This window comes from Coenobita brevimanus, chromosome 78, assembly GCF_032717465.1.
Source record: "Coenobita brevimanus isolate Jiangsu-jjx chromosome 78, ASM3271746v2, whole genome shotgun sequence".
Classification (NCBI taxonomy): domain Eukaryota; kingdom Metazoa; phylum Arthropoda; class Malacostraca; order Decapoda; family Coenobitidae; genus Coenobita; species Coenobita brevimanus.
Window position 1 is genome coordinate 2,894,273 of NC_137031.1, and position 144,179 is coordinate 3,038,451.

A 144,179-nucleotide genomic window follows, 5' to 3' on the forward strand; every position below is an offset into this window, starting at 1 on the left:
TCCCAGACTTGGCAGTATCTTTTCTGCTGTTCCAGGTGTTTTGCTTACGAGTTTGATACCCGTATGCAGTGAAATATGGGTCAGCCTTTTCTACCATTTGGATGGCATCTTTCACCTGCCAGATCTTAAGCTGTGCTATGAGCTCAGCAAGCCACGACCTCTCTAGCTGTGTACACAGCATAAGGTCAATTATCCCCTCATGCGTGGAAGGAGTTTCATCTTTCTCAATCCACTCATTTAAGTAAGTAGTGAGACGGCCGAGGAACTGAACAGCTGTCTCCTTGCCTTGGAGATGAGCTCGCATGAACTGAACTTTGGCGTCGTCTACTGTGAGACCATACGCCTTAATGAGTGCAGCTTTCATCATCTCATACGTGAGATTGTCTCCACGAAATCTGTGGAGAATATCGAGGGCAGGTCCCTCAAATAAATTGAAGCTGCTTAGCTGCCTCATCCAGTTGATACAGGTCTGCCATGTCCTCAAAACGAGCTATGTACGGCTCAATTCGCTCGCCTTCCTTGTATGAAGGAAGCTTGATGCGTGGGGTCGCCAGGACACGTGCAGGGAGAACGCTCGTGGAGTTTGGACCAACTGCACCAGATGTGTCTGAAGCCAAGGAGTCTCGCTTGAGCTTCAGCATTTCATATTCATGTTTTTCGCGTGCTTCTCGCTCGGCACGTTCGTGCTCTCGTTCTCTGTCTCGTTGTTCACGCTCGTATTCGCGTTGTTCTCGCTCTTGTACTAGCTCGAGTTCACATTGTTTTTGTTCGTGTTCGCGCTGTTCTCGCTCGTGTTTGCGTTGGATTCTACGCTCTTCACGAGCATCTTTCTCACGTTCTTACTCGTAACTAAACCGTGAGAGAACGTAGCTCTGAATTTTTTCTGGGTCTGTGAGGCCCATATCTTTGGCTTCCTGTACATAAACACTGGCTGCCATGATGCTAGCTCAATCTAAATAACTAGCGACTCAGTACTGACTGCGATTTTTTTTTTTCTAAGATGCGAATAATTTAAAAATAAAGAATATAGGCACAGGTTAGTGGTGACCAATTTTATCTAATTAAACTGGTAAAGAAAGAAAATTAAACAAACAACTGACTGTCTATTATGTAAATTAATAAAAATGAATCAATAATCACCAGTAAGGTACTGCCTATAGACTTTAATGAAAAATACCTAAATATGAACGAGTGAGTATTAACTCGTGAATAGCTTTAGAGCTAGGAGTTAATATCCTGGAATGAGGTCGCCAATTGTCACGGGGTTTTTAAAATAAATGCAAATATTAAATGATAATTCTCAGTGATACTGAAGAGCAGGGACAATGAATTGTCTTGCTAAATCAAGCAATGATTACTTTATGCCGGTCCGCTTCGCCGACTCTCTCAGAACGAGAATTTATAAACTTTCTCGACAGTACACAGCAGACTAATTACTCAATTGCTGTTTATTAGTACTGTTAGCCTCTGGAGAAAGTTACTTCACCCCTAACAATAAATAACTAATACTATTAATAATATCAGGTTCTTGCTGATGCGTAACTCCTAGAAGGCACAACGGATTTTAAGCTTAATACAACAAGACTGGCCTAAGTACCAGTTATGAATAGCAAAACGTTTATGTAAGCTAGGAGCTATAAGGGAAATAAGCTTAATTGTGGAGAAATGAAACACGAGTTTACATTACATTAAGCTCAAGAAAAAGAACTGTTAAATTTATTGATTACAAAGAAATAAATTTAACGTTACATTTCAAATGAATTCAAAATAAAGAGATCGCACTCACTCACTCACTCACTCAAAAGCTAAATTCTTAAACCTAGGAAAAGCACCGTAACTAAACTCTTAAGTCTAGGAAAACGAAAAGAAAATACTGGTCAATGTAGCGTATTACCAAAGAAGGGTGGGAGCCTGGAGAACTGGAGTCTAGTGGAGTCTGGGTGCTAGCTGACCTCTCTCATTCTCACTTCTGGAGCACAGAACCTCACTCCGTCGCGACAGACAAAAGACTGCCCATTCAAATACGATGCGGGTGGTAGGACGCACAGGCCAGCCGAGAAGGCGTGGCCAACGGTTTAGGCAAGCAGGGGCGAACTACTGTATAAAGAAACAATAATATCGCTCAGTAGAGCACTTAATGACGTGCATTAGATCGGTCACTTTTGAAACGGTGACGAATGTTTTGAAAAGTATACCACCGAAATGGCGAGAGAAACGGTTAACTGAACGATACACAGTGAGTTTTCCACTAATAGTTCGTGGTTTCTCACAAAAGGAAAATGTCGCGAATTTGATTCGTGACAGGGAAAAAGGAACGAAAGAAGAGAATTGCTGGTAAACTGCAGAAATGTATAACATGAGAATAATGAACACATTCTTTCACAAAAGACCAGGGAGAAAGTGGACCTGGAGATGCCCAAATGGAGAAACAAAGAATGAAATCGACTTCATTATAACAAATAAGAACAACACGATCACAAATGTCACAGTTGTCAACAAAGTAAATAGTGGAAGTGACCATACAGTGGTGGGTTGCACAGCAAGATTCAATTTCAAAGGTGAAAGAAAGAAGATGATTAAATATAAAATGATATGCCCAATAAAAGTCGATGAAAACAAAGCAGCCTTTCAGTTGGAAATAGGGAACAGATTTCAGGCTCTCAGTAATGCTGAATGTGACATTGATGAGCTGAATGACTGACTAACAAAAGTGCTAAAAGAATCAGCGGAGGTAGTAGGAAAACCTAATACAACCAAAGCAAAGAAGTATTCACAAAAGACACGAGCTTATGAAAAAAAAAAAAAAAAAAAGGAAATGAAAGTACAGACAAAGAAAGATGAAACAGAACGAGTGGAATTAAATAAGTTTATCAACAAAAGACAAAGAGAAGAAAAAAGACAGAGAAACATGGATCAAATCAAAGAAACCATCAAAAATGGAAAAAGTCTGAAACAGGTCCGAAGTAAAATGGCACTAGGAAAGCAACAAATGACATCACTAAAAGACAAAAACGGTGAAACCATTAAGTGCAGAGATAAGAAGTTGAAGAGAGTTGAAGAATTTTACAAAGAACTTTATGCATCATAGACAGAATTACCAAGAGCTAACTTTCAGTTGACACAAGTGAAATACCTGAGGTAACACCAGATGAAGTAACTAATTCTCCCAAAAATATGAAAAGAGGGAAAGCTCCGGGAGAAGATGGAATAGTAGCAGATTTACTGTTGGATGCAGTAGTAAAAGTACAAACTAGGCTTGCTTACTTATTTACTCAATGTATAGAAAGGAAGAAAATTCCCAAAACATGGTGTAATGCAATAGTTATTTTACTTTACATAAAAGGTGACTCAAAAGCCCTTAGTAACTATCGACTTATTAGCTTGGAATCAGTCATTTACAAACTCTTCACTAAAGTCCTTACAAACAGAATAACTACAAATTTGGAGGAAAACCAACCCCGTGAACAGGCAGGATTCCGAAGCGGATACTCGACTACTGATCATTTACACACAATGAATCAGCTAATTGAGAAAACTACAGAATACAATAAACCACTTTGCTTAGGTTTTGTTGATTATGAAAAGGCTTTCGACTCAGTGGAGCACATAGCAATTATAAATTCATTGCGAGAACAAGGAGTGCATGAGAACATTGTAAAACTGCTCGAAAACATTTATAAAGAGGGAACTGCTGCAGTGAAATTACATAAGGACTCAGAGAAAATTAAGATTGAGAAGGGCGTGCGTCAGGGGGATACAATTTCACCAAAGTTATTTACAGCATGCCTAGAAAGTATTTTCAGAAAGCTAGAGTGGGAAAACAAAGGAGTGAACATAGATGGAGAAAAGCTAAACCATTTAAGATTTGCAGATGACATTGTCCTAATCTCAGAAACAGCAGAGACATTGCAAGAAATGTTAAATGACCTGAACAGGGAAAGTCTCAAATAAGGGCTAAAGATGAACCGGAGTAAAACTAAAGTAATGTTTAATCCTCAGACACCAAAAAGCGTCATCAGAATAAGTGGAGAAATTCTTGAAGAAGTCGAGGAATACAATTACCTGGGACAAATACTAAAATTAACGAAAGATAATGATAGCGAAATAAAAAGACGCATTACAATTGGATGGAAAGCTTTCGGTAAACATAGGGACATTGTGAAAAGTAGCTTGCCAGTTTGTATGAAACGAAAAGTATATAACGAATGTGTAATTCCAACTATGACGTATGGTTGTGAGACTTGGAAACTGACAAAATCGATGGAAAATAAATTAATTCGTTCTCAGAGAGCAATGGAAAGGTCAATGTTGGGAATATCTTTAAGGGACAGAAAAAGATCAACTTGGGTGAGAGAGCAGACTAAAGTCAAAGATATTATAGAAGTTAAAAAAGAACAGAAATGGAGGTGGGCAGGCCATGTAGAAAAAATAATGGATAATCGATGGAGCAAGAGGTTAGCTGACTGGACCCCATGAGATGGTAAGCATAGCAGAAAAAGGCCAGACAGGAGGTGGAGGGATGAGATAGAGAAATTTGCAGGGAAAACGTGGCAAAGATTGCCTCAGTCAAGGAATTCGTGGAGAAGGCTAGGGTAGGCCTTTGTTCAGCAGTAGACTTGTAATGGCTCGTGATGATGATGATGATGAGATATATATATATATATATATATATATATATATATATATATATATTTTTATATATATATTATATAAATATATATATATATATATATATATATATATATATATATATAAATAGAGAGAGAGAGAGAGAGAGAGAGAGAGAGAGAGAGAGAGAGAGAGAGAGAGAGAGAGAGACTGACTGATTGATATTCACGATTCTTCGTTAATTTTACCAGGTATGTGAGATAAGTATAGTTTGCCTCTGTACAACCACCTATAAGATATAATTTAGTTTCTTGACGTGTCTCAAACATAAACCATTATAACACCTAGTTCCCAGTGAGGTATTTGGTAAATACCATTAAAATCTTATTCACTAAAAGCAGCTGTTGAAAAAAAAACTAACAAAAAAATTAGATAAAACTAGGTTTCCAGAACTGAAGTCCAGCAGTTTCAGGTTTTTCCCTAGTCTCCTTTGGTGCTTTTAATTCTAAATAATACTAGCTGAGAAGTGTGGCATATGTGACTTCTGGTTCTCTTGTTTTAAAGTAGTTCTAATTTGGGTTTCAATTAGCAGCATGATACCGACAACAATTAATGCAACCGTCAATAATGAGTACTTTCTCATAGCTGCGACTTGTCTTTGATGGGCCAGACTAGCTGGTAGGACATGAGCCCTCCTTCCCCCTTTATGATGCCGCCCGATCAGAAAATAGCACCAGCACTAACATTTGTACTCAATTTTTGCTGTGATAAAACAAAACAACACTAAGAAGAACCTAGTGCTGAGACTGGTAAGCATTGCCGAATCGCCAAGACAGTATCACGGACTGAATCCATTGTACAGGGGTTAAACATAAGGTACAGATTCATTTTGGTTTTCTTTATGTCCATCTTTCAATAAAAGCTTCTTAACATGCATTTGTCGTATTTGCTCCCAGAATCACTGAAAACAATTTCTACTTCAGGAAGTGGATGATTAATCAAACATACACCTTAAACTCAACAAGCATTTGGTATACTTGTTCCTCAGATCCACTGAACACGATTTTTCAGATGGAACGTCGAAGGTTATTCGGTCACACGATTGACACAATTTATGGTATTTTGTTTTCTCAATCTGGGTATGTCCCCTCTGCATGCAATGAATATATTCTTTTAGTAAACCTGTATCTCCACTAATACTACTTCTGTTTATTTGCATTTTCCGGTTATCCCTACAGAGTTTTATGACAGCAGTACTATATCCCTGTAAAACAACCAGCTCCTGGACAAACGGCCACCCCTTACGGGATCATGGCGTCTGGCTATAGATAGACTATCTCTGTTAATACCCTTTTGTGCTTTTACGTCAGTTAATTTAACATCTGAAATCTGATCCCAGACAGTACATCTGCTTTGTATAATTGCCTCAAAATTTTATAAAATAGTATATTTCGCCAGTCATTGAGATAAACAGTCTTTGTTGCCAGGACAAGGCAATATTCCAGTAGCCAGTTACTCCTAATGATGAAACAGTATTAAACTATTTTTTCACTTGGTCGGGATATCCCATCGATGAGTAAACCTGTTTGGGATCATCCACAATATACTTTGGATAATTAAATACCATGACAGCTGAGTGGCTAGTATTGTTAGCTAGGAAGCAACAGGCCCAATTGCCCCATGGTTTTAATCCTGGTGCGGGCAGCTGACACCAATCGGCTCAAGTGTCCTTCTACCCTTGGTGGGTTGGTAGTTAAAATGAGTATCTAACCTTAATAGTAAGGAAAGGTACTAAAACTGGATTATGCAGTGTCCTAGTATTCCAGGAAAGTGTTTTAAAAACCTGCCACAAGCTCAAGACCCTAATTTACGAAGATGAGAACGGTTATGCACCTCATGGTCTACGCCCCCACCCTCTTTATCTTCTTTTTTTTTACTTAGTTAAATTTGTGTGTAGACGACTCTTTCTGGTTTTCTGAGAGGTGACATATTTCTCCCTAGGTACATCATAATCTGCCTTGTGCTCTGCATCATCGGCCTTGCTGTGTACCACAAGCACAGTTATAAAATCCTCAACAAGTACTTGCAACAGATCACCACCAGCCAAGACGACACACGGAGTACAAGCACATCCAGCAGCAGCTCTTGGGTAAACAGCAAAAATGGCAATAACAGGACGGAAAAATGGTCTAGCAGTTCTACCAAGCCTCCCCCAACAGGGTGCCCATGTAAGCCAGTGGTGCCGCATGGAAGCAAACGGACTGTGGAGAATCTGGACACACTCCTGCCCTGGCTCAACGACACCACCAAGGAAGACATCACTAAACATCACCCTAACTTTCCCGTCGAGTTCCTCTTCAATGCCAGCAAAGGGAAAGCTTGCAGCCTCATCCCAACCATCTTTAGGCAGGTTTAGTACTGCAACACTGATATACATTTCTATAACCCCATTATAGTCAGAACAGCTCTTACCATTCTGTCTACGTTACGGCAGACGATTCTGCTCAGCTTAGAGGGACTTATAAGAACTAGCGAGAGAGAGGGACTACCATCACCATATACCCTCAGTTGGGTGGCAAAAGCTCTATGTATGCTACCCCAGCTGACGCCTTGTGATTCTTATTCATTTGAGTGAGTCATAGGAGCCTGAGAGTTCACATGATAATTTATCTCCAAATTTCTCAACAAATATTGTCTTGCTACACAAGATAAGCAGCTATTGTTAATTAATTTAGAAAAGTCCACGTATGCCTCTGGGCTAAAGCCATTCCTTTCACTATCAGGAAAATAACAGCCAAATATTTCTCATTTACTTCGTCGTACATGCATTCATTTTTATCTTTTGACAGTCCCTATGCTTTCTCAACTTTCATAACTTGCTCTCTCACACACATTTAATTTATTCGTGCACGTTTGGCTGTCAGGCACATATTTGGATGGAGGGGCGTAGGGGTCATGTGCACCCCCATATTTGGCAGATAAATGATTACTTGTAACAAAGGAGCAGTGTTATGTAGCAAGACATATGTTGAAATACAATATCTTATATAAATTTTATATCACAAAATCGTATTAATGAAAAGAGGATATAATAATAAATTTTGAGACATTTGGTCATGAATCAACATGATTTCAAACTTGTAATTCTGCTCGGAGTCACCTCCCCCCCCTCCATAGTCTAAAGTACTGGATCAGGTCATGATAGCCGACCATTTTTCCCCCCTCTACAAACTCACCCAGCGTTTAAATGGTTTCCTGGTGATGAAGTGGACAGTTCTGCCTGAAATCATATAAGAAGGGAGGAGGAGAGGATCGACTGACCGCTTGATGGGTGGAAGGATGAGGATGGATGGGTAAACAGTTTAGGTGTCAAGGAGCAGAGTGGTGGATAGGAAGCCATCATACGGGAGAGGAAGGAGCACTGATTATTATGCAAGTAAGAAGGACGAGATATACACTGGTCCAAAATTACATGTATATGATGAGGGCTCAGTGGAGGGAGGTAGAAGGCAGGCTGACTGCAGAGGAAGCTAGGCCCCTGACTCACCTGGATGATCACATTATGGAAGTCATATGTTTTCTTGCTGAAACTCATCAGTTGAAGGGATTCTCAAGTACCTTTTCCTTACCAGTTCATTTTTTTGTTTAGTACTGGGTACCTTAATAATTACGTCAGTCCTGCTTAATGCAGTCTTCGGGCAAGAGAAAACAAGCTTAAATAATATGAAAGGGAATAATAAGTTGAAATGTACAAAAATTGTTCAGGAAGAGATGCTACAAAATCACTAAAGTCAACTAGTCCGCGGCTGGTAGTGGTATGATGACCATCAGTGGTGAGGGCAGGAGAACATAACCAAACATACTCCCTAGTGACGTCCTCGCCCCCCTGTTGTGGAAGTGGTTAAGTTGGGAGGTCCACTGGCCATTAGGGCCTATTGTGGCTTAGGTGGTCAGCTGTCTCCGTACCAGACACACCATTATTCAGATTATTGTAATACATGTGAAACTTTTCAATTCTCGCACGATTTCGGTTTTTAATAAATATTTAGCTTTGCCCTAATACGAGATAATATGTAATTGTCAGGCCCTAATGAATGAGGGTGAGATTTGGAAGCTTCCGGTGTTGCTATTTGCTGATGATACAGTATTGTTGAGTGAAGATGAATGGGAGTTGCAAGGTTTGGTGAATGAATTTGGGACAGTGTGTAGGAGGAGGAAGCTGAAAGTTAATGTAAACAAAAGTAAAGTTATGGTGTTTGAGAGGAGTGAAGTCACAGAGTGTGCAGTGAGGTTGGATGGTGAGGATATGGAGAATGTGAGTGCATTCAAGTACTTGGGTAGTGTGATGAGTAAGGATGGAACTTTGGGGGATGAAGTACGTGAAAGGGTACAGCAGGGAAGAAAAGTTGTTGGTACACTGAAAGCAGTGATGAGAAATAGGGAGGTGAGTATGGAAGTTAAGAAGTCACTGCATGATGGTATTGTGATCCCTACCCTGACGTATGGAAGCGAGGCGTGGACCTTGCAAGAGGGGAACAAGTCAAGAGTGAGAGCAGTGGAAATGAGTTACTTGAGAGGAGCATGTGGAGTGACGTGGAGGGACAGGTTGACGAATGAAGAAGTGAAGGAACGTTGTGGGGTAGATGTGGATGTGGTTGAAAAGATTAGGAGAAATACACTGAGGTGGTTTGGACATGTGGAGAGAATGGAGAATGAAAGACTGACTAAGAGGGTGTATGTAGGTGAGGTGGAGGGAGGGAGAGGGAGGGGTAGACCGAGGATGAGGTGGAGGGATGGAGTTGAGAGGTATATGAGGGAGGGGGGGTGAGTTGGGGGGAGGGGAGTCAAATGGTGGGTGACAGAGTGACTTGGAGGCGTTTTGTCTGCGACCACCCTTTGCGGGATTAGGGCGTCGGGCTATAGGGCAGTTTCAGATTTTTGATGATGCAGTCCCTCTCACTGATACGGAGTACTCACCTGATTGATAATATGCTTGCTTCATACCATTTTGATGTAAATACCTCCATTATTGCAAGATGTACAGTGGTAGGTCAGTTTGTTTAATTGGGCACTAGCAGGGGTACCAGGTGTTGCCCAAGTAAAAGCCTATGCTCGTGCACAGCGTCATTGCCTGCGACCCTGGATGGCCACTATCCCCGTGGTAGAAAATCCCCTGGGTCTCATTTTACCCAGTGAACTTATGTTCCTCCTCGAGTCCCTATCCCCAGGGTTCCCATGAACGTATTCCCACCATGGACCTATTTTCTGTCCACACCCACCTATCCATTCAACCCTGCCCACTCACCTCACCTGCCCTGCCCACCCCAACAATCCATTCACCCATTCAACCCGTTGTAGCTAATGATAATATTATCGTGAAAAAAATAAATAAAACTCTACGGTAATCGGCTATCATGTTTCCATCATATTAACGATTACTTTTAATTACTTCCAATTTTGGACACATGTAATATCTTAGTAAAAAGTTACACGTGATAGAACTGTTTATAGAGTTCTGCATGCATCCCCCTCGATTTCCATAGAGGACAGACAGACAAACAAGCATTCCCCTTTACATATATACGAACGTATAGATTCTGGTATTTTTGTCAGTCAGCTAGACAAACAAACATGTTTCTGACTTTTTATGCAGTGCAAAAACCACAAGATTGTATGAACAATGTCTTATAGACAGGAACAAATATTTTGTTTGTTTCAGTATTGAGTGGAGAAACCGAAACTGGCAGGAGTTGAGGTATGAAGAAAATGAGAAATTCCTCATGTACTCTGCCTTTTACGACCCTAATCCGGGTAAGGAAGACCTAAATCTAATGTAGTCAAACTTGAGTTTTCCACCTAACCCACTGGAAACACTTCCTGTCTTAGCGGAAACATTTAGCATGCCCTTACTTCGTGCATAACATAATCTAATTTATTTTGGAACACTTTGAAATGGATTCTCATGAACTTAGGAGGTATTTCAGCACCCCTTAGTACTCTCCCTTAGCGACTTCTTTTGCACACTGCGCCATAGTGTTCGCTTGTACACCTTTAGCATTTTGCAGCCACATTAAGTAAATAAACAACATGAATTAACTATTACTTTACCAGGTACAGAAATAAATTGGTAAGGAAGAGGTGTTGTAGTTATTTTACCATAGCCTGGCCTAGATATTCTCTCTCTTGCAGCTTATTTCAGGCACCCAAGTGGCAGAAAAAAGACTACTATGGCTCTACATTCCGTCCACAGTATTGTCTTTTTCATCCACTGAAATGCGCGAAAGAAGCTGCAAATATAATAAAAATTTCGGCCAAGTTAAGGTGAAAGGAGTATAATATAGGACTGTATTCTTGTCACCTTAGGTTTCTTAACACCTCTTCCTTAACGACTTACCTTGTGCAATACACCTCAGTATTCTCGTGTGTGATGTTTCTTTCCTCTTGTTTGATGTTTCTGTCACTCTAATGTCAACAATTTTTCGATAAATTACATAAGAGGAGGAGGAGGAGGAGGAGGAGGAGGAATAATAATAATAAGAAGAGGAGCAGAATTATAATGATGGTGGTGGTGGTGGTGGTAGCAGTAGCAGTAGTAATAGCAGTAATAGTAGTAGAGTAATAGTCGTAGTTGTTGTTTTGTTGTTGAGTAACCCAGCTTGTCTGATCGAAAAGACCCATCAACCGCAGGCAAGCAGTCGCCCCTGCAAGGCCATTCCATACAATGATGCAATGTTCCCTTATTTGGTTATGGTCACCACCCAGCGTTTAAATGGCTTCCTGGTGAAGAAGTAGACAGTTCTGCATAAAGTGAGTAGATGATGGTCACCAGCACCTACCACCAGTAGTAGTAGTAGTAATAATACAGTAGTAGTAGCAATAGTACAATAGTAATAGTAGCAGTAGTAATAGTAGTAATAATAATAGTAGTAGTAGTTATTGTTATTATTTTGTTAGTAATTGTTGCCGTTGTTGTTGTTTTTGTTGTAACCTAAGCTTCATCTAAATGTAAACTCAGTAGACTGCAGGCTGAATTGTTACCCCCCCCTCTGCAGTCCACTATCCCACTTTCAGACGGTAGGGAGGGAGAACATTAACGTGTCATGCGCAGAAACATATAGATAAGGAAGAGGTGTCATGGAGCGTCCTTTGTCAGTGGAATTACGATCCCTAATACTGTTCTCTTCCTGTACGATGTGGTACTGTGTTACTGCAGGAGGCCAACACTGCTTGCGAGTGCTTGGAGTGAGTCAAGAGGTGGAGCCCAGCCTGCCCTGGTGTCATGTCTGGTATTCAACCCTGCAGCCCCCTACAATCTCCAGAGTTAATAATGCTGGTACGTGTGGTGGTGGCTGTGTGGTGGAAGGTGAGGTATTGGAGTATCGTGGGAGGTGTGGTGGTGGTAACGTGGTGGGAGGTGTGGTGGAAAGTTAGGGGATTGTAGTGTGGTGGCAGATGACGTGGTGGTAGTTCGGTGGAAGATTAGGGGGGTGGTAATGTGGTGGAAGGTACTGTGGTGGCTCTTACCCGTGGCAATGACCGTGGGGTTCTTTGGCCGTGAGATTTGGTGGCAGAGAGTTGTGGTTGTCATGGGCTGCAGTGGCCGTGAGATGGGTTGAATGTGAGATATGTTAATTGTAAGATTTGTTAGCTGTGAGATGAGATAATTGTGAGATGTGTTAGTCGTGAAATGTGTTGGCATTGAGTAGTGGTTGTGAATTACAGTGGCTGTGGGATGTGTTAATTGTGAGGTGTGTTAATTGTGAGATTTGTTAGCTGTGAGATGTCTTACTTGTGAGACGTATTAATTGTGAGATGTGTTAATTGTGAGATTTGTTAGCTGTGAGATGTGTTAATTGTGAGATTTGTTAGCTGTGAGATGTATTAATTGTGAGATTTGTTAGCTGTGAGATGTATTAATTGTGAGATGTGTTAATTGTCAGATTTGTTAGCTGTGAGATGTATTAATTGTGAGATTTGTTAGCTGTGAGATGTATTAATTGTGAGATTTGTTAGCTGTGAGATGTATTAATTGTGAGATTTGTTAATTGTGAGATGTATTAGCTGTGAGATGTGTTAATTGTGAGGTGTGTTATTTTTGAAATGTGTTGGGTGTCAGATGAGATGTTCGTGAGTACCTAAATGTACTGTAAGCATACTGTGATATGTAGCTTGATGAGGTGGCTTTACGTCTTGGAGTAGTGCAAGAGAACTGAGATTGATGGATTTGTATCAGACCTCTTGTTTTCAACAGAATAAACACTAACCATCTGCATATTTACCTATGAGACTTCTGTTACTGCAGCTAAGACATAGTTGCCTTTTATGGATGATCATTTATTAAGACAAAGTAAAGCTCATGAGTATTTAATCAAGAAACATGTTAACAAAAGCGAAGAATAATCAGTCTTACTTCCCTAAGGAAGTGAAAGTAATGTTATTATACTGGGGATAGTAATTAATATTAATTATCAATATATACTGAGCGTTTTATGTTTCTGCAAGGCGTTCTAAAATTTTATTGTAAATCAGAGTTTATGTAGATATTTGCGAAAATTGTTTAGATTTTCCTTTTCTCATAAGCACGTTTTTTTTTAATATCATTTTTTAAATGAAGAATTCTCGTGTTCTTCGATCAATTTTCAAACATTTTCGTCACAGATAACCCATATCCCTTTTGGGGGATGAAGTCATATACGGAATAAAATCCTTAGAGCTAATCATAATACGAAATGAAATAAATAAAAACGGCCATACCACGTTGAGTACACCGCTTCCCGTCCGATCAGCGAAGTTAAGCAACGTTGGGTCTGGTTAGTACTTGGATGGGTGACCGCCTGGGAACACCAGATGCTGTTGGCATAACTCCCTATGTGTCAAGTGGGGTTGGTGGAGGATTAGTGCCCTCCCTGTAAAACAATTAACTCTAAGCCTTTGACCACCCTGTTTGGGATACATGGCGTCTGGCAATGAATGAATGAATGACCAAAATACGAAAATGCCAGCCAGACCCCCAATGACATTAATCATCAGACTGCCACTAATCCTAGCCATCAAAGCCGCTCAAAACTCTCCATGAACAATTGTAAAACCGCTTACCTTAGTTGAGGTGTTGTTTTCAGCCTGTTCAGCTGTCTCGGCAACTCCTGGGATGGGAGCAGCGAAGAGCCATGCTTCATCACCATGTGCAACCTATTGCAGGGGATGTAATTTTGCTGGTTGGAACAGGAAGGAGTGCAGTTCCTGCCCCTTATGCTTCTTGATGAAGAGGTACCTTTATAGGTGTTGCCTAAGGTACCTTGCCTGAATCCCAGGACGGTTAACTCACTCCTTCATGTTGCGCCACAAATGCTTAGTTGTCTGTGTGGGCGTTTTTCTTTTTTCTTTTTACATGTCCGACACTGAGCAAAGGCTTCAGGGCCTACTTCTCGGGGGGCAGTGGCCTATCCCAAGGCCCAGTAGCCCTCCTACACCTCCACATGTCACCATTTCGGCGCTAACACCCACCGTCCATTTTCAATATGTGCTAGGGCTGTCTCATTCAGGACTGGTGTACTAGTGTTAGCGGGGGTATTTTTACGATATGTCAGCGGGTCTTCTGGTAGATCAGGAAAGTCTGCTTATTTGAAATTCAGATCCTTAAACTGTTCCCTTCCCCAGCCGGGATTCGAACTTGGGTCCATTAGGACTGCAGGACGCCTCTCTACCGATTCAGCCACCGCCTGCCCCATATATTTGGGGCCCAAGTTCTATACATTCCCCACTTGTCCTTGTATATAATGTTTCTGGACCTAATGTAGTATTTTAGAATGGGAATTAGTGTCGCGGTTCCTTGGCTCTCCCTTTCCGTGTGCGTACATCAAGGGTAATATAATTTTGGCCAGAGCCGCGTTCAGACCCTCAAATAACCAAATTCAAGTGACCTCCAGTCCATGGTTATATTTTCTGCTGACTAAAAGAGGTTCGTCGTCTCGACAGCAACTCCTGGCCCACTGATCTGCTTATGCAAACAATATTCAGTAACTTAAAGAAGCTCCTCCAGTCTACAGTAACACGTCGTCCAGTGCCAATGTTCTCACACACTGAAGATTGCCTCCATGATCACTCTAACCATAAATTTATGTAGGTCAAGAGCTGCCAGATCATTTTTTTTTTTTTCTATGTGCCTTTAAAGTTACTGGCTTGAAAACTGGCACTTTCCCCGTTTTTTTCTTCATAATCATGTAAGTGTAGCCTAATTGCACTGCCAAACACACTTTTCCTTCCAGTACCAGCAAGAATTGCCACAATTTGCACACTTCATTTCAATCAGTACTTCACTGTTGCAACGGAAAAAGTCTAAACTCACAGTGCTGTTTTCGTAAGTAGTGGAGGTGACTTTGAAGAAAGAGAAGGAACACTTGCTAAGGAAGACGTGTTGAAATAGCATGCCGTTTTTCCACCCGCATAAACCCTGGTGAGATTGGTAAATGTAGAGGAGGAAAGGGAGGCTGAGATTGTGGTGGATGGAACGGTGCAAGGAATAAATGTGCTGGGAGAGCTGAATGAGTCTTTGATCTCAAAGGAGGAAGTGCAGGAAGCAGTAAAGGAGATGAAAACAGGGAAAGCTGCAGGTATGGATGGGTGTGCTGTGGAATGTCTGAAGGGTGGTGGAGTGACTATTGTTGACTGGTTAGTAAGATTGTTGAATATATGCTTTGTGAAAGGTATGGTGCCAATTGACTGGGCAAGTGCTTCTGTGCTCCCATTGTATAAAGGCAAGGGTGATAAGTATGAATGTACTAGCTTTAGGGGTATAAGTCTGTTGAGTGTTGTAGGTAAGGTGTATGGTAGAGTGTTAAGAGAGTTAGAGAGGGTACAGAGGGAGTGATTGGTGATGAGCAGTGCAGCTTTAGGAGAGGGATGGGATGCGTGGATCAGGTGTTTGATGTGAGACAAGTGTGTGAAAAGTATTTAGTGAAAGGCAAGGATGATGTGTTTTTGGCGTTCATGGATTTAGCCCCTTAACCGCGGGACGTCACTTTTGTGATGCTTGGGAGCAAGGGATCATACCGCGGGGCATCACTTTTGTGATCCTGTGTTATTTTGAATTCGCCCGGGCTTTCAATTGGTGGCTCGTATCATCTATCAGTACTGCCAATGTCCAACACTAGTCAGCACTCCTAATCTCATCTGTACTCCCATCCATTGTTGACAATTTAGCCATTTCTCCCCGTTCTTGACTCCCCTCCCTACCTCCCCTCCATTACCCTCTCCTCTCGCCTGCCTGGCCGTGCTATGCTAAGTAAATCTTCCCTGGAATTTTCCACTGATTTCATCCATTGAAATAAGCCCTATGCCCTATTCTTGTACCAAATAATATATACAAAAAAGAAATAAGGTAAGTGATAGTGCCATACACCTGGAATTGGCTAATTATCACCTGTCATCACCTCACGTGCACTCTTTTGCTAATTTTCACTGTTTATTTCCCCTTGAAATATGCTGTATAATCTATTCTCGTAATTAAAATATATATAAGAAAGAAAGGGAGAAGCCTAAGTGATATTTACATTCACCTGGAACTACCTAATTCATTATGTATTGTCTAGATTTCCTGCCAATCATTTCATAGCTTATATATTAGCAGCTGTCACCAAGCTGACATTGGCAGCATTGCACTCCCCCTAGGCAGCTAGGTCACCACACTATATTCAGTTTACTGTCTTCTTTCAAGGTGAAAGCACGTCGGATTTGCACCTGTCCAATTCCGCCGCTTTTTAGCCCCATGCAAAGGGCCATGTGACCTCTACCCCCTACTAAACCTCATGTGGAAAGAGATAAAGGGCTCACTGACTGCTGTGGAACGTCAACTGGCTAATTTGTCAATGAAAATGATAATGACTACGATCTTTCTGGTGAATGAAACAGTGCAAGTGGAAATGTAAATAATGTGTAAACATCAAGTGAAAGCAATGAATGTAAATATAAGTGAACAGTGGAAAATAGTTTTAGCAAGTGACAGTGCATAAAACTGTGGAAATAAAATAGAAATGTAAATAATGTAAATAAAATAGAGAATGTTAAATAGAAATGTAAATGAGTAGTAATATAAGAATACGAGCATATATACTAGGAGTAATGAAAATGAAAGTTTCACTCTAGCATGTATGAATACTGGGAGTTATGAAAGTGAAAGTGACAGATTCGCTCTCAACTCTAGTATACAGGACGAGAAAGTGAATGCTACGTATTTTACTGAAAGAGAAATTGAATGCTTACAGTAACAGTAAACAACTATTACTGAAGGAAACTTATGGATAAAGACTGTAGATATAGGCCTATATAAGTGTTATATAGTAATAGAAATATAAAGTGTGAGTGTTTTTATGAATAATAAATGACAGAACATCAGCGGCGAACGAGTGAAAGTGGGAAGGTCATACGCGCTCGTAATTTTCATTGCTTTCACAGTGTGTTTTTTTTTTTGGAGTATGGATTCCAAACTATTGAGAATCATAGAATAGTGTTTCTAGTGATAATATCAGGCTGTGGTAATCATATTACGGGTTGTCGGGAAGTGTAAAGTGGCGACTTCGTTACTCAACTTCAGAGGTCTCCACAAGTCCTACGGTACTAGACGAAGGCTCAACAAACATCCCAGGAGAAAGCTGAAGGTATGTGCCATAAGCACATTTAATTTTAATATTCTAGGACTAATAACTGATTTTTGGCAAATATTTTTAGAAAGTCTTTCGGAGTGCAAATATGCCCGTGAGACTTGCAAGTCAAGCAAAAACAAGTCCGCGGTTTAGGGGTTAGAGAAAGCGTATGATAGAACTGATAGGGAGGCTTTGTAGACTGTTTTAAGATTGTATGGCCTTGATGGTAGGTTACTAAAAGGAGTGAAAAATTTTTATGTAAATAGTAGAGCATGTGTAAGAGTGGGAATTACTGAGTGATTGGTTTCCCGTGAGAGTGGGGCTGCGGCAGGGATGTGTGATGTCGCCTTGGTTGTTTAATATTTATATGGATGGCGTTGTAAGGGAGGTGAATGCAAGAGTTTTAGGTGGAAGTCTGAGTCCTGTGAATGTTGATGGTAGAGAATGGAATCTGAAGCAGCTGAAAAATGATACTGCACTGGTGGCTGATTCAGAGGAGAGATTGAGACAGTTGGTAGAGGAGTTTGGAAGGGTGTGTGAAAGGAGGAAATTGAAAGTAAATGAGAATAAGAATAATGTGATGAAGTGTACGAGGTCGGTAGAGGGTAGGAGGATGAATATAGTTTTGAATAGTGAGTTGCTTGAGGAGGTAGAGTGTTTTAGGTATTCAGGGTCACATGTTGCTGTGGATGGAAGAATAGATTCAGAAGTGAAGTTTAGAATGAATGAAGTAGGAAAGGTGCTGGGAGGAATGAAAAAAGTGTTTAGATGTCGTTCACTTAGAATGGATGTAAAGAGAAGGCTATATGAGGGTGTTGTGGTACCGACTGCATTATATGGGGCTGAAACATGGAATATAGGTGTAGCAGAGAGGAAACGTTTGAATGTAATGGAGATGAGGTGTCTGAGGAGTATGTGTGGAGTGACTCGTATGGATAGAGTGAGAAATGAGGAAGTGCGAAGGAGAACTGGAGTTGTTCGGGAGATGGCTGACTGATCTGAGCAGAGGGTGTTGTGATGGTTTGGGCATATGGAGAGAATGGATAATAAGTCCATCCATCCATTGCCAGACGCCAACGGCCATGCCACGTTGAGTACACCGCTTCCCGTCCGATAAGCGAAGTTAAGCAACGTTGGGTCTGGTTAGTACTTGGATGGGTGACCGCCTGGGAACACCAGATGCTGTTGGCATAACTCCCTACGTGTCAAGTGGGGTTGGTGGAGGATTAGTGACCCTCCCTGTAAAACAATTAACTCTAAGCCCTTGACCACCCCGTTTGGATAATAAGTGATTGGTGAAAAAGATAACTAGATCTGATGTGAGAGGTGTAAGGCTGAGAGGGAGACCACGAATAGGATGGATGGACTGTGTGAAGAGAGCGTTGGATGCGAGAGGGATGTCTGTTGAGCAAGGAAGAGTGGCTGTGCATGACAGAAATAAATGGAGAGAAACTGTAAATGAGTAAATGATGACGCAGCCCTGAGGGGATATTCTCCTGCATTTGGTCTGATCAGCTGATCAGGTCAGGTGCGGGTAAGGGGATGGGTCTGTTATGATGTGGCAGGGGTAAACCAGTTCTGCTGTCGGGCCCTGCTGCGGATGTCATTGATTGCACTGTGCAGTTGACCCTTGTGCGGTGTGGTGCGGTGAGGATCTGTCCCTTCTTCCCTTTGGAGCTAAGGTGTGAATGAATGTGTTTAAGTGGATGAGTAAATTGGGAGTGTCTCGTCCTGTCTCGGCTACCTCCCTTTCCTTGGGGGAAGCAGCCTAGGTATGTAGATAGATAGATAGATAATCCCGGTAGAACTCGAGTAGGATTGAGTTTCCATTAAAGGTCCTCATTGGTTAAATTTACAGCAAGTACCAAAGGGTCAGTTCGGGTCGAGTTTATCGAGGGCGCTCATTGATTTATTTGTAATGCGTGCCAGTAGCTCTGGGATGGCCGTGATATGGCAGTACTTCATAATTTTCCAGCTGTCTCAGCATGTAGATCTTGCGGCATGGAAAAGTCGCATTGTTACGTGAAGTAAATCAAACGTCCATTAGGACACATCTGAACGGAAGTCCCATAGAGAAGACTCCTCCTAATTTGGGGAGGTAATGCCACAGAACACCCTGGAAAAACCAAAGGCGAAGGAAAATTATTCCAATTACTGTATTTAGCTATACAATGCTGAGCCTTAAATTCGCTGACATGGGCAGATACCATGAAAACATATCCTTAAGATGCATGCACATCAAAAGTGTTTGAGTCATTAGAGTAATCCGAATAGGATGAAAAAGAATTGACCTCATTGCACACAGAGGCAAAGTCAGGCACACAAGTATCCCAACAGACTCAAAACAGCACTGACGTATTCACCCTTGGTAATCATTTGATCAGGATGTATGTAAGTACTACTTCTACATAATCTGTATATTGATACTGAGAGTGTTCTCAGAACATTTACAACTATTACAGTAATTTTATGTCATCTGCATACAAGTGTGATGAGAAGGCCCTGAAGAATATAAAACCCGCTAATTCTGACACACAACTGAAGCTGATCTGCTACAGAGCAAGAAGGACCTCTAACCATATCATGAGAAACAGCTGTCTTCCACCAACAGGTCCTCTTCAAGATGTGAACCTAGTATATCAGTATACATGCAACACTGGTGACTGCAATTACCGACTTTCTTGATAAATAGGCGTCACCACAACCACCTTGTACAGGAAGGTAACAGCCCACCTACTGTGCAGGACCGATCAGTTCAGCGTCACAGGAGTAGAAACCATGGTCTTGGCTTAACCAGACAACAACTTGAAGACCAGATTATTATCCTGTATAAAAAAAAAAAATGACAGAAGGAGGGTAAGGATGACAGAAGCTGTTTACATTCTACACCAGTAAACCTACCATAAACATACAACTGTCAGAATCTTCCCTCCCATCAAGCAGAAGACCGCAGGGCGCTAACTGATTTACTAAATGCCTTCAGGTGTGCCCTTTACTCTGATTGGCCAGACACCTACCATTCTGCATCACTTGATCCAGCAATGAGGCATAAATACCAGCAAACTTGCCACCATCTTCTTTTAAGCTTGAACTTTCCACCAAGCGGTTTCTGCTGAAGAGGGGCTACTAATGGCAGAAAGGCGTCTCGAAAAAATCAAAATTGAATTTAGAACCTTGCTCATTACTCTAGGCGATGAACAATATATATATATATATATATATATATATATATATATATATATATATATATATATATATATATATATGCAGAAACTTCACTTCACCGTGGAGACATTTATGCAAAATTATCTATCCATATACCTAGGCTGCTTCCCCCAAAGGAAAGGGAGGTAGCCGAGACAGGACGACACATTTCCAATTTACTCATCCACTCAAACACATTCATTCGCATCTTAGCCCCAAAGGGAAGAAGGGACAGATCCTCACCGCACAACACCAGACGAAGGTCAACTGCACAGTGCAATCAGTGACATCCGCAGAAGGGCCCGACAGTAGAGGTGGTTTACCCCTGCCACATCATAAAAGACCCATCTCCTTACCCACACCTGACCTGATCAGCTGAGCAGACAAATGCGGAAGAATATCCCCTCAGGGCTGTGTTGTTATTTATCCATTCACAGTTTCTCTCCATTCTTTTCTATCACATACAGCCAGTCTTCCTTGTTGAACATACATCCCTCTCGCATCCAACGCTCTCTTCACACAGTCCATCCATCCTATTTGTGGTCTTTCTCACAGCCTTACACCTCTAACATCAGACCTAGTTATCTTTTTCACCAATCACTCATTATCCATTCTTTCCATATGCCCAAACCATCGCAACACCCTCTGCTCAACTCGATCAGCGATCTTCCGCACAACTCCAGTTCTCCTTCGCACTTCCTCATTTCTCACTCGATCCATAAGTGTCACTCCACACATACTCCATTACATTCAAACTTTTCTTCTCTGCTACACCCATATTCCATGTTTCAGCCCCATTTAACGCAGTCAGTACCACAACACCCTCATACAGCCTTCTCTTTACAACCATTCTAATAGAACGACCTCTAAACACTTTTTCATTGCTCCCAGCACCTTTCCTACTTCATTCATTCTAAACTTCACTTCTGCATCTATTCTTCCATCCGCAGCAATATGTGACCCTAAAATACTTAAAACACTCTACCTCCTCAAGCAACGCACCATTCAAAACAATATTCATCCTCCTACCATCTACCACCCTTGTACACTTTATCACTTTACACTTATTCTCATTTGCTTTCAATTTCCTCCTTTCACACACCCTTCCAACTCTTCTACCAACTGTCTTAGTCTCTCCTCTGAATCAGCCACCAGTGCAGTATCATCTGCAAACAGCAGCTGCTTCAGATTCCACTCTCTACCATCAACATTCACCAGACTCTGAACTCCATCTAAAACTCTTGCATTCACCTCCCTTACAACACCATCCACATTAATATTAAACAACCAAGGCAACATCACATATCCCTGCCGCAGTCCCGAATTCACGGGGAACCAAACACTCAGAGTATTTTCCACTCTTGCACACGCTCTACTATTTACGTAATAAATTTTCACTCCTTTTAGTAACCTACCATCAAGGCCATAGAATCTTAAAACAGTCCACAAAGCCTCTTTTCACACACCTGTCTCACATCAAACACCTGATCCACACGTCCCCTCCCTCTCCTAAAGCCACACTGCTCATCACCAATCACTCCCTTTGTACCCTCACTAACTCTCTTAATTAACACTCTACCATACACCTTACCTACAACACTCAACAGACTTATACCCCTAAAACTAGTACATTCATACTTATCACCCTTACCTTTATTCAGCGGGAGCACACAAGCACTTGCCCAGTCAATTGGCACCATACCTTTCGCAAAGCACACATTCAACAATCTTACTAACCAGTCAATAATAATCGCTCCACCATCCTTCATGCATTCCACAGCACACCCATCCACATCTTCAGCTTTCTCTGTTTTCATCTCCTTTACTGCCTCCTACACTTCCTCCGTGACCAAAGAATCATTCAATTCTCCCAACACATGTATTCCCTGCACCGTTCTATCCGCCACAACCTCAGCCTCCCTTTCCTCCTCTACATTTAACAATCTTCAAAATACTCCGTCCATCTCCTCCTTCCTGCATCCATCTCAGTTTTACTCCTCTGCTTTTACTCGCTCTTCCTTCCCAGACTCTCTCTTTCGCACCCTTTTCGCTTCCTTCTAAAACACTTTCTTGTACTGTTGAAAATTCTCAGTCAACCGCCCACTCCACCTCTCATCTGCTGCAGCTTTAGCATCACGCACAGCTCTTCTTGCCCTATTCCTCTTTTCCTTATACCTCTCATATGACACCTCATCCTTCCTCTGCAGCCACACTTCATATGCATGTCTCTTCTCTGCCACAGCCATACTTACTTCCTCGCACCGCCATTCGCTTCCTTTTTTTACACCACCACCCACCCGTCTCACACCACACACCTCTTCTGCATGCCCCACCACAGCACTCTTAAACAACTGCCATTCCTCCTCCACACCGCCATTTTCCTGATCTTTCACTGCATTCCACTCATCTTTCAATTTCTCCTGATACTCTATCATTTTCTCTGTTTTATCCAACTCACTCACTTTCAAAACCTCCCTGCCACACCTAACTCTTCTAGCGCTCACTCATCTCTTACCTACTCTTAATTCTCCCTCCACCAGGTAGTGGTCAGACATACCTCCACCCTCCCCTCTCAGAACTCTCACATCCAACAATCTTCCTATTACGTTCCTGGACACAATCACATAGTCCATCATTGCTCTATCAACAACCCTTCCACCCTCCTGTCTCAGCCATGTATTCTTATAAATATCTCTCTTCTCAAACAAGGTATTTCCAATAATCATCTCTCGCTCAACGCACATCCCCATCATTCGTTCCCATTTTCATTTCTTCAGGCAAACCATTCATACCAACTACACCTTCAAATGCCACATTTCCCACTCTAGCATTCAGATCTCCCATCATTACCACAATCATATTCGCTCCACAACTCTGCAGACACTCATCAACATCGTTCCAGAAAGACTCCCTCCCTTCTTCATCCCTTTCACTACCAGGCCCATACGCACTCACAAACACCCACAACTCACGTTCAAATTTCGCTTTCACCCACATCAGTCTCGATGACACCTTCCATTCAGTCACACACTGCTGTACTTCCGGACTCACTAAGAAGGCCACATCTTCTCATGCCCTTCCTCTATCAACACCTGACAATCTTCCATTCACACTTCCAAACATACTGTAGACTCACCCTTCCCTTTCATCTTCGTTTCACTCAAAACTAACACATCCAACTTTCTTCTCACAAACATTCTACCAATCTCCTCCCTTTTAGCCTCAATCGTACTACATCCACGCACAATCATAGACCCAATCTTCAGGGTACGGGGATAACTCAATCCCCTATCCCTTTCTCTGGCCACAATAGAAATGAAAAGAGCGACATTGAGTACTTTCGTATGCTACATCTTCGGACAGAGCGATACAGAAACGTCAAGGGTAGAGGTCTTTTATGCACATACGCAGCAGAGTGGCACACAGAACAAAGGATGACCTGATTAAACCTGATCGATAAACAGAACAATAGGTACCTGACTCTTTACCTTAGGGATTCACCTGACATAAGGGGTAAATACTGCGGCTTAACTCGTGCACACCTGCAGCAAGGAGTGGCACACAGAACAAAGGATGATCTGAATTAAAAGTGAGCGATGCACAGAACGATAGGTACCTGACTTTTTACCTTAGGGATGCATTTGACAGAAGGGGAGTAAATAATGCGGCTTAACTTAAGACCTACTGTAGAGGATTAATGCTGTGTGTCCCACACAGGTGTGACTGTACTACCAGGAGATGATAAGGAACAATCAGTTGTTAGTCTGGGGGGTACTGCTTTAAAATTAATTCAGTAAACAACTTATCACACTTAAAATGACCATAGCTCATGTTTACATTCTTTTCATATGTGACAGAAATTAGGGAAGATTCTATTGGATTTTTTTCATCAAATCTTTTTGAGCTTGCTAGAATTTTAGAGCCTGGGAAGTCAGTATGGTGATCACTGGATGCTTTGTGCTGAAGTATGCCATTACTCTGTTAGGCTGTCCTTACATTGTATTTATGTCGGAGACCCTAGTTTCCAAATATTTTCTAGACTGTCATGTGTAAAATTTGTTACAACTTTTACAAGGGATTCTGTAAACAGCGTCTGAATTACTATATGGGCTGTTCTTGATGCGGGTTTTTTCATTGTGTTCTCATATCTGAATACCACTTGTACATTAAGTTTCTTCAGTATGTGAACAATATCAACAAAATTTTCATGGAAAGGGAGGAAAAGGGTTCTTTGAGTATTCTGGCGATCTGGCATACTAGTTTTCCCTTCAAGGAATCGGTTCTTGGCTGTATTGTGGCAATGAGTTAGTATACTTGGTGGATATTTTAGCTTCACTCCAATGCTCTGAATCATTTTTATTTCATCATCTAAAAATTCTGGGCCTAAAATTCTATATGAGCACAGATCTTTTTACATTAATGTGGTGTTTTGAATAATAATGCACATACGACATTATATTTGTAGGTTTTCTGTATACTTTAGTCTTCAGAACACTTTTGTCCCTGATAACTTTTACATCCAGTCTGGAAGAGAGTTGGAAACTAGAATCTCACAACATAAATACAGTGTAAGGACAGCCCAACAGAGCAGTGGTTTATTTCAGCACAAAGCATCCAGTGATCACCATATTGACTGGGTAGGTTCTAAAATTCTAGCAAGATCAAAAAGCTTAGATGAAGGAAATGTAAAAGAATCTTGCCTAATTTCTGTCACATGAAAAAAATGTAAACATGAGCTATGGTCATTTTAAGTGTGATAAGTTGTTTACTGAATTAATTTTAAAGCAGTACCCCCCAGACTAACAATTGATTGTTCCCTGTCGTTTCCTGGCAGTGTAGTCACACCTGTGTGGAACCTACCATTAATCCTCTGCAGTAGGTCTTAAGCTGCATCATTTACTCCCCTTTTGTCAAATGCATCCCTAAGGTAAAAAGTCAGGTACCTATCGTTCTGTGCATCGCACATTTTTTATTCAGGTCATCCTTTGTTCTGTGTGCCTCTCCCTGCTGCAGGTGTGCACGAGTTAAGCCGCAGTATTTACCCCTTTTGTCAGGTGAATCCCTAAGGTAAAGAGTCAGGTACCTATTGTTCTGTGTATCGATCAGTTTTAATTCAGGTCATCCTTTGTTCTCTGTGCCACTCCCTGCTGCTGGTGTGCATAAAAGACCTCTACCCTTGACGTTTCTATATCACTCTGAAGATGTAATATACGAAAGTACTCATTGTCGCTCCTTTCATTTCTTCTGTGGTTATTTTGCATATATATATATATATATATATATATATATATATATATATATATATATATATATATATATATATATATATATATATATATATATATATATATATATATCTATATATATATATATATATATATATATATATATATATATTATTAATAACAGAACAGAGGAAGGAAAAACAAATGAATAAAAAAAAATAATCCATACACCAGATGACTGGTGTCCTCTTTTCATAAAATATCGGTAACAGTTAGACTTGAAAGGCTGTGGGTTGAAATTTGGAGGGAAACAACTCTGGGGAAGGAGTTCCAGAGAGATACAGTTCGGGGAATGAAAGAATTCTGATAGGCAGAAGTTCTGCAATATAGCTGAGTGACATTCCAGTCATGAGCGCTACTAGATGCCCGTGTAGCACGAGGGAAGGCATGGAAAGGTGGCACCATGGACGCAACTTCGTCTGAGCATTTGCCAAAAAAATATCTGTACAATAATGCAAGGGAGGCAACATTCCTTCTTACTTGTAGGGGAGGTAGTTTATTTGTAATGACAGGGTTGTTAATAATTCTAACAGCTTTGTTCTGAGTTTTGTATCTCTCTCTCTCTCTCTCTCCATGCATTTTTCCTTGTTTATAGATTATATTTTTCTCAAGTTCATTTTTTCTGTAATAATGATGATGATGATGTTGATGACAACTCTTCCTCTGTCTACCCCACCTGACTATGTGCTTGTCTTCCCACCCTCACAGCACACCTAGACTGGCAGGGCAAAAACAGTAACCGACAGATGCCGTACCTTCTGACATGCCCTCTGCCTCCTGGTGATACCCGTGTCCCAGCTGCCGTCTCCCTGGTTACCTGGCCTTGCAAACCTGCATCCAACCTCCTCAAGGTATTCCACCCCTTTCCTCCCTTTTCCAGGTACCCATCAATTAACCTCTCCCGTCTGAAGGTACTCCGTCACCCCTCATCCTAGTACTCCCTCCCTCTTCCCTAGATGCTTTGTCCCTCCCTGCTCCAGCTACTCCACCCTCCTATTTGAAGACACTTCCTTCCCCTTTCCCCAGGTGTTCCGTCCCTCTTTCTCCAGGAACTCTTTCTCTTTCTCCATGTTCTCTCTCCCTCCTTTTCCAAGTACGCCCTCCCTCTTTTTCTCGGTATTTCTTCCGTCCATTAAATACTCTACCCTCTCCCTTCTCTAGAGGTGGGCAGTGTACAAGAGGTTGTAGTGCAGAATTTGTCTATAAGTAGAGAGAAAAATGTTATCAGTACATCATGCTAGCAGAAGTACTTATGATACGTAATCACTCTTACAAGGAGACTTTCACGAGTGCAATTACAGCTCAGTACAGAGCAGTGTTGCACTCCCTTTATCAACTACCTCGCCAAGAGTTTGTATATTTTGCCAATTTGCCATTAAATATTCTGCATCTGTTAATGTAAACGCAAACATAAAACTACTGTAGAAGGGGCGGGAATTGATGGGTTTCAAACTAAATATTGCGACAGCAACTGTTTTCGCAAGGCTGGCAAGCCGGGTTATGGTATGTAATATTTAACAACTAACGTTAAGCTTTTCACGTATGGATGTTCGCTTACAAGATAATTCTTGTTAAGATAAAGTGCGGTACCTTTCCCTGCAGATAATTATTTTTACTCAAATGCCCACAGGCCGTCTGTGAAGCATTCATTGGTGACTGCTATAAAATGTGTTTGTACTAATTCATCCATTTTGGCAGCTTTTTAATCAAACATTGCATATGAAAATCTTTCAATCAAATTCAGCAATGAACACCTTGCAAATAACTGTATAGCTTTAGTTGTTGCTGTTGCTAATAATGATGATGATGATGAGTCTTGCTGCTTCAAACATGTCGAGTGGATCGGAGTTTCCCTCAGTTAGTCTAAAAATGAAAAATGTAAACCATTTTTCTTACTACTGTACTGAATTGGGATATAGATAGAAGATGGAGAGTTTGGTGACTGGTAACAGCCTTCCTAGTGGAGTGCGGCGATGAGTGCAGTCTTTAGTAACCATTATTATTGCAGCCAGTGCTGTTGTAACATGTAGGGGAAGGATTACTTTTTTTTTTTTAACATACTGAAAACACTCCACAAACGAAGGTTAAAGAGGCGAAGTTCACGTTTGTTTAAGGTTAGGCTAATACATGAGCTTAGATTTTTTGCCCTTTCCACTAAAAAATCAATTAATGAGTAAATAAATAAGATTTAATTAAATACTTCATCAGTTAGTTAATAATAATCAAATGTCATTAAAAAAAAAAAAAAAAAAAAGCTTTACTCTCGCTGAGAAAGATTTTCAGATATGGGCATGTATAATAAAGTCGTTACGTCTTGGTCTTCACCTTGCTAGTTTGTTATGGATGTTGACCAGCAGAGCCCTTTTCTGCACTCAGGTCGATGCTTATAGGTTACTCATAGTGTAGTTATTTTCCGGGATATTTATCCTTTGTCAGTTTTTCCCCGTCTTTTTTTTTTTTTTTTTAAATTACAAATTTTTAAGGTAGGAGTATATCGATTTTTTTTTTTTTTTTTAGGTCACTGTCTAACCTTTCACAGTTGCATGTATTCAAGGCGAGGTTTTCAAGATATAAATTCATTTGGGAACTGCGTAAGAAATGCATCCTGCAGTTCCAACGTAGGCAGTTTTTGGTGATGTATTGTTTATGAGCTCTTTGTAAAGTAGGGGTATACCAGAAATTAGATAGTTTTACAACACAGGTGGCTCGTCGCCCTGAACATTCTGAAATGGTAAACAATGTTAATTCACAACACGACGAAATTTCACATGTTAATGCTTTATTGGTTTGATTCACTATATTTTTCACAGTGTTGCCCTTATTTGTATGTTAATTTTTAGGTAAAATCTGAACAAAATTGTTTCTTAAAATTTGATTAACAACTTTCAAATGCACCAGAAGACAAGAAATCAGAGAAGTGTAAGTAAATTTCTCAGGGTTGTGATGGTACAGCGAGTTCGGCAAGCTGAAATTATGTGTTCGCTGCATTATGGTCAGTCATGTGAGAGAGATGACTGAGGTCTATTTGAACACACTTGCAGTTGAAAATTTGCACTTGCAAACAGAAATTCCTGCTTAAACTCCTTAATTTTCCCTGTATAATTCAGAACATTGCGCTTGTCCGTTTGGGATTACAAATAGTTCCAGTGGCATTTGAAGAGAAACTAAAGATATTTGCATTTTTTTGGGTGTTGATCACATATTCAACCCATTTTGGCTCAGACTGAATCAGAGGTGTTTAAACTGACTTAGCCTTGTGACCTTGACATGTGACATTGTTCTAAAAACGGAAGAAAGTCATCTTTGAGTTTAAATACTTCCACCAAGTTTAATCCTTATCAAATTAAAGCTTTTTGAGTTAAAGGAACGAAACTTGGACCTTCTTCCGTGGTCTTTACCTAATCGTATGACAGAGTTTTTGGAACTAAATCGCGGCGTTTTTTCCCAATCCTCGCTTCTCCCACTGAATTTGGCCTAAATCAAATCGAAAATGTGAAAGTTAATCTTGCTCCTGCCTAATGTCTATGGCCTTTTCGGTCAATATACTGTATACCACGTAAATGTGAAAAAAAAAAAAATGGTGATCGGTTACGTCATTTTACTGTTAAGCCTGTCTAAGAAAGGAGAATATGGAGAAAATGAGGTATTCAAAGACTGTGGTGTAATGTTTTAGCATCATATCCTTGGTACTTTGGGGTCTTGTAAGTACCGGAAACTCGAGGATCAAGGGTACCTGCCTATAGAAATTTAAAGCCTCATTGTTTGGGAATTACAATGAACTGATTTTGTTTCTTAAAGTTAATGGGCGTGTCAGAGTCATCCCAGTGGTGAGTGGCTACCAGCACTCCGATATTACTGAATGTGGGGAGCAGGACAACCAACATGACCCACAATCGAGCAATATTTATTAATTCCTTTTTCTGCCTCTTCAAAATGTCTAAAAAAAAAAAAAAGAATAAAACTGGGAGGATGTGTGCTACCGACCCTACAGTGTTGTGACAAACAGAAAACACAACTAAATGAATAACCCCAGCAACACTTGGTAGCTTCCCAGCACGTGAGATTTGCTGAACTCTGCTCTACCGGTCCAAATTGAAACTAAAAAGGCCCCTCTCGGGATCATCTGGAGGCTCAAGGAAGACTGCAGAGGGAAAATTTCAAAACATTACGATTTGGCATAATTTATAACTTAGGAGAAAGAACATACAACAATATGGACTTGCGTATGTTGCTAAGCACCAGGCTAGTTGACATGTGAGTTAATGTCACTCAGCAGTTCAGTAGCTCAGTAACCTAGTGACTAGGTCGGCCAGAGGGTCAGGCAATAATGCTGATGGTGGAAAGATGCGAAGGTACTTTTTTGAGTCCAACATGCAGGGGCCTACCTATAATAATCATTTCACTTGCTTTCACCTGCAGGTGGTGGGAGCCAGAGAACGGGAATCTTCAGCCTACGAAGGTGGTACAGTACCCAAGGACCTACATAGGTAATTTGAAGCGAATTTATTTTGCCTTTAGAGTAGGAGTATTAACTGGAAAAGGTCCTTGTTTTTAGTATGGTGTATCAGTTACTTTTTTTTTTTTTTTTCATTTGGCTAGAGATATGTTCGCTCAATAAAAAAAGTATCGGTGCACATTTAGCTCGGAAGAGTATGACACCAGATGATGACTATTGCAAACTGCCCAGTGATTATATCCCAGGCTAGAAGCCCTGTTTTCATAAACATGTCATATATCGCTTTCTTGTGACATCTTGTCATCAATAAATTTATCATATATACAGTGAACAAAAAAATGTCTAGATCACTATGTTCATTGAAAATGAAATTTTGCTGAGCGATAAATTGCCATATTTATTGATGTCTTTGGTACTTCTGAGTGACCAAAAATTCAAGAAGATGCCAAAGAACGTTTCTTTAATGAGCATCAGTAGAATACAACAAGCCAGTATTTTACGATGGCCAGTTCTAAGCGGATCAAACTTTGTCAGCGACCAGAAATGAATTTCGACACTAAAAGTATTTTGTATATGGAGGTATTCCAGTGCAACATTCCACCCAACAATCAATGCCCTGGCTTAATAATCTTTGGAGTCTTAGCATTTTGCACAAGCATGGTCGTAATTTTAGTGCATTTCGTATTTTCTGCATTTGATGACCTTTGACCCCTGACCTGGTGGTTATAGGTCATGCATGTACGAAATACACTTATAGCAGTCATTAACGTCTATAAGCATGAAAAGTTTCATTCGATTCCATCCACCCACCATGGAGCTAGGGAACTTGAAATCCACAGAATGGCACACCAGAGGTACAATCTCTAGGTGGCACTGCCAGCAACTGGAAGTCAGTTTCAACAATAATGCCATTTGCATCATGGAGGTACTCCAGTGCAACCTTTCACCCAAGAATCATGGCCCTGGCTTAATTATCTTTCGGAGCCTTAGCATTTGTGCAAGCATAGTTGCGATTTTAGCTATTTTCATCATTTATGCATTTGATGACCTTTGACCCCTGACCTGGCCAATGCAGCACATAGGTGTACAATAGAAAGTTGTAGTACTAGTCACTGTCTATAAGCATGCAAACTTTCATTCAGTTCCATTGAGCTGCTGGGGAACTAAGGAGGCATTTTTGAAAACTGGCACTGGTTGCTAGGAATGCTGAGGTCATTCTTCGCAGGGTTGCCACTCGAAAACTGGAGGAGAGAGGGGAAAATGGATGGCACACTTCCGATAGGGAATGACTCAAGATTACACCTAAGGAAGTCAAAACTTTCTACACCCATTACTAATGCTTCTACTGTACAGCTCCAACCGTGGAAAGTACGAAAAAAGCGGTTTTCGGCCTTTGCTAGGCATCGAGTAGTTTCCTAGCAACCAAAACCTTGCGGACACAGCTAGGTCATAGGCTGCTCATTGTGTCCAAGTTTGGTCAGAATCTGTTAATTCTGAAGGGTAGAAGTGCCTGACACAATTTGACAAGAAAGAAAGAAAGAAAGAAAGGAAAACGGGACTAACAATAAGGGCAGCATGGAGCTGGGCAATATACCGTTTTTGAAACAGGATGTGGAGGGCAGAGCTTCAGAACGATTCGTCTTCTATTTCAAAATGTAAAGCACAGTGGAGTCTCTCTCTCTCTCTCTCTCACACACACACACACACACACACACACACACACACACACACACACACACACACACACACACACACACACACACACACACACACACACACACACACACACACACACACATACACACTTAGATGATAAACAGGTATCATGATATTTCACGGGCTATACTGATCATTTACAGTATTGTCGAACTTCTGCTAAACGATACTTTGTGTATCGTGTAGCCAGTACAATATGCACAAGGACAATAATTCTGATCCAGCCTCATCAAGATACAAGCTTTCGTTACACGGAAAAAGCATACCAGTCCTTTGTTTTTGCAGTCTTCCTAAACAAACAAACAAAAAATAAAGTAAACTAAAGTCCTGGGATATTATGCAGAATAAAACTATTCTTGATCTCTGCATAGTGTGTAAACAGTCATTTTGTATGTACCACTTCACCCCATAACCAGTTGTATATGTATAGGTGGCCATGACATGACCTCTTTGGAACTTAATCCCAACTCAAACGTTGTTCTGTATTTCATCTAACTTACCTCGTATCTTATATTGTATTTCTCAACCCTGTTCCTGCATTTCATTCATGTTCTACCACTATTCCTGCCCCTTCCTTTCTGTTCACTGGCGTACTGTACTGTACATCCATGATTCATGGCACTGTTGTCCATATTTTTCATATTGCTTATTGTAAACCTGGTGAGCTTAATTCATTGTACCTTCCTTGCAGCAAAAACATAAGGTGGACTGCTGCCGTGTGTGGTCCTGCCCTCTACTACTACAGTTATGACTGGTCCCGCCGCCTGGTGGAGTGGATAGAAATTCATAGAGCAGTTGGATTTGGGCGAGTGTTTGTTTACAACACAGGCGTCCATCCCAACATGGAGAAAGTGCTTCAGTACTACGAGAAGGAGGGTTATGTCCACGTCACACACTACAGTTTCCCACCACCATACACTGATGAACCCAGTCTGCACAGGTACTGTTAAAAAATCGACTATATCTGCACGAATTCATCAATAGTTACGAAAGAACTCGACGTACTGTGCTGAACATCAAGTACTTTAATGATGATAGCAGTTTTGGCCCCTTTGTACACTGTATAATAATTCCAAGCCCTCATTGCAAGATATTAAGAATAAGTTGAATAAAATCGCCTGAAATTTTGAAAATTGACGCTAACGACTCCAAGGGTTACCCCTATACAATTGCCAGAACAGATAGTTGGTACTGTGGCTGGCACGTTTTGGTAGATGTGGCAGAAGTGTGTTTGTTTACATCATAGCTTCAGGGGTATGAATGGACTAGCAAATCCCGTTATCATGATCTGATCACAGTGTTTAATGTTAGCTCTTCATAAAGGTTAAGTACTTGGTATATAAATTATATGTATACATAATACATACATAGGAAATACATCTGGAGAACTCATAATATATAAAATTTGGACGAGTGATGTGTATTAATCATCTTAGTATGTTTGTCAAACTTGGTTCAGGCTACGTGAACCATGGATGCGCCGGAAGTCTTACTATTGGGCTTAGTTGGTTACGGCGTGGTATACCGACAATAAAACTTAAGTAAAAATACATTATAAACAAACATGCTCTGCAGAATTGTTTATATATATATATATATATATATATATATATATATATATATATATATATATCAGGCATGGAAGCAATTGAGTTCAAAGGATTCGAATGAATCCCACGTTCCGCGTGAGGTTCAATAAACAGATGATCGTACAAGAAAATGTTTGTTATTAAACAATTATTAATTTTACTGACGCGAAATTATAGTATGAAAAATGATATGACGAAGAAATTAATGCCCATATTAATGAAGCTCCATTTTCTACACCTTGAGAAACACCTCCCATTCCTTTACCTGTCTCTTCACACCTGCTACACGCATACACCCCGTCATCCACACCCAGCCATCCCCTCCCCCCCATCTCTCTCTCTCTCTCTCTCTCTCTCTCTCTCTCTGTCCTGTGTGTGTGTGTGTGTGTGTGTGTGTGTGTGTGTTTGTGTGTGTGTGTTTGTGTGTTGGTGTGTGTGTGTGTGTGTGTGTGTGTGTGTGTGTGTGTGTGTGTGTGTGTGTGTGTGTAGAAACTTGCAAGTCATCTGCCAAGTATGATGGCTGGGTGGGTATAGTGTTCCTCCTCGTAACATAGGGTTTGGGTGGAGTCACCCCCTCCCTACACTATTGCCATGTTTCCTAACCCTACGATGTATAACGCCTGTGGTTTGTGTAGTAGGAATGATACATAAACATAACTCATACTAATATAACTGTAATGAAAGTGCTGACATGTATCAAGGAAGAATAAAACTATTCTGCATACTATATTATACGATAATAGAGAAACGTGGCATAAAAATTTGGCAGTGTTGCTCTAAAAATATTCTAATTATTATTTACTTCCCCAACACTTCTAACATTGCTAATTAATTTAGCAAGTATAATTGCAAGAAAATTTGAAGGGATAAAAGTGGGAAGAGGCGATCCTTTCATAATTAAAATAAATATATCAAACAGCTCTGGGGTGGCAGCACTCACGCGACACGTGTTTGTGTGTACGCTGTGGGAGGTCACCAACCCCCTACGGGATTTAGGCCTATTGGGGAAACCTCTATAAAAAAAACGCGCCGTGACTTTTACCTCAAGGGTGGTGCGGAAATAAAGTCAAAATTATAATCCATACATAAAAATGGAAGTAAAAAACCATGGATGACACATAACAAAATCTAGCGAGAGAGAGAGAGAGAGAGAGCGAGTGAGACAGAATAATAATAATAATAATAATAATAAGTAAAACTTTATTTCCACTAAACAGTGGGTATTCTTATACATTATACAGTAGTACAGCATACAGTATAGAGAAAGTTCTATACACAATATAATACAAGTTGATACATATGGTGGAGAATAGTGACAGAGAGGTAAATGGTTTAAAAGGTGTGGGGACACTTAGGTTAAAAATAGATCAATTAAGGGATTTAGGAACGAAGGCAGTGGGAAGGATTAAGACAGATGGGATTGTAAGATTAGGGAGTTTGAGCAATAGGGTAGAATGTATGCTCTCAATAAAAGTATAGCAATTATCAACGGCTAATTATTATACAGGTGTTGATGGTGGGGGGTCTATATTTATAGGAGGTGTTGGTGGTGGAGGTATAGCGGGTGTTGTTGATGGGGGTGTTGTTGGGGGTAGGGGTATAGGGGGTGTTGGTGGCAGGGGTAGAGGGGGTATTAGAAAAACGGAGATCACAAGAGGGAAACAGTGTCAAGGTCATCGCTGATGGAGAGGTCAGCTCGGAAACGTGGCAACAGTGCAGGGAGGGGGTGACTCCACCAAAACCCTACGTTTCGATCTGTCAGACTATAGTATGCTGGGTCAAGGGAGGGTAGGGAGGATGAGCAAGGGTGATGGGTTAGATGTGTTGGTGAGACAGGACGGTCGTTTCTTCTTTCTTATCATCCAGCTCTGAGCATAGGATTTAACAGTCCGTTCCTTGGGGCGGAGTTGGGTTAACAGATGATTGGGGTAGGTAATTGGCCTGGGTGAATTGGATGAGTGGGATGGGTGAGTGGGTGCCGTGTGTGGGCATGGTGGGTTAGTGCGTGGAGTGAGTGGGTAAGTGGACGTGGTGGGGGAGTGGGAATGTGGGTGAGTGAGAGTGTGGGTGACCAAGGTGGGTCTCTGGATTAGTGAGTGGGTGGGTAAATTGTGTGGGCGGGAGGACAAGGTGCATGAGGTGGCTTTGAGGGTGGGTAGGGTGAGTGGGACATTGGGTAGGTGGAGTGAGTATGGATGAAAAGATGACTGGATAGGAAGAGTGGGTAAAGTGAGCAGGGCAGTGGGTGTGTGGATGGTGTGGGTGGATAGGGAGAGGTGTGAGTGGGTAGGGAAGGTGGGTAGGTGGGTGTTTGGGTTGGTGCGTGGGCGAGGCCGGTTGGATAGGTTGGCCTGTGGGTGGGTGGGTACGTGCGTCTGTGGGTGGGAAGGTGGGAGTGGGTCGGGTGGGATGGGTTAGATTGGGTGATGGCGTGATTGGATGTGGAGGGTGGGAGGGCAGCCAGGGTGTGTGGGGAAGTGGATAATGGGAAATAGGTCAGTGGGGTGAGGAGGTCCGTAATAGTAGGTTTATATGAGAAATAGCTACGGGGAAGATTTGTGCATATAGAAAATAGACCCATGGTGAAAATTAACACATTCGGAATATTAGTCCAAGGGAAATATAGGTGTATGGAGAAAACTATAGTCTGACAGATCGAAACGTAGGGTTTTGGTGGAGTCACCCCCTCCCTGCACTGTTGCCACGTTTCCGAGCTGACCTCTCCATCAGCGATGACCTTGACACTGTTTCCCTCTTGTGATCTCCGTTTTTCTAATACCCCCTATACCCCTGCCACCAACACCCCCTATACCCCTACCCCCAACAACACCCCCATCAACAACACCCGCTATACCTCCACCACCAACACCTCCTATAAATATAGACCCCCACCATCAACACCTGTATAATAATTAGCCGTTGATAATTGCTATACTTTTATTGAGAGCATACATTCTACCCTATTGCTCAAACTCCCTAATCTTACAATCCCATCTGTCTTAATCCTTCCCACTGCCTTCGTTCCTAAATCCCTTGAGTGATTGTCTATTTTTAACCTAAGTGTCCCCACACCTTTTAAGGCCATTTACCTCTCTGTCACTATTCTCCACCATATGTATCAACTTAGTATTATATTGTGTATAGAACTTTCATACTGTATGCTGTACTACTGTATAATGTATAGAGAATACCCACTATTTAGTGGAAATAAAGTTTTATTATTATTATTATTATTATTTTTATTTCTCTCTCTCTCTCTCTCTCTCTCTCTCTCTCTCTCTCTCTCTCTCTCTCTCTCTCTCTCTCTCTCTCTCGCTAGATTTTGTTATGTGTCATCCATGGTTTTTTACTTCCATTTTTATGTATGGATTATAATTTTGACTTTATTTCCACACCACCCTTGAGTAAAAGTCACGGCGCGTTTTTTTTATGAGAGGTTTCCCCAATAGGCCTTTTTTTAAATCCTGTAGGGGGTTACATGTGACCTCCACAGCATTACACACAAACACGTGTCGCGTGAAATGCCACCCCAGAGCTGTTTGATATATTTATTTTAATTATGAAAGGATCGCCTCTTCCCACTTTTATCCCTTCAAATTTTCTTGCAATTATACTTGCTAAATTAATTAGCAATGTTAAGTGTTGGGAAGTAAATAATAATTAGAATATTTTAGAAACAACACTGTAAATTTTATGCCACGTTTCTCTATTATCGTATAATATAGTATGCAGAATAGTTTTATTCTTCCTTGATACATGTCAGCACTTTCATTACAGTTATATTAGTATGAGTTATGTTTATGTATCATTCCTACTACACAAACCACAGGCGTTATACATCGTAGGGTTAGGAAACATGGCAATAGTGTAGGGAGGGGGTGACTCCACCCAAACCCTATGTTACGAGGAGGAACACTATAGGTTCACACGGAGAATGTTCACGATTGATAATAGGTCTGTAGGGATGATAGGTCCATGGGGAAATAGGTCCATGAGGGATAATTATTCAGTGTTGGAACAGGTCTCTTGGGGGAAATAGGTGGGTTGGGGTTGACACCTACGGGTTCTGATGAAGGTGGATTGATGTGCTAGTTTTTATGAAGCAATTATTATCTTCTCAAACAACTCTACTCCACCAAAACACTGTTGTCATCTGGTGCGTATGTATAGATCCCATACTAACATCATCGTGAGGCAGAGTGGCTTATATGGGTCATTATAGAGGATGTTAATATGAATGGTTTATTACAGATAAGATCGAGGAGATTATATAGATTCGTCTGGTGCGAAAACACAAGAAGTGTAATATTATAAGGGCGTAATGTTGGTGGAGGGCTTAGAGGGTGTGAGATACAATTATGGTGACCAATAAGTGTGTGTGTGTGTGTGTGTGTGTGTGTGTGTGTGTGTGTGTGTGTGTGTGTGTGTGTGTGTGTGTAAGGCAATATTGCTGCTAAAGGACAGTATGGCAAGTACTGTCAGGTTTATTAATGGTGAAGAAGCGCATACATGTTTGTCATCGATGACGTAATATCCTTTGGATATACAGCAGATATGTCTATGTTTGGTTTTATCTTACCCATCGAAATACCGTCGGCTTTGAGCAGTCAGGCAGACTTCAGCACACATGCTACGCAGCACTGAAGGATGGGTTAGAATATGCATATCATGTGATCCGTTACAACGTACTACACCGACCATCTGTATGCAATGTGTTGAGGAGAAAATACGACAAACTGGAGACGGGGAGAGGGGAGAGTAGTTGGGGGCAAGGGAAGGAGAGTCAACTAGTCTGTTAAGATTGTTCTCTTTAACCGTTCGTCCCTTACCGATTAGTGTGTTAATGTGTTGAAGATACAAAAGCTAGAGTATACGTGAAGGAACGAATCACACACACTCCTTGCACGTTGTCAGACAAAACCAACAAAGTGGAGGTGAGAACACAGGAAATGACTAGAAGGGAGAAAAAAGAAAAGTCTTCCCCTATGGTGCAGAAATGTTTGCTTCTAGAATTATATATATATATATATATATATATATATATATATATATATATATATATATATATATATATATATGATGCCCATTGTGTTGAGGTATAACCTTTCATTCATTCAGTTAAATCCACAGAATTAAGTATGTATCAAGAAGGAAGACCCTGAAACTGCCACTCCTCTTCTTTCCAACTGGTATAAGGGTCGTACATTTGACACTACCCTGTGCCCTTGCCCCTTCACCATGCCCAGTGCCCTTGCCCCTTAACCATATCCAGTGCCCTTGCCCCTTAACCATATCCAGTGCCCTTGCCCCTTAACAATACCCAGTGCCCTTGCCCCTTAACCATATCCAGTGCCCTTGCCCTTTAACTAAATTCAGTGTCCTTGCCCCTTGACCATACTCAGTGCCCTTGCCCCTTGACCATACTCAGTGCCCTTGCCCCTTGACCATACTCAGTGCCCTTGCCCCTTGACCATACTCAGTGCCCTTGCCCCTTGACCATACTCAGTGCCCTTGCCCCATACATACCCAGTGCCCTTGCCCTTTAACCATACCCTGTGCCCTTGCCCCTTAACTATACTCAGTGCCCTTGCCCCATACATACTCAGTGCCCTTGCCCCTTAACCATACCCAGTACCCTTGCCCCTTGACCATACTCAGTGCCCTTGCCCCTTAACCATATCCAGTGTCCTTGCCCCTTAACCATATCCAGTGCCCTTGCCCCTTAACCATATCCAGTGCCCTTGCCCCTCCACCATGCGCAGTGCCGCCTGCTAAAAATAATAAACCCAAGTGGTGGAACACGGAAATTAAGTGTTTCCTACGGGCTAAAAAACTTAGCACACAAAATTTTTATCACAAAGAATCAAAGCGATAAAAATAAATATAATGTTCGTCATAAAAAAAAAAAAAAGCAAAGTAAGAAAATTTCTGAAACTCTCATTCCATGTATCAGTAAAGCCAGCCCAAAAGAATGATTCAGTTATATCAGAAGCAAGAATGTAATATCACCAACAATTAGCACCACTAGTCACAGATAATGGAGGGTATACAGAAAATGAAACAGAGATGGATGAAATTCTCAACACTTTCTTTGCATCCGTACTTACAATTAAATATACAGATGCCATTCCCACGGCTTTTCCTGTTACCGTCGAAGAGGGCAACATAATTAGGAACATTACTGTTAGCAAGAATGATGTACGGCTTGCCATCGGTAAACTCAAAGTGAGTAAACACCAAGGCCAAATAAAATATCTCTGCACATCCTAAAACCAACAGTGGATGAAATATCTAAGCCATTAGCTGAGCTGTTCAATAAATCACTAAGAAAGAGTAAGGTGCCTCGTGAATGGAAACTAGCAAATGTGACCCCGATATTCAAATTAGGCAACAAATCGCAACCAGAAAATTATCGGCCAACAAGTTTAACTTCGGTGGTCTGCAAATTGTTGGAACTATTCTCAAAGATAAGTTTGTTAAGCATTTAAGAATGAATAATCTCATAAACGATTCACAACATGGTTTTCGAAATAATCGCTTTTGCCTTACGACCCTCTTGGATTCTATGATGTATTCGGTATATATATATATATATATATATATATATGATTAAACCGGATCTGTTGACATTGTATATCTCGATATTCAAAAAGCATTTGGTAAAGTTCCCCATAAAAGAATGCTTCAGAAACTGAATGCGCAGAGGTTCAGAGGCAGTGTGCTTGGGTGGATCGGTAAGTGGCTTACATGACGTAAACAGAGGGTCGTAATAAATAATAAAGAATCAGACCGGAAAGATGTTATTAATGGTGTGCCACCGGGCCCAGTATTGGGTTTTGTTTTGTTTTTAATATTCATAAATGATACATATGAGGGTTTAATTTGTAAAATAACTCAATTTGCTGATGATACTAAAATTGGAAACAGAACAGGCAAATCATTACAGAGGCAGGCAATACAGAGAGACGTCGATTGACTTTGACTGGGCCCAGCCTTGGCAGATGGACTTTAATACTAATAAATGCAAAGTGCTAAACATCGTAAACTGAAATGGAAAAGTCACTTACACCATGATCATTATTCAACCAGGTAATGTCAGTCATGACAGAAACTTAGGAATTATAATAACAATTGAACTTAAACCAAGCAAGCAGTGTACGGAGGCTGGTAAGAAAGCCAACAAAATAACTGGATTCATTGGTAGAGCGTTCGAATATAAATCAGATAATAATACTATCATCCTAATCTTATATAATTCTTTGGTTCGCCCACGCTTAGAGTATTGTGTCCAGTTCTGGTCGTCTTATTACATAAAAGATATAGAGAAACTTGAAAGAGTATAACGAAGGGTGACCAAAAATATACCTAGATTGAGAAACAAACCATACGAGGAGCTTCTATAAGCCCTGAATCTCTTCAAACCTGACTAAACGCAGATTACGAGGATATTTAATTCAAATACTGTATTTAAAATATTCAAAGGACACGATAACATGGCTGTCGATAAATATTTCACAATTGATCATTCGAATTATACTAGAGGGAATGGGCATAAAATAAATTGGCAAACGGTTCCAGCTTCATGAAGCTAAGTATTTCGCCTTGAATAGAGTTGTAAATATATGGAACAAATTGCCATCCAGTGTAGTAAACTGTGATACAGTACTAACCTTTAAAGGTCACTTGGATAGGTATCTGTCTTCTGTCTCCCAGCTTACTATGTTTACTCCAGAATAAAACTCTTTGTGTGTGTGTGTGTGTGTGTGTGTGTGTGTGTGTGTGTGTGTGTGTGTGTGTGTGTGTGTGTGTGTGTGTGTGTGTGTGTGTGTGTGTGTGTGTGTGTGTGTGTGTGTGTGTGTGTGTGTGTGTGTGTGTGTGTGTGTGTGTGTGTGTGTGTGTGTGTGTGTGTGTGTGTGTGTGTGTGTGTGTGTGTGTGTGTGTGTGTGTGTGTGTGTGTGTGTGTGTGTGTGTGTGTGTGTGTGTGTGTGTGTGTGTGTGTGTGTGTGTGTGTGTGTGTGTGTGTGTGTGTGTGTGTGTGTGTGTGTGTGTGTGTGTGTGTGTGTGTGTGTGTGTGTGTGTGTGTGTGTGTGTGTGTGTGTGTGTGTGTGTGTGTGTGTGTGTGTGTGTGTGTGTGTGTGTGTGTGTGTGTGTGTGTGTGTGTGTGTGTGTGTGTGTGTGTGTGTGTGTGTGTGTGTGTGTGTGTGTGTGTGTGTGTGTGTGTGTGTGTGTGTGTGTGTGTGTGTGTGTGTGTGTGTGTGTGTGTGTGTGTGTGTGTGTGTGTGTGTGTGTGTGTGTGTGTGTGTGTGTGTGTGTGTGTGTGTGTGTGTGTGTGTGTGTGTGTGTGTGTGTGTGTGTGTGTGTGTGTGTGTGTGTGTGTGTGTGTGTGTGTGTGTGTGTGTGTGTGTGTGTGTGTGTGTGTGTGTGTGTGTGTGTGTGTGTGTGTGTGTGTGTGTGTGTGTGTGTGTGTGTGTGTGTGTGTGTGTGTGTGTGTGTGTGTGTGTGTGTGTGTGTGTGTGTGTGTGTGTGTGTGTGTGTGTGTGTGTGTGTGTGTGTGTGTGTGTGTGTGTGTGTGTGTGTGTGTGTGTGTGTGTGTGTGTGTGTGTGTGTGTGTGTGTGTGTGTGTGTGTGTGTGTGTGTGTGTGTGTGTGTGTGTGTGTGTGTGTGTGTGTGTGTGTGTGTGTGTGTGTGTGTGTGTGTGTGTGTGTGTGTGTGTGTGTGTGTGTGTGTGTGTGTGTGTGTGTGTGTGTGTGTGTGTGTGTGTGTGTGTGTGTGTGTTCATATTATATTTTCACTTTAGTTTTATTGTCTCTACCATGCCTGAACCAACTAAGCTTAATAAGAAGACTTCTGGCGTCAGTTGCTTCAGTGCACCCAGGGTTCACCTAGTCTGAACCAAGTCCGAAACACTTGCTGAAAAGATTTATACACATAACTCGTTTAAATTATATATTATGGGTACTCAAACTGAATTTCTTATGGATGTATTATGGATACACATACTTTGCCGGCCTAATACTTAGCTTATGCGAAGAGAGAAACACTGTGATCATATCATGATAACGGGGTTTGCCAATCACATCATAGCCCTGAAGCTTTGATCTGAAAAAACACTTCTGTAGGGAATGGACTGTAGCACCAGTCGAGCAGGGCGGTACTCCCGAGGTGAATGGTAAGCTGGTGGCAGGTAGAGGTGGAGCTCCTGTTTCACAAGCCCTCAGGGCCTATTCCTGACCATCTCCCTTTGCTGAACATTCTTAGTGTTTTCATTAACACACAGAGTTGGCCAGCATACTCTCATAATACCTCTTCCTTTAACAGTCTACACCACGTTACAGTCACATTAGATATCGCACATTCTATATCCATTCCCACTTAGCAGTGACCGCTGCAGTAATATCAGCAAATTCAGTAGTATCTAAGGTAGTGCTGGCGGCGTAGGGACCTCCTGGTCGCAATCAAAATGACTGTGCCGACAGCGGCTGTTGCAAACACTGTTCATACTCGTCAGCAGAGAAGCGCAGGTTTGGCCTTACGTTTCAGTATTATCCGTTGTCTTAGTGCCAATCTGAATTCCGTTCACATTTTCCTTCAATCCAAATATACATTAGTTTTTGTGGTTACCATCTCCTCACAGACTTCTGTAACAAGGGTGGCACTTGTTATATCAAATCTGAATTTGAAGTTGACACTGTTTTGAACTTTATTTCAGCCAATTTTGATTATTCACTATAAAAACGGTAGTTGAGGGTATTCTGAGGGATGAACAGGCTGGTTTTTAGAAAGGGACGTGGTTGCAATGATCAGTTCTTTATAGTTAGGCATTTGATGCCGCAAGTTAATGAAATGAGAGTACCGTTAAGTCTTTGTTTTGTTGATTTTGAAAAGGCTTTTGTTAGTGTTTCGAGAGAGACTATGGGGAAGATCATGAGACATTATGGAATACCAGAAGAGTTTGTGAGGGTCATTATGAACATGCATGAGGACACATTTTGTAAAGTGATGGTTCATGGTTGTCTGAGTGATTCGTTTGAAGTCAAGTCCGGAGTAATTCAAGGTGGTGTTCTATCGCCTTTACTATTTATATTGGTCATTGATTACATTATGAAACGTGTTGGAACAGAAACCGGTGCAGGTATACTTTGGGGAGAGAACAGGAAACTTTTGGATTTAGATTATGCAGATGATATAGTTTTGATTTGTGATGGGCCAGAAGAGATGCAGAGAGTGTTGGACTGTTTGGTGAGTGAAGGTCGCAAGGTGGGTTTGGTTATTAATTGTGGAAAAACTGAAATAATCAATATGAATATGGAAAATGCGCAGGAATGTGTAATTGGAGGTATGGTTGTAAATCAAGTTGATAGGTTTGAATATTTAGGTACTTATTTAGCCAAGGATGGTTCTTTGAACTTTGAATTCGAGGAAAGGTTAAAGAAGGCTAATCAGGCAATGGGAATGCTTAAAAATATTTGGAATAATAACAATTTTTCTGTGCATACAAAAATCAAACTTTATAAGGTAATGGTTAGGAGTATCTTAATTTATGGACACGAGTCTTGGTACAGCACAGTGACTATGGAAAATAAATTCTTGGTGTTTGAAAACAAAGCACTTAGAAGAATATTAGGAGTTAAAGTGGTGGGAAAGGATACCAAATAGTAGAATTAGAGAAATAACGGGAGTGCAGCCGGTCGATGAATATGTTAGGTTCTCACGATGGAAGTGGCTAGGACATGTGTATAGGAGACAGGGAATAGTACGAGGTACACCAGGGTGGGTGGCACTTGGTAGGAGAGGTAGAGGAAGGCCAAAAGAGACGTGGGTGAGGACAATGAGACGGGAAGCTGGAGATGAGTGTTGGGGAGATCTTGAGGGGTTAGCACAAGATAGGATGTGGTGGTGTGAGTTCATCGAGGCCCTATGCATCCCCGAGGGTGCCACAGGAAATGATTGATTGATTACCAAATATATCTGTGGAGTTTATCGCATCCTCAAGTCTTCTTCAGAACCCAGTGAATTTGACTCCATATCCATACAGTTGACTAACCTTAACCTCACCCGCACCACTGAAATTACCGCTTTGGGTGATTTTAACGTCCATAATGTAGAATGGCTGTTGCATTCTGCCAGGACTGACGATACAGGTCTATAATGCGAGCTGTTTGCAGAATCGTTTAATCTCACGCAACTGGTAAAGCAGCCAACCAGAATACCAGATAATCCTGACCATAACGCCTATCTCTTGGACTTATTCTTGACAAATAATCCAGATCAATACAGGATAGAAGTACTGTCACCACTTGGATTCTCCTACCACAGATTTATCAAAGCCGCATTAGTCGGTTCTCCCTAACCCCCCCGTTCTGAACCTGTCAGAGTGACCAAATAGCACTTTGACAGGGCAGACTGGGATGGATTTAGAAATTATATAGTTTGCTGATTTTCCATGGCAGTCTCTCTTCTCAAGTGACATCAGTTTGACTCAGTCCCACATTAATGACTTAATACTAGCTGGTATGGAATTGTTCATACCCAGTCAACAGTTCACTAAAAGATCGGACTCTCCAAAATGGTTTGATAGCAATTGAGCCAGAGCAACGACCCAGAAGTCCTGAGCACATAACTCTTACTTAAAATCAAAAGCATCTGAATCGCTCATTCAGTTAAAAATTGCTAGAAATCATGCAAAAGCAGTAATATATCACGATAAATCAAAGTTTCTTCACAACCAAGCTTCGAAACCATTAAATAATCCTAATGACAAGAGAATATTCTGATCAACTCGCATTTCTTACAATAATAACTTTAACAAGTCAGCGTCCATTCCCCCATTAAGATCTTTAGATGGTAATGCTATAAATGACCCGCATACAGTTGCAAGAAATTCTATTTTCGAGGAAGTCAGCCGGAACGTCTCTGTATTAGAACTTGGTTCTCCCGAAATTCCACTTAAGATACTGACTAGATACATAAAATCCATCCTGGACAATTTACCAACTAACAAAGCTCTAGGTTCAGGTGGCATTCCTCCAACTGTTTTGAAAAAATGTTCCTGTTCTGGCTAAATTACTCAGACTATGTATAAGTACTTCTTCATCCCCTAATTATTGGAGAGAAGCCAATATTCACCATATTCCGAAGAAAGAAAGTTCCGCTAACTCATCTGATTATAGACCAATAGCTGTCACATCTTCTCTTGGTAAAATATTTGAGATTATAATTGTAAGAACATAGTCAAACTTCATGAATACACCAACTTAATTAGTGATATACTGTATGGTTTTCGCCATGAAAGATTCACCGTTGATATATTCAATCTCCTGACTCATACCATCCATCAGTCAATTGACCACCATGGAGAAACTCCTGCAGTAGCCCTTGATATTTCTAAAGCCTTTGACAGAGTGTGGCACCGTTCCTAGCTATCGAAACTTCCTTACTATGGTATATCATCGTTTGTTACTCTGAGTTCCTCATATCTCAGCAACAGACAGATAAAAGTAGACGATGTATACTTCAATTTCCACACGATTTATGCCGGCGTGCTATAAGGATCAGTTCTGGCTCAAGCCCTATTCCTAATTCACAGTAACGATGTTTTATGTGTTACCCATAATCCAGTCCATTCATATGCAGATGGCTCAACACTACACAGTTCATTTACACTTAAACATCCATTCACTAAGTTTAATGTCTAACTCACAGCTCAGCACAGCAATCTCCATAAATCAAGACTCATCTAAGATCACTGAATGGAGACAAAACAACATTGCCTTATTTAATGCTAGGAAAACCAAATACACTATTTACAATTTACTAACAGATATTGCCTGATCCTGTATTACCTTCAATGCTGCTAATATTCCTAACTCTAAAAGTATTGAAATTCTCGGTGTTTCACTTAACAGGGCCCTCAGCTGGACCTCTCTTGTTAGATCACTTGCTAAAACCACCTTAAAGAAACTTGGATTATTGTATTGAGTCCGTAACTTCTTCATTGACGAGCAGGTACCCATAATTTGCAAGAGTCATGTGCATATCTAAGCCGGAATATTGCTCATCCTTGTGGAATGGATGTGGAGAAGCTACACTAAAACAACTAGTCAAATTTTGGAACAAAGTTGTTAGAATTATTAACAACCCTACTGTTACAAATGAACTACCTCCCCTACAGGTAAGAAGGAATGTTGCCTCCCTTGCATTCTTTTACAGATACTTTTATGGCAAATGCTCAGACGAAGTTGCATCTATTGTGCCACCTCTCCATGCAACTGGCAGCGCTCATGTCTTTACTGCCACACTACCATATTGAAGAACTTCTGCCTATCAAAATTCTTTTATTTCCCGAACTGCATCACTTTAGAACTCGCTTCCACAAAGTAGTTTCCCCCCAAACCTCAACCTACGGCTGTTCAGCTCCAAATGTTACAGATTCTTTATGAATGGATGACACCTGTAATCTGGTGTATGGATTATTCTTTTTTTTAATCATTTGTTTATCTTTCCTCTGTTCTGTTATTAAAAAAAAAAAAATGCTGTCATATCTGCCAAAAGGAGCCAGCCGCTGTACCAGTTATCAGTTCTAGTAACTGTACATGTGGTTGTATATAAAAAGGAACCTAACCACTGTTACGGTATACCAGTCTTCATAGCAGCACAATTCATCAGAAATCATATTGCATGGGTGTATTTTCACATTAACGTTCACTCCAGTCCAGTTGTTAGGTATCTGGTAACTGGAGTGAAGCAAACATACTCGTAAAGACAATCTTAAACACAACTTAAGCATAAGAAGTTATTAATATGACTTCCGCTTTCATTTCTTTTGAAGGTTGTGGACAGATGTGGAAAGACACAAGCTGTTTGCACAAGAGAATATTTTCTACACAGACTGTCCATTACGACATATGCACCAGTACCGTTACCTCGCCCACCTTGACGCCGACGAGCTGTCAGTTCTCAAACAACACCACTCCTACACTGACTTCATCCAGCGTCTCCGGAAAAAGTGAGGGCAGTATTGTTAAGACTGAGGACGCCAAGTTGTGGACAAGCCCATAGTTTTTTTTATAATAATTTGAAGCGTGTGATAATGGCAATACATGTCTGACTTTTTTGTATCCTTGTTGACAGTTCTCGTTAATGTGGCATGCAGATTGATTGTGTCTATTATGGCCATCAAAAATTATGATCTCTCACCTCTGTGCAGTCAGTTCTAGTTATTGCATTGTGTCATTCCTTTCCATATGGAACCTAGGAAGCAGAGAGTTGAAACTAGACTATGCATCTATTTCTTTACTCATCGTCTAATTATAATTTATGTGGTACTCAGGCACCATTTATTTGTACTACTACGAACTAAAAGAAGACTCAAAATTTATGAAGATGGGTAAACAGTAACTCGCTGGAACACCAGCTACAAATATATTCCTATACACGAACATTCCAGCAAGGCTGACCTTGAACTTTGGTCTTCCCCTTTCACCACCTTATCCCATATTTTTACAGGGTCATTTTCCATACGAAAGTTCAATATTATTTGGTAAAATGTTCTTTTTGATTCTACTGGGGAACTCGCAAATGAAGCCAAGGAGCTTAAAGGGGGAAAATTCTGAGCTGTGATCACATAATTGGAATCAGTTTCCATACTAAGGTTCAAGAGTCCCTCCATGCCTTGGAATGTATATGTACACTTGATGTGGGAAATGGGAGCCTGCAGGGAAACACAGATATACGTTTCAGCATTTTGTACCACATTCGAAACCAGATGAGTCCAGTTTTGATGGGAGAGGTTGTGTCACTGTCCTAAAATTTCTATCTTCCCACCCTAGTCATTTTCAGGCATTCAGAGAGGCAATAGGTTTGTGTCTGATGAGTATACTACTTCCCTAAGTGTTATCGGCATTAGACACAATGAAGTAAAAAATACATGGAATAATGGTTATTTAAGAGCATTTAGAGACTGCCGTGATAATTTTGCAATTAGTATTGATGTTTTCAACGTTCTTGTGAGCATAAACATAAATTTCATGTTGTACAAGTACTTTGTAAAAATAATAAAATGTATGAAGATGTAGAGGTGGCACTGTGCCCAAAACTACTGGGACAGTGTCGAAGCAGTAAAATGACATTTAATCCCATCCCTACATCTCTCCGTTTTTTTTTTTTTTTTTTTTTCATTTCATTTTGTACTGCTGGTTTGGTTGACAAGTATACCATTATCACGACAAGTTTGGGGTACATTTATGCTACGCCATAATTCGACATGCTGAAGCAGAAAAAAATAAAAATAAATAAATGGGACTGCATGTTGGTTTACTGCCTCAACCTTGTTCCGATAGTTTTTGGTGCACTGCCATCCCTACATCTTTATACATTTTATTATTTTTAAATTTTTTTTCACTAATTTCTTCATGCCTCTGTGTAAGAAACCTTTGAAGGCTTCTGTAAGTTATCTGACTTCCGAGCGTCTTAGTAGTGAATGGCTTAGTGACAGATTTTACTTACACGTTCCAGTTCGAAAAGTCCCTCTTGAGGTGAATAATATTATCTGGAGAAAATAACAAGAAGCACTGAGAGTGCAACAACCATGCCTTATGATCAGCTTATGACTGAACTTTTGACCTAGCTCCGCGATCTTGATCTTTGATTGTTTTCAAACTCTAATTCATCCGTGCGTGACCGTGAACTCCACTCCTAGAAGCTGTTTAAGTTGACCTTGCCCTGTGACCTTGATCTTTGTCTTATTTTCATCTACATTAAAATTCATGACCCTATATTGTTCATCGAATTTAATCCGAATTAAATAAAAACTTTTAGAGTTAAAAGGTGAAAGTTTGACCCTGTCCCTTGACCATACATTTTGGTGGGTTGTTCTACAAAATCAAAACACTTTACCCTTTTCTCTTCCTTTAAAATCTTATTAAAACTGTAAAAGTAACCTATTCCCGACTTTTGACCTGCTTTTGGCAATATCTACCGTGCTTCCGACCCAGTGGAAAGTAAAACCTCTTTGTGATAAAGCCAAAGTGGCCAATTTCCCATTCTAGAGGTACAAGGGTAGAAGAAACAAGAAGAAAAAATATATGGAGACCGGGATTTTTTTCTATTGTAGTTTAACGTGTTAGCAGTATGTTTGAAGTACTCGGGGAGATGGCTTAGGTATAGAGAAGCATTAAGAGTAAGGTGAGTAACGGATGGAAACTAAAAATAGTCAGAGAGGAATGAAAAAATTACCATAAATATTACCTTTCAAGAGATGTATATCGGATATGTTTTCAGTAATCTAGAATAATATTTTAGAAAGGCAAAAATGCTATTTGGTGATTTTTGTATATTTTTGCGAATTTTCAGAATCTGTCTAGTCCTACAATTGTCCATCAGTTTAACTGAAATTATTACCATATACAGTACACAGTAGTCCCCACATAAAGCATCACAAAAATAATCCCAAATTTTCAATAAACGTTTCAGTATTCAGAGAAAAAGAAATAAAAATCAGTAAAAAATATTTCTTCAGTAGTTTGAACATTTCCCATACCCCCAAAACGTTTTCGTTTTCCGTTTTCCTTTTTAAAGGCTCCAACATGCTTGCATGTGTCGGCCTTGGTCACCTAATGGCGGCTCTCCATGCTGCACGATCCATTGCAGCCTCCCTGTTCAGTCCCTTAACTCTGAGGTCACACTTAATGACCTCGTACCATGTCTTTCTCGGTCTACCCCTCATAACCCCACCCCAAATATTAACACTTCTCACCTTGCTCACCCAATTATCATCCCCCATCCTCTCCACATGTCCAAACCATCTCAATCTACCTCTCCTCATCACAGCACCAGTACACTCCAGTCCCATCCTACCTCTCAACTCTTCCATCGTAAACCCCGCCCCTCCAGGCCTTGGACGCAGGGACGCACTGCACATCCACCTAATCATTGTCATTTCTATGTCTAAGCCGGCGAATATCTTCCTCCTTCACTGCCCAGGTCTCACTACCATACAGCATTACACTCCTAACACATGCTGCATACAAAGACCCCTTAGCACGTAGGGAGAGTCCTCCCAATGTCAGGAGAGGCAAGAGCTCCCTGAACTTCTTCCAGCCACTTCTCACCCTAGCCACAGAGCTAGCTCCAGCCCCACCTCCAGCACACGACATGTCTCCCAAATAACAAAACTCTTCCACATGTTAGGACTCCATATTATAAATACAATTAATTATAGAAAACATGATAGATAGATAGATAAATAGGTAGATAGACAGAGCACCAGGCAAGCCTGGGAACGGGAAATGAGCTTGCAAGTGCAATTGAGGAAATGTTGACAATACACTGGAAGCAGCAAGTCAGGGGATGATATAGGTAGTGTGTCAGGGAGATAGCATATGAACAATGCCTAGTGACCATACACACACATACACACATACTCACACACAGATTTCTAGAACATTCCAACAACAGTGTAACACACGTGACACCACCCCTGCTACACCAGAATTTAGGAAGCAGAGCTCAGAAGGAGGCTAGGTATTGAAGCGACAGGTAGTGGAGAGAGTGAACAAGAAGAGGGGTCCAACTAGACTTAGTATATTAAGTCTCTGTAAGACATACCCTGCTCAACTTAAATTTTCTCTGAAGACAATAAATTAAGGTCAACTCCCTGTATTCATCTTTAACTCCTACTACAAGAAGCAGGAGTCACATTGGAGGCAGCGAACGTACGGACCTCGTCTACGAATCTACAGTGAATTTCTACAAAAGCAGGCGAGACTCTACAAGATTAGCTTCAGTTCTACAGAGAATTCCTACAAAATACAGCCTACGAGCCTACAAGTCTACAAAACAACTCTATAATCTTCACGTAACTTCAAGCAGCAGCAAGAAGAATAAAAACAAAACAAATAAAGAAAAAGAAAGACCAAAGCAACACGCACACAAAACCCCAACACTCTCTCCTGCCTACCTCCATCGCTGATGCAGAGGTCAAGATACACAGCAAAACAACGGAGCCACATTTATAACGCATCTTACTCACCTTTCTTCATCCAGGTTACGCATCGCTACTCAGTTACTCACCACAGCTACCAGTGTGGGAAGCCGACGTCACCATGTGTTTCTGCTGAGATGACATCACCACGCGAGTTTGCTGACATAAGGCCACTCCAGTCAACGTGTGACCGACACCAGGCACTTCTCACCTACTACTCATTACTCATTATTCACATAGCTCCCACTCATACTCATTTATTTCCACAATATTGAGTTGGAAATTCGACGTTCTATGCTGAGGTTTGCCTGTGACTACAGCTGTTAACCACCACAAGCACCAGGCCATGGAATTTCCTGAGTAATATCGTCCATCAACACAGCCCTAGAATTATCAAGAGATCTTCAATCAATCCTGCATTTTTCTTCCGAGATCGACAGTTGCATCGACACGCCTCTCCGATCTGTATCAAGTGGGTGAAATTATACTTACTCATTTCTTCTCAGTGCTAAAATTAGGTATATTCAACTCCTTTACTTATTTCTATATATACACTTATACACTCACTATCTGTCATTTATTACAACTCATTTACTCATCTATTTTAGTTAGGACATAAACAAAAGGCGTATTTCATAACACCATACCTTAATGACAGGGATATTTTTGCCACCACCCACGTTACTACCAGATGAAACACAATTAGCTCCAACAACGGATTCACAATTAGGAGAGCACCAAGGCAACACACCCATTGTACAAAATTCAACACAAACTAAAGATCAAGAAACAAATACATCAGTTCTAGATGATGAGTGGGAAACCCCCTCTGACGTAGCAAGTGAGGACTTTGTTGCTGACTTGCACACGTATGTCAACATACTTAACAGGGTTCACCGTTCCGGCCGAACCTATTCCACCATTCCCTCACACAACGATAAACAAGCCCAAGTTAAATTAACAGAGCAAACAGTGAAAATGAATTACATAACAAATACCGCGGATCAAACATCCCCACCTCATGTTTATGTTTACCATGAAGATAAAACTGTCCCTAAATTCTCTGGCACAGAAAAAGATCGTATTGACGTCATTTCGTTGGTCAGTCAGTGCGAACAAATCTTTATCAAGCAACACATCCTCGATGAACAAGAGAAAATTGCCATTTTTTCATCTTGCATAAGCCAGGAAAGATGTCCAGCAAGCAATTTACTGAGATCAGATAAGCTCCTCAAGGCTAGGACATATGATGAATTTAAAACTGAATTTTTGAAGAAATTTTCTGGAGGTATGAACTTCTTGCCAGGTATAATTCCAGAATTACATAAGATTGTAGATCTTGTAAGGGAGCACACTACAAACCTTGTGCTCAGTGAAATAACTGCTGATGTCTCCACAATCAAAAGAACATTGTTAGTTACTCTGGAAAACTCAAATTGGATAACAGATGATGGAAAGATGTCCCCAGACCTCGTCGTGGACATCATTGGTTATGTAGTTGCCTTGTGTAAATTACCTGATAGGACCCTTAAGATCGCCGAGACGATCGCGTACACCCCAGGCATGTGCTTACTAGACTTAATGAACGAGGTAGAGATGCAGTGCAGTAAAGCAGGTATGGTCGACACACCCGCACATTCTAGTAGAATGAGAGTACCTGAGACAGTATCAGCTGTGAAAACATCTACATCGACCCCAAACAGAAAACAAAATCGATCGCGACCCGAAAGCAGGCAGAGCAAACAACTAAACGTGTCCAGGGTTCGATCACAAACACCAGGCTACAGGCAGTTTCATAAGTTTACGCACAGCCCGAGCAGATCTCGCGCCACAAACAACACTACATATGGGAAGTCACCTCGTAGGTCACAGTCAAGAGACAGGTCCATTCTATGTCATTATTGTGCAAAACCAGGACACACAAGGTATGAATGCTTTACCAAAACAAAAGAGGATAGACAAAAGACACAAGGATTTGGTCCTTACTGTAGGCATCATAGATACCAAGGGCACTGGACCAGTGATTGCAAAACAGTAGAAAAAATTGTGTCTATGTTCAAATCGGAGGAAGACCAAGTCATGACAAAAAACGAACAAACGTAAAGAAAAGCAAGTCTAAAATTCACATAGGAGGCATGTTGGGAAATGAGTGTATCTTGATACCAGCTGTATGTGAGGATCAAAACGTTTCCTTATTTTTAGACACAGGCTCTCCAGTGAACTTAATAGCACAAGAAGAAATAAATAGAATTCTTAAAAATAAGAAGAAAGTAACTTTTCTGGAAGAAGCTGATTTAGATTTATATACGGTAGATGGAAAAAAAAATTACAGTAAAAGGTATGATAAGGTTAAATATCAGTTTCACAGAGACTACAAGACCATTCTCTTCATTTTTCTATATCGTTGAGAACTTAGCAATTAAAGCTATTATGTTACTTGGCTTAAGATGCATGAGAGCAGAGAACATAACTTTACTCCCACAAATGAATGGAATAGACTTTGACAATGAATTCATAGAAGAAATACCATCAGAGCCCTCACCGATTAGTAAGAGAGAACCAAAAAGAATTGGTAATATTAAAAGCTTAAACAAACATACACAAACAGATGAGTGTATAGATCCACTCCCACCACCAGCCCCAGCCTCCAGAATTAGACACCCAGATAACAGTACTGATTTATCAGTTTTTCCCGCCCATCTCACCAATGATTTAGTTATACCACCTAATTCCTATATGAAAGTTACCATAAAGAGCAAATTACGGAATAGTACTGTTCTTGTCTTAGAAGAATTATGTAAAGTAAAGGGATTGTCAGTAGAAAACGCATTATGTCAGATGAACAACGAAGTGCAAACTCAGATATTCATAATTAATCACATGAATGGGGAAGTTCAGTTGAAAAAGGGGACTTGCATAGTTAATATTGAACAATGTCCCGCCCCTGTGAAGGAAATAGTTATAGCTGGAGTGACACGTGAGATAAAATCTACGGATAGAGAAAGCATAAAAGAGAATTTAATTCACTCAGGTGAATTTGATGAAGAAAATGATTTGTTAACCCTGCTGGAAACACACAGGGACACTGTAGCATTACCCGGAGAACAATTAGGGTGTACTAACCTGATTAATCACAAGATTAATGTGCACCCAGAAACACCACCAATTTTCGTACCAGCCTACCGCATCCCACACTCCCAACGTACACTTGCAAATCAGTATGTCAATGAAATGTTAAAACTTGGAATGCCCCATTATTCTTCGTGCCCAAACGAAATGGAGAAATGCGTGCGGTAGTAGATTACCGTAAACTAAACAATTACACAATCCCAGACCGATTTCCTATGCCATTGCTAAGTGACGTTCTACAGAATATTGGACCGGAAAATAATATATTTCAACAATCGATCTACTAAATGGCTATTATCAAATACCGGTTGAAGAGGAGTCACGTAAATACACTGCCTTTTCCACAAATAGAGGACACTACCAATATACAAGGATGCCGATGGGACTGAGGACAGCCCCAGGCACATTCCAGCGTCTTATGAATTACGTATTGTCTGGAATTTTAGGATAAGGAATATTTGTTTATCTTGACGATATTATAATCGCAACGAAAAATATTACAGATCATCTCAAGAAATTAGACTTACTCTTACAAAAGCTTAGTGATGCTGGTTTAAAAATTAAGCTTTCTAAATGCAAATTGTGCTTTAAGGAAATAAATTTCTTCTATCTATATACCTAGGCTGCTTCCCCCAAGGAAAGGGGGGAATTAAGTTCTAATGGTATTCAGACACTGATGACAAAATACAGGCAGTGAGAGATTTTCCTGAACCCACTACGACTGACGAAGTTAGACAATTTTTAGGTCTAGCTGGGTACTATAGGTCATTCGTACCACAATTCTCTCATATAGCCTTTCCTCTATTCCAACTACTCAAAAAAGATGCTATAGGCCTATTCCAATGGGAAGAAGAACAAAAAAAAAAGGCATTTAACAATCTAAAAATTAAACTAACAAATGCACCTTGTCTGGGATATCCGGATTACACAAAATCATTTCTTATCTGTACAGACGCATCAGTTAAAGGATTAGGGGCTGTACTGATGCAGGAAGATAAAAGAGGAAAGAAGCAACCAATTGCATTTGCAAGCAGACAAACAAAAGGTGCAGAGAAAAATTATTGCACTACAGACTTAGAGGCACTTGCAGTGGTTTTTGCATTACAAAAGTTTCGAGATTTGGTATATGGTTACGAAATCCACTTATTCACCGACCATAAACCACTAGTGGGTATGTTTAAAGAAAAACTTCTCTCTGAGAGGAGAGCAAGATGGAAATGTACAGTTGAAAACTAAAATGTACAAATTCATTATATACAAGGTAAAATGAACATAGTAGCTGACGCATTATCTAGGAACCCGAACACAATTCAGGTCGCGGCATTAGATCTTAAAGGAAATATCCCAAACCACGATGATATCGCAAAAGCACAAAGATTTGACCCAATATGGTCTAAAGTTATACACAAGTTAGAAAGTGGAGATGACATACAATTACCCAAACTGCATGTCACACTCGAACAATTCACAATGGTCAATAATACATTATACAAGATCAACCCGAAACAACCAAAACGCCAAAGAACTACTAACCAGTTGGTAGTACCTAATGACATGATACCCCAAGTATTACGAACGATACACGATAGCCCACATGCAGGACATCCTGGAAAGGATAAGACATTCAAACAGGCCCATTTGTTATATTACTGGCCTTCATTATGAAAAGATATAAACAATCATATAGACAGATGCGAAACATGTGCAAAACACAAAGGATACCCAATCACACCTGCACCGATGGGTAATTACCCTGTACCACATCAACCATGGGACGTTGTCGCTGTTGATTTACTCAAGATGCCATTATCATACAATAATAACCAATACCTCCTCGTAGCAACGGATCATTTTTCCCGTTATGTCATTTTAGCTCCAATTAAAGATAAAACAGCAGAGACAGTAGCAAAGGCAATAACAGATAATGTAATATGTCGCTTTACTACCCCAAAGGTGCTAATAAGTGATAATGGAGGAGAATTTAATTCTGATATCTTACAAGAAATATGTAAACAGTACAACATCAAAAAGGTTAACGTTTTAGCCTATCACCCAGCATCTAATGGGTTAGTAGAGAGTCAAAACAAAAAAGTATTAGATGTGCTACGACACATTCTCAATGAAAATTATGCAAGCTGGGATGATTGGATTTTCAGAGTAGAAGCCTCAATTAATGGATCTATAAATAAATCCATAGGTGACACACCATCTATCTATCTATTGCCAGACGCCTCAATCCCGTTTGGGGTGGCCACAAACAAATCGCCTCCAAGTCGCCCTGTCCCCCGCCATTTCACTGCCCTGCTCCCAACTCACACCCCCCTCTCTCATATACCTCTCCACCCCATCCCTCCATCTCATCCTCGGCCTCCCCCTCCCTCTTTCCCCCTGCACCTCACTCACATACACTCTGTTCGTCAGTCTTTCACCCTCCATCCTCTCCACATGGCCAAACCACCTCAGTGTGTTCCTCATAACGCTTCCTATCACATCCACATCAACACCACAACGCTCCTTTATATCCTCATTCGTCAGCCTGTCTCTTCATGTGACTCCACAGGCTCCTCTTAAATAACTAATTTCCACTGCTCTCACTCTTGACTTGTGTCCTTCCAACAACGTCCAAGCTTCACTTCCGTACGTTAGAGTTGGTATCACAATACTGTCATGTAGTAACTTTTTCACTTCCATGCTCACTTCCCTGTTTCTTATCACTGCTTTCAAAGAACCAGCAACCTTTCTTCCCTGCTGTACCCTTTCAAGCACTTCACCCTCCAAACCTCCATCCTTACTCATCACACCACATTTCATTATATATGGGACAGATAAAAAACTACCATATGAGCTCCTAGAAGGTGACTGTCTGCCCATATACAATTACGATGATTAAACTCCGTTTACGTGAATTCCAGGACATACACAAAAGAGTCAAAAAACAATTAACGATGTCCAAGGAAGAAATGACGGAGGCATTTAACAGGAAGGCAAGAGATTCTCATATCAGCTTAGGAGACATTGTTTATGGTATCATTCATACGAGAGACAATAAATTATCCCCAAAATTTGAGGGCCCATACAGAGTAATTAACATAAAAGCAAACAAAGTTTTAATTAAGTCACTTTCAAGTGGCGAAGAGAAATAAGTTCATATTGACCCTTTAAAACGAGTTTCAAGGGAATTATCCCATAATTATTCAGCCTCGGATACAACCGAACAGGTGAACGTACCTCAAGAAACCAAGCAAGAACACAACAATGATTACAAAAAGAAATTAAGGTCATATACCAAACAATCGAACATAGGTGCAACTGTTCCAATAAAATCTACAGTACATCATTTACGAGAATTAAATATCGATTTAAACTCCTTCTATAAATGAAATAACAATCAACCGTAACGCACATCATCACTATCATCGACCACAGCATGACCATATTAGGAAATTAATAGATTTTTTTTTTTTTCGGTAGGTAGCGATGAAGGGACTTATGCTATGGATTCTCCTGTACATAGCAAGAGGATATGCGCACATAGACCCCGAACACATAGTACGACAAGGATGCCTCATAGCTCCAACGGCCACGACTTCAATCGTAAAAGACGTCATGAGTACTGAAATAAGTCTGGATTACTTGTATGAATTACCTTCTTATCTAGAAAATATCGCGAAACCAATGCGAACCCTGGACTTCATGATAGGAAGCTATGTTTCACAAGCACATAACACAAAGGAAGTGGATGAAATAGTGAAGTTAGCGAAATGGAAAATAGAACAGGCAAAGTCAACTATGCTCATCATGATCCAAGATCTCCCATCTTATGGAACGGAGGTATTGAGCGACAGGAACAACATCACACGTACTCGCCAAAAGCGCGGTTTGTTCGACCTGGGTGGCGCAGTTCTTGGGAACATCTTTGGATTGGCTACAGAGGATCACCTTAAAGAAATAAACAACAAATTTAATAAAATAGCTCAGGTACTAACATACCAAGATAAATTCATCACAGGACATAACTCAGCAATGAAGAGAATTGTGAAAAATATGAAAAAGGCAGAAAACATAGCTCTCGAGAGTGTAGATAAAATAAATGAAATGGAAGGTAACATAACACTTTTCCAACACTTCTCCATCATCACAGAACATATTGACACAATTCTACTACAATTAGACAACACTAGAGTTCGTTACAGGGCATTTATGCAAGGAATTTCGAATGCTGGTGATGGCAAGATCACAATTGACTTACTCCCAGTTCATGAGCTATGTCAGATAATTAGTCAAGGCATACATAAACATAAATTGAAGCCTTTGTTTCGAAGTAGGGAATTCATGCAATATTATCCATATTTAGAAGCAACACTAACACCAACATCAGTAGTAGTTCATATACCATTCATAACTGAAGACCTGTTCACAGTATACCAAATACACCCCTTCCCATCTAAAAATAACAACACTTTGGTCATCATCAACATCAACACAGACACCGAACTCATCATGGTCTCCAACAGACGGAACACTGTCACTTTCGCAAGAGAATCAACGATTGAACAAAAGTGCCGCACATCCTTACATGCTGTACATCTTTGTCCTGCGTACCTTTTCACGTTTCAGCCTACTGATACAGTCCCATGTGAAATGGCTATCATCAGGAATAACAATATTCATAATCATTGCAACTTCACTTTTGCTCCAGATAAGCTTGGACACCAACAACGCATTGGACACTCACAGTTTTTTTATTTCACTCATAACACATCAGTTTACATAGTCTGTCCAGATATACCACCATCTCATACTTCAGCCTCAGGATTATACATAGCACCAGACTACTGTGCGGTATTTACACCATCCATGTCCACTTTATCCACCATCAATCACTACGCCATCCTCAATCATACACACAAACATTTCCACCCACTGCCTGATATGGACTTAAACATGAGCACAAGTATTAAGTTGACTTCACCTAAGTTTGAAACTATGCAACTGATCAATGAAACAATGAAGCCCTGGGAAGATTTGAGTTTGAGTATGTTCAACCCATATTATGTGTATAGCCCAGCACCTACTGTCTTTATAATCTTCTGCATTGTATTTGCAGTACTGCTGTTCGCAATGCACAGAATGCATGCAAGAATTGCAAATTTTGAGTCAGTATTTAGTGGGGGTAGAGTTAACATCCAAGTTAACCCCCTGAATGAAGTGTACATATTTTGTATATAGTATTGATTATTATATATATATATATATATATATATATATATATATATATATATATATATATATATATATATATATATATATATATATATATATACACACACACAAAAGAATGACCCATGATATAGAAGTATGGCATACCAGTAGCATTATCTTTAAATGAAATATTAATAACTCTTACCATAATCTTAATTTTAAACTATTTTTTTTCTTGCATGTATGCATTTCACTACAATAACCCATGTACATACTGTATTACAGTTAAATAGTTTACCTTTAGTGCATTTATTCAAATATGTATACAACTTGTTTAAAATTTAATATTACTAGATCATTGCAATTTACTATGAATATTATATGTATACAATATTACAATCAATATTATGTACTAATAGATTAGCATATGTCAATGATAATTTCTGCCGGAGGACCTCCAGCGCATGACCGAGCAATGTTAGGACTCCATATTATAAATACAATTAATTATAGAAAACATGATAGATAGACAGATAAATAGATAGATAGACAGAGCACCAGGCAAGCCTGGGAACGGGAAATGAGCTTGCAAGTGTAACTGAGGAAATGTTGACAATACACTGGAAGCAGCAAGTCAGGGGATGATATAGGTAGTGTGTCAGGGAGATAGCATACGAACAATGCCTAGTGACCATACACACACATACACACATACTCACACACAGATTTCTAGAACATTCCAACAACAGTGTAACACACGTGACACCACCCCTGCTACACCAGAATTTAGGAAACAGAGCTCAGAAGGAGGCTAGGTATTGAACCGACAGGTAGTGGAGAGAGTGAACAAGAAGAAGGGTCCAACTAGACTTACTTAGTATATTAAGTCTCTGTAAGACATACCCTGCTCAACTTAGATTTTCTCTGAAGATAATAAATTAAGATCAGCTCCCTGTATTCATCTTTAACTCCTGCTACAAGAAGCGAGAGTCATACAACACACTCAAGAGATTCACCAGCAAGTTCAATCCTTTTCATGTCTGACAATCTCCACCTGCTCACCCAGACACGCCGTACACATAAAATCAGCATTATCTCGCAGTCTACCTCTGATACCACTACATCTCTAATGCACCCATTTATCACAAACACCGCACAAGATGGAATTACTTCCCACGCCTTTGTGGCAAACTGCACATGGCCACTCTCCCTCGTCTTTGACAGTACCGCCACCAACCCTAGATGTTATCACTTTTGTTTTATCTGCATTTACCCTTAAACTCTTGTGCCCCATACCGTCTCTTCACTTCCTAAACGTTCCCTCCGCCTCCCTTTCGTTCTCTGGAATCAACACCAAATCATCAGCATACAACAACTCCCACGGGAGTCCGTTTCTAAAGTCATGTGAAAGGGCTTCAAGTACCATGATAAACAACATGGGACTCAAGACTGACCCCTGATGCACACCAACATTCACGGAAAACTCATCACTCAAATCTCCATTCACTCTTACCTGGGTGTGAGCACCCACATACATAGCCATAACCACCCTAACCAGCCACTCCTCCAAGCCAAGCTTTCTCATTGCCCACTTCACCACCTCTCTAGGGACTCTGTCAAAGGCCTTTTCCAAATCAACAAAAACAAAATAAAGATCCCTTCTCCTACGAATATATTTTTCCTGAAGCTGTCGAACAATGAATATAGCATCAATGGTCCCCCTACCTGGCATAAACCCAAACTGCATCTCATCAATATTCACTCTTTCTAATCATACCTTCTAAAACTCTCTCCATTACCTTCATTATCTGATCTAAAAGCTTTATACCTCTATAATTTCCTCTTTCCAGGGCATCACCCTTCCCTTTATACACATTTACAATTACACTCTTCAGCCAATCATCTGGGACAACACACTCATAAATAATCCTATTTATTAGGTCAGTGACTAATCTCACCCGTATATCGCGATATAAAAAAACTACCAGTCATTTTCATGTAAATAGACTAACGTTTAAGATGCTGACAGGAATTCATGATCCTAGGTTTAATGATAAGGAAGTAGATCGCAGCTGAATGTGAAAAATTACAATTTTCTAAACGTGTGTCCAAAGTTACATGAACTGTAGTGCTGATGTTATGACTTTTTTTGTGGTATGTATATGCATTTATTCCTAAACAGAGTCTGGTACCTGGTCCCCTGAGGATATACATATACCTTGACGGCAATAAAGCAACAGATATTCCCTCCAAAGTATAAATACCCTCATGGTATCGGAGGGCACAGGTGTTGCCAAGTTTGATCTGTTATTTGTTAGAAGGCACCTGGATTATAAAATGCATCTCCATCACCCTTTTCAATTTCTTTGTTTTGCTGGGTGGCTTGCTTTGTGTTAAACGACGTTTCTCTTGAGTCTGGAGTGCTTTTACTGTTTCCTCTGAATGCTTGCAACCATGATGCAGAAGTAAAGATGGCTCGCACCCGCAGCTCTGTCACTTGACTTGCAGGCCTGGTTCTTTTACTCCTTTACATCAGAATAACAGATAGATAGATAGACATAAAAAATAATCATTTAAAAAATCGTTAATAAAACGATTTTTTTCTGGCGAGGGGGGGGGGGGAACTAACAGCATACATGGTGCGCTCAACCCGTGTTCTTACCACGTGCTCCTGGGTAGTTGCCCATATAAAAATGCCCAGAACCCCCCAAGAAATCAACTAATTGGCGTAATACTTGACACAACTGTTCAGACAGCTTGCGTGAACGTACAGATATTTTTCTCTGAATTTCGACAATTTTCACATTTCTCCCAGTTATTCCCCTTGGTAGATGCTTGAAAATTTTTGATACCTCCGTGTTTGGAAATTACGAAGTATAGTAAGGCTCATAGGCGTGTCAGTGGTATCCATACGAGCATATAGAATGTGGACCAACCTTGATTAAGTGGAAGATTAACAAATACGTACATTATATTACCATATATCACTTGAATTAGCCAATTGTGGTGTTTACATGTTTATTAGACATTCCTTATGCATTTACAGAGGATGTATAACAATAATAGCACACCTTGCTTGAATAAGAGTTTCAACTAACTTTCTGAAAAATACTAAACATGCTCCAAGCTTCAGGAAAACACCCATACTTGCCCCCTTTTCTGTTTGACGTATTCTTTTTCATATGAGTAAAGGTGGTTATTGCGAATATCAGAAATGACATTAAGACATATGAGAAAGTAATATGCAATTTTCAGAGTTAAGGGGATAAAATCTGTCAAGTTTCAGTGACACAGGTACACAATTATTAGATCTTCCTGCATAGTGCAAAGAGCACAAGCGTGCAAGAATACCGCCATCCTTAATAGATTTTCATGTTTGAAAAATTATGACCATTAGTCTACAGTGTTTGATTATCCAAAAGTAAGAGTGTCCAAAAGACGCCATGAACAAATCTTCACTGGTTCATGTAAATGAGCTGCATAATACATATGAATGAACGCTCAAAGAGTGCAATACCTGCGCCCTATAAGTTGTCTAATATTCGAATATGTGACCTTGCCCTGTGATTTTGACCTTAAACAGATTGTTCTTAAAATCGAAATACTGTACTTCATTCTTTTCAGATCCTTAACATTTCCAATAAGTTTAGTCCAGAGTGACCTTTCCCTGTGCCTTGACCTTTGACCTATTGTTCTCAAAATCGAATCTCACCATTTATGACTGACCAGTACTCTGTCTGCGAAATTTTAAATAATATCAAACTGTTCCCATTACATGATCAAACATTTGACTTTGACCTGTGACCTTGGCCTTTGACTGAATGTTTACAAAATGAAGTCCTTCATCATTGCCTTACCTTCAATATTTCCACAGCGTTGGGTAAAAATCTATTTAATTTTTATTTTTTTTTGTCATATGACCTTGACCCTCGACCTATTCTTCTCAAAATCAGTAGGTTAACTTTTTTGCTTACCCTCCACCATTCCTTCATTTCCGATCCATATCAGATCAAAAGTATTTTCGTTATTTTGCTCACACGGATACACACGTGTCATTGTGAATTTATAATGTGACCCTGACCTCTTGCTGGTTGTTCTTAAAACTGAATAACTTCATTCACGCCATGTCCTCGGCAATACCTCCGAGTTTGTCTAAAATGGATCAAGACTCCAAGTTGACCTGCTTATGTGACCTTATCCGTTGACCTTATCCTATGATCTTGACCTTTGACTGATTGTTCTCATTATCGAATATATTCACGCTTGCCCTACCCTAAATAAGGGTACTGTAACTTTTATTGGCTTGTGCATCCGAAGATCAAGTGTATCCCAATCTATGCACTCCCATCTCACACATCATTTTAATGGAAATAAATAATTGACTTAACATCAAAAATATATTAAATTCACATATTATTATTATTATTTTTTTTTATTTATTTATTTATTTTTTTTAGAACCATAGTGCCCTGAAAGTAAGACAGCATGTCGATATTCAAAGGTTCATATAATTAAATTCTCAGTATGAATAACATTCATAAAATCATATCAGTTACTTAGGATTGGCAGAAAAGATAAGCAGTTCAGAGAGAGAGTTTCGTTACCAGAGAGAACAAAACATTCAGTATTAAGCAAAGTGGTGTATACTCCTTTCGAGCAGACATAATAGAAGTATAATATGACTTAATTATATGGAGAATTATAGATGCTTAAATTCTTGCAAAGAATATAATACATTGCATCCTAGGTATCGCTTATGAACCCCCTGCTGAGAGTTCAAGCATCCCAGGTTGGACGGTCTTGTTCTAATCCTCTACACTGATTTCGATTTAATATAGATTAAAAAAAAAAAAAAAAAAGATAAGCTGACCTTGCCATGTGACCTTGACCGGTAGGTTAACCGTATGGCTGACCCTCAACTCTATAATCAAGTTTGTTTCACATCATACTTAAAAAGATACTGAGTATTCTGTTCACACACACACACACACACACACACACACACACACACACACACACACACACACACACACACACACACACACACACACACACACACACACACACACACACACACACACACACACACACACACATATTATTCATTTTGCTCAAACCACCTCAAGACAGCTTTAATACCTCGCCCGAACGGAGTCCAGCGAGATAATGTTTTAGGTCAAGTTTATTTCTTTATTTCTTAGTAACGTTACGAATAAATGGCTGGATGAAATGACATGAAGCTTCAGGCTATGTGGGCACTGGTCCCAAAAGGAACTGATTTAACTCTGGAGGCAATGTCTTCAAGTTTGAAAGGTGAAACGCAAGGTCAAAGAGTTTCACCAGGAGAGGTCTTGAATGTGAAATTAGTTGCATCCTTACCGTAGACTTTATAAGGAGTTTCACAGGGCAATCTGAAACTGAAGTTAGTTTCGACTTTAATTGCTTAATGACACTAAATGACAGTAATGAATCAGTATTTATAAACAACACTAAATTAACTACTGTCGGGTGAGGTATGTTGTAGCCGGCACCACTTGTTCAACTTAGGACAGTGTCCTTGTTGTGAAGGAGTTTATAAGGGTGTATATTATCAAATTAAATATACTGAATTAAAAGATGTTATCGGATTGCCAGGAGTCAGTGGTGATACTCATTATAAGCCATTGTGCTAGCCTCTGTGTGTGTGTGTGTGTATATATATATATATATATATATATATATATATATATATATATATATATATATATATATATATATATATATACATATATATATACATATATATATATATATATATACATATATATATATATATATATATATATACATATATATATATATATATATATATATATATATATACATATATATATATATATACATATATATATATATATATATATATATATATATATACATATATATATATATATATATATATATATATATATATATATATATATATATATATATATATATATATATATATATATATATATATATATATATATATATATATATATATATATATATATATATATATATATATTGCCAGACGCCTCAATCCCGTTCGGGATGGCCACAAACAAATTGCCTCCACGTCGCCCTGTCCCCCTCCATTTCACTGCCCCGCTCCCAACTCACACACCCCTCTCTCATATACCTCTCCACCCCATCCCTCCATCTCATCCTCGGCCTCCCCCTCCCTCTTCCCCCTTCCACCTCACTCACATACACTCTCTTCGTCAGTCTTTCACCCTCCATCCTCTCCACATGGCAAAACCACCTCAGTGTGTTCCTTCTAACGCTTCCTATCACATCCACATCCACACCACAACGCTCCTTTATATCCTCATTTGTCAGCCTGTCTCTCCATGTGACTCCACAGGCTCCTCTTATATATATATATATATATATATATATATATATATATATATATATATATATATTATGAGAGAGAGAGAGAGAGAGAGAGAGAGAGAGAGAGAGAGAGAGAGAGAGAGAGAGAGGAGTTCATGAGCACAGTTAGCTTTGATATTTTGGATGACTGTGGTTGACTCATAAGGAATTCCTTGTCCTTTTCCATAAACAACCTGTATTCTCAGCAACCCAGCAACCTTATCGTTGTTGACTATCATATTTTCATTTTTTTTTTTCTGAAAACAAGCAGTTTATAATTTTCTCGACTGTATGCATTTTATATGCTTCCCCCTCTGTTCTTAGTACATGTAATATGTATACCACATATTTAAGGATGTTCTACATTTTCCCTCTCTTCGTTTAGTACACCAAAGGTGCAGAAGCAGTGTAACACTTTTCTCCTAGGCCCTCCTCAGTAAACCAGAGCTCCAATATATAAGCAGTTTGCTAATTTCCTCCTTTCTTTTTAGTATACCAAATGAGATTAAACAGCGTAATTATTCTCTTCTCTTATTTTAGTACACCGGACGTGCATCCAGGATTTAAGCTACAGTGGAGCATGTTCTACAACGATCTTGAGCCACAGGGCAAGGCAGCGTCTCTACCGGAGTATCTGTGGGTGCTGCGTCACACTCGCAGACCAGCTACAGACATACACCCCACGTCGGGCCAGTACAAGACACTCTATGATATGGACACTGCACGAGGAATGTTTGCCCATGGCGTTGTGTGGTGTACTACAGGTCAGTCTGAAATATATCCAGTGATAAAGTCTGCTACAGAGGTCAATTACGGAAATGAAATTAAAGAAAAGCATTCGAACGCTGAATGCTAATCGCCCGCCAGAATATGCCATTGGCCAAGTCCAAGATTTTAGCCATATCTTGATACCCTGAAGGTTTTTTGTTGATAGCTCAAGCCGTTCATGAGATATAATGGTGCTAAAGGCGGGCGATAAAAACTAGTTGACCGTAGGCAGCCATTTTGGTAACCTTGACCTTGACCCCGAGTGTCCATTTCCGAACTCGTCTAAGATTTTGCTATATCTTGATACCCTGAAGGTTTCATGATAGCTGAAGCCGTTCATGAGATTTAATGGGAACACACACACACACACACACACACACACACACACACACACACACACACACACACACACACACACACACACACACACACACACACACACACACACACACACAGACGGGCAAAAACATTATCGTTCCGCCTTGCTAGAAAGCGGGCGATATATATATAACGAGTTTTGTATACAGTCAGATATTGCTATTCACCTACTGCCATCCTGCCAAGTGCATATGAAAAATCTATATAACGGGTAACTATTTCCATAGCAATCCACAATAACTGAAATTAAATATGCTTCTCACCAACTCGCTTTCGAAAACCTCCGGCGCTGGGCGACGATTTTGTGACATCACAGGCGCTTATAAACATTGAGATACCTTGTCCAGAAGATGCATTAAGCCTTGCTGCAGAACAGAACACCATTTTGCATAACTGAACGCCCCTGCCACATCTTTTATTTACAAGCCTTATGATATAGATATCCAGGCAGAAAACATATGTGACTCGTGACTTCATAGTTTTTTTTAGTTTTTTTTATTTTATTATTTTTTTTTTTTTTAGATTCAAGTGTCAAGCTGCATTTTGGACAACTTTGGCAGATCCTTTTTAACGCTGCTAAATCATGCTGAAGTATACTTTCCAACGTATGATACTGATGTATACTTGCTACAGAAATATAAAATTCATGCACGAATTTATCTCGGTGGAGAATTTTAGCATGAGGCCCTTTAACCCTAAAAATAATACCATTGTTCTTGGATGTTATTCTAGCTGAAGTCAGAGTAATTAATGCAGGATAAGAAGGCTTCATCAGCTAGGAGGCTAAAAACTCTGTCATTGGCGTTCTCACAATCGGCTACTCTTTTATGGTTACCACTGGAAGATTTTGCTCAGTTGTAATAACTCCCTGCCAGTCAGACAGATAACACTTCATTCCGGCAGGTTTGTGCACCCATGGGAACATGAGGAGGGTACCTACAAGCATTGGCTATATTGGACACTTCAGTAAGACATGTGGCGAGAAATGTAAGACTCCACACTACACCAAAGAAGACTTGACACTACAGAGATACCGTGACCAGGTCTCCAAGGCTGTTAAGAAGACCTTGGAAGAGCTACAACTTCTGTGACTACTACCGTACTGTGGCTTCATTTCCGCTTTTACCGAGGCTGGCCAGGGTTTGTGAAGTTTGGTAGAACTGTGCATTCTGGTAGCATAGTAGTACTAACAAATCAGACCTAAGCACCCTCGGACTAATAACCAGACTGGAAAAGAAAAATAAGAAAACCCAAAATAATATTTGTCTGCAAGTATTTCTTGATAGTTTGCAGAACAGCACATAGAGCATTGTTGATTTATTTGGTGGACAAAGATATGGCAAGGTGATGAGATGTAATTACATGGACGGGAGATAAGTTTATGTGTGTGTTTGGTAGGGAGATTCAGTTGCCCTTCTTGACTGGCTGTCATGTTCTGGCAGTGATAGATAGCATTTAGTTATGCTTTCACTGAGGATAAAGAAAACATTACTGCTTGTCGGCTGTATCATCCAGAAAAAAGTCTTACTTTTCTTGTTGACACTGGACCTAAGATGGACAAGATATGAAATCGAGTGGGGTCAAATTTTGTGTCTCAAATTTTGTGTGGGGTCAAATTTGTCTGTACATGTAATCATAGTAGATAGTGAATTTCCCGTCTCTTAGAATCCGATGCACAGTGTTATTTGAGGTTGTGAGTAACATATTGTTTTAGGCGTGGCTGGGGATGTGTGGATCAGATATTTAAAGTCTCACAGATAATGAAAGAAATATATGAGAAGAAATGTAAGATTTGGGGGATTTTATGGTTCTGAAAATACCAGCAGCAAGATGAACACGGTATTACTGTAGTTAATTCAGTGATAACAGTACTGCGGAAGTACAACTGAATGAGGGCATGAAGACTAGTATATCTGAGCGATGGCAGTATTATGATGTAGTGTGATTGATGACAGGGTTAGAGGAGTAACTTTGCATAAGGCAGTGTTATAGTAACGTATTTCACATATGGTAGTATTATAAATAGAAATAGGAATGTTGGCAGTATGAGGGTAGTTAGACCATTTGAACCGCTTTAGTATTAAAGCAACATATTTTACTGAAGACAGTATTAAAGCATAAGATTTATGAAAGTGGTATATTTGTTGTAGAGTGGATTTGCATGACAATTTGTTTACTATTCAGTTAGCCCTGTTTATAAAAATGTAAAATGACAACGAATTTTCCTAACCCTGACACTGGTATAACGCTGTCTTAATAAAACTGATATGTCGAAGAGAATATTAGCATCTTAATTTTTGTCATGCCCCTACTGAAACACAGTAGTAAATAAAAGGAGTCTGATTAGTTTCTCGATGCTGACTGCGTGATATAAAGTGGGATGTAGTCAAATAATTTCCTATCTTTACAGTGTTATAAAGCATAAATTGGGCTTGCCTACGGCGTTACATACTCAGTTTCATTAATACGGCCATAAGACTTCCATCACCTAAAGATAGATCACCTCACTTGGTTCAGCAGGACTGATACCTCTCTCTCTCTCTCTCTCTGCATGGATTCAGAAGACAGATCATGCCTAAGCAGCTTGCGTGAATTTTTCCACAAAACGTTGGGTGAGTACTACAAGAATAAAGTATTAGACATCCTTTGCTTTGACTTTCAGAATGCATTAAACAAAGTGCCTCAACTCAGACTAATGTCAAAAATGCATGCCTTGGCATTAGAAAACTTGTTAACGGATAGGAAACAACGAGTAGTGTTCAATGGAATTCCTTCTGACTGGGCTACAGTCACTTCTGGAGTTCCACAAGGATCAGTCCTAGGTCTACTCCTGGTCGTCATTTATTTCATGGACAGATGTTTGTATTTTAAGTGCTGCCTCCAAGTTTGCAGGCGTCATCATACTAGCAAATGTAGACAGTCTTGAAGGGTTTGAAAAATTCCAGGCAGACTTGTGCGTGCTAATGGAGTGGTCTGAAACATGGCAATGTCATTTAACATGGAGAAATGCATGGTGATATAGCCTATATTGACCATGCAAGTCCCAACACAAACCCAACATGCAACCATGGCTGGTAGGTAGAATTGAAAAGATTGCACACCAGCATACACATACGCGAAAATATTTTCACAAACAAGATTTGCTCCACTTGGAACAGCACAGACTCTCCATGGATGTTGTTATCCCCTTTGCCGCAATGATGTACCCTGTACGTCATTTCTAGCCAATAGGAACGTACGAGGACGTACCTAGGACATCACAAGCCAATGCTTTACTATGGGAATACCAGAGGGCTGTCTAAAGCTTCCTGGTTACTACTGCTACTACTACTACTACTACTACTTCTACTACTACTACTGCTGCTGCTGCCGCTGCTGCCGCCGCCGCTGCTGCTGCTGCTGCTGCTGCTACTCGGATATGGAACTGGTGGGAAGATAAGCTCGTGGCAAAGTGGTTGAGGGTTAAACTTGCTGCGAAATGGTTAAGTGCACGACAGTAGAGCAATTTAAAAGAAACCTCTATGTGATCTTACTCACACAAGAACGACTGCGAATTGAATATGCATTCCCAAGCAAATAAGAAGTCTTTCCTCGGTATGGACTGCAAGGTCTTAAAGATAATAGCTTTTCCTTGCAACTCTTAATAGTTTGCCTGTGTGTGTGTGTGTGTGTGTGTGTGTGTGTGTGTGTGTGTGTGTGTGTGTGTGTAAAAGAGAGGAACAAATCAGATTTTTGTCAAGGAAGGAGGGCGAGACAGGGACTGGAGGTGGATGTCGTTTGCTGATTGGCTGGTTGGCTGACTGTGACTCATTTTTGACGTCACAGGAGAATACCCAGCTGATTGGCCTTGAATTCTTTTTGGTCATTGTTACTCTAGGGTTGACATGACCGTGTTGACCACTTAGACGAGAACACACCTCCAGATGGAGAGGATTCACGGACACCTCAGTCACTTAAATCGGGACAGTGCTATAGAACAGACGGAAACCGCTAGTTTTGGCTCAGACACACAAGTCTCTCATCTTCGTCTTCCAGAAGCACTATTGTAGATACCTGCTTTAATGAAATCTATGCAGTCAGTAGATATAAATCTGTTTTTACAAAACAATTTGGCTAACAAAATGTCTGTAGTGGCATCGACCTACATTTCCTAATGCAAACAATCAGCTTCTGATTTTTCTTCGAAGATTGTTTAATACAAATATTTTGAATAAAATATGAAGAATGTTAGATACACTCTGTTTTCTATAGGAATTGGTAGTTTGTACAATCTTTTTTGTTAACACCAATGTTAACCTCTGCCTTTACGAATTTTATTATTACTCAAGGTATCTGTGGCCATATCATAGCTTATAGCGCCTGAAGTATTTACGACTATAGTTCTAATAATATGCATAAAGACAGGTACAGGGAAATACAAACTTGATTACCTTTAAAACTGCATTGTGATGCACTTCTTAGAAGAGGTCTATTAACACTAAACTTTGTCTCAAGACTCGATTACCACACGAAACAGAGCGAAAAGATCATTCATATGCAATGATTAAGGAGGTAATTCTATCTACCTATCTATTGCCAGACGCTTTAATCCCGTACGGAGTGGCCACAAACAAATCGCCTCCACGTCGCCCTGTTCCCCGCCATTTCATTGCCCTGCTCCCAACTCACACACCCCTCACTCATATACCGCTCCACTTCATCCCTCCATCTCATCCTCGGTCTCCCCCTCCCTCTCCCCCCCTCCTCCTCACTCACATACACTCTCCTCGTCAGTGTCTCACCCTCCATCCTCTCCACATGGCCAAACCACCTCAGTGTGTTCCTCTTAACGCTTCCTATCACGTCCACATCGACACCACAACGTTCCTTTATATCCTCATTTGTCACCCTGTCTCTCAATGTGACCACAGGCTCGTCTTAAATAACTCATTTCCACTGCTCTCACTCTTGACTTGTGTCTTTCCAACAACATCCAAGCTTCACCTCAATACGTTAGAATTGGTATCACAATGCTGTCATGCAGTAACTTTTTCACTTCCATGCTCACTTCCCTGTTTCTTATCACTGCTTTCAAGGAACCAGCTACCTTTCTTCCTTGTTGTACCGTTTCAAGCACTTCACCCTCCAAACTTCCATCCTTACTCATCACACTCCCCAAGTACTTAAACGTACTTACATTTTCCATCTCCTCACAATCCAACCTCACTGTACATTCACTGACTTCACCTCTCTCAAAGACCATCACTTTACTCTTCCCTACATTCACCTTTAGATTCATTTTCTTACACACTCTCCCAGACTCATCCACCAAGCCTTGCAGCTCCCCTTCGTCTTCACTTAAAAACACAGTATCATCTGCAAACAACAGTACAGGGAGTTTCCAAACACTATCCTCTCTTACTAGGGCCACTCCAACATGCACTGCCCTACCTTGTATCTCTTTTATTACCCCATCCATGTACAGATTGAATATCCATGGAGACATGACACATCCCTGTTTCAACCCAACTTTCAAAGAGAAAAATTCACTCAGTTCACCATCCACACGCACTGTAGCCTTAGCACCATCACACATACTCTTCACAGCATTCAACAGCTTCCCACCTACTCCATATATTCTTAATACTTTCCACAATCCTTGTCTATCCACCCTGTCATATGCTTTCTCCAAATCCATGAAAGCCACATACAACTTCTTTCCCTTCTCTAGAACCTTTTCCACTAAAGATCTAAGAATGAATATCTGATCTACACAACCTCTTCCCTTCCTAAAGCCTCTCTGTTCTTCTCCAACTAATTCCTCTGTTATATCCCTATCTCTATCAATAAGTATCCTACCATACACTTTTCTTATTATCCTAAGAAGACAAATGCCTCTATGATTACCACACACTTCATTTTCCCCTTTTCCTTTGTACAAGGGAATAATTATACATGACTTCCAATCCTCCGGGACTCTACCTTCGTCCCAGGCCAACCTGCACATCTTCCATATCCATTCTACTACTATCTCTCCCCCATGCTTCAGCATTTCACCACAAACTCCATCAATTCCTGGGGCTTTCCCCATTTTGACTTTCTTCATTGCTTCCACAACTTCTGTCTTACTGATTTCTTTCTGTCTTCTCACCTTCCTCCATCTCCCAGCCATTTCCCAACCACTTATACTCGCATTACTTCCATTCTCTATGGTCAACAATTCCTTAAAGTGTTCTCTCCATCTCATCACTTTTTTCTCCCTTCTCCACTAGTAATCTACCATTTTTATCTTTCACTCCCCTAACTTCACTTCCACCCTGTCTTACTCTCTTCACCTCTTTCCAGAACATTTTCTTACAGTCCCTCCACTTTACACTCAAATTTCTTCCAAATTCCTCATCCACTCTCTTCTTACTCTCTCTTACTAATCTTTTCACCTCTCTCTTCCTTTCTACATTTAACTCTCTCTTCCGCCTCTCAACTTCTTCCACGCCCCTATTTCCCATCCATTCATTGTATGCTTTCAATCAATCATTGCCTTCCTTTCATTCAATTCACCACCCACCCTTCTCATCACTCGCCATGTATACCTGTGGATCATTTTGTGCCTGAAGTGGGTATTGGCTATCACCAACCCCTTCCCGGCACAAATGTCCACTAACGCACTGCCATTCTCATGTATCTCAGCAGGCACACCCCACTCACCAACTATTCCATCCACCTTCACATTCCCTACTTTACCATTCATATCACCAATCAAGGACGCAATTATAGTGTATAATTATTTTATCCACACAGCAAAAACGATGACAACTCTTTATATTATGTGAGAGTAATCATGTACATCTGTAATTTATTCCTGTGTCGTATACTCAATGTCTGTGGGTCAAGACACCTATTCCAACCTTCCCCGGGTATCACCTAACGTTCCTTTTATTTTGCAAGTAAACGAGCTCACCATTCAGACATTTTTATCTACTATACATTATATATCACGTCTGTGAATTAGCATAGTGCCAAAACAGAACCGATTTTGGGACGGCATTTGTCAGCTAACAAGTTTCCCTCCGAAAACTACATTTTAAATATTCAGTAGGGATCGTGAGGGAGTGAGTGACGTTAAATTCTAAAAGAGCACGAGAGAATGAGGGTTACGTGTACAGTGTAAAGGTTAAAATGAGATAATGATTTTGAGACGGGTGTAGGAGTGTAAGATACCATGAGAAAGTGTGAAAGAGAACGAGAAGTAGCAGGGTTGCTGACAACTGACATTCCATGAGAATGTGTGAAAGAGAACCAGAAGTAGCATGGTTGCTGATAACTGACACTGTACTCTTGGCAAAAGACGTGACTGAACCCACACTCCCTAGTTTCCTTGCCGACCAAATTTTTAATTTTTAATCGGGTTTGTAAGGGGCTTTAGAGTTAACCACTTACACCAAGAAGTTTTTTTTTTTTTTATCTGAATCTGCAGCACAGCATGTACCCATCTTATGGTTTTATGAATGTCTCGTCTGGTGTTCTGAGCTCACGTACAAGATCTCAATTCACAATTCTCATTTCTTCAAGTGTGTTTTGCCTGCCAGAACGGAGGCGTCGTGTACTTTACACTCCAAGGTTCTGTTTCCAAAACCGGCCAGAATGTACCCATTATTTTGGTGCAGGTCCGACCGCCACTATGGCCAGCTGCACCATCGCTACTGGGGACAAGGGGCCATAGTTGGTGGACTCGTCATAGTTCGTTTTGAGGATGGGTTGGGCCTATAACGCTCAAGCCCGGCTCAGGCTAATGCAGAGATAAAAACTGTCGTCTGAGCCTTAAATGCATGGTTGCACTTTCTATCAATGTACAATAGGTAGTTGCACCTGATATTACAGTAGAGCTTAGTGCTGTAACCGATACGATTCGTCGAGCCGATATATCGCCGATATATCGCCGATATTTGCATTTTTTCCCATACCGAGCCGATACCGACATTTCATGTCGATATCGGGATATCGGCTATGGATGGAAGAAACATTAAAATGACTTTTACTGACGATTTCGTTCATTGTTTCGCCTGATTCAGTGTGAAAGAATGTTGTTACCTTGACACTGTGTTGCAGCTTAATAGTCTTACTGAAAATCATTAAAGGCTCAGAAGTGGGTGAATGGGAAAGGAGAAAAGAAAAGAAAAGAAATGAAGGCTGAAAGCAGCGAGTTGAGAGCGAGGTATATTTACTGGTAAGAAGCTGGATTGCTAGTTAGGTAATGCTGAAGAATTCCCGATATTTCTCATATTTTTCTGTTATGAATCAAAGCTGCCAGATAGCCTGCTGCTGTGAGTAGAGGTACAGTCATGGTCATAAATAATCACCTATCTTCCGGTACCCCGTTCCTCAGACTGGCTCCTTTATGTGTGGCAAGTCACAGAGGAGGAAGAGGGGCTGAGAGGAAGGGGCCAGAGAGAGAAGGGAAGGTGGGTGGGGGGAAGAGTGATGGTGCGGGGGTGGGTTGAGCTAGGGCAGGAAGGGATGGTAGAGGAGGGATAATGAAATGCAAAGTGGTGGTCACATCATTTGTCTATTTTCTTGTATTCAGGGCATGATATAAAGGAGTTTATATTGGGCAAGTTAATGTTGTATTACACCTTGTATAGTGGCGTCAGATAACAAGATTTAGATAGGTAGTATTATCAATGGCTGGCTCGTGAGAGATATATACTGACGTGACAGATCAGACATTACGGAATCAGATACTTGTGTTTATCTGTGTATTTTGACTTCGGACACAGAATGGAATCTGGATGGTTTTGACTTCCGTAATGTTTATATAAGAAATGTCCTCAACCATTACATGTAATTAAATTTTGGAACTAAATATCATATGCAACCATTAACACGGCTAATGGTTGCATATGATATTTAGTTCCAAAATTTAATTACATGTAATGGTTGAGGACGTTTCTTATATAAACATTACGGAAGTCAAAACCATCCAGATTCCATTCTGTGTCCGAAGTCAAAATACACGGATAAACACAAGTATCTGATTTCGTACTAATGTCTGATCTGTCACGTCAGTATATATCTCTCACGAGCCAGCCATTGATAATACTACCTATCTAAATCTTGTTATCTGACGCCACTATACAAGGTGTAATACAACATTAACTTGCCCAATATAAACTCCTTTATATCATGCCCTGAATACAAGAAAATAGACAAATGATGTGACCACCACTTTGCATTTCATTATCCCTCCTCTACCATCCCTTCCTGCCCTAGCTCACCCCACCCCTGCACCATCACTCTTCCCCCCACCCACCTTCCCTTCTCTCTCTGGCCCCTTCCTCTCAGCCCCTCTTCCTCCTCTGTGACTTGCCACACATAAAGGAGCCAGTCTGAGGAACGGGGTACCGGAAGATAGGTGATTATTTATGACCATGACTGTACCTCTACTCACAGCAGCAGGCTATCTGGCAGCTTTGATTCATAACAGAAAAATATGAGAAATATCGGGAATTCTTCAGCATTACCTAACTAGCAATCCAGCTTCTTACCAGTAAATATACCTCGCTCTCAACTCGCTGCTTTCAGCCTTCATTTCTTTTCTTTTCTTTTCTCCTTTCCCATTCACCCACTTCTGAGCCTTTAATGATTTTCAGTAAGACTATTAAGCTGCAACACAGTGTCAAGGTAACAACATTCTTTCACACTGAATCAGGCGAAACAATGAACGAAATCGTCAGTAAAAGTCATTTTAATGTTTCTTCCATCCATAGCCGATATCCCGATATCGACATGAAATGTCGGTATCGGCTCGGTATGGGAAAAAATGCAAATATCGGCGATATATCGGCTCGACGAATCGTATCGGTTACAGCACTAAGCTCTACTGTAATATCAGGTGCAACTACCTATTGTACATTGATAGAAAGTGCAACCATGCATTTAAGGCTCAGACGACAGTTTTTATCTCTGCATTAGCCTGAGCCGGGCTTGAGCGTTATAGGCCCAACCCATCCTCAAAACGAACTATGACGAGTCCACCAACTATGGCCCCTTGTCCCCAGTAGCGATGGTGCAGCTGGCCATAGTGGCGGTCGGACCTGCACCAAAATAATGGGTACATTCTGGCCGGTTTTGGAAACAGAACCTTGGAGTGTAAAGTACACGACGCCTCCGTTCTGGCAGGCAAAACACACTTGAAGAAATGAGAATTGTGAATTGAGATCTTGTACGTGAGCTCAGAACACCAGACGAGACATTCATAAAACCATAAGATGGGTACATGCTGTGCTGCAGATTCAGACAAAAAAAAAAAAAAAAAAAAAACTTCTTGGTGTAAGTGGTTAACTCTAAAGCCCCTTACAAACCCGATTAAAAATTAAAAATTTGGTCGGCAAGGAAACTAGGGAGTGTGGGTTCAGTCACGTCTTTTGCCAAGAGTACAGTGTCAGTTATCAGCAACCATGCTACTTCTGGTTCTCTTTCACACATTCTCATGGTATGTCAGTTGTCAGCAACCCTGCTACTTCTCGTTCTCTTTCACACTTTATCATGGTATCTTACACTCCTACAGTACACCCAGTCTCAAAATCATTATCTCATTTTAACCTTTACACTGTACACGTAACCCTCATTCTCTCGTGCTCTTTTAGAATTTAACGTCACTCACTCCCTCACGATCCCTACTGAATATTTAAAAAGTAGTTTTCGGAGGGAAACTTGTTATGCCGTCCCAAAATCGGTTCTGTTTTGGCACTATGCTAATTCACAGACGTGATATATAATGTATAGTAGATAAAAATGTCTGAATGGTGAGCTCGTTTACTTGCAAAATAAAAGGAACGTTAGGTGATACCCAGGGAAGGTTGGAATAGGTGTCTTGACCCACAGACATTGAGTATACGACACAGGAATAAATTACAGATGTACATGATTACTCTCACATAATATAAAGAGTTGTCATCGCTTTTGATGTGTGGATAAAACATTTATACACTATAATTACGTCCTTGATTGGTGATATGAAGGGTAAAGTAGGGAATGTGAAGGTGGATGGAATAGTTGGTGAGTGGGGTGTGCCTGCTGAGATACATGAGAATGGCAGTGCGTTAGTGGACATTTGTGCCGGGAAGGGGTTGGTGATAGCCAATACCCACTTCAGGCACAAAATGATCCACAGGTATACATGGCGAGTGATGAGAAGGGTGGGTGGTGAATTGAATGAAAGGAGGGCAATGATTGATTGAAAGCATACAATGAATGGATGGGAAATAGGGGCGTGGAAGAAGTTGAGAGGCGGAAGAGAGAGTTAAATGTAGAAAGGAAGAGAGAGGTGAAAAGATTAGTAAGAGAGAGTAAGAAGAGAGTGGATGAGGAATTTGGAAGAAATTTGAGTGTAAAGTGGAGGGACTGTAAGAAAATGTTCTGGAAAGAGGTGAAGAGAGTAAGACAGGGTGGAAGTGAAGTTAGGGGAGTGAAAGATAAAAATGGTAAATTACTAGTGCAGAAGGGAGAAAAAAGTGATGAGATGGAGAGAACACTTTAAGGAATTGTTGACCATAGAGAATGGAAGTAATGCGAGTATAAGTAGTTGGGAAATGGCTGGGAGATGGAGGAAGGTGAGAAGACAGAAAGAAATCAGTAAGACAGAAGTTGTGGAAGCAATGAAGAAAGTCAAAATGGGGAAAGCCCCAGGAATTGATGGAGTTTGTGGTGAAATGCTGAAGCATGGGGGAGAGATAGTAGTAGAATGGATATAGAAGATGTGCAGGTTGGCCTGGGACGAAGGTAGAGTCCCGGAGGATTGGAAGTCATGTATAATTATTCCCTTGTACAAAGGAAAAGGGGAAAATGAAGTGTGTGGTAATCATAGAGGCATTTGTCTTCTTAGTGTAATAGGAAAAGTGTATGGTAGGATACTTATTGATAGAGATAGGGATATAACAGAGGAATTAGTTGGAGAAGAACAGAGAGGCTTTAGGAAGGGAAGAGATTGTGTAGATCAGATATTCATTCTTAGATCTTTAGTGGAAAAGGTTCCAGAGAAGGGAAAGAGTTGTATGCGGCCTTCATGGATTTGGAGAAAGCATATGACAGGGTGGATAGACAAGGATTGTGGAAAGTATTAAGAATATATGGAGTAGGTGGGAAGCTGTTGAATGCTGTGAAGAGTATGTGTGATGGTGCTAAGGCTACAGTGCGTGTGGATGGTGAACTGATTGAATTTTTCTCTTTGAAAGTTGGGTTGAAACAGGGATGTGTCATGTTTCCATGGTTATTCAATCTGTACATGGATGGGGTAATAAAAGAGATACAAGGTGGGGCAGTGCATGTTGGAGTGGCCCTAGTGAGAGAGGATAGTGTTTGGAAACTCCCTGTACTGTTGTTTGCAGATGATACTGTGTTGTTAAGTGAAGACGAAGGGGAGCTGCAAGGCTTGGTGGATGAGTCTGGGAGAGTGTGTAAGAAACTGAATCTAAAGGTGAATGTAGGGAAGAGTAAAGTGATGGTCTTTGAGAGAGGAGAAGCCAGTGAATGTACAGTGAGGTTGGATTGTGAGGAGATGGAAAATGTAAGTACGTTTAAGTACTTGGGGAGTGTGATGAGTAAGGATGGAAGTTTGGAGGGTGAAGTGCTTGAAACGGTACAACAAGGAAGAAAGGTAGCTGGTTCCTTGAAAGCAGTGATAAGAAACTGAGAAGTGAGCATGGAAGTGAAAAAGTTACTGCATGACAGTATTGTGATACCAACTCTAACGTATTGAGGTGAAGCTTGAATGTTGTTGGAAAGACACAAGTCAAGAGTGAGAGCAGTGGAAATGAGTTATTTAAGACGAGCCTGTGGTCACATTGAGAGACAGGCTGACAAATGAGGATATAAAGGAACGTTGTGGTGGTGGAGAAATAAGTGTTAGGGTACAGGGTCGTAGGGTAAAACAAACATTTATATACTTCTCATCACTACTCTACCCATTCCGATACGATTCCCAGTATCGGATAATTTTTCCCTTCCGATACAGATATTCATCGGCTTTTGCTTGCCGATTAACAGCAGTAAGAGCTTAGCTGATCACTGAGTTGGACTGGCTTCTACACCTGTGCAAGGCAATATTCCTCTGAAGAGATTAGTCATCACAGTCATAAACACAGTCATTTCCACCTGGGAGGACTGAGTTCTACCCTGCCACGTTGTTACTTGATGAGTTTTCATTTTCGGCATGAACCAACTGGTAAACGAAGAAGCTGTAAGTCACACAGCTGCAGGCAGGAAATGTTTGGAATATATCAGAGGAATGAGGTACTGCAAGATGGGTAGGGTAAAGGTAAAAGAGGTAAACAGATGCAAAACAATGAGTTTTATATTTTAGCTCTGCATTCCGACTACGAATTATTTAGTTTTGTTCTTGTTGCCACCAAACAATTGTACTTACCTTGAGGGAATCTTTTCGAAGTGCAGGGGTTAGATATTTCTTCCATTAAGTCCTCCACTACTAGCAGACTCACCCAACTGTAATTAAATTGTTAGTATATAGCAAGAAAAAACTGGGAAAATACGTCACCAGACTGAAGGTTTATTTATAGCCAGCGGACTCGAGAACACTTGTAAATATAGACTTAAGGCAAGTACTAGACTTAAACAGAGGTATTAATATACGATTAATACAGTAATCATCATCAGCAGCATAAGAATAATAACTAGCACACCGTGTAATTGTCCAAGGATAACTTTGATAAAAACTTCCCACATCCATAGCCTGTTAGAAGCCGAGCTACAAATGGACCTTGAAGTCAAGGTCACTGATCTTGTGCATGCCATCTTAGGTCATCACGGTCTATTAGTCCACCAAGTTTGGTGCTCATAGCTTTAATCCCCCATGGAAATTTAGGTGACATCCGGAACATCCGGGAAAGTCCCAATTTTTTATCCCAGGCGATCTCGGAGAATAATTAACCGATTGGAACCATACTCCTCTCCGTAATGTGGCCGCTTTAAGGCTATGTTGCAGTAAAATATTAGTCCGCGAGCTTAAGCGTTTCCTGAGATAGCTTCCCAGAATCTTATTTTTTTTCATTCTGAATAGTATCCGGTGATCCGATTGATGGATTGCCACCATATTTGGCAAGAAGAAGCCCCCAGCTGGGCGACTAACATGAGAAAAAGTTTGAAGGCTTTAGGCCAAAGAACCTCTAAGTAATGCTCAATTACATTTTAAGCGGAAGGAATAAGAATATTGACAAAAACAAGAAAATTTACCACAGGGATGCGGGAAGTTGTAATCATCATCATCATCATCATCATCATCGTCCAATCCTACGTTGCCCCATGAGGAGCGTAGAATCCCGGGGCTAGGCAAGTTGGTCCTGACATTTAAGATGAGAGTGACCAGCCTCACTCATCCCTGAGTGGCATTACGTGAGCAATAAACCCCAACCATCCCTTGGATATAAACCTGCACTGGCTCAATCCGATTGGAGCGCCTTAAGTACCCACTAAACCATCATGCGCCATAATTTGGTGTTATGGTTACCACCAACCATAGTAAATGGTTTCCTGGTGTACAGACAACCATTTGGTTTGTCATTCAGTGTAAAGTCACTCGTAGGTAGAAGGAAGAGGAAAGAGTGAAGGAAAGAAAGAAGAGGGAGTATAAAGTCACCCGTTGGCAGAAGGATGAGGAGAGAATGAAGTAAAGAAAGATGAGGAAGGAAGAAAAGAAAGGAGGAGGAGAGGAAAGGGCAGATACCTAAGAGCAGCACACACACACACACACACACACACACACACACACACACACACACACACACACACACACACACACACACACACACACACACACACACACACACACACACACACACACACACACACACACACTCTCTCTCTCTCTCTCTCTCTCTCTCTCTCTCTCTCTCATATAAACCCCAGATTAGTAGTCATAAACACAAGGCAATAAAGCACTTGTGAGTGTATACCTGGCAGGAGCTTTGGGATGGGAGGTGGAAGAATTGTCACGGACGGAGGGATGAAGAGGTGAACTGATGAATGGAGAAGTAAATTAGGGAACGAAAGGAAGGAATTTCTAAATAAAATGAAAAAATAAAATTAAGGTATACATAACCTTTTAATAGGGAGATGGGTTGTTGGCGCGGAAAGGGAAAGAAGAATGAGAGGAGGACGAGAGGAAATGAAGAGAAGAAGAATATCAAGGGAGGAGTAAAGGAAGGGAGAATGGTAGGATAAAAAAAGATGAATACAAAAGCTTATCTCTGAAACAGCAAAATGACAAGAGAGAGAGTAGGAACAGATGAAAGATAGGGAAAAGAGAGGGAGAACTGAGAAGATGAGATTCCACGGAAGACTATATTGATTTTATTATGAAAGCCAGATGGGGAGAGGGCCAGGAAGGGGGGAGGGTGATGAGAGAGAAGATTAGCAGAAAACTGTATTGACCTTGGTGGGGAGTAAGATACACTCTCTCTCTCATAGGCCAAAGGAAAGGAATATATAGAAAAATAAAACGTGGAGAGGAACACTAACGTAACCGATACACGATTTTAAATAAAGAAGTAAAGAGGGAGATAAGAAAAGCAAAGAGAAGTTATGAAATTAAGGTTGCTAGTGAATCAAAAGAAAACCCTAAGGGTTTTTATCAAATGTACCGTACGAAAAATAAAGATAGGATAGGACCACTCAGAACAGAATCAGGTGACATTACCAGTGAAGATAAAGAAATGTGCTCCATCCTAAATAATTATTTCATATCAGTATTCACCAAGGAAAATCTAGACCTGGTCCTTCAAGCAGCAAATATTTACGATGAGAATACGGAAAATATTCTTAGTAAAATAACCATTAGTAACGAGGACGTATTGAAAGAAATTAATAAGTTAAAACCTCAAAAATCGCCAGGTCCGGGCGATATATATGCAAAAATTATAAAAGAAACCAAAGAAGAATTATGTCAGCCACTTTTAACATTATTTAATGACTTTTTAAGTTCAGGAGAAGTTCCAGAGGCGTGGAAGACCGCAAACGTAGTGCCCATATTTAAAAAGGGTGATAAATCAGCTGCGTCGAATTATCGTCCGATAAGTCTAACGTCAATAGTAGGAATCAATTTTGGCAAATAAGATTAAAGAACACTTAGAAAGATTTAATCTTATAAACGAAAGTCAGCACGGATTCAGGCAAGGACGAGCCTGCCTAACAAACTTCTTGTCATTCTACTCGGTCTATGAGGCAGTAGATAGCGATAAAGCTTACGATGTTATTTATCTGGACTTTAGTAAAGCTTTTGATAGGGTCCCACACGAAAGGTTAATTAGAAAGGTTCGAGCACACGGTATAGACGGCGATATCTTAAAATGGATAGAATCCTGGCTGAAAGGACGAAAGCAGAGAGTATTAATAAATGGAACTAAGTCGGACTGGGGATTAGTAACTACCGGTGTACCACAGGGTTCAGTACTCGGTCCCTTATTATTTATCATATATATAAATGATCTAGACTTAGGAGTCAATAGCAGCATCAGCAAATTTGCCGACGATACAAAAATAGGGCGTATCATTAACTCGACTGACGATTGCCATAACTTACAAAAAGACCTTGATACATTGTCCAAATGGTCTAAAACTTGGCAAATGGAATTTAACGTTGAAAAATGTAAAGTACTTAACGTAGGCAAGACCATTGGAGACACTAAATACAGCTTAGATAACAAAGAAATTAGCAAATCGGAATGCGAGAGAGATCTAGGAGTTATGATTAGTAACGACCTTAAACCAAGGCAACAGTGTATTAATGCGAGAAATAAAGCAAATAGGGTCCTAGGATTTATTTCGAGAAGCGTGAGCAATAGATCATCTAAAGTAATATTGAAACTTTATCTAGCATTAGTAAGGCCACATTTAGACTACGCAGTACAATTTTGGTGTCCTTACTATAGAATGGATATTAATTCGTTCGAAAATGTACAGAGAACAATGACAAAAATGATACATGACGTCCGGAACCTGTCATATGAAGACAGACTGAAAAGACTATGTCTGCATTCGCTAGAGAGGAGTAGAGTAAGGGGAGACTTAATTGGGGTGTTTAAGTGGATGAAGGGTATAAATAAGGGAGATATTAGTAAGGTACTTAAAGTGAGCATACAGGGTAGAACTAGAAATAATGGTTTCAAACTAGAAAAATTCCGTGGTTTGGTAATAGAGTAGTAGACGAATGGAATAAGCTACCTAGTAAAGTAGTTGCTGCCTCTTCCATTGAGAGTTTCAAGCATAGGCTAGATAAGCATATGACAAATAAGGGGTGGATATAGAAAAAAGAAATTCTTATAACCAATACTAATTCATAATTTTTCCTTTTCAGGTTACACTATGATAGTCTCTATTCTCCTTTCACACTTTCCTGTAAAATGTCCACGCCAGTTTTTCTATACTGTGTGGTGTTCTTTCTGACTTTTTCCTGCCGGCTTCGGCTGGAGGGTTTGGAGGGCGGGGGAGAGCCTTCTTCTTTGCTATCCTTATCTCATTCTAGTAGTTCAGTTACTCTTCTAGGAGCTGCCTAGCATGGGCCAACCGGCCTACTGCAGTTATCCTCTCTTCTTATGTTCTTATGTTCTCTCTCTCTCTCTCTCTCTCTCTCTCTCTCTCAAATAAACCCCAGATTAACTTTTTCCATTTCCCTTGTATGTTCCTTACTGCACAATATGGTAATGGCAACAGGGTATAATTATGACAAAACGTAGGATAAAAAGGGAAACGTAACTACACTTTAAACAGACGCCTGCCTCAAGAATAATAACCATCTAAAGCTGACACAATTTTTATCCTACTGTCTCTTTGTTCGGTTCACGTTCTGTCAAAACTGAGATACATAAGCTGAAGAAGGAAAGACTAAAACATATACTTTACGAACGTAATTTCCCTTCTAAATCGCCACATCTGTCAGTATTGCCTTGGGCGCTACCATACTTTTGTATTTCAGTAAATCTTACCGACGCCGTGAAGATCAAAGGCTAGAGAGCGAGTGGAGGTGGTGATAGGGAGGGAGGAGGGGTGGTGCTAGGGGGAGAGAGAGAGAGAGAGAGAGAGAGAGAGAGAGAGAGAGAGAGAGAGAGAGAGAGAGAGAGGAGTGGGATGAGGGAGAGGGAGAGGAATGGGATGAGGGAGAGGGGGTGGGGTTTGGGAGAGTGAGGTAGGAGCGGGCTAGGGAGAGAGTCTATCTGTCCGTTGCCAGACGCCTTAATCCCGTAAGGGATGGCCACCATACGCGGCTCTAGACGGCTATTCTGGGGGGTCCAAGTAAGAAAGGGGCGCCATAGACGGCTATTCTGGGGGGGGGGGGACAAGCAAGAAAGGGGTGCCCGCTAGTAGCCAGTTTATTTAGATTTTCACCACTTATTACAAATATATCTAATTCTTATGAGTAACTTTTGGAAGGTTAGGCTAGACATGCAATGAAAGTTTTGTATAGGAAAAAGTTCACTAACGTCCCCATTTCCACACACACACACAAACACATGTATTAAAAGATACTTTTTGAGTGCGGCATCTATATGTCTGGGTGAGGGTGAGGTGCCCGAAGCTTCTTCTTGCCTATGGGCCTAGGAGTTGAAGGGAACATGAGGCGCAGGAAACAACTGGATGGAATTACAGAGGGGCGTCAACATACCTTCGGGGGGGGGGGACATGGCCCCAATGGCCCCCCCTGAATCCGCCAGTGGTGGCCACAAACAAATAGCCTCCATGTCCGAGGCTTCTTGTTCGTATTTTTAGTTAGTTGCTTTCCGGTGAGGGGTACTAACCCTCCGCCAACCCACTTGTTGTCACGTAGGTCACGTAGGGAACGCGTGTTGGTTAGTTATAAGGTTACCACCCAGCGTTGTAAATGTTTTCCTGGTTTACAGGAAATTATTTGGCTTGCCACTCAGTGTAGATCTACCCTAAAAACAGAGTACCACTACACTAAGTGGGTGGATGATGGGCGCCCCCACCTACATTCATAAAAAGGCAGAGAACGAAAAGCGACACGGGGACTCATTTAAACTGTAAAAGAAAGAAAAATAAGAGCTGTATCGGGCAATCAAGCGAATTATAATGAGAAACTGAAAAATAATATGGACAAGTATAGAAGTGGGGCTGCGACAGGGATGTGTGATGTCGCCTTGGTTGTTTAATATTTACATGGATGGTGTTGTAAGGGAGGTGAATGGAAGAGTTTTAGGTGGAGGTCTGAGTCTGGTGAATGTTGATGGTGGAGAGTGGAATTTGAAGCAGCTGCTGTTTGCAGATGATACTGCACTGGTGGCTGATTCAGAGGAGAGATTGAGACAGTTGGTAGAGGAGTTTGGAAGGGTGTGTGAAAGGAGGAAATTGAAAGTAAATGAGAATAAGAGTAAAGTGATGAAGTGTACGAGGTTGGTAGATGGTAGGGGGATGAATATAGTTTTGAATGGTGAGTTGCTTGAGGAGGTAGAGTGTTTTCAATATTTAGGGTCACATGTTGCTGTGGATGGAAGAATAGATGCAAAAGTGAAGTTTAGAATGAATGAAGTAGGAAAGGTGCTGGGAGAAATGAAAAAGGAGTTTAGATGTCGTTCGCTTAGAATGGATGTAAAGGGAAAGCTGTATGAGGATGTTGTGGTACCGACTGCGTTATATGGGGCTGAAACATGGAATATGGGTGTAGCAGAGAGGAAAAGTTTGAATGTAATGGAGATGAGGTGTCTGAGGAGTATGTGTAGAGTGACGCATATGGATCCAGTGAGAAATGATGAAGTGCAAAGGAGAACTGGAGTTGTTCGGGAGATGGCTGGTAGAGTTGAGCAGAGGGTGTTGCGATGGTTTGGGCATATGGAGAGAATGGATAATGAGCGATTGGTCAAAAAGATAACTAGATCTGATGTGAGAGGTGTAAGGCTGAGAGGAAGACCACGAATAGAATGGATGGACAGTGTGAAGAGAGCGCTGGATGCGAGAGAGATGTCTGTTGAGCAAGGAAGAGTGGCTGTGCGTGACAGAAATAAATGGAGAGAAATTGTGAATGAATAAGTGATGACGCAGTCCTGAGGGGATATTCTCCCCCATTTGGTCTGATCAGCTAGTCAGGTCAGGTGCGGGTAAGGGGATGGGTCTGTTATGATGTGGCAGGGGTAAACCAGTTCTGCTGTCGGGACCTGCTGCGGATGTCACTGATTGCATTGCGCAGTTGACCCTTGTGCGGTGTGGTGCGGTGAGGATCTGTCTGTTTTCCCCTTTGGGGCTAAGATGCGAATGAATGTGTTTGAATGGATGAGTAAACGGGGAGTGTGTCGTCCTGTCTCGGTTAACTCCCTTTCCTTGGGGGAAGCAGCCTAGGTATATAGATAGATAGAATAGAAGGTTAGTTTACAACATATTCCATAATAATCTCACAGCTCCACCTTTTCTGTCTTTCCCACCATTCGGATTTATGTCAAAATGGTGTATGATCTTAAATACATCAAGGAGGTGTGGGCCCACCCCTTAATTATTAACAGACATTTATACCTACCTCTGAATTGATACAGGAACTGTCTAAAGGTGTAAGGAAGTGCGTTTTATAGTATGAAGAGGATTCGTCATTAAACAGGGAAAATATGATTAAGTAAATGGAGTAGGTTAGGTTATGATAGTATAAGTTTGGTTAGGTTGGCATAAAACAGGTTAGGATAGATGGGGCTAGGTCTGGAAAACAAGGCTGGGTTAAGATTCGAAATTCTAGGTTAAGTTTGGATAAATCGGCATTGGTATGGTAATTTTTCGCTAAAAATGGCGTTCCAAGCTAGCGTCCGTCTGTCCTCGGCGCCGTTGGTGACCGTAAACTAAGACCGCTTTTAAAACACTGTTCAGGACTTATAAAAGAAAAAAAAGAAACATTGAAACTTGGAAACGCACTTAGAAAGTACACAAAGAATTCCATGGTGGGCTTTTGTAAAGAAAAAAACTGAAGAAAACTGCAAAATAAGGTGATCCAATGTCTCCTTGAAGCTTACCGGTATCTGCATATAATTATCCATGCAAAAAGTGACAAGCTAAGTGGTTTCTAGTAGCCCAGTAAACTTTATGGTGTGCTGGGTAGTAACCATAAACCCAAAGGACGCCTTGTGAGTTAGTGGGTTAAGACGCTCCAACAGGATGTGACCCACAAGAGCTTAGATCCACGGAATGGGGTTTGTTCCTCACGTAATGACAGCACTGATAGAGTGGCTAATCAGTCACTCTAGCCTTCATTGTGTAGACTAGCATCGTAATCTCGGACCCCTACGCTGCTGTTGAACCAAAAAAAAAAAAAAAGATTGGAGGGCAGACATTTTATCAGTCATTTGATGCTTGCCGTTGTTTGAGTGCGTTCGATTACTTATTTTTCATTATTTCTTATCCTTCACTTCGTTCATATGCGAAAACTTCCTGCACTTTCGTAACTCCTTCTTTACATTATTGCCATATTTCCTAATAGAGCAAACAATTCCATTTGATCTAAGAGGGATTACTTGTAGTGAAGTATAAGTCGTCTCCAGTAAAGTATTCAGTACAGTGTCTTACTCTGTCAATTCTGACGACCAAACAGGGGACTGGATTATGTCTAAGGTTGGCTTCCTGCAGTGAAGTGGTTAGAAATTGTTTCCATTAACCCCTTTAATACAATACCGCTAACTCCTTCACTACGATGTTTTTTTTTTTTCTTTTTTGAGCTTATACACTTTTACTTTCAGACGATTTTACTTAATTTGGAAAGGCCAGTCTTACCTCTCCAGTTTCAAAGTCTCTTCTAAATTAAATAAAACTGTACGTTGAAGAGTGAAATCAAAAGTACGTCAGTAGAGTAAAGGGGTTACTCTTACCTAGTTAATGAACAAATGGATATATTCAGCTTAGAGGACAATTCTGGTGAAAGCGCTCTCCCCTTCAGTACGGGGACTCTTGCATTATATTTATGTTAATATCTACGGAGGATTTTATTCAGCTTAAGAGATTTTTAGAATTATCTCTCATTCTGCCTAACTATTCCCAGACTCCTTAATCCCACAAGGTGGGGCCACAGACAAATCGCCTCCATTTCACTGCCCACTCTCCAACTCTCACTTTTATATATGTCTTCTTTCCATCCCTTCATCTCATCCTCGGTATCCCCCTCCCGCTCTCCCCCTCCGCCTCACTCACATACATCCTCCTCGTCAGTCTGCCATTGTTAGTCCTCTTCACATAACCATACCATCTCAGTATATATATCTTTTAGCACTTTCAGTCTCAACCACAACACTCAGTCACATCTAGATCAGGACCACAACGCTCCTTTACTTCCCCACTTGTCTGTCGGTCTCTCTCCATGTAACTTCACATGTACCTCTCACATAACTCATATCCGTTGCTTTCACTTTTGACATGTGTCCTTCCAAATATTAGAGTAGGGATCAAAAGACTTATATACAGCAACTTCTGACTTTCTTGTTCACGTCCCTATCTCTTATCAGTGCTGTTAATGACCTACCTTTCCTCTCTGCTGTACCTTTTCAATTATTTCATCCTCAAAGCTTCTATTCCTACTCATCACGTTACCTAAGTACTTTCATTAACCCCTAGTATGCTCAATCAGATCGCCTGGTATTAACAAAAATGGTATGTAAAGACACATCACTGGACTGAAGGCATAAACGCTGTGTCACTTACAGCTTGGAACAATGGGCAGGACATTAGGCTGATATTATAAATGTGATTATATCCAGGGCCGGGATTCACAAACTTAAGATCAGTTCCCCCTCAAGACTCTGATTTTGAATATGCAGGAAGAATAAAAAAACATAGGAATTTTCTCCATTATCCCTTTCCCATCCTACAAGAAATAAAGATAAAATACTATGATATGGGAGTGATATGGAAGAGGAAAGTGAATATGGAAATAAACAAGTAGCTGCATGACCGTATTGTGATCCCTGATAGAAAGCTGTTGTTGCTCAGCAACCCCAGTCTGTCTGGCCGGGCAGACCCATCAACCGCAGGCAAGCAACAGCCCCTGCAGGGCCGTCCTATACACTGAACCGATGTTTCCTTGTGGCTGACAGCGCCTAGTCACCACAAGGCACTGGGAACAGTGTGGAAGATTGGTTCCTGGATGAACGCCGCATTTGCTTCTCTCCTCCCTGTTAACAGGAGCACCATAGAAGGCCTCCTTTCATCCTATAGTTTGGCTATATGGTTACCACCCAACATTCTAAATGCTTTCCTGGGCTACAGGAAACCACCAGGCTTGTCACTCAGAGTAAAACCTGGAGTGGTGAGAATAGCAGTAAAAAGTGGCAGCAAGGAAAAGAGAAGTAGGAAGAAAAGAGGTATGACACAGAGATAGAATGAGAAAAGGGAGGACGAAGTGGGTAGCATTACCTCAAGTGGGTGAATGATGGTCACCATCACCCACCACCCCTAATCGAACGTATGGAAGTGAAGGTTGGACTCTGTTGGAAGGACACAAGGCAAGAGTGAGAGCAGTGGATATAAGTTAATAGAAGCATCTGGAGTTACGTGGAGAGACTGACAGACAAATGAGGAAGTAATGGAGCGTTGTGGTGTTGATGTGGATGTAACTGAGTGTTACAAGAAATACTCAGATACAGTTTGGCCACGTGGAGAGGATGGAGAATGAAGAACTGACTAGAATAGTATATGTGAATGAGGTTGAGGGGGAGAGGGGGATGGGGAGACCAAGGATGAGTTGGAGGAATGGAATGAAGATATGTATGAGAGAGGGAGTTGTGACTTGGAGGTAAGGCAGCCACATGGTAGAGGAAAAGGGGACATGGAGGCGATTTGCTTCTGACCACCCCTTTCGAGATTAAGTCGTCTAACTATAGAGATACTGTAGATATAAATTTCTTCATAATGAAGAACTGTTTTTTTTTTTTTTTTTTTTTTTTTTTTTTAACGAGAAAAGGGGACATGTTAGGTCCCTAGTCTCCTTGTCCATCCTCTGAAATTAAACATGAGTTGTAAGTGGGGGATGATGTAAGTTTTTTTTATGAATCGACCCTGTCCAGCTCATACTGTCCGGGACAAAAGTTAGTTTACTATTTCACTGCATTTACTTCACATTTAAAGCTGTCCGTCACTTTCCTCCCGAATACATTTCATCTGTGGCGGAGAAACTTTCCAAGCTTCTCTTAGCATAAGAATAGTAGCCAGCAGGGGAAATTGAGAAGCATAAGAGGTGAAATATTAGTCGAACTTTTGTCCCCTACTGTACACTCCTATTGTGTTATTGTGACAAAGGCAGATATGAGATAAGGCTTGTACCGCCGCGTGTGTTCATGAGCTAAAATGTGTTTAGGGTAAAGTGTGTGTGTGTGTGTTTTCCAGTTATCAGTTGATTTCGACCTGTGTGGATGCACCGTGCATTTCTTGCTGAAAAATTTGCTTTCATTTTTCATTTTCCTTGGCATCCCACTAAGTTCTCTCTTTCCTCTGCCTTCCTCCCCCTTCCCTCTTCCTACCTCCTCCTCACCCCTCTCCCATCTCCTCCTGCCCTTTCCCCCTCCCGCCTTTATCCACCCACCTCCCCCGGATTCCCCCCTCCCTCCTCTCCTGACATCCCCCTCCCTCTTGTCCTATCCATTTCACTCAGTTATAAATCAATCCCTCATGTCCTCTTTCCATCTCCATCTGCTTCCTCCCTCCTCCACCTTCTCTCCGTTTACCTCAAAAAGCCATTTTCCTTTAACTCCCCCAATCCATGCAGTTCACAGCGATGAGCCTCCCCTTCAGCCCCGGGACATCACTTATTATTAGCTTACTGTTTCGAGACTTTTTTTTTTTTTTTTTTTTTTGCATGTGCCATTCGACAGAACCTTCATGGACCGTTTTAATACCGTGGGAGAGTTCTGTTACACTGAATAAGGATTTCTGATTGCAGCAAAAAATATAATGAAAAAGACATATCACAGTGAAAGGGCTGAGTCAAGGACAAATGAAGGTTAGCCACTCCTGTAAACAGTGTGATGTCATGGTATGGACGGCAGGCACGACCGACAGTGTGTCTTACAAGGAAGCCACCCAAACATTGCCCCGGAACACGAACTGTCACCATGGCTTTACGTCCAGGTCACTATTTTTACATCTCCCAAAGAGGAAAAAGTAAGTGTTTCTTTCGCCCTTTCTTTTCGTTCTCGTTCTTCTGATCAACGTTCGTTGTCATCATCTCACGACTTTATTACTGGAGCGATTAGCCTGAAAATTATTATTCATTTCCAGTACCTGGTCCTGGTGTCTTGATACACCTTTCTCTGATTTTCTATATAGGCCTTTAATGCCACTGTTTGACTTAACAAGTGCTAAAAGATTAGCACGTTACTACCTAAAGCTGGGCGCAGAATCACCAAACGCCAAAACCACCATCTAAATAGAAACACATGTTCTATTCGGCTTCGTATACATTTAAGTTACAAGACTGCTGTTTGAGCATGCGATGTTGATTCGTTTCTTTTCTCTGTGATTCTTTCCACTTAAGTTGCAAGGACAAGCATATACATGTACCGTATTTAGGCTACATATAAGAAACAAATTTTAGGGATGGCATGCATGTGTTGGTAAAGGTTGTGTTGCTTCATTTCAGTCAATTTAACTATGCGGTGATTTTCTACCTTTTGTAGAGTATTTGACGTAGCACAGCTGCACAGAGGCAGAAACCAGACAACACTACTGCTCTACGTCCTCTTAATAGCCCGTCTTCGTAACTAGCACCATATTCTAGTTCGAGCGAACAAGAAAACGTTTCGACGCGATGAGAAATGACAGGTCCCACACTACTTGGCCCAGTCCGACTAGACACGGCCCAACCGCCATGGTTTTCAGAAGCTAATGACTTTTCTACTATATGAGACAGAGAAAAGATTTTTTCAGCAAGTAGCAGATACATTAAATAAATTTTGTCTTTAGCTACATATTTATTCATAAGACCATAGAAACCCCTTGGAATCCCAGCTTTCCAAGGGAACGTACCGACGGCTTCTATTGAAATGTTCCACTATGAAATATAATTAAAAATGATTTCCTGATGTAAACTGTGTTTTCTTGTATGAATTTTAACAATTAAATATCGGCTATCAGGCTCATAATTTTACATGAACGCCTTTTCTATGTTTAGGGGGTGAAATCAGCAAGGGTAATCACCTCATTTCTGGGTTTTATCATTCGATCAATAGCCAAGCGTTTACCGACGCAGTTCGTTGACACGGCAAGTCGGGAGCAGAGAAATAAACATTACGCCTGTGATAAATGCTACTGTGCCTTGTTATATGCACATCCAGAGAGAAAACGTAAGAAAGTAAATATTTTAGCTCAATCATTCTTCGGTTATTGTTCATCAACTTTACCAGAAATGTTGAAAGTTAACACCAAGATGAAATTATAATAATAGGCGTATATACAAACTCTCCCTTGCTCGTCACGCGCTCACGAGCGCACTTCTTTGGTACTAATCTATTACATCTCAGCTTTCAAGATGGGGTGATAGCAAGTGTATGCCAAGTGAATGTGAACAGACAATAGCAACTTCTTGAATCAGGTGACTTATTCTGTGAATTAATTCTTCCTACCTCTAGACAATTATATTCATTTAATGGGAGTCTTCTTGTGGGAAGGGGGTCAGTAAAGACAATGTTCAATCGCCCCTCACCAAGTTCGGGAAGTCTCTCCTAAATTGAAGGATAACGCCTGGAGGCAGCAAGTAAGAGGTAATGATTATGTCATCGGACGGGACAGGTTAAGTCCTGTGTCTGAGATTCACTATCAGACTTCCGATCAACACCCTGCAGGTCATAGTTCAGATATACCTTCTGCAGAAAGGACCAGGATATGGTATGTGGGAGTGCCCATCATCCACTCACTCGATTTAATGCTGCCTTCAGTGACTCTCGCTGTGATAAATCATTTTTTATTTTCTCTTTTAAACAACGAAATCATTAACTACGCTGGATGGTAACCATAAAACCAGATGACTCCTGATAGTTCAGTACAGTAAAGCGTTGCGACCGTACTGAGCCTGTAAGGGTTTGCATTCGGGGACGATTGGGGTTTATTGCTCATATAATCGCACTCAGGGGGTAGTGAGGCTGGTCATCCACGCCTTAAATCTGGGGACTGAGTAAACTAGCTCCAGGCTCCTATGCTCCTGACAGAGCAAAAAAGGATTCGATGTTCGTCACCGGAGAGTTGGGAGTTTGAACCTATATTTTACCAACATCCCCTCTTAGTACCAGTCTTGATTCTGTCCGATTCTTTCCTGAGTCCACATCCCCTCTAGCCCTATTCCTCACAGAAACCCAAATCTCTCCATCTGTTGACTGATTCCCATCCAGTTCTCCTGGTTACCATCTCCTAACTTTCATAAAAAGGGTGGCACTTGTTGATATAAATTAAATCTGTATATGTAGCGGACACTATCATCACTTCACTTCTACAGATATTGATCATTATTTGTACATACAAAATTACTGTAATCTATGTAGTTTATCACTCCCCAGTGCTTCTCCAGAACCCAGCATATTTGATTCCACATCCACACAGTGTATTAACCTTGATCTTACCCAAACCACTGAAACTGCACTGAATTTGCCGGCTGCATTTCACTTGGGCGCAAAATACAATCTGCTAGTACTGTATTTCATTTGAGCGCCAGTATACCTCCTCATTTGGGCGCCAACATATCGTAACTAACCTAACCTAACCTAACTAAACCTATCCTAGCTTAATTTATCCTAACCCAGCCTAACCTAACCTAAGATACTCATAATTATGTTAGCAAACGGTTATTCAGAATGGTTATGACCTGTTCTAGTTGATTACACTGTATAACAAATTTCAGGGTCAAGAAAAAAAAAAAAACATAGTCCTCTAGAATTTTATTATCAATTCAGGTGTACTGAATTTGCGTCTGATAGCCAGATACCCCTATCACGTCACATTTTCTCGTAATATGCCTACTAAACATTCATACATTCAAACTAAAAAAGATGAAATAATTATTTTGTCATTCCCAAATGAAATGTCATCACTATCAATTTTCCATATCCATTAAAAATAAGCACTAAATAAATATTTTAGAATGAGTGTCTGTACCTAGTAGTAATTACTTATGCGTTTGTGTGATGTCTCTGGTTGGTCACGCTTCAGATTCCAGCAGAAATCGGCTAGCATGGCTGGACTCCATTTCCCTTTGTACCTGTTTTCCATTATTGATAAATCAATGAAAGCTCTCTCCGTGTTCATCACTTACATCCCCTGCATTCTCTCGGAAAAAGGACAGACGAAAATGTAGAAAATGAAGCTTCAGTGACATGTTGCACCCAACATCTTAGTAACACTTGATTAGTTCATCCACTAAAACATTACGTTGGCAGCAGTCTTTATGCTCCCCCAGTAGTCCATTACACACATCTTTGAATGCACACCATGCAGCTAACCCAGTTTCATCCATCATTAATTCAAAATCCTTGTCAGTCGTAAGTTGACGAATCTGAGGGCAGACAAATATGCCATCTTTAATTTTAGCATCACTTATTTTGGGAAATTTCCCCTTGATGTACTGGAAACATGGCTTATGATGCTGCAGAGCTTTGGCAAACTGTTTCATTAAGCTTAGTTTTATATGGAGAGGTGGCAAAATGATCGCATCCTTCTGTACTAGTGGTTCATGAATAACATTGTGGGACCCGGGTATCAGTGAATCCCGAGGTGGCCATGCTGAGCGTACCTAATGTTCTGATCTTGCTCGGCTGTCCCACTTGCACAGAAAGCACATAAATTTTGTATAGCCAGTTTTTAACCCATTAAGAATGGTAACAACTTTCAAATCTGCACAAGTAAGCCATTCATGCTCACCTTAATTTATGCGATCTAGAGTGAAAGAAAGTTTTTCATGTCTCTTAAAATGACTGAGTGAGCAATTGGAACGGATGGCATGGTGTTTCTAATGTACAGTAAAACAGCTTTAATGCTGTAAAGAGATACATCAATAAACAACCTCCAGTGGCTTAGTTCACAGCTCAATTCAAAAGCATCAAAGAGTCCTCTGATATCACTGAAAAAACAAAGTTGTTTTCCATTGAGCAGAATTGCTGCAAATCTGACGAGCGCTTCCTGAATGTTGTAATCCGTGCAGCTTTATCCAAAAGATTCCATTCTTGCAGACGGTAGGCTAGGAGTTCGTTCAGTTGTTCAGTAAGGGTTAGATCACTGACCAAATAATCCAGTTCAGGCTGGGTGATGAGATGCGGTTTCTTGTCAGATTCTGTGGCTCATACGTGGAATCATGCGATCCTGGTTCGTCCCAGCTGTCCGTGTCATCGCTTGGTATTTCAGATGGTGGCTGAGGAACAGGTATATCACTCGAATGTCTGACAGGGTGAATATCAGACTGAAGGTCTGGGTAGACAATAGATTGTTTGCCCTTCCGTTTGCGACCTGTAGTGAGGAAAGAAAAACGTCATATTGCACTTATTTGTATATAGAAAAAAATGAGATGCCAGGTGAGAAAATTCTAATTGACAAGACACATAGAGGGAAGAATATTTACCTGTGATATCTGTTAAACAGATGTAGCAGTCAGTTGAATGGTCCTTCGGCTCTCTCCAGACCATTGGCACACCAAATGTGAGACCAGGACCGGTGCCTTTGACCCATGCCGAAAGTGAACTTGTGCACCTGGCATACCAAATATGAGGTGCCCGTCGTTTGTCCAGATCACCAATTTTACATCAGACGTTGAGCTCATATAGTTTCTTCACGTGTGTAGTCAAGCGTCTTTTATATTGCTTCAGTGTCAGTGATCCGCATATATAACAAAAGCTGTCTGGAGAATTCTTGCATTCTCTTGGCATTATTGCTTAAGTAATATCAATCTCACCTGTAAAAAGAAAAAAAAATTAGATGATCTAAATAAAACCAGAATTTTGCACATAATGACAATGACACACTCGAGATAGGAACCATTCATGACCTAGCACACAAAGTACCTTGGGGTAAATAGCATTACATATAGATGGATCATTTACAAGAAACTGGTGGATCACACACAAAACTGGGTGTTGTTTTTGTGATCTACGTGTAAAACTGCCTTAGGAAAGGCCACTCTTGCTTTCGTTTTTTTTTTCTTGCTGTTATAGTGTTATAGGTAGGGTTTTAAGGTAATCTGTTTTAAATCGGCTCCCATTACTCTATTTTAACTCAGCGCCCAAATGAAGTTAATGTGACGTCCAACTGGAATATTTTTTGCACTCAAATGAAATGTCAAAGCGCCCAAATGAAATGCGCCGAAATTGCCGTGCTGGGTAAGTTGAACGCCCATTATGTTCAGTGGTTATTGCATTCAGCCAGCACTGATGATACAGTTCTACAATGCGAGCTGTTTGCAGATTCGTTTAATTTCACGCAGCTGGTAAAACAACCTACTAGAATACCAAACAATCCTGGCCACAGTACCTATATCTTGGACCCATTCCTGATAATAACCCAGATCAGTATAAGATTGAGGTACTCTCACCACTAGGATTTTGTGACCACAATCTCATCAAAACCTCATTCGTCATCTCGCCGAAACCTCCCCGACCTGAATAGTCAGGGTGACCAGGTGGCAGTTTGATGGGGCAGGCTGGCATGGAATTAGAAATAATGTAGGTGATATCCCATGGCAGTCTTTCTTCCCTAGTGACATTAATTCTACCCAGTCCCACATTAATGGCTTAATCCAAGTTGGTATGGAATTATTCATACCCAGTCAACAGTTTGCTAGGAGTCCGGACTACCTCAAAAGATTAGACTGCATTTGTACCAGAGCAACGGCTCAAAACTGTTTAGCATATATCTCTTACTTAAATATAAATTACAAAATCCTTCAATTGCTATAAAATTGCTAAAACACACACACACACACACACACACACACACACACACACACACACACACACACACACACACACACACACACACACACACACACACACACACACACACACACACACACACACACACACACACACACACACACACACACACACAGTAATTAATCTCGCCAAAATAAACTTCCTTCACGGTCAAGCACCCAAGCCATTAAATATTCCAAATGACCATAGAATATTTTGGTTAGCTCTAAATTCTTTCAACAGTAACTTTGACAAGTCACCATCCATTTCCCCACTAAAATATCTGGGCGGAAACATTGTAAATAACCCGAGCTGGAAAACTAACAATCTTTCCAGGACGTTTGCCAGATTTTCTAACTTTATTCTCCTAAAATTGCTTCACAAAAGATACAGACTGGACATGTAATATCAGTCCTAGACAATATACCAATAAACTCCAGGTCTAGATGAAATTTCTCCCATAGTTTTGAAAAAAATGTTCCCCAGAACTTGCTCCTGTTCTAGCTAAATTATTAAAACTATGCATACGTACTTCTTCATTCACTAATTACTGGAAAGATATCAATATCCTCCCAAATCCAAAGAAAGGAAATTCGTCTGATCCCTCTGATTACAGACCCATAGCTATCACATCTTCTTTTGGTAAAGTATTTAACAGTATCATTAATAAGGACATGTTGAACATCTTTAATAAAGTAACCTAATAAGTGACAGCACTTGACATTCTCAGTCCCATTATCCATACAATCCATCATTATCTGACTAACATAGGGAAACCCATACAGTAGCCTTTGATATTTCTCAAGCTTTTGACAGACTTAGGCACCGTTCCGTGTTATCCAGACTCACTTCCTACGGCCTATCATCGTTTGTTCCAATGATCATCGCATGTCTCAGCAATAGAAATATAAGAGTAAAGGTAGCTAGCTAATGTATATTCTGATTTCCATTTAGTTCATGCAAGGGTGCCACAAGGATCAGTCCTATCTCAATCCCTGTTCCCCATTCATACATATTAATGATATCTTGCGTCACCCACAATCCCATTCAGTCATATGCAGATGACTCAACACGTCACAGTTCCCTTACACTTAACCACCCATTCACAGACTTCGATATCTTCAACTCCCAGCTCATCACAGCAATCTCCATAAATTAAGGCTTAACTAAGATCATTAATTGGAGACAAAATAACATTGTTTCATTTAATGCCAGGAAAATTAAATAGTTTCAGATTACTAATAGAGAGATATTGCCTGATTCCAGTGTAATCTTCAATGCAATCAATATTTCTGTCTCTAATAGTACTGAAATTCTTGGTATTTCTCCTCACAGTACCCTCAGTTCGGCCTCTCACGTTTGAGCACTTGCTGGTACCACCTCAAAGAAGCTAGTATTTTATTGTAGAGTCCTTAACTTCTTCACTGGCGAGCAGTTAGCCATGCGTGCTTTCAACTCAAATATAGTTCACCCTTGTGAGGTCATATGGGAAGGTTGCACAAAAACAATTTGACATAATTCAGAACACAATTATAAGAATGAGTGATAACCCAGCAGTTACAAATGAGTTACCATCCCTACATGTAAGAAGGAATGTTGTCTCCCTTCCATTATTTCATAAATGATGTTCTGACAAATGCCCAGATGAAGTTGCATCCATTGAACCACCTCTCCACGCCTCCCTTTGTGCAACATGGTCATCTAGTAATGCTCATGATTTGAGTGTTACACTGCCATATTGCAGAACTTCTGCCTATCTGAATTCCTTTATTTGCTGAATTGCTTGCCTTTGAAATTCACCTTTCCAGATTACTTTCCCCGACACCTTCAATCCACAGCAGTTCATGATCAGCTGTTACAGATTTCTAAGGAAAGGAAGACACCTGTAGTCTGATGTATAGATTTTTTTTTCTCTTTATTTAAATTGTTTTTTCTTCTTATGTTCATCTTAACAAAAAAAAAAAAAAAAATCAGTGGTCATTGAGGCTGGTCACCCCTTGCCCTAACCGTTGGGTCTGAGTAGGCTCCTATGCACTGATAGAGCAAAAAAGGATTGGATGAGGGATGATTGGATGGACCAGGCGGGCCTAGAATGTTCCCAAGCCACTTTTTCATCCTACAGTAACAGTTGTCATTTACGGTACAAGAAACAGCGTGGGCTGTAACAGCTTTGAAGGAGAACAACCATACACAGAGATAGGACCCAGGATTTTTTCGATGTTTCGCCTGTGCCGGCTCTCTCAGGACACAATCCTGAAGAAGCCGTTGAAGGTGAAATGTCGAGTAAAGCGTGGGTACTGTCTCTGCCTGTGGTATTTCCCCTTCGTTGCCATTTTCTTTTGCTTTTCGAGGAAGGACAAGGAGAGAAGAAAACAAAAGCTTCCTGTGTCTCTTGTACTTCCTGCAAATCAAAATTCAAGTGTGGAGAGGGAGTTGATCACAGTGTGTGTGTGTTGTCAAGATTACCCTTTCACAGGATGTTGATGACGTCATGTATCAGCTATTTCTCTCCGACAAGAAGAATATGTTTTCACCCACGCTTGTTTGTTGTTTGTTTGCTTGTTTGTTAACGGGATAACTCAAAAACCAGAAAAGAGATATGGACCAAATTTGGTGGGAGACAGCCCATGTACAGAGAACAATCGATTAACTTTTGACACCGATCAGGATCGTATTACAGATTCTGGATCTGGGAAACACTTTTTGCAAAACCCTAATCAGTGATGTGAAACTCTGACCTGTTATGAAGAGTGAATTTGGGTATTACGTTGCCCTTGTCGGAGAGATGCGCTCCACTGAGTGCTCCTCCAGTTTTAGGCATGAAGTACAATCTCTCACTGCATTCTTTCCTTCTCTTAGGAAAATGCATGGGCCAGATATTGAAGAGTTTTTAAAAAATGAAATCTGTGTCCTTAACTGGGAATCACTTTTGTTTTATAGTATGACAGTGCCAGTAAAGTGCGCTTCTTGAGCGCGTGACGAGCAAACGAGCGTTTGTACATATGCTTATCATCATAATTTCATCTTGGTGTAAACTTTTAACACTTCTGGTGAGGCAGTTGAACACTAACAGAAGGATTATTGAGCTAAATATTTACTTTCTCACATTTTCTCTCTGGATGTGCATATAGCGAGGCGCTGAAGCATTTATCACACGCGCAATGTTCAGTTCTCTACTCCCGTCAATGAACTGCGTCGGTAAATGCTTGGCTGTTGATCGAATGATAAAACCCAGAAATGGGGCGGTTACCCTTGCTGGTTTCACTCCCTGAAGACAGAAAAAACGTTCATGTTAAATTATGTGCTTAATATCCGATATTTAATTGTTAGAATTCATGCAAGAAAACATAGTGTTACAACAGGATTTTTTTTTTTATTCGGTTTCGTGGTGGAGCATGTCAATTGAAGCCCTCGGTACATTCCCTTGGAAAGCTGGGATTCCAAGGGGTTACTTTGGTATCATGAGTAAATATGTACCTAGAAACAAAATATACTGAATGCATCTACTACCTGTTGAAAGAATCTCTTCTCTATCTCACACAGTAGATAAGATATTAACCTCAGAAAACCATCGTGGACGGGCTGTGTCGTGTCGGGTCGCTCATTTCTCAGCTGAAAGTAGAGTACATATCGCTTCGCTTGCTGCACTCTCTCGTTCGTAACCAGAGAGAGAGAGAGAGAGAGAGAGAGAGAGAGAGAGAGAGAGAGAGAGAGAGAGAGAGAGAGAGAGAGAGAGGTGAAATTATAAATACAGTATGAATTTTTAATACCATTAGTAAACTAAACAATATAGTGTATTCTACTTCTGACATGTCTCTTCCCTTTGTACAGTACATGTTTCCTCTCTTACAGTTGTAAGTAGTTTATGTCTAAATAAATTTCTCGCATGTTCAAAGGTCTTTAAACAGAGGTCTGAGTATGGAGGCTGCAAGAGAACTACATAAAAGTGTGTTCCTTCTTACATTAGCGCCCTGGTGTGAAATTTTGAGGTGGAATGAGTGTAAAAGGTCAAAAGGGTGACCAGTGAGCATGGAACTGCTGAGTAATGTGTACTGAGTGTTTAGAGCAGATAAAATAAGAAAATACATGATTCGCGAAGATAACGAATAAGAAAGTCTGTTCATGACAGGACAGAAGTGAGTGTTTAAATGGAATGGTCATATGGAAAAATGGATGTAGATAGGTTGTTGAAGCTGGCGTATATGACTGAGTTTGAAAGTGAGAGGGGACCTGGTCGGTTAAGTAGGTGGATGGATACTGTAATGATTATGTGAGAACATTATATATGAAGTCGATGAGCAAACAGAATTGACCTGATGAAATATTTACAATGATGCACATGACAATAGTTCACGAAATGACCATGCGACAGAGGTAAGGCACATCTGTAATGAAAAGTACTACAAAATCTGCAAATGGTTACGATTGTGAAGTACAGCTAATATTCTGGGGGTCGGAATGATGTGGCATGATTAAGTGATTTTAGATAGGGGAATCTGGGGGACAATTAACCCGGCCAAAAACCTCGGTTATATGATTACCACCCAGCATAGTAAATGGTTTCCTCTGTACAGGAAACCATTTGGCTTCTCACTCAGTATAGAGACCATAAGGCATCCCTACACTGAGGGAGTGGATGTTGGGCACCCCCATCCACCACATCAGTGAGGCTAGGGGACTGACAAGACATCGAGCTGGCTGGATAAATATTGTGAGAAGAAGCGCATGACCATTGATTTGGCACCCCGTTTTAGCGTGACAGCATCTGGATTGACTCTATCGGATACATTTATATGAAGCTGCAAAATGTGATGAATGTTTTTGGCATATCAGATAGAGTCAGGATTCCGGACATGTGAATGATGAGTGAATGGAAGCGTGGTCCATTGGAGTGGGCAAAGTTGGGTTGTCTGGACATTGCTACTCCTCACCCTGCCCTAGGGTGGGAAAGGAGATCAGGATGATGATGATGATGATGGAATGACGTGTGAATGACAGTTCTCCCATTTTCGTATATTCTCTTTCCATGTTTTCGGATCATATTTTATCTGTCTATAGGTGGAAAAAAGTAAGATAATGGCTATATACTCCCGGTTTTGAAGTTGAAAGCTAAAAGACTCTTCATGCTGGAGGGGGGGGGGGTCGCCTCTAATTGGCTGTAGGATAAGCTCTCTTCCATTCTGCATGATGCAGCCGGATCTTTACCACAATTTCGTGGAGGCAGAATCCCGCCAAAAACATTGGTAAAAATGCCTGTACTACCTGCCCCCATTACCATTACTCCCTTACCCTTTATATGTTCTTGCCCTGCTTGATGCAGGTGTCAGTGAGACAGGTCATAAGTCTCCGTGCAGCGCATCAACACGTGTAGTGCCGGTCTACGATCTCTACTTGCTGTGCACAAATTTCTTCTGTCTCCAACCTCGTGCTGCTGGTTATCTGTTTCCAAGTAACCTTGCATCATGCAGCAAATGCCTTGTTTCAGTTTTACCTTCTTCGCAATTTTCATCTTTTAGTTTTCAGTGTTGTGTGTTCCTGTCCTTCAGCCCCTCGTGGCACGCAGTTGTTCAATATGCCCTGGTGTGACGGGTTAATTTTGCCATACTGTGTTTACCCTGGGCTCAGAACTTGGTTTTTCTTGGGGAGTGTTCTGTGTTCTTTTGTTCTCGTATCTTTTTTTTATCTGTGTTCTTACTTCTTCATCTCATGCTGCCATCTTGAACCCCTCCTCCCTGGGGGGAAAGGTTGGCCACCAGTGCTGTGCTGTTATCTCCAGGAACTGATTGTGCTAATTGTCCTCCTCCCTGCCCTCCCCCCACCTCCCTCTTGTCCCTGGGATCTTGACCCACCCTTTTCCCTTAGCCACCCAGGGGGGCAGGTGGCCACGTCTATTCCTTTGTGTAGAACTTTTCGTTGGTGGGAGTGGGAGGGATGGAGTGTAGCCGTCCTCTGACTCTAACCTCAGTTTATCCCTCCTCCTTCCCAGGCGGAAATTCCCCCTCTGAGGTCAGCCTGCTTTTTCAGGGAATGCTTCAGGAGTGTAACCAGGGATGCCATAAGTTGTGTGCGTCCCTCACCTCATGTACAGAGGATGACGTCTTCAATCCTCAGACCTGTAACACCTGTCACCCTTGGTTGGACGGCTTTTCAATTGCTTCCAGTCTGTACAGCCTCACAGAGTACATCCCCCTCACGGCCACTGTAAGAGGGCCAAAAAATCATGGAAGGCGCAGGCTGATATAGGAGGACAGAGCAGAGGGACAGCATGACCTCCTTCCCCAACACTGCCCCACTGCCTAGTGACCCCGGGTATCATGTACCCTCAGCAATAGAACAGGGGTTAAGTCTGTCTGAGACAGTAGTGCCCTACAGGATGGGTAACAGGCTGATGGGGAAGCATAGGGAGATGGTCGTTAGACTGAGTTCCTGCTTATAAAGGAGGGATAGCAGCACAACCACCTCCCCCAACACAGCCTGGCAATCGCAGGCATCATGCATTCCCTTGTTTAGACAAGGAAAGAGTCTACTGGGATCCAGTAGCGCCCTATGGAGCAGGGCACAAGCTGAGGGTCAGGTGACTAACCCAACATGGTGTCCATCGACCCCATTGGCCATGGAGGAAGACACAACGGCCTCACCAGCACTGGAGGCCAAGCACCTGGGGGAACGGCCGGAAGAATCGTTTGGCCGCTCAGATCACACAGAGCTTCAGGATAGTATGGAGTCATCTGACAGTCAATACAGAGATATGATCCACTGTCTTGATTCTGCTGCAGGCTACATAGGACAGGGAGTCAACAATCATAATCTGACTTACACTTATATTGTTAGCAAAACAACATTATTGTGATAACTGCACTTCGCTGAGGCCTTATTGGGTTGTTCTGTGAAATGCAGTTTGTGTTAGTGTTATCACATGGTACAGTGGTGATCGAAGTGCAGTCTGGCTGGATGTGCTCGTGTCTGTCTGAGTAAGATAGTTTCTGATGGTAGGGTGACAATAGTGCATAGGGGTAAATTTTAAAATAATAAAATCTAATGGCCATATGTCTAATACTGCTTCCCTATGAGAAGACACTTTAGCTAAAATTTCATGGAATTTGAAAACCATTTAGAGGTGCCTCAAGGCGTTTGAAGCTAAGGCCGTTTTGCACTGGCAGAATTTTCAGCTCACTTCAGTTAGGTATTGCTGTAATAAAAAAAAAAAAGTGTTCCTGCTTGTAAAAAAAATTAACATCGACAGAGAACATCACTGTTTTTCAGGTTCAGTGACCATTACATGTGCAAAAACTCACATCAGGCTTATTGGCCAGCCCATACCTGAGATCAAAGGCATGCGACTCCCTTCAACTGGAGACGTTCTGCGCCTGTTTTTCCATGCTCACAAGGAACAGAAGAAGACAGTGAATGACTCAACAACGGAGGTTGCATCATTGGTCAAAGGCTTCTGGGAGAAAGCACGGATTCCTACCATCACAGACAAAAGCATTGGTCGAATGGTTGTGGATCTCTTCTTGACATGGAAGGGTCTTTAAAAAAAAAATGCATTCGCACTACAGACACACAGCAGAAGAAAGAGGATAAGTTCTATGACAAGTTGAAGGACCTCTTCGATGCTGCCCATCCCAAGGCAATGAAGCTCTTGACCATCAAGGAGGATCGTGCATTCCTGACAGCTCAACGTGATAAGGGGATGAGGGGAGCAATGGTAGGAGTGGAGAAGAACTTGGCACATTCTGTCAAGCGTCGGGAACAAGCTAAAAGTAGTCAATCTCAGCATCAGTGCCAATCCAATCCTGCTTTTGAAAGTGTCCATCTGGAATCTACTTCAACTTCTGTGTCTGGAACACCGAGCTCCTCACCATCATCTACAGGCTCACCAGAGGCCTCTCCCCAAAAACATAGGAGTCATGGCACTATCCAAGTCTTCACTCCTGAACTGGCGAGTACATTAGATCGTACTGGGAGCAGCCCCCGCTCAGCACTCTGGATCGTTGGAGCTACAGCTAACAGTCTCGGTCATGATCCACAGGAACTCGTGCTCAGCTATGAGACAATACGTCAGTCGTGAACAACACACCATTCTGGGATTGTGGAAGGAATCAAAAGGAACTTTCAACCCAGTGAAGTGCTCACTGTGCACTGGGGTGGAAAATTTCTACCAGATGAAGGAGATGGAAGTGTTGACCAACTCGCTAGTTTCGTGACCGGAGTGCACACTAAGAAGCTCCTGGGTGTCCCAAAGCTGACATCAGGAACTGGCAAGGCCATCGCTTTAGCAGTGAGTGCAGCGCTTGAAGTATGGGATGTGTTGGAGAAGGTCTCAGCGAAGAGCTTTACTACAACGGCATCGAACACAGAGTTCTTGTTGGGGGCATTTGTCATCCTAAACCAGAATCTCGGCCACTATCTCCTGCATCTTGTGTGTCGTCATCACATCCTGGAGCTTGTTGTCAAGAGAGCATATGTGGAGTGCATGGGCCCTTACTCTGTACCAGAGATTAGTCTCTTCTCGCGCTTCAAGCAGAAGTGGCATGACATCAGTCAAGATGATTACAGCCCCCTCTCAGACCTCCCCCAAAGTTTACATCAGAAGCAAGATGACCTGATCACTTGCTGGAAGCTCCACCTAGCCCAACTTCAGCCTCATGAGGATTACCGTGAGCCCCTGGAACTAGCAAATCATGAGTCTCAATGGAGCTTTACCCAACTTTCGACTCCGATGGCCGGGAGCACTTCATCGAGCCCAGTGGATGGCAAAGATCTATGCACTGAAGATCCTGATCCTTGCCATTCAGTTCAAACTGACAGCTCATGAGACATCTGGCTTGAAGCGGTTCGCCTTCTACACACTGGAGCTGTATGTCAGTGCATGGTTCACGGCCCCTGTTCCATCCTCCGCTCCTGCGAATGATCTGCAGCTCCTTCAAGACCTGGCAAAGTACCATGACGCCAAGATCTCCGTGACCTACCTCAGTGTCTTTGGCCATCACCTGTGGTACCTGAGTGAATACTTGGTTGGTCTCGCCCTCTTCGATCCAAAAGTCAATGCAACAGTGAAGAAGAACATCGCTCCATCAATCCTCGAGAAGGAGGCTCCCAAGGATCCACCGGAGCGTGCCATTGTACCTGCGACCTCCTCCATTTCCACCAAACAGCTCTCAGACTTTGCCTTCAAAGCATCAAAGCTCCTCTTTGAATGGCTGAAAACAAGACCAGTTTCTTGTTCAAGGAACCTGAGACATGGCTTTATGATGAAGACTTCAATGCTGGCGTCAGTGTTGTTGAAGGACTCTGAGTCACCAACGACGTGGTTGAGAGAAGGATTGCCTTGATCCAGGACTTTAACACCAAGACCACCAAGAGTGAGGAGCAGCACCAACATCTGCTGCAGGTTGTTGAAGAACACCGGCGGTCGCAGCCAGGGATATCAAAGCAGAGGCTACCAAGCAAAAGCAGGCAACAAATAAGTGGACTGGCATTTCATGAGACCCCCACCCCACAGAGGGGCTAATACTCATTCTGAATGAAGGGGACCTGCAGCCATGCTTCAGGAACTGAGGTGAACATTTATAAGCATAATCATCATAGATATATTATAAAATAAACCGCCAGACGGTGAACACATTATTTTTCCCTATAAGGGTGTAACTTCAGCCGGCTTGAGGCACCCCTAAAGATCGTTCAAATGACCTAATATTTCACCGGTGTTGTTTTTTCGTGCACTAGCACAATGGACAAATGGCCATCAAAAAATCATAACATTCGATTTTCATTGTCACCCTAGTGTACTGTATGTCTTGTGGTGGTTAAGGACGCTATCTAGTTGGAGGGTTTTAATGTCTGTGATGGCTACATGTTTAGGTTATGTGTTTGTGAAGTGTGGTGGTAGGTGGAGGAGGGGGAATGATACTGAGTTACTCTGTTCAGTTTGGGACAGTTATTTGTTTTGTGTTTGTTTCTTGAGGGAGTGATACAACATGAAGTTACGAGAGTGTTGTGGGTTATGAACTGATGCAAGAAACTGTGTGCCTCACATATTCATGTTATCTTCGATTAAAAGTATTTTGTTTCTTGCTGTAATTCAAGGGTCCCATAACTTTGTTTTACTGTTGGCCCCTGCATGGAATGTTCAGTCTCTCATTGATCCCCATGTACAGTACTTCTTAAAAAAACGTAATAATAATAATAATAATAATTATAATAATAATAATAATAATAATAATAATAATAATAATAATAATAATAATAATAATAATGTTATGCAGTGTATTCTGAGTCACGACCTCTCGGGTTCAGGTACGGTGCAACCTTGGTTTCTTTGTTCTCGACCGGGTGAGTCACAGGCAAGAAAGGAAAGTCCAAACACAACTGGTCAAAGGCACATTTATATATTAACAATAGACAACTACATACACACCTGCGATCAAAACTATGGGACATATAATAACCAGATAATCTCAGAAGGCTGGCCCTTACAATAAATATCTCCACCTACTGTAGTTCAACGAGTTTGACCTTTACACAGTATTCTACCTTTCCTTACATAGGATAGCTTCCACAGTGTCGTACATATGGTTCACACAATACACCAGGTGCGCTTGGTCCCAGGTGTATAACAAAGACAGTCAAGTATATCTCAATATACCCAAACGCGTGACATAGACGATAGTATATACTCGTCCTTATATATATATATATATATATATATATATATTCGTGTAACATAAATGACATCCTATGCTAGTTATATGCATCCGCATGACACAGATGATACCCTAGCTATTCTTATGCAAAGTGTGCGTTACATAGGATGAAAGAATATAATACTCACGATCTATCTGCACGTGGGGGCAGAGGGGGGGAGGGAGAGGGGGAGGGGGAGAGTGGTGATGTAGACTTCCTTAGGAGATAGGAAGTTGGGAGTATACCTTATACATCACTTTCTATTCACTACACATGGCCAAAGCAAAAGAGGGAAGGGATGCGGCACTGATGCTGTCTGTCCGTATGTGACACTGGTGGGGGGATAGTCACACTTGAGGACGTCCTGTGGCCTACCATCACGCACTCCGCACGTGAGCTTATTGGTAGGGAGTTCACTATTCCACACGGGGAGGTAACACTGGAGGGGGAGGAGACACTGGGGCGAGAGGGGGGTTCACGGGGGTAGGGGCTTCCCTGACATTAGGAGACAAACATCCTCAGAGTCTTTTACTCACAGAACAGGCGGAGAGGAGTGCTTGGGTCATGGGCAGCAGGAGACCCTGCGCCGGGAACCGCAGGTGGCAGCCGGGCATTGGAAGTGGGTCATCAGGAGTGTATTCCAGGGGTAGGTCGTCTGTGGGGTCGCCACGAGTCCCGTAGGAATTGATGGGTGGTGTGGTGGGCAGCCCTCTTTCAGTAGAGGCCCTGGGTGATGCAGAGCTCTCTGGACTAGGGCTAAAAAGGGCCAGGAGGCACGCTGCATGTCGTTGGTCCTTAGTCGTCGTCGGGGTACTGAGGGCAGACCTGGGGAGGCCCGGGCCTAGGGTCAGCTGTGGGAAGGGCGGAGCCCTGGCTGAGCTGCCGTCTCGTCTGACAGGCGGCTGTCAGGGAGGAGCTGCGGCCACCTGCTCTGGGAGAGGTCCGGCTACTGCAGCAGGCATCGAGGGAGGCCTGCTGACTCCAGGGGCTGCAGTCTCATCTGCAGGAGGAGGCCATCAGGATTGGACTGCTGCCTCTAATCCTGGAGGAGTCCATCAGCACCTGGGGAGGACGGGGCTGCGGGGACAAGACATCTGGCCTCGGGGATGTCATGCCCGATCTGGTCTCTGGTGGGGTTCCTGGAAGGGAGAAGATACCACCCTCACGAGGAGAGAGGAGGGGGAGGGGCACCTCGCTCATCTGCAGAAGGGATGGGCAGAGCATGAGGCGACTTGCTCTGTAGGAGCCTGTGGACTTGCGGAGGGAGAGTGGTCAAGGGCCGGCTCTCCTACTTGGTGGGTTGGGGAGGCCCTGCAGAAACTCCGGTCTGGGGTGTGCAGGGGAGGTCTGGGGGACGTTCCCTCAGTCAGGCAGCCCCATCGGACACTGCCTGTGTTCCTACGAGCGACAGGAGTGTACGAGGAGTCGGGGGAGACTCCTCTAGACATCACAGACCCTGGCAGCTGGGAGAAGGCACTCGACGGGCACTCCCAGCTAAAGCCACAGCTCTGACGGAGACCGCACTCCTGCCGCAGGGCCTGGGACTCCTGTCCCGGGGATGTTGGGGGGACAGGACGGAGCCTGTCCTCCTTTCGTCGGGGTTGGGGCAGCAGTGGGGGACGGCGACACTCTGTCGCATGTGGTACCTCTGACAGAGTGTACCCCAGGGCCTGCCTTCCTCCTTGGGAGTGCCGGCAAAGGTCGTCTGGTGGACGTGCCGACGTGCCGGCTCCCAAAGGTGATTGGCAGGGGTTGGCTGACCGATGGTCCCTCCACCCACAATATACCCGACAGGTGCTACTGTGCCACTGCTCCCTTGGGGAAATAGCAACCCTTGAGGCTTATTCTGAGTCCTCTGCTAAACAGGAGGCCGAGCCAGAGGACTCGGCAACCGAGGGTTTGTTTGGGATCTTGCCACCGCAAGTCCCACCCCGGTTCTGGCGAGTGTTCCCTCCGTTGAAGTGTAGTGTACTTTTACTGTACATTGCCCGGTGGTCTGGCTGCAGGGAAGAGGGGCGTCGGGTCACGGGGGAGATACGATGTTAATGCCCGGAAAGCTCAGCAGGTGAAAAGAGCCTCTCCGTCATCTCCTCGTGGGGTGGGGGTCACCTCCCTGCACCCTCCTCCTAGGGTGGTGGTGTCTGGCTCGCTCCGCCGAGCCGGTACTTCAAATAATAATAATGATAATAATAATAACAATAGTAGTAGTAGTAGCAGTAGAAGTAGTAGCAGTAGTAGTAGTAGTAGTAATAGCAGTTCCAAAGTAATCCTTCCAGTCACACGTGTGCCACATATGATGTGTATGGGTTAAGGAATGAACGAATAACCTCTAATTTGGCATGTGCTCGGCAGAGAGAGAAGGAAACATAGAAAACAACAAACGAAGCAAGCTCAGGGTCTTTTCCACCATGTACGGGAGACCTCAGATATAAACTATGCTGTGAGTATTGTGTAGAGTGTAGCATCAAAGTAACGAAATGCGTCGCACAGGAATAGTTCCTCCACATTAGGTGACTATGTTGAATTTTTAGCTCAGATAACTTTTAAAGTATGCTCATGATCAGAACGCATTATTGTCGGAGGAAAATTCATTATAATATGTCTTAACCTATATGTGATGCTGAAGTAAATAGTAATTATGTTAGAGGTTATGGATCACAAATTTTGCCTCGTATGCTGGTCAGGGGTCTTAAGTGAGAGGAGGTTAAGAATCTCTGTGTTAGATGGTTACCACCCAGCGTTTTGATTTGTTTCGTGGGTGGCAAAAGAGCCTTGAAAAAGGACCGAATATTGCCTTCATCAATTTCTTCACTAAACGCTCTAGTCAACAGAATAAAATTGTCCTTAAGTGTCAGGTCTATTATATAAAAATACGTGGTGGGACTAAAGTGGTTAAAAAAGTAATACCGCCGGGTGAGAGTCGAACTCACGGCCTTGAGATTATTCTCATGCGCTGCCAACTGCCCCACCGAGGCTTGAGATTTATTATTTGATCAGATAATTAAGTTCTTAATAACCGATAAATTTACCCCATAAACGTGAGGACGTATTTGATATTCTACTGTAATTACCGAAAGACGAATTTATTCTGCTTAGAAGACAATATTGGACGTTTTAGCAATTATTACAAATTACCTGTTCAACCCAATTATGCAGTCTGGTTTAATTGCAGCTGCGTGCACAAGGTTTTATTTATCCGTACATGAGGTACGGAATTATCAAGTGATCAGTGCACACTGTGTACTGGTTCAAAAAATAACTGGGGCGCACTAAGGACGAAACAGTATAACATTATATACATCGGACAACCAGTCAATGGTTAACCTGCTTTCATGGCAGTGCCATGTTTCTCTTGGAATCAGCATTTCCTTCTCACGCAAAGGAATTGCACTTTCATTCCCTAATCATTCCGATGGTTTAACCCTCTTTGTAAAGGGTGATAATAAGTCACATACCAAATGTCATGGTTCCACAGTGATTGACACTAAATACAGGATGATAATATGTATGATGAGCAATATCGAGTTTTGTCATGTCCTCTGAATGGAGTTCATCACAAGTATCCAAACTTTTATGTTATACTGACTACGAGAGAGGATGAGATTGTTGTGTGTTTAATTAGGATGCCATGATTATAATTATCCCTTCACTACGGTACGGTTTTTCTTAGCTGAGTGAAATATCTTTACGATAGTGAAACATATATATAAATTAGTTGTCGCAGGATATGAACTTCCTGTAAAGGATGTATTTATTAGGTGTGTGTAAAAATTAAAAGTGTATTTCATCATCAAATGTGTTGTTGTTTAGATAATGCAGTCTGTGGCCGAACCTACCCATAAACTGCACGCATTGCACCGCCTCCACCGCCATGCGAAAAAACAAACTGATGTTCTACTGCAGCAGAAAGTGACCTGACACATTAAAGCGCGGGGAAACGTATGAAGGTTCGGTTTTTGTACGAACACTGCATTTGCGTCTCTCCGCTCACTTTACATGGTAATATAGTTGTCTCCACATCACACTATGGTCTAGGTCAGTACTTCTTAATCCTTGGGTCGTGACCCAAAATTAAGTCGCTAAGCCTTGTCAGGTAAGTGGGCTGTGATGTCAAGTGACTCTCCAAACTTCCGTCTAGTTCAAAAAGTGGGCACAGTGAAGGTTGTCAGGTGTGTAGAATTGAATCAATTTACTTTTTCATGTTTTAACAGGTTGATTTACTAATCCATGAGTAAAGTCTTCATCAAGGAGTTATAATTGCGATTAAAAGCTTCAAGTGCTCAACAGTGAAAATTATTCCTAATATTTTAACTGTCTGTCTGCCAAGCTGAGAGGTATATAAACCATAGTACTATGAATGAGTGGATCAAGACGATCTGAAATTATTTCTACTATCGTCAGAGTTTGGCTGCCAGGCATAGTCGTATATAAACCATTGTTTTATGAATAAGTGAATGACGAAGATTTGTGTGTGTGTGTGTGTGTGTGTGTGTGTGTGCGTGTGCGCGCGCGCAGGTTTTAGTGTTACCATGGGACTGTAAGATGGTCTCAACAAAATTTCTTAAGGACATTTTCATCACTTTGGAAAAATATAGTAAAATCTAAGGATTGGCGATCAAATGATTCAAGCATTTTATGATTTTGTATGTTCTAAAGGTTCGACGCTGTTCTCCAGAATTTTTTAAAAATAAATAACGGAGTAAATAATCAGAAAGGTGTTCCAAAGTAATCCTTCTAATCACACGTGTGCCACATATGATGTGTATGGGTTAAGGAAGGAACGAATAACCTCTAATTTGGCATGTGCTCGGACGAGAGAGAAGGAAACGTAGAAGACAATAAACGAAGGAATCTCAGGGCCGTTTTCACCATGTACGGGAGACCTCAAATATAAACTGTGCTGTATGTATTATGTAGAGTGTAGCATTAAAGTAACGGTATGCTTAGCACGGAAATAGTTCCTACATATTAGGCGACTATTTTTAATTTTTAGGTCAGATAAGTTTTAAAGTATGCTCATGATCAGAACGCATTATTCTCGGAGAAATATTCATTATAATATTTCTTAACCTATATATGATCCTGAAATAAATAGTAATTATGTTAGAAGGTAAGGATGATAAATTTTGCCTCGTATGCTGGTCAGGGGTCTTAGTGAGAGGAGGTTAAGAATCTCTGTGTTAGATGGTTACCACCCAGCGTTTTGATTTGTTTCGTGGGTGGCAAAGGAGCCTTGAAAAAGGACTGAATATTGCCTTCATCAATTTCTTCGCTAAAGGCTCTAGTCAACGGATTAAAATTGTCCTTAAATGTCAAGTCTAGTATATTAAAATGCGTGGTGGGACTAAACTGGTTAAAAAGGTAATACCGCCGGGTGAGAGTTGAACTCACGGCCTTGAGATTATTCTCATGCGCAACCAACTGCGCCAACGAGGCTTCATAATTATTATTTGATCTCATAATTAGGCTCTTAATAAGTGATTAGTTTACCCCATAAACCTGAGGACATCTTTCATATGCCATTGTAATTACCGAAAGCGATTTTATTCTGCTTAGAAGACAATATCGGACGTTTTAGCAATTATTACAAATGACTTCTTCAGCCCAATTATGCAATTGGATTTAACTGCAGCTGCGTGCACAAGGTTTTATTCATCCGTACATGAGGTACGGAATTATGAAGTGATCAGTGCACACTGTGTACTGGTTCAAAAACTACTTGGGGCGCACTAAGGACGAAACGGTATAACATTATATACATCGGACAACCAGTCAACCTGCTTTCATGGCAGTGCCATGTTTCTCTTGGAATCAGCATTTCCTTTTCATGCAAAGGAATTGCACTTTTATTCGCTAATTATTCCGATGGTTTAACCCTCTTTGTAAAGGGTGATAATAAGTCACATACCAAATGCCATGGTTCCACAGTGACTGACACTAAATACAGTATGATAATATGTATGATGAGCAATACCGAGTTTTGTCATGTCATCTGAATAGAATGCATCACAAGTATCCAAACTTTTATGTTATAGTGTCTACGAGAGAGGATGTGATTGTTGTGTGTTTAATTATGATCCTATGATTATAATAATCCCTTCATCACGGTACGCTTTATCTTAGCTGAGTGAAATATCTTTACGATAATGACACACATATAAATTAGTTATCACCGAAAATGAACTTCCTGTAGAGGATATATTTATTGTTTGGTGAGTGTAATAATGAAAAATGCATTTCATCATCAAATGTGTTGTTGTTTAGATAATGCGGTCTGTGGCCGAGCCTACCCATAAACTGCACGCATTGCACCGCCTCCACCGCCATGCCATGAAACAAACTGATGTTCTACTGCAGCAGAAAGTGACCTGACACAGTAAAGCGCGGGGAAACCTTTGAAGGTTCGGTTTTTGTACGAACACTGCATTTGCGTTTCTCCGCTCACTTTACATGGTAATATAATTGTCTCCACATCACCCTATGGTCTAGGTCAGTACTTCTTAATCCTTGGGTCATGACCCAAAATTCAGTCGGTAAGCCCTATCAGGGAGGTGGCCTATGATGTCCAGTGACTCTCCAAACTTCAGTTTTGTTCAAAAAGTGGGCACAGTGAAGGTTGTCAGGTGTGTAGAATTGAATCAATTTACATTTTCATGTTTTAACAGGTTGATTTACTAATCCATGAGTAAATTCTTCATCAAAGTGTTATAATTGCGATTAAGAGCTTCAAGTGCTCAACAGTTAAAATTATTCCTAATATTTTAACTGTCTGTCTGCCAAGCTGAGAGGTATATAAACCATAGTACTATGAATAAGTGGATCAAGACGATCTGAAATTATTTCTACGATCGTCAGAGTTTGGCTGCCAGGCATAGTCGTATATAAACCATTGTTTTATGAATAAGTGAATGACGAAGATTTGTGTGTGTGTGTGTGTGTGTGTGTGTGTGTGTGTGTGTGTGTGTGTCTGTCTGTCTGTCTGTCTGTGCGCGCGCGCGTTTTAGTAATACCATGGGAATGTAGGACGATCTCAACAAAATTTCTTAAGGATATTTTGAACACTGGAAAAATCTAGTAAAATCTACGGATTGGTGATCAAATGATTCAAGCATTTTATAATTATGTATGTTCCTAAGGTTAGACGCGTTTTTCCAGAATTTTTTAAAAATAAATAAAGGAGTAAATAATCAGAAAGGTGTTCCAAAGTAATCATTCCAGTCACACGTGTCACATTTGATGTGTATGGGTTAAAGAATGAACGAATAACCTTAAATTTGGCATGTCCTCGGAAGAGAGAGAATGAAACATAGAAGACAATAAACGAAGCAAGCTCAGGGTCGTCTCCACCATGAACGGGAGACCTCAAATATAAACTGTGCTGTGTGTATTGTGTGGAGTGTAGGATCAAAGTAACGAAATGTGTAGCACGTAAATAGTTCCTGCATATTAGGCGACTTCATTGAATTTTTTGTACAGATAACTTATAAAGTATGCTCATGATCAGAACGCATTATTGTCGGAGAAATATTCATTATAATATTTCTTAACCTATATATGATCCTGAAGTAAATAGTAATTATGTTAGAAGTTATGGATCACAAATTTTGCCTCGTATGCTGGTCAGGGGCCTTAGTGAGAGGAGGTTAAGAAACTCTGTTAGATGGTTACCACCCAGCGTTTTGATTTGTTTCGTGGGTGGCAAAGGAGCCTTGAATAAGGACTGAATATTGCCTTCATCAACTTCTTCACTAAACGCTCTAGTCAACGGAATAAAATTGTCCGTAAATGTCAAGTCTATTATATAAAAATACGTGGTGGGACTGAAGTGGTTAAAAAAGTAATGCCTTCGAGTGAGAGTCGAACTCACGGCCTTGAGATTATTCTCATGCTCTGCCAACTGCACCACCGAGGCTTGAGAATAAATATTTGATCAGATAATTAATATCTATTCTGATCACACACATTGATAGTCAAGACTGTATACCGCATAGCAAACCTCACGGAAGTCGGATAATTTCACTTCTTTGAAATAAGTTAGTTTCACTTGTAACACCACTATCATAACAATACTTCTATTATCATTAGTAAAATCGTTTTCTTTTGCCACTAGGTGTAATAAGTTTAAATGCTGGAGGCAAATATATGCAGCAATTTAAAATGACTAACAGCGTATACACTTAAAGAAGATAAGCTCACCATCAGTTGATGTGGGCGTGAGGGTACGAGTGAGGCACTTTATCAGTACAACATTAATGTATAATAATTCAGAGAACACCCATGCTATGACATTTATGCCATTCCAGAGGTTATCACTCAGTTCTCAATATATTATCAAACTGAACGAGTTAGATTAGTTGAGTTAAATATGCAGTATTAAATAAAGCTGGACGCAGGTGCATCAACCTCAAATAATAATGCCACCGAAGTGAAGGTGAAAATAAGCAAAAAGAAGGCCTTTGGGTTGCTGGCCACAGACGTTGACTGGTAAATATTTCCTTCGTCAAGGCGCCGTGCAGAGGAACTCAAATATCGCAATACCTTTACGAGATATTCCATAGTAATTACTAGCGGTGGAAAAATGTGGATACGTCAGTACAATGATAAATTTATACGGTACAGCTTGTTCTTGGTGCGCTACTGTCCCGTCATCATTATCTAGGTAGCACAGGAGACTTCCTAGCCATGTCTTCTTAGCGATTTATTATACATTGCACACCTTCTCATTAACTTTTATATAATCTGTGTATTTGTAATATCGACATACATTGCCTCAGTAACGTACAGTTGGATAAATGGGTGTAATATGCAAACAATCGCCGAGGAAGAGATGACGCGAAAGGATTTTTTTTTTGGTGACATTTTCTAAAGTAAAATTGCAAACTATTATTCTGTATGTACTAAATCTCTCTATTTCGCCACTGAATGTTCTGTAACGTGAGGCGTAGACTAGTAAGCTCTGGTAACCAGAAGTGAATCATAAATGTATGTTAAAAATTAGGGGCTGGTCAACACCATGTTTCCTGTTCATTTTACTCTGGATGGCAGGAAATTTCGCAGCCACACTTTTTCAAATATATTTTATATAATATTATTTGCTTCAGCTTTTTAAAAATCTTACCGTACCTGACAAAGGCATAATATGTCAACATTAGAACTGAATCACAAAAAGTACTTGATGTAGTGTTATAAGCATTCACAAAAGACAAGGTGTTACGAATCTCCAGTGCCAGCTAGATACAGGGTCACGGTGACAGCATATGCCCCCAGAAGCGCTCATAAAAAAAAAAATATTCTCAGCATATGTGGGAAGTACCTGCGTAAATATTACTGTATGCCCCTCTCTGCAAAACAGCTAACTAAAAAAGACAAACAATATGGGCAATATGGAGGCGATTTGTTTGTGGCCACCCCTTACAGGATTAATGGATCCCTCTATAGATGGATAGATGTGTGGGAGGCGGCAACACTGATTCAGCCGCGGGTAACACTAGTAGCAAAGAGGTAAAAATTATTACGGTACTTACCTACCACACACACACACACACACACACACACACACACACACAAACTGATTACTTTCACTGTACTCATATATATGCATACAGTTGAGCTTACTTACTCTTTCGTTCATCAATTAGCAAAGTCTCTCCAGTTCGAGGATGAAAATGTTTATGCTCTTGCTTACTCAAAGTTTTCTAATACAAACTGCAAGAGGGAAAAAATATACCTATTTCGATCTGATAGCAGCTCCACAAAAACTACAAAATGTTAAGTAATTTATCCAGACACGACGCTGGTAACCCAACCTGCTTCTACCGCCCAGTGTTATGTATCATGTAATGTTACCAAGATCAACAGTGCTCTGACCAACTGCCTTTTAGGATTTCTCTTGTCGGAACAAAATAATCTGGTTTTGCCTTCATAAAGTTCGTAAAAATGAATAAAGAGATACAAATATGAGTAAGCGAGTTGTTCTTAGGCACTGTATTATACTTCCTCTAATCAGTACCACAAATACTATTCGTTATTACTGCAAAGTTTCGCTACAGTTTACCTTACGGCAATGGTAACTGATATTTTATGAAGCGTCTTCCACCCTCCCAAAGACGTAACGAAATGCACCATCGTTCAGGCAGTTGTCTTCATTGTACCGTATATAAGTTATACAGTATAGTGGAGTTCTGCTAAGTCATACGTGAATCATTGTTTATATGTGAATCGTAAAACAACTGAAATCGTGCAGTCCCTGACCTTTTATTCGAATCACCCGCGAAGTGTGAGACCTTGCCAGTTATGCATAAGGTGACCAGATTTATTGGAGCTATAAGCGGGACACTGTCACGTGTATATATATATATATATATATATATATATATATATATATATATATATTGTTACGGAACAGAGAAAGATAATGTACACATTAAGTGAGAATACTAAGAGTCACTACTGTCCCGTAAAGTTCCAGGTTCAAAACAAAAGAGTTAGGTAAAATTACAAGTTAAAGTTTAATGCTCAAACTAACAACAAAACATTCAGGACTCATAAGGATAATGTAATGGCAAAAACTGGTTAAATATATGGTTAACTGCAATAGCCTCTATTAACACGTAATTAGCATGAGTAAATTTATCTAAGTCAGCCCTGTTAAAATAAGATACCAGATAATACTCAGTGAATGCCAGATATATTATTACAGATACAAACTATTATTAATGATGGCTGATAGTAAAACCTTACACTAGGCACAGAAACCTCACCAGGCCTACAAATTAACGCCTTATGTTATACAGTACAAGAACAAAATGTAATAACAATCATACTCAAATTACACAGCAGTTAGATGGCTGGAGACTTCCTGAGCACTCACAATAACAACTGTACAGGGGAGGACAGAGATGTGAACAAAATGAGGAGTAGATCTAAGTGGCCATAATGCAGAGACAGCTCATTATATAGGGGCCAGCAGAGCTTGATACAACTTGCAAGAAGGACGCGCAAATGAAGCCATAGGGGACAAAGAGCTGACAATCCTACTCTGAACAACAGAAAGAACGACTTACTCTACTATAACGGTAGAAGGGGGGGAGTGAGGTAGAACACGCTCATGATCAAACAGGTAGCACACTGTACGTTAGAATTACACAAAGGATGATGAAATCATAGGCTATGTAACACCTCCCCACAAAGAAAAAGAAATTTACAAAGGAAATTTCTTATTACTCTAAAACAATCTGTCTAAAGTCTAGATAAGCAATCTACAATAACATTTTCTTTCCCCTTGACATGTTGTATGTCTAATGAATACTCCTGAAGAAGTAGACTCCATCTTGTCAATCTCTGATTTTTATCTTTAAACTTACTAAGGAATTTCAGTGGGTTATGATCGGTATAAATGACTATGGGGTCAAAACCAGAACACAAATAAAATGAAAAATGCTGTAAACCCAAAATCAAGGCCAAAAGCTCTTTCTCAATAGTGTAGTTCTTTTGAGGTGGAGTGAACTTCTTACTGTAATAAGATACAGGGTGTTCAATACCCTGATCATCCTCTTGCAGCAAAACAGCCCCAGCTCCTGTATCACTTGCATCAACAGTCAGATTAAAAGGCTTAGCAAAATTTGGAGTAGCGAGCACTGGCTGACTTAATACTCGTAGAATAGCTTTAAGTTTGTTGAAAGAGGATTCACAGTTATCGGTCCAGACAAATTTAACTCCCTTTTTCAGTAGGTCTGTAAGTGGTGATACAAGAATTGAAAAGTTAAGAACAAATCTCCGGTAATAACCTTCCATTCCCAAAAATCTTTGTAGCTCTTTCCTACTTTTAGGTCTGGGAAGATCACTTATAACCTGAACCTTAGCTGCTGGTGGTGCAACATGTCCATCACCAATTACGTACCCAAGGTACTGAACTTTAGCTTGACCAAACTCACACTTTGATAAATTAGCTACAAGATTAGCCTGAACTAAACGCTCAAGAAATTTACTGACATGGCATAGGTGATCTTTCCAGTTGTCACTGAAGATTAATACATCATCAATATAAACAACACACCCTGCCAAACCCTCTGTTACAACATTCATGAGCTTCTGAAATGTGGCTGGTGCATTCTTCATACCATATGGCATTACAGAACATGCAAAAGTCTTTCCTAGTGTTACAAAACATGAGATCTCCCTAGCACGTTCAGTCATAGGTACTTGCCAGTATCCCTTTAACAAATCAAACTTACTTATGTACCTAGCTTTTCCGATCTTGTCTATGCAATCTTCCACGCGAGGGAGAGGGTAAGTGTCTGTTTTGGTTATCTGATTAACACGTCTGTAGTCAATGCAAAGCCGCTGTGACCCACCTGGCTTAGGGACTAGAGTGACAGGAGAACTCCACTCGCTCTGACAGGGCTCAATCATCTTGTGGTCCAACAGGTAGCCAAGCTCCTTCTGGATGAGAGGAACTTTCACTGGGTTCACATGGTAAGGAGGCAGTTTAATTCGCTTTGCGTCTCCAACATCGACATCATGCATCAACACAGTGGTTCTTCCTGGAGTGGCACGGAACACTTACAGGTACTCCTGCAGTAATGCCGAAAACTCCTGCCTTTCCTCGGGAGGTAGATGAGAAAGCTTAGTCTGGAGATCATTCATGATATCAGGATTCTTCCCCAAACTATCACTCAGGCTCATGCTGCATGGGAGAGCTTCACTTGCAGACTCGGGTGGAACAGCTACAGTGCAGACTGGATTATTTTCGTCCCACCTGTGATATAACTTTAGCATGTTGATGTGACAAAGTTGCTTGTTCTTTCTACGATCTGGTGTGGCGATGACATAGTTGACATCACTGAGTTTCTTCTCCACGAAATAAGGACCACTAAACTTGGCTTGAAGAGGTTGCCCATGCACTGGTAGCAGAATCAAAACCTGATCTCCTGGCTGAAAGTGGCGTAACCTGGACTTCTTATCATACCAAGTCTTCATCTTCTCCTGAGCAGCTCCTAAATTCTCTCTCGCCAGCTGTAAAACAGTGGACAGCCGTTCTTTGAACTTCATCACATACTCCAGCAGGTTGACGTCATCTTCCTCCGACAGCCAGCATTCCTTGAGTAACTTAAGGGGTCCTCTTACTTCATGGCCAAACAGTAGTTCAAAAGGTGAGAAGCCCAGTGATCCATTTGGAGATTCTCTTGCGGCAAACACAACAAATGGAAGACCTTTATCCCAGTCTTTCTGATGTTCCAAACAGTATTTCTTGAGCATCGATTTGAGTGTTTGATGATATCTCTCCAACGCTCCTTGGGTCTGGGGATGGTAAGCTGAAGACGTGATCTGGGTGATGCCCAACTCTTTCAGAGACTGCTTGAAAACGTTTGACATGAAATTACTTCCCCGGTCTGACTATACCTCCTTGGGCAGACCAAACTTTGTGAAGAACCCTAGCATTTCCTTAACCACGTTCTTTGCTGAGATATTTCTAAGTGGAATGGCTTCAGGATAACGAGTAGCCATATCAATCAGGGTCAACACATAAGAAAATCCTGAAGACGTCTTAGGAAGAGGGCCCACAATATCCACCAACACACGGGTGAAAGGCGCCTCAAAAGGAGGAATGGGAACTAGAGGTGCAACCTTTTCGGTCTGATTACACTTCCCCACAACTTGACAGGTGTGACAAGACTTTACAATACCAGGAAACATCCCTGAAGATACCTGGCCAGTAGAAGTGTTTCAAAATGCGTGCCACAGTCTTCCTCACTCCAAGGTGTCCTGCCAAACTGGAATCATGAGCCACTCTAATGATATCCTGCCTACAAACACGAGGGATGACAACTTGATGTACAACCTCCCATTCACAGTCGGCTGATGCTGTTGGGGGTCTCCACTTCCTCATAAGTACTCCTGACTTTATATAATAACAAGTAGAAGCACCAGCTGACTCTTCCTCACTGCAAGCAGAGTTAGCTAGACCTTTCAACTCAGGGTCAGCAACCTGCAACTCAACCAACTCTTGACGAGACAAATTATCAACACTACGGGTACTGCCTCATCTGGTGAGTGGTCCAAATTAGCAAGAAAAGTGTCAGCTAGGATAACATCATCATCATCATTATCCTCTAAATCACCAGTAACTTTAGACTTAGCCCTAGTGACAGCACATGCAGGGAACACATCAGGGACATCACAATCCTGGGACGCAGCCACTGGCTCACTAGACAACTGAGGAGCTGGACACACTTGACTTCCACCAATATCATTTCCAAGTAAGAAAGTTACACCTGACATTGGGAGTGTCTCAACCAACCCAACCATAACGGAACCATTAACAAAACCAGACTCTAAATTCACTCTGCACAGAGGGACAGAGAAGTAATTATTCCCTACACCTTGTAAGATTACAGTTTCATCAGAGGAATAAACATTAGAGCCTAGAACACTGGTCAGCATAATGGATTGGCAAGCACCTGTATCACGATATATTTTAACTGATTTCCTGTCATTACTGTCCAGAGGACTGACAAAACCATCAGACAGGAAATTAGCACATGAACTCTTGAGAGTGTCACCCACGTTACTGCTCAAAAGAGGAGCTCCATCATGAGAATTTAAGTTACCCCTCAAAGCAGGTTCAGTTAACTCAGTTAAAGAATTATGGGAACTCTCAAGGGTGGACACTAGACCAATTGACTGAATATTTAAAGACTCCTTTTTGTTCACATCACGCTGTCTCCTGAAACATTTCTCCGTAGTATGACCAAGCTTACTACAATAAGTACATTTACTTTTCTGAAATCTAGAGGTGAAGCTGGTATTTACTTCCTGAGAAACATCATCTTTATTCTCTTTCCTGTTACCTGTACTCTGAGTAGAGGCAACGTACTTACTCTCAGCTTTCCTTTTTTCTTTATAATATCTCTTGTGAGTGAGAACATATTCATCAGCTAAAACTGCAGCATCAGACAAATTATCTATTCTTTTCTCATGAAGATATAGGCTTTCATCTTTATAAATACACCTTTTGAAGTCCTCCAGCAAAATCATCTGCTTAAATTTGTCAAAATCAGAATCCACATTCTTAGAATTTAACCACTGCTCTAACAGATCTTCTTTGATTTTTGCATACTCAACATGGGATTGCTTATCTTGCTTATAGGTTGTCCTAAATTTTACTCTATAGGCTTCAGGAACAAGCTCATAGGCCTTAAGAATCAAGCTCTTAACTACATCATAATTATCACATTGATCCTGAGGCAAAGATGCATAAGTTACTTGAGCTTTACCAGTGAGAACAGTTTGAAGGAGTACTGGCCAATACTCCTTGGGCCAATTAAAACCTGTAGCTACCCTCTCAAACAACTGAAAATACTTGGTTAAATCAGATTCATTAAAAGGAGGGACAAGTTTAACATTTTTAGCCACATCAAAATCATCAGAGCAAGATGATCCAGTTCCACCTTGTTTCATGCGCTACTCATGGTCTGCCTGAATCCTGGCAAGTTCAACTTGTGCGTGTATCTGTGCCTCCTGAATACGAGCCTGAGACTCCGCCTCCTTAGCATTTGCCTGAAATTCAGCCTCCTTAACACAAGCCTCCTTAGCCTGAGACTCAGCCTCCTTAGCACGTGCTTGAAATTCAGCTTCCTTCACACGTGCCTCCTGCAGGGCTAGCTGTAACTTAGCTAATTCAATCTGCGTTTGCTCATTTGGAGGAGTTACATTAAACAAGCTTTCATTAATCATGTCAACAATTTGATCTTTAGAATGATGAGAGCGAACAGCAATTCCCAATTGTTGAGCAACAAGCTTAAGTTCATTCTTTGTTCTGTTTTCTACATCACACATTGTTTGCACATTTGACAAAAAATCTTTGGCTTCATCAAGTGTAGTAATAGTAGACATCATGAATAAGTAACAGTCACAAAATATCAAGCAATATCCTTATGATAATATCCTGAATATCCTGATAAGAGATCGCCAAATTTATGTTACGGAACAGAGAAAGATAATGTACACATTAAGTGAGAATACTAAGAGTCACTACTGTCCCGTAAAGTTCCAGGTTCAAAACAAAAGAGTTAGGTAAAATTACAAGTTAAAGTTTAATGCTCAAACTAACAACAAAACATTCAGGACTCATAAGGATAATGTAATGGCAAAAACTGGTTAAATATATGGTTAACTGCAATAGCCTCTATTAACACGTAATTAGCATGAGTAAATTTATTTAAGTCAGCCCTGTTAAAATAAGATACCAGATAATACTCAGTGAATGCCAGATATATTATTACAGATACAAAATATTATTAATGATGGCTGATAGTAAAACCTTACACTAGGCACAGAAACCTCACTAGGCCTACAAATTAACACCTTATGTTATACAGTACAAGAACAAAATGTAATAACAATCATACTCAAATTACACAGCAGTTAGATGGCTGGAGACTTCCTGAGCACTCACAGTAACAACTGTACAGGGGAGGACAGAGATGTGAACAAAATGAGGAGTAGATCTAAGTGGCCATAATGCAGAGACTGAGCTCATTATATAGGGGCCAGCAGAGCTTGATACAACTTGTAAGAAGGACGCGCAAATGAAGCCATAGGGGACAAAGAGCTGACAATCCTACTCTGAACAACAGAAAGAACGACTTACTCTACTATAACGGTAGAAGGGGGGGAGTGAGGTAGAACACGCTCGTGATCAAACAGGCAGCACACTGTACGTTAGAATTACACAAAGGATGATGAAATCATAGGCTATGTAACAATATATATATATATATATATATATATATATATATATATATATATATATATATATACACTCTCCCTGAGGCTGCTCATCAAACACTAACGTCTCACACGAATTCCGAACATACCGTAGGCTACGGTACGGTGAATGGGCCAACCAAAGTTACCGGTTAGTATTACACTATATTAACAATTCGGTATTTCATTTGGTTTGGATTATGCATAGTTTGACTGTTTCATCATAATTTCATAAAAGAAGCTCATGTTATATCTAATGTAACAGCAGTTTTCTAAAAGCGGGACATTTAAGATAACTTGCTTAAAAAGCGGGACATTTAAGATAATTTGCTTAAAAAGCGGGACATTTAAGATAAATTTGCTTAAAAAGCGGGACATTTAAGTCACAATGAAAAAAGCGGGACAGACGTTAAAAAAAATCGGGACTCTGGTCACCTTATTTATGCCCCGTGATATCAGTGGAAGTTATAGACACTTTGCTCCCCAAATGTGCGATTATAGCTGCCAGTGTAACAAGAGACACTGTGAGTTTGTACTGCCTCTCCCAGTCATGCGAGGGAATACCAGACAGTGTGACACATTGTAAGTCCGGATTTGAGGTGGGGGTGGACATTGGGAAGTAAGCCCCTCTCTAACTGTGGTAGACAAATAATTACTTATCTTAGGAAAAAATGGTTATATACCAAAATGTATGCAATAAACATCTTACTGAAGTTGCATTTTCCATGTATTTGTACTTCAGTGATTAATGCAAGAAAAATATAAACGCACTCTGATTATTTTCACTGTTTTAATGCACAGTGGTAATTTTACAAAGAATCATCCCCCCCATTTTCATAGTGTTGGATGCGGTCCTGTACTGGCAACAGCAAGGAAGCTTTTACGGCATGTCTGTAGGAGATTGGAGAACCAATGAAACTAGTTACAATCCAAATGACAGTGGATTATCTCCCCTTCACACAGTGGGATTCAAGCCGATGATATTAGGGTAACAATCTCAGTAATACCTCCCAATCCCACATTCTCCTGCAGTTGTTACTGAGAAAGAGAGGCGGAGGTCAGAATTTTCCTTTAAGCTTGATTCGCACTATACCAGCACATAAACGGACCGTAACCTGACCTTCACCTGACCGTCACCGGACGACAACAACATGTTCATTCACGCTGCACCGTCTGGGCTCCAGCAGTATGGTCGCAGTACAGTCCTGTTCGTGTACCCGGAAGGATCGTATCCCAAAGGTGGATATGTTTGAAAATTTTAGTATAAGTGACTTGGTAGTAATGGCTTTCCTTTTGGAAGAGGAAGAAGAGGAGAATCAAAGAATCAAAAGAACAAAACAAAAGAAACTCTGGGTGCACAAATCATTAAAGAAATGGAAAACAGAAGGAGAGTATTTTACACTTTATAAAGACTTGCATAATGAACTAAAATTTCATCAGTACTTCAGAATGTCGAAGGATCTGTTTAATGAGTTACTAACTATAACTGAGGTGGCTGTCAGTAAAGGGAACACTTCCTTTTGGAAGGCAATATAAGTTTATTATGAAATATTCAGTTCTATGTTTCAAAAGTAATTTTTTCAACAATGACTTATCAGTCAAAAAGAATATTTAGTACACTAGTTTAAGTGATTTTCACACACACCACAAAGCCAGCCAGGAGAAAGGACGTGTGTGCTGGGCAATGCCCAGGTCCTGTCCTCCCCCCTTACTATTTTTTTTAAAACAGCCCATATCCCACTGACCGGGCTAATTTATGGACCGGCCTGCACTATATGTGCAGGAAATCTTCAAACGAAACGAAGTGATTTTAAAGTAAATTTAATGTTTCATGTAATGAAACAAAATGGCCCATGTTCATGTGATAAAACAATATGGTTCTTGTACATGCAATAAAATAAACTATGTTTTATGTTTTATGTCATAAAGACACTTGTGTTTGCACAATTGTAATCAATTTTTCCTCGTCCATATCGAGAAAAAAAGCGCGATCTCAGCCGAGGTAGCTCAGCTGCTGGTGCCGGTAGGTACCCCTGCCGGTCCCATGTTCACACTATCCAACATGTACAGGATCAGGACGTGAACGTTACCGGACAGACACAGCAAAATATTCTCGCCGAGAAACGTGACCGACAACTGCTGGTGACAGCCCATGCAGGTGAGATGCAGGTCCGGTGTAGAGTGAATGCACCAATGGTTATATCATTGACTTATATTTTGTCGGTCCGGTACGGTACGTTACGTGCCGGCAAAGTTACGTATAGCGTGAATCTGCCCTTACTGGCCACTGTTCGGCCACAAATCTGGGAACTGACCATGTGAAACCACTACCTCGACCGAACTGTGTGAGCTTCTTTTCTAGGGAACCAAACACGTGAATGTTGATCTTAGCCGTAACTTATCTTGGCTGACCTCTGTGTTGGAGCTTGGAGAGTCAGAGATGATAAGGATCAGCCAGCACTGAATCATGAGGACACAAATGAGGTGGAGCTGAACTCAAGTGGTGAGGATCGCCCCCATAGAATGCAGTAGCCAATCCTGTTAGAATGACCTGTCATGATTGCCCCCCTTAAAAGTTGATTAGAAATAGATTGAGTGCTGCTGTCAGAGGTGAAGGATTATACCAAGAGTGGTTAGTGGTGGAAGTCACTTCTCTCAATTCCAGACTCCAACAAATCCCTCTTTTAGTTTACAGTGTAGTGTATGAAGTACCCCAAGACATCAAGTCCTAAGTTAAGATTTTGTATCTAACCTACACTAACTGTACATAGCACATAGCAGCCTCAAAAGTATTTGATTGCTTGTGCAGGATCTGGTTCTCCCTGAATCGTCGCGAGACTTTGAGGCTGGAAAAATAATAATAATAATAATAACAGTGAAAACAGTAGTCTCCACCTACGTAGTAGACGGAGACTAATAATACCAGAGAAAACAGTCCCCAACTATGTACCCTAGTAGGTGAAGAATAATAATTAAATGAAATAAACTCTTATGAATCACTCCGCCAAGCTTCGTCTACTGTCCTCCAGGCGGTCACTAGACTCCTGTTGCTGTTTCTTGCAATGACCTTGACCCCATTGGGGAGATTTGAATTTCTTTCTATCACAAGAGTCTCATTTTGTGGAGAGGCAACATCTCATTCAACAGTATATACCCAGCAAAAGACACCGTATTGGGTTCAAGATCTTTGCGATGTGTGACTGCAAGACTGGTTATGTGCAGGACATACTTTTGTACACAGGCACTTAGACAGACATCATAGAAGATCGAAGTATAGGACCTCAGGTACGGTGGTAAAAACAATGACTGAGGAGTACCTTCATTGTGGTCATGTGTTGTACCTGGACAGTTGGTACACAAGCCCTCTTCTCACTAGGTACCTGCACCAACATGACACTGGACTGTGTGGCACTGTCAAGAAAAACCGTCGTCACACTCCCAAGATAGAGAGGAAGCTTCAGAAACACGAAGTGGTGTTTTTCAACTCGCATAGCATCCTCGCCACTGCCTGGTACCACAACCACGAAGTCTTCCTCCTATTGACGGTACATCGGCCCCTGGTGCATCGCACACAGTCAATAGAATACAGCAGCGAGAGTAGGAGAAATGTCTGGAAACCTGAGCCTGTCATTGTATACATCAACATGCACCAGGTAGACCAATCAGTCTCAGTGATCTCCAGTGTTGATTGTGCAAGGACCACGATGAAGTGGTACAAAAAACTCTTCTTCCACCTCCTGGATATTACCGCACTCAATGCCCACTACCTCCACACCCTTGTGACTGGATCGTCGGAGACTTTCAAGGGGTTTATCAGGGAGTTGGTTCGGGAAAAAATCGCCAAATACGGCGAGGATCAGCCCCATCATCGCCCCTGTGCCGCTACAGTGCACAACCTCCCCTGCGCCTAGCAGGACGGCACTGAACCCATCCCTCCAACAGCGACCCATGCCAATCCCCGACGCAAGTGCCAAGTGTGCAACCACTCCAGAGTTTGCCCAAAAACTCAGAGGAAGGACAGTAGATATCAGTGTGGGGAATGCAATGTTGGACTGTGCTTACATCCCTGCTTCAAAGAATACCACACCGTTGTAAACTACTAATAATGTGTGTACTTGCGGTTTACAGTATGACGCTCTATATAATTGTAAGGCATTGTAAATATGTTGAGACATTAGTGTAAGTTGAGAAAATATTATTTAGTATAAGTTGAAAAGACAAATGCAATTAGTGCAATTTGCGACATATTGGTGCTCTGTCAGTGAACGAATACTTATTTACCTTATATTTGAGTGTGAACACGTGAGATTGTGTGTACTTGCGATAACTGACGCTCTTGCAAGGCCTTGTAAATATGTTTGAACAGTGTTTTTAGTTGAAAAATGAAATACTTTAAGCAGAAAAGACACACGCAGTCTGTATACTGTGCGAGAAATCAGCATTCCCCAGGTGGTTTGTATGTGAACTTACGGCTATTTACCCTATTTTTGACTGCGAAAACCATTATTTCCATAATTATAAGAATTATAAATTCATACAAAATGGACCTCTTTATGCCTTCCCTGAGTGCGTTTGGGTGAGTGGCCACTTGGACTGGCGAGTGGGAAAACGTAAGGACGGGGCCTCCGTAGAAAACGATCGTCGCACCTGAGACTTCTGTACATCTGTTTATACTCAAAGGTGAGGTCTTATAAGGTGGTTTTCTATTGTTTCACATCAAAAGCGAACCTTTTAGGCAAAAAACCCGGGGCCGAAAATTTGACAGGATGGAAGTGTAATTCCTGTCAGCATGGGCCGGGACGCGATGGGTTAATTCTGAAGGGTAGAAGTGCCTGTCACAAACAAGAGAGAAAGAACAGAAGAAGAAAAAAAAAAGAAAGAAAGAAAACATGATTTACAGTAATGACAGCTTGGAGCTGGCCATTAAACATGCAATCCGTGATTGGACTGAGGACTTTATAGTTAATTTATTTTACCTTGACGGAAATTTTCGACCTTTTGTACTATATTTCCCGTAGCCCATTGGCAAAATAAGACAATACTAAGACTCTGCATCCTTTCCATAGCACTTCTTCGTGACCAGCACCGTATTCCAGTGTTAATACTCAATCTACAGCACAGCATTCATGACTGAGGGATGACATTTTTATTCCTCCTTAAAGTGAACAGAGTATAGATAATCTGTAAGCCCTTCAGCCTGATGACTCATGAATATTCTACAGAATATGTCATCTTAGTTAAATGTGAAAGATATACGGCTTTTTTTTTTTTATTGTATTATTCATCAAAGAAAATTTGAGGATTTAGGGGACACTTGCTGATATCTGCATTTATGTTCCACTTGGTCTCAGTACAAGGTCACGAAGTATCAGAGACAGTAGAGAGGTGGCCTGCAGTCCTATTGGAACCAGGATCGAATACCGGCTGGGACAAGGAACATTTTAAGAATTTGAATTTCACAAAGCAGACTTTACTGACCTACAAGAAGACCCACCGACATGTCGCAAAAACACCCTCGCTAATACCAATACATCAGTCCAGTATGAGGCAGCCCTAACGTGTATTTAATACGGACGGTGGGTGTTAGCGCTGAATTGATGACATGTGGAGGTGTATGGTATGTATGACTATTGGGCCTTGGGAACAGGCCATGAAGCCTATGCCCAGAGTCGAACACACACACACACACACACACACACACACACACACACACACACACACACACACACACGCAAACCCTTTCCACCAATATTCTTCCTAGCACCCCTATTGTCGCTTTATCTTTCATCTTCCGTCCTTCATTTAACCCCAGCCTAGATTTCCCTATTCCATTATGTTCTTTACATTTATGTTGGTACATACGACTTCGTAGCACCTCTTCGCAAGTGACTTATTTCTCCTGTTAATATTATTTTGTATGCTTGTTGACATCTTTTAAATATAGACATTAGTCAGCATCCATAACATACAATAGGATATTAAGGGCTACTGAGATGTAACAGGTAAAACAAATTTCTTGAAATGAGATATAAAACGGAAACTCCTAAGCCACAGAGAATTCGGAATTTGGGCCACTGTGACTTCTACCTTCAGAATGATCTTTCATCTCCATCGATCTTAACTACAGTATACCCACAAAGCTGTTTGGGGTATGTCTGGGGTGTGTTTGGGGTGTCTGAGGTGTGTTTGGGGTATGTCTGGGGTGTTTCTGGGGTGTCTGGGGTTTGTGTCTGGAGTGTTTCTGGGGTGTTTCTGGGGTGTGTTTGGGGTGTGTCTGGGGTGTGTTTGGGATATGTCTGGGGTGTTTCTGGGGTGTGTCTGGGGTTTGTGTCTGGAGTGTGTCTGGGGTGTTTCTGGGGTGTTTCTGGGGTGTGTTTGGGGTGTGTCTGGGGTGTGTTTGGGGTGTTTCTGGGGTGTGTTTTGAGTGTGTCTGGGGTGTGTTTGGGGTGTGTCGGGGTGTGTTTGCGGTGTGTCTGAGGTGAGTTTGGGGTGTGTTTAGGGTGTGTCTGGGTGTTTCTGGGGTGTGTTTGGGGTGCATCTGGGGTGTGTTTGGGGTGCATCTGGGGTGTGTCTGTGGTGTGCTTGGGGTGTGTCTGGGGTGTGTTTCTTTTTTTTTGGGGGGAGTGTTTTTGGGGTGTGTTTGGGGTGTGTTTGAGGTGTGTCTGGGGTATTTCTGGGGTGTGTGTGGGATGTGTCTGGGGTGTTTCTGGGGTGTGTCTGGGGTGTGTTTGGGGTGTGTCTGGGGTGTGTTTGGGGTGTGTCTGGGGTGTGTTTGGGGTTTGTTTGGGGTGTGTCTGGGGAGTGTCTGGAATGTGTCTGGGTTATGTTTTGGGATGTGTCTAGGGTGTAGTGTACATCTGGGGTGTATGTGGGGCATGTCTGGGGTGTACTTTGAGATGTGTCTAGGGTGTGTCTGGGGTGTTTCTGGGGTGCGTCTGGGGTGTGTCAGGTGTGTCTGGGGTGTGTTTGAGGTGTGTCTGGGGTGTGTTTGAGGTGTCTAGGGTGTGTTTGGGGTGTTTCTGTTGTGTGTTTGGGGTGTGTCTGGGGTGTGCTTTGGGATGTTTCTGGGGTGTGTCTGGGATGTGTTTTGAGGTTAGTCTGGGATGTGTTCTGGGGTGTGCTTTGGATATGTTTTAAGGTGTGAGTGTGGCGTTTCTGAGGTGTGTTTTGGGGTGTGTCTGGGGTGTGTTGGGGGTGTGCTTTGGATATATTTTGGGGTGTAGGTGTAGTGTACATCTGGGGTGTGTTTTAGTGTTTTTTGGGGTGTGTCTTGCGTGTGGTTGGTGTGTGTCAGAGCTGTGTTTGCTGTGCATTTGCGGTGTGTCTTGGGTGTATTTGAAGTGTGTTTTGGGGTGTGTCTGGGGTTTGTTTAGGGTGTGTCTGGAGTTTGTTTGGGGTGTGTCTGGGGTTTGTTTGGGGTGTGTCTGGGGTTTGTTTGGGGTGTGTCTGGGGTTTGTTTGGGGTGTGTCTGGGGTTTGTTTGGGGTGTGTCTGGGGTTTCATCATTCTCTCTGCTTGAAGGTTTTTACATTTTTCTTTTTCTTTAATTATAGGTGTTTGATTCTACAAGTGTTACCGACTCTACAAGTGTGACTTGCAGAAGGCCAATTATAACCTCATCAGATAAACACTAAGTGTTGCAGGGTTATGTTCTGTGTTGAAGGGGAGCCAATGAGAGACTGGCTAATGCAGAGAGGGTCTTTTTGGTTGGCCAGGTGGAGTGGCATATGAGAGAGAGAGAGAGAGAGAGAGAGAGAGAGAGAGAGAGAGAGAGAGAGAGAGAGAGAGAGAGAGAGAGAGAGAGAGAGAGATGCTGGTGCAGTGGAGTGAGTTAGTTCACGTGATCAGTAATCTGGGTGAGTGTGCTGCTGAGGGGGACGTTTTGATTGCCCAGGTGAGGAGGCATTTGATAAAGAAAGAGAGAGAGAGGAAGACAGATCTGCTGGTGCCAAGATTAATTTAACGTGGTGAGTAAGTTGGGTGAGTGCGTTGCTACGTGTGCTTTATTTATGCCTGGGTGAAAAGGGAGAATTAAAAAAAAAAAAATCGATTTTTAATTTTAGGTTTATACTTGTTATTTCCAGATGTTAAAGAAAAAGTTTAGGAAAACCTTTTCATAATGAAAGTGTTGGAAACAGCTACTAGATCCCTGCTCCTAAGCTGAATATAGTCGTCCATCAGCATCAAAAATAATGTTAAAATTGCATCATGATATTAGAGGAGACAAGGCGTTGTCTACCTGAATACGTGTATCATAGTGAATTGCTTAACCATTTTACTTCGATGACGTGTTTTTTTTTTTTTTCTGTTATCTGCATACGATTTTATTCCACCTGGGAAGGACCTGTATTATTGAAAGGATTAACTAAGGTTATATCTAACACCTTCAGTTCGAAAATTTTCCAAGTAGTGTAAGACCGTCTAGAGGTTGTAGGAACACACACACACACACACACACACACACACACACACACACACACACACACACACACACACACACGTCGGAGTGAAGGGGTTAAGCTCCGGATCCATTAAACCTCGGATCAAATGCCTGGATGGATCAAAACTTCTTTCGCAATGTCGATAATCCCGAATTTCGTTTTAATTATGGTTTTACGTTGTTTATCTTATTGTTACGTGTGATTGTGTGTGTGTGTGTGTGTGTGTGTGTGTGTGTGTGTGTGTGTGTGATTTCTTATGATTGATAGCCACCTACCTACCTGCCATCCTGCCTACGTACGTATATACCTACATATCTACATACCCTCGTACCTATCTACCTTCCAATCCTACCTACTTACCTACCTACCTATCTCTATATCTCTATCCGCTTTACAGCCTACCTACCTATCTACCGACCTATTTACCTATTAAAGGAGCACTCAATATTCTCTACTTCTATCTACCTATCTATCTATCTGACTGCCAGGTCTATCTCCAAATTTCTCCACTCTGACCTCTTAGCCCGATTTGTAGAATGAGAATGTTGTGTGGTGGTCAGAATCAAGGTGCAAGTAAAATGGAGAAATAGAAGAAGGGAAGGATGGGAGGAAGGAGTAGATGTAAAGAGAGTGGAAAGGTTACAAGAGGATGAGAAAAAGGTAGACTATAAGAGAGAAGTGGAGGAATGATTGGGTAAACATGAATTGGAGCAGATGGGGGATGTGGAAGGTGTGTGCAAAATATTCACAGAGGAATATGTGCAGCATGTGAGGTGGTGTGTGGGGTGAAGAGAAGACGAAAGGGGGTGCAAGGAACAGCATGGTGGAATGAAGAGGTGAGACGGGCTGTGGCGCAAAAGAAGAAAGCATACAATGAATGGATGGGAAATAGGGGCATGGAAGAAGTTGAGAGACGAGAGAGTTATATATAGAGAGGAAAAGAGAGGTTAAAAGATTAGTAAGAGAGAGTAAGAAGGGAATGCATGAGGAATTTGGAAGGAATTTGAGTGTCAGGTGGAGGGAATGTACCGGGTAAGAAAATGTTCTGGAAAGAGGTGAAGACAGTCAGACAGGATGGCAATGAAGTTAGCAGGGGAGTGAAAGATAAAAATGGTAGATTACTAAATGAGAAGGGAGAAAAAGTGAGCAGATGGAGAGAACACTTTAATGAATTGTTGAACATAAAAAATGAAAGTAATGCGAGTATAAGTGGCTGAGGAGTGGCTGGGAGAAGGAGGGAGGTGAGAAGACAGGAAGAAATCAGTTGGATAGAAGTTGTGAAAGCAATAAGAAAGTCAAAGTGGGGAAAGCCACAGGAATTGATGGAGTGTTTGGTGAAATGCTGAAGCAGGGGGGAGAGATAGTGGTAGAATGGATGTGGAAGATGTGCAGATTGGCCTGGGAGGAAGGTGAAGTCCCGGATGATTGGAAGTCAGGTACAATTATTCCCTTGTAGAAGGGAAAGGGGAAAAAGAAGTGTGTGGTAATCACAGGGGCATTTGTCTTCTTAGTGTAATAGGCAAAGTATACGGTAGGATACTTATTGACAGAATTAAGGAAATAACAGAGGAATTAGTTGGAGAACAGGGAGGCTTTAGGAAGGGAAGAGGTTGTGTAGATCAGATATTCATTCTTAGATCTTTATTGGAAAAGTGTCTAGAGAAGGGAAAGACGTTGTATGCGGCTTTCATGGATTTGGAGAAAGCACATGGCAGGGTGGATAGACAAGGATTGTGGAAAGTATGAGAATATATGGAGTTGATGGGAAGTTGATGAATGCTGTGAAGAGTATATATGAGGGTGCTAAGGCTGCAGTGTGTGTGGATAGCGAACTGAGTGAGTTTTTCTATTTGAAGGTTGGGTTGAAACAGGGATGTGTCATGTCTCCATGGTTGTTCAAGCTGTATATGGATGGGGTTAAAAAAGAGATACAAGGTAGGGCAGTGGATGTAGGAGTGGCCCTAAAGAGAGATATTGTTTGGAAACTCTCTGTACTGTTGTTTGCTGATGATACTGTGTTGTTAAGTGAAGACGAAGGGAGCTGCAAGGCTTGGTGGATGAGTTTGGAAGAGTGTGTAAGAAACGGAATTTAAAGGTGAATGTTGCGAAGAGTAAGGTTATGGTCTTTGAGAGAGGTGAAGTCAGTGAATGTACAGTGAGGCTGGATGATGAGGAAATGGAAAATGTGAGTATGTTTAAGTACTTGGGTAGTGTGATGAGTAAGGATGGAAGTTTGGAAGGTGAAGTGCTTGAAATGGTACATCAAGGAAGAAAGGCTGCGGTTCCTTGAAGGTTGTGATAAGAAACAGCGAAGTTAGCATGGAAGTGAAAATGTTATTATATGACCGTATTGTGATTTTTTTTTTTTTAATAACAGAACGGAGGAAGGAAAAACAAATGAATAAAAAAAATAATCCATACACCAGATTACTGGTGTCCTCTGTTCATAAAATATCTCCAACAGTTAGATTTGAACAGCTGTGGGTTGAAATTTGGAGGGAAGCAACTCTGGGGAAGCGAGTTCCAGAGAGATGCATTTCGGGGAATGAAAGAATTCTGATAGGCAGAAGTTCTGCAATATGGCTGAGTGACATTCCAGTCACGAGCGCTACCAGATGCCCGTGTAGCACGAGGGAAGGCATGGAGAGGTGGCACCATGGACGCAACTTCGTCTGAGCATTTGCCAAAAAAATCTGTAAAATAATGCAAAGGAGGCAACATTTCTTTTTGCTTGTAGGGGAGGTAGTTTATATGTAATGGCAGGGTTGTTAATGATTCTAACAGCTTTGTTCTGAATTTTGTCTAGTTGTTTTAATGCAACCTCTCCACATCCATTCCACAAGGGTGAGCAATATTCAAGCTGAGACCGCACATGACTCTTACACATTATAGCTAACTGCTCATCAGTGAAGAAGTTACAGACTCTGTACAATAATCCAAGTTTTTTTGAGGCGGTCTTAGCAACTGATCTAACATGAGAGGTCCAGTTGAGGGCATTGTTAAGTGAGATGCCAAGAATTTCAATGCTTTTGGAGATGAGAATAATAGTAGCACTGAAGGTAATGTACGAATCTGGCAATATTTGTCTATTAGTAAATTGTATATATTTAGTTTTACTAGCATTAAATGAGACAAGTTGTTTGTAGATGGGTCTTGATTTATGGAGATGGCTGTACTGAGTTGAGAGGTAGAGATATCAGACTTTGTAAATGGGTGTCTAAGTGTGAATGAACTATGTAGTGTTGAGTCATCTGCATATGAGTGGATGGGATTGTTGGTGACAGATAAGAGATCATTAATATGAACAGGGAATAGGGTTGGACCAGAACTGAGCCCTGCGGTACGCCGGCGTTAATTGACTGAAAATTGGAATATACATCATCTACTTTTATATTCCTGTCACTAAGATACGAAGAAATCAAAGGAACAAAATACATTAGTCCATAGCAAGGAGTTTGGACAGCAGGGAACGGTGCTATACTTTGACGAAAGCTTTAGAAATATCAAAATCTACTGCATGAGTTTCTCCATGTAGATCAATTGATTGATGGATGGTATGAGTCAGGAGATTGAGTATGTCAGTCGTGGATCTTTCGTGGCGAAAATCATATTGTCTATCACTAATTAAGTTGCTGGATTCAAGATGATTAATTATGTGCTTATTAATAAAAGTTTCAAATACCTTATCAAGAGAAGATGTGACAGCTATTGGTCTGTAATCAGAGGGGTCAAAGGAACTTCCGTTCTTCGGAATTGAGTGGATATTGGCTTCTTTCCATGAATTTGGGAATGAAGAAGTACATATGCATAGTCTGAATAATTTAGCTAGAACAAAGGCAAGTTCACGGGAACACTTTTTCAAAACAATTGGCGGAATTCCATCTGGGCCTGGAGCTTTGTTGGTAGCTAAATTGTCTAGGATGGATTTCATGTATCTTGTCTGTATTTTAAGTGGGGCAATTTCGGGAGAGTCATGTTCTAGTTCTGGGACATTCTGGCTGGCATCGTCTATGGTAGAATTTCAGGCAAATGTGCTGGCAAAAATATCCGCTTTCCCACGCGGGTCATTTGTAATGTCGCCATCTGAAGATTTTAGTGGGGGAATGGATGATGACTTGTTAAAGTTATTATTGAAAGAATTAGGAGTTGACCAAAATACTCTATTGTCATTAGGGTTGTTAAGCAGTGTTGATGCTTGCTTTTGAAGAAAGTTAGATTTAGCTAGATTTATTACAGCTTTTGCGTGATTTCCAGCAATTTTATATTGAGAGAGTGATTCAGATGTTTTTTATTTTAAGTAAGAGTTATATGCTAATGACTTATGGGCTGTTGATCTGGCACAGTTGTCATGAAACCATTTTGGAGAGTTCGATCTTCTAGTAAACTGTTGACTTGGTATGAATAAATCCATACCAGGTAGTATTAAGTCGCAAATGTGGGAGTGGGTAGAATTGGGATCACTAGAGAAGAAAGACTGCCATGGAATGTCAGCAAGATAATTTCTAAATCCATCCCAGTTTGCCCTATTAAAGTGCCATCGGGTAATCGTGACAGGTTCAGAACGGGGAGGTGTAGGAGGGTTAACTAATGAGGCTTTGATGAGATTGTGGTCAGAGGATCCAAGTGGTGACAGTACCTCTATCCCGAATTGATCTGGATTATTTGTCAAGAATAAATCCAAGAGATGGGCATTATGGTCAGGATTATCAGGTATTCTGGTTAGTTGCATTACCAGCTGGGTGAGATTAAACGATTCTGCAAACAGCTCGCACTCTAGACCAGCGTCGTCAGTCCTGGCAGAATGCAATAACCATTCAACATTATGTATGTTAAAATTACCCAAAATGGTAATTTCGGTGCTAAGGGCAAGGTTAAGGTTACCCAACTATGTGCATGTGGAATCAAATACACTGGGTTCCGAAGAAGCATTGGGGGAGCGATAAACTACAAATATATATTTGGTAATATTTTGACAATTTAGTTTATACAATGAGTAATCAAAACTGGATGAAGTGAAGTTTAAAATAGTGTCAACTGCATATTGGGATTTAATATAACAGGTGCTGCCCTTGTTACGGAACTTTGTAAGGAGATGGTAACCGGGAAAACAAAATGGAGATATATCAGTAGAGGGTGAGATTTGAAGTTCTGTGAGGAAAAGGACCAAAGGGGATATGGACGGAAGGAAAAAATGAATTGAGTTTAAATTTGTGCTAAGGCTGCAGATGTTGGTGAAGAATAAGGCCGCACTCTCACTTTTTCAATGACGAGCATTACTGGAAATTGCAACAGTCGCGCTGGCACAGTCGCTTGATGGCGACCGGGAGGACCCTGTGCCGCCAGCCCTACCCTGCCGGTGGTGGCAATCCGAGGTACCACCTCATTTCATAGTAACATTGCAGCGGCCATTACTAAAGAGAGTGAATATTAGGTGTGGTATATTATGCGCACGTAGTGTGGTGTAGACAGTTGAAGATAGAGGTATTAAGAGAGCATGCTGGCCTACTCTCTGTGTAAGTGAATGCACTGAAAATGTTCAGCAATGGGGGATGGGCAGGATCAAGTCCTGAGGGCAGGTGAAACGGGAACTCCAGCTCTCCCTATCACCAACTTGCCATCCACCTCGGGAGTACTGCCCTGTTCGACTGGTGCTACAGTCTACTCCTCACACAGGAGTACCGCCTCTGACGTATGGAAGTGAAACTTGGACGTTGTTTGAGGGACACAAGTCAAGAGTGAGAGACGTGGAAATGAGTTATTTGAGAGTAGCCTGTGGAGTCACATGGAGAGACAGACTGACAAATGAGGATGTGAAGGAGCGTTGTGGTGTGGATGTAGATGTGATAGGAAACATTAGGAGAAACGCACTGAGGTGGTTGCCCATGTGGAGAGGAAGGAGAGTGAGAAACTAACGAGGAGAGTGTATGCGAGTGAAATGGAGAGGGAGAGAGGGAGGGGAAGGCCAAGGATGAGATGGAGGGATGGAGTGGAGAGGTACATGAGAGAGGGGGGTGTGAATTGGGAGCGGGGCAGTGAAATAGCGGGGAACAGGGTGACGTGGAGGCGATTTTTTTGTGGCCACCCCGTATAAGAGATTAAGGAGTCTGGCAATAGATAGATAGATAGGCTGGCCTCAATACTAACAAGGCATACGGGCCTGATGGGGTCCCTCATGTTGTCCTAAAGCACTGTGTTTCTGTGCTTACACCCTGCCTAGGTAAACTCTTTCTCCTTTGTCTGTCAACTTGTACCTTTTCTTCTTGCTGGAAATTTGCTCTCATTCAGCCAGTCCCAAAGAAGGGTGACCATTCCCAACTCTCTAACTATCACCCAGTTGCTTTAACATGTTGTATCTCAAAAGTTTTAGAGTCTATTCTTATCAGAAAAATTTTAAAGGATCTTTCCTATGACAACCTTCTTTCTGATCATCAGTATGGGTTCCGTCAGTAATGCTCCACTGGCAATCTTCTCACCTACCTTTCAGATTCCTGGTCATCCTCCTTTCGGGACATTGGCGAAAGCTTTGCCGTTACACTTAACATCTCAAAGGCTATCAATCGAGTCTGGCATAAATCTTTAATTTGCAAACTGCTCTCTTATTGTTTCTATCCCTCTATCTGTGTCTTCATCTATAATTTCCTTTCTGGTCGTTCTATAGCCGCTGTTGTAGACGGCCATCGTTCTTCTAGATGTATTAAGAGTGGTGTTACTCAGGGCTCTGTCCTATCACCAACTCTCTTCCTTTCATTCATCAGTGTTCTTCTAAGCTGGACATCTAATCTTATCCACTCATATGCTGATGATTCCACCCTTCACCTTTCCATTCGCTTCCTGCAGCGTCCATCTCAGCAGTTACTTCAACAAACAAAGGATGAAGCTATGGCACACCTAATGTCTGACTTGGCTCTTATCTCTGACTGGGGTAAGAGTAATGTTGTTTTTAATGCAACAAAGACTCAGTTCTTATACCTATCAACCCGACATAATCTTCTACAGGAGTACCCACTAATGTTTACTAATATCCAGCTCAATCCTGCATCATCCTTAAACACACTTGGGGTTTCATTCTCTCGGGATTTATCTTTAGAAAGATCATATTACATCACTTGTAAAATCTGCCTCCAAGAGATTAGGTGTGCTAAGCCAACTCCGCACCTTCTTTACCCCTGCACAGTTTTGTTCACCCCTGTGTAGAATACAAATTTCATGTGTAGGGAGGCTCCCCACATACAGCTCTTGTCAATAGGGTGGAGTCAAAAGCTTTACGCCTCATTAACTTTCCTCCTCTTAGTGGCTCCCTTCAACCTCTGTTTCTTTGCTGCACTGTTGCATCTTTATCTCTTTTCTATCGCTACTTCAATGGTCACTGCCCCTCTGAAGTGTCTGCTTGCATCCCTCCATCCCTACGACGGGCGCATTGCACCCATCTAGCAACAAACCCCCGTCCCTTCTCTGTCCAACTCTTTAATGCAATAGTTAACCATTACTTCCATGCCTTCATTTTTGAAACAGGTCAGCTCTGGAACTGTCTCCCTCTGTCTGTATTTCCTACATCCAATGATCTCCAGTCTTTCAAATGCAGTGTGTCAAGGCATCTCGAAATGAACGGATGTTGAATTTGACTCTGTTGTACTGCTTTTGTTTTTTGTTTTATTGGAAAGAACAGTTTGTGGGCTCCTGGCCTTTGGTGCCTACCTCCTTACATAATTTATATCTATCTATCTATCTATCTATCTATCTATATATATATATAGATAGATAGATAGATAGATAGATATGAGGTCCCATATCAGTTTTTAATTGGTACCATGACCTTTGACCCTAAGTGACCTTGATAGGTCAAACTCAAGGTCATCGATATTCAGGGGGCTGTAACTAGAAACTCGTTGAAGACAGAGATATTTACTCTTATCAAGGTATTGGAAGTCTCATATGGACTTTCATTTGGCAGCATGACCTTTGACCTTGATTGACTTTGAAAGGTCAAGCGCAAGATCATGAATTCTGAGATGGCATAACTTGAAGACATGTGCTCCATTATTTTAGAGTTTAATTTTATACTGACACCAAATGGCAGTAACGATTAAGTATTTAATAGTAATAAAATAACTGTTGTCGGGCAAGGTTTGTTGTGCCTGGTACAGTACCACTTGTTGTTTTGGTGGTTATTATTGTACTGGAGGTTATTCTTGTTTTGGTGGTTGTTTTTGTTGTTTGGATGGTTATTATTGTCTTGGTGAATATTCTTGTTGTTTTAGTGGTTTATATTGTTGTTTTGGTTTATGTTATTGTTGTATTGGTGGTATTGGTAGGTGGGGGTGCTCACCATCCACTCACTTATTGTCGTGCTGCTCTCGGGTGACCGCCCCTTCCTATCTTCCTTCCTTCATTCCTTCCTCGCTCTTCTGTTTTTCTTTCCTTCTTTCTTTCCTGTTCCTTCTGTCCATTGGTGACTCTATTCTGAGTGACAAGCCAAATGGTTTTCTGTACACCAAGAAACCATTTACTACGCTGAGCGAAATCAATTTAACCAAACTATGACGTCTGGTGGTTTAGTGGGTAATTAAGGCTCTCCAACTGGATTGATCCTGTGTGGGTTTATATCTAAGGGGTAGTTGGGGTTTATTGCTCACGTAATGCAACTCAGGGATGTGTGAGGCTGGTCAGCCTAATCTTAAATGTCAGGCTTAACTTGCCTAGCCCTGGACTTCTACGTTCCTCATTGGGCAACACAGGATTAGATGATGTATGTACAGTACTGTACATATGTATGTATTGGTGGTTGTTATTGTTGTTCTGGCTGCTGTTATTGTTATCGTGGTTACTGCTGTTTTGGTTGTTGTTGTTATGGTGGTTATTGGTTTTAGTGATTGTTCTTGTTTCAATGCTGTTATTGTTTTGGTGTTTTTGTGCTGTCTTGGCCGTTGTGGCTATTGTTATGGCAGTTGTTATTGTTTTAGTGACTTACTGTTGTTTTGGTGACTGTTATTGTTGTTTTTGTGGTTGTTCTTGTTTTTATGGTGACTATTGTTGTTTTTGTGGTTGTTTTTGTTCTTCTGGTGATTGTTTTTGCTGTTCTGGTGTTGTTTTGTTGTTGTTATGGTGGCTGTTCTTGTTTTGATGGCTATTATTGTTGTTTTGGTCCTCGTGATTCCTTTTTTGATAACTGTTCTTGTTTCCGTATTTTTTGTCATTTGGTGATCATTCTTGTTGCTTCGGCGATCATGCTAGTAACCTCTCATGTCCTCAGGTGGTGACCCCGTGACGTAGAGGGCGACGCAGAAGTTGGCAAGATGGTGACCACTGACAAATTTGATGATCTCCTCACCAAACTGGGCACGGGATGGTGGAATGTTATGTTCATCTTCGCTACTGGATACTGTGAGTATTATAGCTATGTTTGTCTGTTGATCTGCGTGTCTTTTTGTTGATCTGTTTATCTGTCTGTTCACACACACACACACACACACACACACACACACACATATATATATATATATATATATATATATATATATATATATATATATATATATATATATATATAAAATCTGTCTCCCTGTCTATCTGCATGTCAAGCAGTCAGATTTGTTGATCAGTCAGTCAGTTAATCAAATAAACAATAAATAAATCATTCAACAACGTCTATCTATCTATTTATCTATCTATCTATCCAGTCACACATTAGACCTTGCTTAACATATTTCCTCTTTATTAATCCATGCATTATATAGCTTGTTATATATATATATATATATATATATATATATATATATATATATATATATATATATATATATATTCACTGGAGAGAGAGAGAGAGAGAGAGAGAGAGAGAGAGAGAGAGAGAGAGAGAGAGCACTTACTCCAATGGAACAAAGAAATGGCGTTCCTATGTACAGTCAGGGAAAGTTCCGTATTACCCACCTCCCGAAGCACTGTGTGAGACGGGTGAATATGAAGCGGCAGCCAGACATCTTGTGTCTGGTAACTGTGAGCGTGAAGGAGGGGGAAGAGGGGGATTGGGGATAGAGG

General features: G+C 41.2%; 2 protein-coding genes and 2 non-coding genes across 4 annotated transcripts in view; all 4 read left to right on the top strand.

Annotated features, from left to right (window-relative positions):
• Positions 1-11,799: 11,799 nt before the first annotated feature.
• LOC145408637 (uncharacterized) lies at positions 11,800-68,443 on the top strand. The gene is made up of 7 exons (XM_080279322.1): positions 11,800-12,034; positions 26,444-26,586; positions 30,155-30,222; positions 32,599-32,847; positions 47,325-47,501; positions 66,747-66,970; positions 68,256-68,443. The coding sequence occupies exons 1-7, from the start codon at positions 11,800-11,802 to the stop codon at positions 68,441-68,443; spliced, it is 1,284 nt and encodes a 427-aa protein (XP_080135448.1).
• On the top strand, positions 13,349-13,467 carry LOC145408879 (5S ribosomal RNA). Its single transcript, XR_013898996.1, has one exon. It is a non-coding gene; the product is annotated as a 5S ribosomal RNA (ribosomal RNA).
• LOC145408874 (5S ribosomal RNA) lies at positions 18,319-18,437 on the top strand. Its single transcript, XR_013898992.1, has one exon. It is a non-coding gene; the product is annotated as a 5S ribosomal RNA (ribosomal RNA).
• A 74,994-nt stretch (positions 68,444-143,437) lies between the features above and the next one.
• LOC145408638 (organic cation transporter protein-like) overlaps positions 143,438-144,179 on the top strand; it is a 26,723-nt gene continuing 25,981 nt past the window's right edge. The window contains exon 1 of the mRNA XM_080279323.1: positions 143,438-143,525. Within this exon, the coding sequence (XP_080135449.1) occupies positions 143,438-143,525 (88 nt within the window). The remainder of the gene's footprint in view (positions 143,526-144,179) is intronic.

Bases quoted from the DNA above. Each gene is read 5' to 3' on its own strand.
- LOC145408637 (XM_080279322.1), top strand. From the start codon at position 11,800: ATGTGGTACTGTGTTACTGCAGGAGGCCAACACTGCTTGCGAGTGCTT. The intron at 32,848-47,324 runs GTACTGTTAAAA...TTTCTTTTGAAG, and splicing joins GATGAACCCAGTCTGCACAG to GTTGTGGACAGATGTGGAAA. The intron at 47,502-66,746 runs GTGAGGGCAGTA...CTCTTATTTTAG, and splicing joins ATCCAGCGTCTCCGGAAAAA to TACACCGGACGTGCATCCAG.